Genomic DNA, 121,896 nt, shown 5'->3' on the forward strand with positions numbered 1-121,896 from the left:
CTTCTATTCCATTCAATAATGCATCAACCCCTGAAGGTGAGCTCCAATTCGAATGCCCAATACTAACAGAAACAACTCCATTTTCTCCATTGACAACAAAATCAGCATAGTAAGGAGAAGCTAAACTGTTTGTAATCGTCGTTAGATCCAAATTTTCGATAGCCAAATCCCCATTAACATACACATTGAAATACAATGATCCAAGCACAGGACTGGCAATGTCACAAAAATGAGTCCTCACAAGATACTTGTACCCATCAACAATGGGAAACCCCCATGTCAAATACTCCTTAGCAACACCGGGATTCGAAGCACTAATTGCTCTCGCGCTGTTATACACAATATCAGGGGCAACCTCGCGGCTAGCTCCTCCCAATTGGTACTTAATTCTACCACCAAAATGAACCTCTTTAGACCCATGGTCTGATTCTAAGAACCCATCATCATTAACCCATGTTCTCCACAAAGAATCATTAAAAGGGGTCACTTTAGCACCACCAACATTAACCCTAAACATAGTTTCAAAAGCATTTCTGGAAATTCCATCAATTTTAACCACCCCATTAGAATCAACAAATTGGGCAATGTCCGATATCAAATCTTTAGGCGCAGAAATAACTTCAATTGCATTGACAAAACCAAATTTAGATTTCTTCAAAGGTTTGAACAAAATTTCAAGGTTATCACTATCAACCCACAAAATATACTCCCTAATTTCAAGTGATTTCATGGTCAACCCACTAAATTCATTCAATAACAAATACCCATCAGCTAAAACATGAAATTGAGCATCAGAAAGATCGAATTTCGATGAATCAAAGCGGTGAAAATGAAGACGTACCAAATGGGCACCTTTCTCTTTGATCTGAAACGCGTACTTTGAGGGTTTCCTGAAGATTCTGACCGAGTTATAAAGAGGGGAAACATGGTCTAACTCAGTGAGTGGGATCGTTCGAGATGCAGAGAGTCGAACCGAGTGAGGAAGTGACGAATCATCGCCGGAAAACTTGCGATTGTCGGAGTCGGTGGTTAAAGGGGCGTCGGAGCCGGCGTTGATTAGGTAATGGTCGGTGGGAGTGAAAGAAGAGGAAGCTTCGAAGGATAGCTGAAGAAGGAGGAGAAGGAGGAGAGAGAAAATGGGAAATTTAGGGAGATTCGCCATTGCAGAGAGACAAGAAACAGAGACAAGAGGAGTCAGAGGAAAGAGGGAGAATTATTGTGAAGGAAATAAAGAACATAGCTCAGAAAAACACGGATTTAATTAAGATTAATTAACCTTTTGGTTTATACGCGTTGAACATTCTGACAGCTATTTCCGGGTGTGACCCTAAGGGCCTGAGTGGGCTGGGTGTTAGGTGAACATACCCGGGGATTATTAAGAGCGTAAATGAGGCGAGATATGATAGACTCAACACGACACGATTCGGTGCAATACTTTCTTTAAGTATTTTGTAAGTGAAAATAGATTTGAAAACTTGAGCACCACATGGTGCAATAACATATGGGTATGATGCACAAACTATCTCCCAAGCCACCAAGCATTATTGGGCAATGGGGTTTAGGCGTGGGCGCGTGGCTATAAGGCACCTATCCATGATTATAGGCTCATAGCATATACGAGTACAATCACATAACATGACATGTACTTTATAGATATACTTACATAAACTAACGCTTTTCAACTCGGGCCAATGGTAAAAGTATAAACCAATGTTAAAGTTTTAAAAACCTTATCTTCTTATACATACTTGTAATCATTAATTGTTATCCTTGTAGTGACGATGAACATCACATCTAATTTTGGAGGGAAAAAGTATATTGTCACAATTAATTCCAGATATAGTGAGCACATTCATTAAATTTTCATGGAACTCAATCGTTTAAGCAACTTCAAATTCAAATAAGAATTGAAATATGGAAAGTTATAGTGACATTAAGGCAATAAAACGAAATAATGCAAGAGTCTAATTCTTAAATTAGCTCCCGTCAAAAAAGTATAAATATAAAAAATTCTTTAATTAGAAGTGATAGCTAAGCACTTGAGCAAACAAAGTTATCAAGTATAATAGGGTATCAATACAACTTGATCAGAAACAAAAAATGGCAAAAGAAAGAATTCAATTACTGCAATTAAGTTGTTTGATTAGAGTAATGAGCAACAGGTCTTATGTACACCTTTTCTCCTTGATGCAAAATACATTAGATTTGCAAATACATTACTTGAAATTCTTTGAATTTCAGTCTGTTGTAGTTAGCGCTGTCGTTCGGTTCGGTTTGAAATCGGTTCGGTACTTAATCGGGTCGGTTTGGAATCGGTTTAATTGTCTCACGGGTCGTTTTGGTTCGGTTTAAATAGTTATCGGTTCGATTCGGTTTCGGTTTATTCTTAAGCGGTTTTAATTCGGTTCGGGTTGTAAACAGTCCGGGTAGTAAACGGTTCGGTGCAGACGGGTTGCGGTTTGTTAACGGTGCAATGTAAACGGTTTTTATCCCGGTTCAAACAGTTTCGGGTTGGAAACGGTTTCGGGTTAGAAACAGTTCGGTTCTTTTTTTGTTCAGTTTATAACTGGTTCGGTTCTTTTTCGGTTCAGTTTTTAACTGGTTCGGTTCTTTTTCGGTTCAGTTATAACTGGTTCGGTTCTTCGATGGTTTAACCACTTTAACGTTATTCATATCGGTTCCATTTCAAGTTTACTAAATTACAGTTCGGGTCGGTTTTCGGTTTTTCAAAAAATAAATTGTTTATCAAGTTGTTTGGATTCGGGCAGTTAAATGGTTTTGGTTTGAAATTTGATAGCACTTGCTAACCTTTTGCGTTCACAAGTTTTATATAAAGTCAGCAAGTCGCAAATCATTTCATATTTAATTAGGCATCATATTATAAACAAATTCTCATTGATTTTATATATACATATTATGTTCTGTTTCAAGTTTAGTCATACTGATCTTACTAGTTTATTACGAAGTAGATTATAAGAGTTAGTGTATTAATGTATTATTGTTTTACAATTAGGTTATTATATACTTCTTATTTAATCATTTATATACTACGCATAGTATCATAATTATGATTTGATGAGTTCTTGTGAAATGGAAATCTGCAATTTGGTAATTCAATACTTGATTAGTCAACAACACTGATAATTATGACTCGTTTATCATTATATATTTTCATGAAATTATGAAGATATTACAAAGTGCTTTGATTTGTATAATAAAAGAAAACACTAATGACTAATTAACAAGGTAATATTGATTAGTTCAATTGATCATATGTACACATTATTAACACATGGCATCTAACCATCTCATAGTTAAATATTCGTATCATCGTTATTCGTATGTATTAGTACAAAGTTATAGACTCATTAATGATCTTTTTAAATTTATCTATTTATACATTTTATTAATATAACGTTTTTATAATTTTTACGTGTATGAAAATAAAGATATACTAGTAGATGTTTTAATACGTGTCTTGGGCACTGATCCCGATCAAATGGGGCAAAAAAATACTAAAGAATTGAGGGAATAATATTTTTGTAGATGAATGTACAACACACAAACACACACGGATCACCACTCTCAACCATAGATTAAAAAATCAATGGTTAGATTCTTTCTCCCACAACACACACGGATCACCACTTTCAACCATAGATTAAAAAAATCAATGGTTAGATTCTTTCTCCCACAACACACACAAATCACCAATTTGAACCATAGATTAAAAAATCAATGGTTAGATTTACATGAAACCCTTTCACTCTCACTCTCACTTTACCACTCTCACTGTACCACTCACAACGCCTCTTATTCTCACGGCGCCTCTCATTCTCACGGTCTCATCGCCTCTCCGTCTCACGGCGCCTCTCATTCTCATACATTCATTCACGGTGTTTGCTGTCCTGATTCTGAAGCTGTCCTGATTCTACTTCTCTCTCATCGGTGTTTGCTGCCCTAAATCTCCAAACTCAGGTAACCACTCTCTCTTTCTCGATTTTAATTGATATTTTTTGTTGGTATGAATTGGTTCCTTATTTTTATTTTTTATTATTTATATTTTGTATATGTATTTAATGCATGGCAATTGAAAATGTAAATTTGGGGATGAATGGATGATAGAGTACTACTTCTATTTATAATCTCACATTCATCACTAACATCTAACCACTTGTTTCTTGTTCATTGATTTTTCAACATTTTTAGTTTGACAACATTTTGTAATTTTCTTAAGATTTTTTTAGCATAAATTTGATTTGGGTTTGCAAGAAAAAGCATGAATTTTGGAGGGCATGGTGGTGGTGGTGGTGGTGGGTATGGCGGTGGTGGTCATGGTTTAGGCGGTGGTGGCGGTAATAGAGTTCCTCTTTTGGGTCGGCATGTGGTGGTAATTGGGTTCATGCCTCAATTAAAGTCAACTTTGTACAATTTCGTCCAAAATTAATTGAAAGAAAAGTTTACATCACTAGATACTTTTTAATCGTTATAAATAAGAAGTAATATCGCACGCATTTTCAGTGACAACAAAACAATGATTTAATTTTCAAAATACTATTGTTCAGATGATTGGGGACGATGAAAAAATTCCAATGCATAAATGTGATTTTTTACAATTAAAATTTTTAGATTAATTTCACAACAAATTTTCACTTCCTGGTAAATATATATATATGGATTTATTTTAAAAGACTATAAAGATTAATTTTATAAATTTTATTTTTGCTAACATGTTTTATCCCATTTTGATTCGATGGAAAAAAAATGGTTGTGAACGAATTTGGTGATTCTATCGAAAAAGAAGATGAATAATATACATGTTTTTATTATTTTTTATTATTTTTATTTTAAAAAAAACAGTGAATAATAATTTAGGATTTAAATTTTTTTTTTTAAAAAATTTCTTTTCACATTAAAGATTTTAACCTAATATGTAACCGATAATATATCATATTAACAATTTTTTTTTTGAAAGATATCATATTTACAATTTACTCATATTTTAAAATTCAGTTGTCATATAATTAACAACCACAAATAAAATACAAAACAAAAATAACTAAAGTCGCATTATAAATTACATTAAAAAAATATATACTTTTGTAATAAGCAATAACACTTTGATTGATAAATTATGTGTTTTTTGTTTGAAATTATTAAATAATAAAATAAATCAAATGATTTAAAAAAAACTTAGAATGTATACGAAAATATATTTTCTTGAGATTTGTATATGATAAAATCGTGCATCGCACGGGCTTTCATCTAGTATAATTCAAAGTTGAGATTATTCTACCAAAATTGATGAAAGTTGGGATTATTATATCTAATTTTTCCTATATTTATATAATATTATATATATATCTAATTCAAGCTTGTATAATCCATCGGTATTATTGTTGAAATAAAATTAGTTATTAAAATACGAAATATTAAACTAATATTATAATTATTTATGCATTAACAAATTACGTGAAATTATTATAAAATAACAAATTATGTCTAACTACGTAAATATTATATGTTACATAGTTATTTTTGTTTATATATTATATTGAGTTGAGAATTTTCACTAATTTGGAGACTAGTTACAGAGAAGGTAGTAGCCTTACCTGGTTGGTGCTCATCAAGAGCAATATACTCGAAATCCGATAAAGAGAGCTCAGGCGGGTCTGGTGTCTCTGACGCTGGCTCTGGCTCCTCGACTTCGGACAAATCTTTACTAGAGGAAGATGGAACCTGAAAACAAAATGTGATAATTTAGACAAATTTTATAGGTCTTCTAAGTGATGACAACAATAAAAAGTCTGAATTAGATTATAAATTACAGAACAATCAAAGAATCTAATTATAAAAGATCGGCTAACAAATCTTGTAAAATCATCACAAAACATGAATGACTCGTTATAAAAATATATATTCCAGTAAAATCTCTTTAATAATCGCAAAAATTTATTGCGCGTAAGAAACAGAGCAATCAAAAATTACAACTAGAAAAATTAAAGAATCAATTCATAAAGAGAATATACCTCAGAAATTTTGAAATTTTTTCTATGGAGGCAGATGCACCATGCTTGGTGCATCCAATGTTCTTTAAAAAAAAGTGGAATGAACATTTAGCTATTCAGTAAAGAACATATAGCCGTTTTGTAAAGAACATTTAGCTATTTTATAAAGAAACATCCAGTTTTATATGTTTTTTTGTAAATCTAAAGAACATTTGTAATTTTAGTAAAGAACATGATAATATTAAAGAACATTATTCATATAGTAAATGTACATTTGGTATAAATGATCATGTATGTATATGAAAATGTACATTTTACTGTATTATAATGTACATTGTATTATATTCTAATGAACATATATGTTATAATGTTGGTTACATGTTTTATGTACATTGTATTATCTGCATCATATAAGTATATGAAAAAAGAACATTTTACTGTATTTTAATGTACATTGTATTATTTGGATCTACAACTTTTTTTAAATTTGTCTATTTGCTTGCTTTCTTCTTCCAAAATATATTTATCGGTTGATCTTCTTCAAGAATTTCATTTTATTTCTCATTGCAACAACAAAATTATATCAAAATCGCAATTAATTTTCAATAAAATCAAATATTACAATTTTCAATCAAATTTATAAAAAACAAACACTCAAACTCAAAATAAACAAGTATGAATGTCAAATAAACAAGTATAAATGTCGAATTTGGTCTTACCTTTCGTTTTTATTTGTCATCTTGAACAATTTTGGGCTCAAAATTTCAAATTTCTTGAAATTTTGTTTGAGGTTTGAGGAATTTAAATGGGTTTGAAGTTTTATTTGGAGAGAGAAAGTGAAATTTTGGTAAAAAAAAATTGAAATGATTTGTAATTAATGTATGGTAAAAAATAATAATTATAGTACTATTTATCTATTTCATTATACAAAATTTCTTTTAAAAAAAAATATACAAAATTGTTGCATAAAAAACTGATGTACATTATAATGAACACTATGTTCTTTTATGTATATGTCCATGTACATTATAAATTACTACTATGTTCTTTTATATGACCATATTCATTAGTATATATCTGAATGTTCATTCCGTGTTTTTGTATTTTGGAGCGGATGCACCATGTGGATCATGCATCCACCTCCACGAACCAACTATTACAGAACTTTAGCGATAGAATTAGAAGTAGCAACTAGTTCCTCTTTGTAAAAGACGCAGGATTTGCCATCTTCATCTTGGTTTGCAGCAGAAGTTGAAGGTCTTATGGAAACTGTGCAATTCGTTGTCGTTTTCAGACACACATTCGAAGTTGTTTCTTGAGAGTTATCAACCGTAGTCAAAACCACATCAATCGTACAATGTAATTTCTCCAATGGCGGTGCTCTGATTTCTGCTATAATGGACGTCGTCGTCGCCATTGATGAGAATGGAAGGATTGAAGGTTCGTGTGACTGATTGATGAGAATGAAAGGAATAAAAGTCTGAAAATGAAAGGAATGATGGTTGAAGAAAGAAAGCGACAACAGGCTTCAAAATTCAAGATTAGCTATTTGCGTCAGATTTAGGGTTTCCAGTATAAAAATACCCCAGCAAATTTAATTTAAATCAAAGAATTCTAAAATTAAAGGGAATTAAGTAATTCTAAGTTTCTATCTCCTTCCTGCTTGATCTTGATCGAATTGCAGAAAAATTAAGTAATTATTCTTTGAATAGTAGATTAGTAGGCCTTTTATTTTATACTTGTATGTAGGGAATTAAGTAGTAAATGAAAAACAACGTAGTCATTTTCGTTTACAAACTTGTATTTGCCCAAAAAAAAAAAAAATTACCAAGATTATGTTTAGTTCCAGAATTTTTCAAGTCCCCCACTTTGATTAGACACATATTATATATGTTCCATATTGTGTTTACCAAAATTATGTTAATGTCCACAACGGTTGAGCAAGTTTGGACTAATTATGGGTATAAAGAATCAACAACTCGTAATTTATGAAACTTTTAATTAGAAGGACATTTTGTGAAAAACTACCTTATAAAACATTTTTTTTGCGAGAAACTATCTAATAAAAAAAATGTTGTAAGAAACTACCTTATAAATGGGTAAATGTTGTAAGAGACTACCTATGGTCAAAAAGTCATCGTTGACTTTTTTTTTTCGGCTTTGATCACGTGACGTGCCAATTAAGAAAAAAGGAGGGAAAGGGTGAGTTAAAAGTCGCGTGATCAGCACGTGATGTGGTCAACGCCGGAAAATGAAAGTCAACGGTGACTTTTCGACCAATGGTAGTCTCTTACAACATTTACTCTTTTATAAGGTAGTTTCTTACAACATTTTTTTTATTAGGTAGTTTCTCACAAAAAAAGTGCTTTATAAGGTAGTTTTTCACAAAATGTCCTAATTAGAATGACAAATTTTCACCGTTTTAAATATTTACAACCATTATTATGCATACAATAATTTGCTTTGGAATAGTAGTTTTGCCAAGAAAAAAAGTACTAAACCTCTGTCAATCTATGAAGCTTGATAGGCCAATTGACCAGATTGGTAAATAAAAAAGATCTGTAGCGACAATTTGGTAAAAAAAACTAACCATATGCGACAATTTGGTAAAAACAATAGACTCCGGCGACATTTAGACCAAAAAAATCTATATTTTTTTTTTCCGACAAACTCTTTTAAAAATCATAATTTAATTTTTTTTTAAAATTTATTTTTCCTTTTAAAATTTTTGAATAACTATGTCATCTCCTTTTTATTTTGCTAAATTCCGACACCAAATTTATTTCCTACCCCTTTTTAAAAACATTTCGTTAATAGGGGGTATGTAACTTAATTGAAAATTGATACTTAACATGTTTTTTTTTCTTGAAATTGTTATTTCCATAAAAAAGGATTGGTAAAAAATCACGAAAAACGAACTAAATAAAGTATTTGTGAGTAATTTATTGAAAATTTTTGTATATTTTGGGTTAAATGTCGCCTGAGATAATTTTATTTATCAAATTAGGGTTAATATTTTTTACCAAATTGTCGCCGGAGTTATTTTTTACCAAATTGCCGCTAAGGGTCTTTTTTATTTACCAATTTGATCAATTGGCCAAGCTTGATATGACATCAAAGATGAAAGTATACAGATTGATGACCCTATTTACAATGGTAAAATGTATTCTAACTATCCTGGCCTATCTCTTATGATATAATATAAGAACAAAATTGCTTTGATTTGGCCACTGAATACCCCAATGGGTTGGACTTGAATTGAAAGCAAGTACACATGAGAATAGAGAGATAATTGCATAAAAAAATATAGCAACCTTTATTGATTAGTTATTATTGTAATGGTTCAAGAAATTCTCCTTCTCTGCATTCTCCTACATCAATCACGATTGTACTTTTCTTGTCTGTATGCATCACCCTACAACAATCCCTTCTTGGACCCTGCCATAGCACACCATCACAACAATCATATTAGATTAAGATAATAGTGCATGCAGCCTTAATTAAAGGACATATAATTTATTCATTTTAAATGTGTTTTAAAACCGAGTATGTCCAATCATGAAGTAGCTTTTAATAAAATTTTTTCTTAAAAAAAATCTAAAACTAACTTCAAGGATGTGTTCTATCTTCTATTTACCTGATTTTTCTTATCTTATCTTATCCGGTCTTATCTTATTTTGTATTATCTTATCTAAGCTTATGTAAACTAATTTGAACATATAAGATACCATTAGAGTGTACAATACATTATTAGAACTTATTTTAATTGTATAATGAACATAAAAACCCTTATCAGAACCTATTAGAATTTAATTTTCTTGAATCTATCTTATTTGAACTTATTATTTATTTGAACATATGAGGACATAACAAGCTACATGCGTGGCCCATAAAACTTTTTATTTAGCCCATATAAAAAATAGGTGAGGTGTGACTTAATTAGATTGATAATTTTGATTACTACAAAGATAAAAGTAGAAAATAAATTACCTCATCCCATTTATGAGGGTCAGTAGGCTTCTTATACACTTCAACCTTGTGAAACTTCTCAGGGTTCTCAGCTTTCCACCAGCACCAAGGATGAGGCATTTGATATAGCTCATACTCACTCACTGTCACATTAATCTCTGGATTAATCGCGCCTTTAGAAAGATAATATATGAAAGGCTTTTCACAAGGGTGCTTGGTAAAAGGTCTTGTGTTGAAGGCAAAACTCGCCGGCTCATCTCTATTGTACCAATTGAAAAATGTTCTAGACGGTCTTTGCATCTCTCGGGGTGTGATGGAACCACGGATTATCTGCACCGCGTACCCCCAGGAGACTGAGACAGTCCAGTTCCTGGTGGAGTCGTAGCAAATAGATTGTTGCATTAGTGACTCCGAGTCTAATTTTTCTGCTATCTTTAGATGTTGTAGGGCTTGGAGACGGGTCATGTATGGAAATATTGGATCAACTATTTCTAGGTGATGTAGTGTTACTAGTGGTGCTACTTGGTGCGCTGTTAGGAGCCCAAATAGGTTGCCATGCACATCACACTGCCAAAGAGTTATAAGCTTAGGTAAGATATTTGTACAAGCTTATTAATGGTTTATAAGAGATTAGAGATAAAACACAGTATATATATGCAAAAACACTTTGTACCAAAAAAATACGAAGTATATGTACATAACACCATGTGGAATTGGAAAAAGTGCATACAAGGTAAATTGGCTAGTTAGCTAAGAATAATTTGTACTTCCAAACTAATAGTTACATGTTTGTTTTTCTCGACTTGTAAATAATAGGTAACTTTCTAAATGGGTGCTCAAATTAGAAAGCAAATATAGCACTAATTTCTACTAATAATGGAGTAATAAAACGTGGAGAATTGATCAATAAAGGAAGACTAATTTTTGTGTACTTTCTACCTCCCACTATTTTTGAGCCACAAAAGTTAATTTCAAGTCAACATATGTACAAAAAAGGACTTAAGTCAATCATTGAATTCCCCTATCTCCACTTCTTTTGAATTTTACCCCACTAATCAAGGTATTGACAACTACTAACTTATTCTTTGGGATCTAATTAATTAGGTTGGTAAGTTGAACTTTCTTATGATAAACAAAAGTAATCGACATAATTCCAATAATTAAGCCAAATGTCAAAGATAAATTGAGGAAAGTGACACAAAAATTTGGAAGTTGGAATGAAAGTGAAGTAGACTATGATAAGAATGTACCAAACTTTCTGTTGGACATGTAACAGAAATTCACTTCAAATTTGTGGGTCCTTAAAACTATAAAAGGTGACTTATTTGACTTGTGTTCTCTTGCTCCATGAAAGTCACTTAAACTATTTTGGATCATTTGGAAATTGTAGGAGGTTAACTAGCCACCAAATTAATTTGTAGTGAAAGTCATAGGAGGATGCGATGTATTTTGTTTTTACAGTGGCTAATTATTCTTATAAGGTGCACCCTAATTTTTGTATATTTTGTTTAAATATATGTATGCACATTACGATAAGTAATGTTAGGATGTGTGATATCATATGCACGTGCAATATGGCAAGTGGTTTGTCAATCAACAGTACCTAAAGGCTAAAGGTCACGTTATCATGTGTAAATGTTGTGATATAATTAGGAATTCATGTAATGGCCTCAGTACTAATATTTATATTAACACTCCTATAAATTATTTATTCCTAAAATCCAATTTCATACTAAGTACTCCCTCCGTCCCCAAATGATAGTCCCTTATGGGCAAAAATTACGGGAATTAAGAAACTTAAATAAAAGTAGTTAAATTACATTGAAAAGATAAATTTACATTGGGTATGTAAAATAGTAGAGAGAGAAAGTAATAAAGGTACATTGAAAAACAAAATTTACATGGGAAAGTTAAATTTGCACAAATATTGTTGTAATTGGAGGAAATTTTGATAAAAAATTGATATTAATGGTACTTGAAAAAAGCAAATGGGACTATCAATTTGGGACTAAAAATAGGCCATAAGGGACTATCATTTGGGGACGGAGGGAGTATTAAAAACAATTCTTAATGAGTCAATAGTCCCTGTGTTAAACATATTGCACTCCTATGATTTCTGAAAAGCAATTTAGTAGGACGAGTTTGTTACATAACCAAAAAAAAAAAAAAAGAAAAAAAAACTTGGTCTAAAATAAATAAGAAAACAACTTATAAAGCGTTTGGTAGGAAGGACTGAATGACTCGAACTTTTTGACTAGCAACTAGAAAAGAAATTAGCAAATAGTAATACTAAATGAAAATAACAAACATGTAAAGTTGTACTAGTATAACCCAAACCCAATAATCCAATATACACTCATTGACTCATATCACTTTTACCATCAAAGTACGACATTTATTAAACCCCATTTTTAATTTTTTAATTTTTTTTTTTAAAAAAAAAAAAAAAAAAAAAAAACTGACAAGCACTCATTTTTGTAACATATTGTTACCTTTAATTTTATCAGCAAGCACCCATAGTTCATTTAATCAACGATCAAGTATTACCAAAAACGTGAAAATCAGGAAATTATAACAGCTAGTAGCTAGTAACAGTTCCTTGAGAAAATTTCAATTTGTTAGCTAAATATTGTAAAAATAACGTGACAATTTGCAATTTCACTAATTTAACATGATAAATCAAATGTGTCTAACAGTAATCATGATTACTTATCATTATATTGTAAAGAATAAAGATAAACATGTTATATATTTTCCATAGTAATGTGAAAATTAAATTTAAAATAAAGATGCTATTACGTGAAAACGAACCTGATGGAAACCGGGTTCTCTAGTGAGAGGAACACCGAGCTCGGCCAAACAAGCCTGAATCCGATCATCCGAACCGTATAAACCCGTATATCTTTGGATACAACCATCTTGCATTTTTTCAATAGCCAATGCTAGAGGATAACTAATAGCAAACCCTCCACCTCCAAAAGCCATATCATACGCAAAATTAATATTTTGCAAATGTGTTTCCGAATTACTCCCAATATAGTACATCTTATTATGATCATACTTTCGTAACACTCGAATTAAATTATCCGGGAAAAACACGGTATCATCGTCTCCCATGACGAACCACCGTACGTCATCGTGCTCCAACCCCATCCGGACGGTCTCGGATACGATCCGAGTCATCCGGATGGCGGACCGGGACCCACGTCGATACGAGTACCCAAACCTAGAAGTATCCTCGGATACTTTTAACGTCGGGTACTCGTAAGCGTCCTCGGTCCGGGTTAAGTTAACCTTCCGGTCTAAATACACAAAACCATGTGTAACATTAGGCCTCCACCATGACTTAATAAACTCCTTGCGTCGGCCCCACTTGTTAGCGGCAGCGCCAATGCCGAAAACAATGTGACGAAGCTCGGTGGGTTCGGGGTTCGGCTCGGGGGCCGAGGCGAAGAGAGTGAGGTGTGTAGAGAGAGGGGGAGGAGGGGAGTAGAGAGATTTGAGGGAGAAAAAAGAAAGGAGAAGGTAAAGGGAAAGACCAACGAGGAGAGAGAAAGCGAGTTTAGGAAGAGATGGATTGAAGGAGGGATCTGAGGAGTGGTCTTTTAGGTGTAGCTTCATTGTTTTTGTTAGAGGAGAGAGAAAGTAGTAAGGGAGGTTTAAGGAGAATGAAGGATGTTGTTTTTGTTAAGAGAGAGAGAGAGAAAAGGCGCAGAAATCTAAGGAGATATGATTCAGGTGGGAAGTGTTTTTGAGTTCTGGAAATGTGTTTTGTAACAGAATTTTGGATTGGTCGTCGTACGATTATTCTTTTAACTCCAACAAATTTAATTTTGGAGTTTTCATTTCACTCTCAAAGAGGAAACTACGGAGTAATTTAAGGTTTAAACAAGATATACATAATACATGGATTACTATAGTGAACTCGTACATAAATATTAGATATATTCATTTCGAAAAGAATAAAAATTATCTACAAATTAGAAAATCAATGTACAAGGTAGAAGTATGAAATAAAAGTCGTTTTCTTATAATTTATTGTTTGTGAATTAAAGTGTACAAAATTAACGAATAACTTAAAGAATTTAAATACGGACTAAATATATTATGGAGTGTTGTAAAGAAGTTCCAAATCTAAAAGTTTCTACTGCTTAATATTCATTATTGACATCAGAGTGAGGGATATATGACTCCACCTATGAGAAATTAATTAAATATTGTAAAAACTTTCTAAATAAGAAAATGGAGCAAGTATTTAAAAACGGCCGGAAAAGAAAAGTGGAGCAAGTATTTAAAAAGGAGGGAGTAGATTTTATAGTATGCGTTATAATCTTTAAAATAATTTCTCATATTGTTGTAGTTAGTCAATTGTCATGCAATGACAATATCAATTTTTCATAATAACTATACTAAAAGAATTACAGTTTGAGCAACTGCCCAGTATACCTCATTGAAGTTCAATTTAAGGAACCAAATGTAACATCCCGAGTCAAGAATCAAGAGCAACAAGCTAGGGAGGAAGAAATTACAACGTACAAAATACCAAAATTAATTAGGGAATAAATCATTTAGGTTTGTTATAAGTTTTTCAACACACAAGCGTAATGCGCATTTATGCTTGTGATTGTAATTAATTAGCCTTTAATCAGTAAGGAGAATACGTATGCAATATAAATTTAGCACTCAACAAGTCTACAATTAACATACAAAGTAATATAAGATAACAAACAATTGAATTAGCATTGAAAAATCTCACACAAGTGGCAATAAATTAAGCACTAAGGATGAATTCAATTACTTTTTAATTATTTATAAAACTTACATAAACATAATAAAATTTGAAATAACTTATTTTTGTTGTGAATTGGGCTTGAATAACTATCAAACTTAGCTAAACTTCATTTTTCTTTTAACATACTGTATCTTATATGAACTACAATTTTTTTTTTTTTTTTTTTTTTTTTTTTTTTTTGATGAAATAATAAGTACATAAAAGGCGAGAAAACATTGCAAAGTCAATAAATTTCTTCAAGTTAATGATAATTGTCATCCTTATATTAATAATTGTATTTTGTAAATTTTCGCATACTGTAAAATGTCCAAACCCTACATACTAAATATGTTGTGTCGTGTCACGCTTTGCTTAATTTCAAGTCTATTTTCACTAGTTTCACCTTACCTCAAAACCCCACAAGTATAAAAACGTGTCATGTCATATCATGTCGTTACTAACTTACTATCCTTCCATGCTATACTCTTTTCGCCCTTAACAAGGCAGCTTGGCCCAATGCCATCTTTACCATAACTACGAGTCGAGGAATACTAATCAGCCCAACAAATGACTTCGGACATCAGGCCTCTTTTATCGCAAGAACCTCCTTTATTTTCTTCTTTCGCAAAACTTCATTGAAATACCAACACGCGCTCTGTGCTGCATATCAGCTTCATTTTGACTTGATTAACAAGAAAGAGAATGACTCCCCACGACATCCTCCATAAATTGAATTCAAGCTTCTCTCAAGAATCCATCCATACTTCTGCACCATCAAAACAGGTAACAATTAATTCGTTATATGCTTGTTTGTACTTTGAAATTCCATTATCAAATCAAATGCAACGCTTAGGAAATTACCCAGATAATTTTCTTGATCTTTCCCTTTGTAATGCTGAAATTTCTCCATTATATTTGTTTGGGTGTTGCTTAATTTGAGTACCCTAATTGTTTATCTTTCTAATTTGCAGTTTTGAAGTGGGTAATTTTGGTGGGTTTTTGTTCAAGTTTTGTAAATGCTGGAATTGGTCAAGAATTAGATAATCTTGTGAATTAGGTTAGTGATAATGGCGAGAATTTTGTCTTCGAAGTTGAAATCTCTTTCTGGGTCTGTTTTTTCTTCATCAAAATCAATGTCATCTGGGTTGAATTATGCTTATTTGAATAATATGAGAACTGGTGATCATATTCATGTTAGACCTATTGTTGGTTACATGGATCACACTAATCAACCTGATACTCATAGAAGTATGTTGAGCTTTGAGCCTAGAGCTTGTGCCCAGTTGTGTAAACCCAATTATGGCTCAGCATTTTCACCCACATTGTCGAGTTACCGGGTTTTGAGTAGCTTTCCTTTAACATCTATGTCGGGTTGCCTGTCATATTCGTCGTTCAGTGGTAGTAAAGGGGATAATAAGGGTCTTGATGTCCAGGAAGCTTCTAAAATTGGAGATGCAAGTGTTGGTGGAGGTGGTGGTGATAGGACTGTTGGGAGTTCTGAGTGGATTGATAAACTTAAGGATGTATGGAAATCTGTTGTAGATGCAGCTAATGTCACTGCGCAAAAGGCTAAGGAAGCCTCTGATGAGTTAACTCCTTATGCGCAGCAAGTGATGGATTCTCATCCATACCTTAATGATGTTGTGGTACCTGTTGGTGGCACATTCACTGCTGCTTTACTGGCGTGGCTGGTCATGCCAAGTATTTTGAGGAAATTGCACAATTATACTAACCGAGGATCGGCTGCTTTGCTGTCTGGAACTGGAAGCATATTTGCTATTGATGTACCATACGAGAAGAGTGCTTGGGGTGCATTAGAGAGTCCAGTACGCTGTCTGACAACTGTCATGGCGTTTTCTGAAATGTCAGTGGTATTGCTTACATATTATTCTTGGATTTTGTTTGTAACATAATATTTACTCAGGTAAATTAAACAATACAGCTTCTGTGGATATGCAGATGCCATTTGATTGCTCCAGATGCTGTTACATCCCATCTGATTGGTCAGGCTTGGAAAGGGGCATTTGCCCTTTCATTGGTATGGTTTGTGCAACGTTGGAAGACTAATTTGTTTGCTCGTGCCATGGCTTCTGAAAACCTTCAACTGCTTGATCGTGAAAGGCTGCTAACTTTGGACAAGATTTCCTCTGTTGGCCTTTATGCCGTTGGAATTATGGCTATAGCAGAAGCATCTGGTGTGGCTGTTCAGTCTATTATTACTGTTGGTGGGATTGGGGGTGAGTATTCCAAATTTCTAAACTATCTTCTATTCTTTTCTTACATGTTTTGTTGTGAACATTAACTTCCAGTATCAGTTTATCACTATATGAGCTTTATTATAGTATAGATTCATAAAGGGTAAAGTGAAGGCACTTATCGCTCTTATTAGATTATATGCCTGTACGTGACTTATTCATCATACTGCATGTTAGGCATCTTCAAAGAAACAGCCAGAGCTTGTTCAGACTACGACATATTAAATCTCATTCAAATTGAGTTGTGATGATTACTTTGATAGAATTATCTTTTAGGGTGATGTGGATCTTTTTTGTGTGTCAATGGCATGGTGATGAGAGGGCAGGACCAAAAACTGTGGGAGGAATACAGATGTAAGAAATCTTCTCAAGCTCTTCTGTGCTCTATGCTTAATCAAGCCAGTTCTAGTGAGAAACACTTTAGTGACCTTGCTTTTCGCAATAGGTGGATGGCTCTCTTGGTTTAAATTTCCACTCCAACGCCTTAAGAAGAAGAAATTATAGGAATATAAGATTCTTGGGCCATAGTTTTTGCAGCACTGTACCAGATTGCCGAAATCCTATCTTTGCCACTTAATAAAGTTTGCATTTATCTACTTGTTATCCTATTATCCTGTGCCTAACTTATCATAGTTTAAAGTCTGCCAATTATCATATTGGCCACTCAAGTGTGTGTTTTGCATTAATTTTTCTTCTGTTCCTCTCTGTCCAGGAGTGGCTACTGCTTTTGCTTCAAAGGATATCCTTGGTAATGTGCTTAGTGGCTTGTCTATCCAGTTCTCAAAGCCATTTTCAATTGGAGATACCATTAAGGTATGCTGCCTAATCTCTCTTTCAGTTTATCAGTAGCAAAATTAAACTTCTGGTCTGATCATTACCCATCCCCTGGTTTTAGCAATGCCTTTTAGTTATGTTAATGGGTCCTGCATATGTTTTTGATGTGACTGCATTGATTTTATCCCTTCTGTTTGCTGAAAGTAGTTCATCAAAGTTCAGGGTCTTTGTTATGTGGTGTGAAGGGTAGCATGCTGTTGGTTATGGCTTTCATTTGTTTGATAATAATAGCTTGTACCTTTGAGTTTCTAGGCCCCCTTTTCTTCAGTTTAATAGCCTTATTGGGTTTATTCAGCTGTAGACCTGTAAAATCATTAATTTTCCCTGTTAATTTCTCCTTTTGTGAGTGGGTTTCTTATGTGGTTTGGTTTATATATGTCTCCCTCATCTGTGGTTTTTAATTTTTTGCAGGCTGGATCTATAGAAGGTCAAGTGGTGGAGATGGGTTTAACTACTACATCATTATTGAATGTTGAAAAGTTTCCAGTAATAGTTCCGAATTCTATTTTTTCCAACCAGGTGAAAGCTTTTCTGCCTCTAAGCTCTATGCCTCTATAGCTCTTTCGAAAATTTACAGTCACTTTTTTCTTGACTGCTAGTTTGCATTAGTGAATCATTCTTGCTCCTTTGCAATTTGAATTTTTAATTTACCCTTGGGTAACTAAGTGCATTTTACTGATTGTCCCATCAACATCTTAATTGTGCTTAACTTTATTATACAGATCCTGAATATAATTTGATAATTATCATGGATCTTGATTGCAATGGTACTTGTATATGTTTTGTTTACTTTGGGTCATTGTCACATTTGGCAGGTCATTGTGAACAAGTCTCGAGCTGGGTGGCGTGCTTTTATTAGTAAAATCCCACTGCAATTCAGTAATATGGAAAAAATTCCCCAGGTTTCAGCTGACATAAAGTCAATGCTAGATTCATATCCAAAAGTTTTCTTGGAACGTGAGGCTCCTTACTGCTACCTCTCTCGCATTGAGAATTCGTATGCTGAACTGACTCTTGGATGCAATCTCCAACAGCTGGTACTTTACCTGTACACTAATTTGTTTTCTTCAGAAATTATAATTTATATGCAAGATGTACGTTATTATTATCTAACCAATAGAGCATCTGGTGCTTGTGAAGTTGTGATCATTGAAGCTGGTGGAATTGCTAAAAATGTTGCTAATTGACTTTTAGCAAAAGGTTTTATACTGCGTCTCTTGAGTACTGTAGTTAAAATTATCAGGTTCCTGCTCCTGTTATTGCCAGTATAGCAAGAATTTGTTTTACGTATTCTAATGCACGCTCTTGATTTCTTGGTCCATTGGATTTACTGTTTGTTTATAAAGATTCAAATATTATGTCAAGACATAGATCCGATGACTGATAAGTTTTAGTTCTTTGGTTCTTGAAATTTATGCAAGTTTATTACATTCACCTAGGCTAAACATCATCATAGTACATGTTCAATATGGGGGTGATGGCTTCTTGTAATGGCAAGGGTTTCATTTTAGTTTCTCTCCTATACATTATTTCCTAGATAAACATTTCTAAATTTTCTTCTCTGTGGGTGTTTATTCCTTGTTTGTCAGACTTGAATTGATATATATTTACCATTTTCTGGTGATTGTAGAGCAAAGCAGAGAGGTATTCCACGGAACAAGATATCCTGTTAAAGTGCATCCAGATCATTCAGAAGCACGGTGTTTTGTTGGGCACTACACAGCAAGATCTGATAAGCCAGTGATTTTTTTCAGATTGAAACATCCAGCACTTAGGTTTGCCCATCTGACCTTATTAGACCCCAGTTCAGGCATTAAACTTGATACTTGAACTTCGAACTATGGTCCTTTTTTTCATCTTCATATATACTGTGCTCATTGATATCCACTAGATATTATTAGCCATGTTCATGTCCTAGCTGGTTTGAGACTTTGAGTTAGACTAACATACTATCTAGCATTAGTCTTGACAGTCTGAAATTCCCAATACTAATATACTCCTTGGACATTCGAAAATTGTATTGAGGGAGTAACATTTTACAAGCAATGCCAAAGACTGCATATACGTACCCGTTTTCCTAGCTACATGTTCAGTATTAAACCTGTTCAAGAAAAGCCTATTTCTTACTATTTGTATTTCAGCTGCCCTCTCATTTTTTCTATTACTAATAAAGTTGTGGTATTTTGGATGAGGGTAGTTCGTTCTCTACTCGTCTTCACCATTAAAGACATACAAGGCATGACACACATAAGGTGATTACTATAACTTCTCTTGTTCCAGCTGTGCGAGTCAGGGAGGAATTCAACGCAAGAAAACTTCCAGATTCATGAAAGGGCAAATCTATGTTATGTACGTTACACTGCTGCTTCATATTACTGAATACAAAATTAGGAAAATATTGACTCTTGTTAGAAATTTTGGTTGTCTGTGATCATCATAGAAACTACATCATCAGCTTGTTAATACTTCGTAGTTGGTTTAAATAAAAGAATGGTGGATTGTGGAGGCCTTTGTGCTATCTCAGAATGTAGATTGGAATTTTCATCTTTATTTCTATTTTATTGCTCCTCTACCACCCCCCCCCCCCCCCCCCCCCAATTACACAAGTTTTGGTTGAGAAATTTTACTTTATTTTTTACTAGACTTCAATAGTTACCCCTAAAAAAAAAAGCTAATTGTCGCCTTTAAAGATTAAAAAAAAGGTCACAAGATGTTATCTCCCTTGGTGTTCTTCTTCCCTCCTTGCACATATTAGCTATCTGTCTACCTTTATTTCCTAGAAAGTATACTAAATGTAGTCAAGTGCTGAAACATAGGTGGCATTATAAGAAATTAGGATTTATTTATAGTTAGTTACATATTTACTCCTGTCATCTTTGAACTTCAGGCTACATTTGGTTTGGGGTCAATTTTAAACTTAGTCTCCATTAGTTTGATACAGTCTTGTTTGGAAATTTTAGTCAAGAGTATCAATATAAAGCAATATAGGAAAGTTTATATATTGACTGGTTACAGTTAGTGACTTACTATGTAGGGAGGTTTTACAATAGATGTATGTCCTAAATTATAAGGACTAAGGAGAAATTATAATTTTTCATATATAAGTTTGAGCAACTGAACTAAAACAGAAGTTACAGAACAAAGATTAAAATAACTGAAATAGACAAAATCAAAGATGGTTGATCATTCCTTACATTTCATGAGCCTCTTGACGTATCTTGAGAGAGAAAGGTAAGAAGAGTCATCAACTACTGATTTTGCTATAGGGCGAAATGCCCAGAACGGACCTGATCCGACTGGGTGTCCAAACTGACTAAGGTAGGGATGGCCAGTGAACATCTGGATATGCGTTTGAGCCAGAGCAGCCAAGGCCTCAGTGTGTGGATTTGGGTTGGTGACTGTGGTGGTGAGGCGGAGAGCAAAGGGGAAGAGGGCTCTCTTATCAGCTGAGTGGCAAGGGGTGATCATCTTGGTAGCAGGGGGCTGCATAACACAGACGTACTGGTTGGCAGTTACTCCATGGGGGGCGCAGTCGGCCAGAGTCCCTGACCCAGTGAAGTATTTTGCTACGGTTGCAGCAACAGCCTTGACGTGATGAAACCAAGCCATGGAATTATTCATGTGCAAAAAGTTGGCTGTAGGACGAAGATTGTCGTTAGCATGAGTGGTGGGAAAGTTGAAGTTATGATAGCTATCAGCAAATGACTTGTTCAGACACTTGTCTGCTTCGCAGGCATACTGCAGACCCGGGGAGCAAAGAGCATATTTCTCAAAATCAGACCTTTCATTGAGAGGTGGAAAACTATAGTATCCAAAAACCTTAGTTTGGTTTCCGGCTTCCTGAACAGGGATGTGCTTTCCCAGAGAAGGAATCACCTGGGGGTCACCATTAATTAGCAGGTTCAGATCCTCCAGAAGAGCGATAATCCCAGGTATGTTGGGGAGAAAGAAGGCACTTTTACTATTGCTGGTGCAGGTGCTGCCACGCATAAAGGAGTCACGGCGTTTGGGGCCAGCATGAGATGGGATGCTGGGGTAGACCAGACCATAACAATTTTCCATGATCTGTATCTCCGAAGTGCAGAGAGTTTTGAAACGAGGAAGAAGGGGAGCTGCCACTGGAAGATATTCTAGGGGGTGGCGGTCCAGAAAATGCATTAAGAATTGGTGCTGCTCAGAGTTAAGGGTGTTGGCCTCACGGCCGGCACGAAGGCACTGAATCCAAAATAATACGCAAAAGTAGAGGCGTAGTATATATGGATGGTAGTCAGGAGTTACTCTCTTAAAGTAGTAATTATCAACTAGGTGCTTGTTCATCAAGTGGACAACATAATCTATCATCAAGCAGGAAGGATTATAAGAGGAGGCTGCATTTGGAGATGGATAAATAATTCTAGTATTCATAAAGGGTTCAAGTATAGTGAAAGAGGCGCCAAGATCATGGTGTTCTCCATAAGACATGATTCTAGCAGGAATATTCGGGTTGAAATTGAGCTAGAAGGAGAGGAGAAATACGAGGTTGTGGCTGTGGTTGTGGTTATGGTTGGGGTTGGATAAGTAGCAAAGAGTGAAGAGGGGTGTTTGGAAATGTGAATAGTCAACCATTGGGAACACATGCATAATAATGTGTTAGAAGCTCAACAACCAATTGTACTTATACTAACGCCTCTTGGCTTCCTTATCCAAAAAAAAAAAAATTCATTAGCGCTAAGTAATTCTTTTTTTTTTTTTTGAAACACTATGTTTGTATTCATATTTTGATCATTTATTTATATATTTATTTTTCTCAAAATCTAATCTAATATCTAGTGTATATATATGTAAAGGGGAGTTTTTTCTCGAGTTTTCGAAGAGCCACGTAGGATTTAATTTACTTAGCGCGCCAAGTAAGATTATAAGTTTTTGTTGTATCCAATTAAATAAGAGATTATTAATTTCTTTTAGATTAAATAATTCAAATGCCACATAGGCAAAATTGGCGAATGAAATTTTTAATTTTAAATATTATATATTATCGTGAAGCATATAACCTACAACTATATTATCTGCTAAGTCGAATGAGCCCCGTTAAATCTATTGTAGATGTCAAGAAATCCCGAGCATATAACCTACAAGCACAAGTATGACTGCAAGAATTCGTCGGCATCCCTCAAATAGCACAATAAGATGTGAAAACAACAATTCCACTTTGCATCTTATATGCTAAAAAATTCTAAGTACGGGATAAGACAAGTTACAATGCCTAAGTGTTGGGATGATGGATGGTCAAGGGGGCATGTGGCATGTGCACAAGATCATGTGCACCCAAGGACAAGGCATACTTGGAGATATGTTTGTCATTTAAGGGTATGTCGACTTTGCCTTTATACATAATGATTAAGGATCAATGTAATGATTTCAGGCACTATTTATGACATCCAAAGCCCTTTAATTTGGGAACCCATGGAAGTAATAGGATGCATAATCTCGTCGCATGAAAAAATGATATACGGAAACAAAATAAATGAATGCTATTATCCACGTTTTTTGAGTAATTTTTAATTTGCCGGGGCTCGGTGGCGAAAAGTCTTGAAACCCTAAGGGATACATCTTAGGGTCATATAATGACGTTTGGAACCATATATGACCATTATAGGTTGTCAAAAACGTCCGTGGTAAGCTTCATTTCACGAAATCGGTGCAAGTTTCGAACAGGTAAATTGACCGTTTTAAGGCAAATTGGATGGTTCCACCTACCCAATTGGACTCCCGGAGGATATTAGAGACCATGGTAAAAATCTTGGCAATTTTTATTTTCGGGCGAAAAAAGGTCAAAAAAATCCAAAATTGAAAGCTTATTATCCACGCTTTTTGAGGCATTTTTGATGTGATGGGGCCCGGTATTGAAAAGTTTTGAAACCCTAGGGGATACATCTTAGGGTCATATAATGACGTTTGGAACCATCTACGGCCATTATAGGTTGTCAAAAATGTCCGTGGTAGGCTTCAATTCACGAATCGGTGCAAGTTTCGAACGGGTAAATTGAAACTTTTAAGGCAAATTGGATGGTTCCACCCGCCCAATGGGACTCTCGGAGGGTATTAGAGACCATGTTAAACATCTTGGCAATTTTTATTTCTGGGTGAAAAAATGTCAAAAAAATTCCAAAATTGAAGGCTATTATCAACGTTTTTTGAGGAATTTTTGATGTTACAAAGCCTGGTGGAGAAAAGTCTTGAAACCCTAGGGGATACATCTTAGGATCATATAATGACGTCTGGAACCATATATGACCATTATAGGTTGTAAAAATTTCCGTGGTAGGCTTTAGTTCATGAAATCGGTGGAAGTTTCGAACGGGTAAATTGACCGTCTTAAAGCAAATTGGATGGTTCCATCTACCCAATTGGACTCCCGGAGGGCATAAGGTACCATGGTAAACTTCTTGGCAATTTTTATTTCAGGGCGAAAAAAAGTTTAAAAAATTCCAAAATTAAAAGCTATTATCCACGCTTTTTGAGGAATTTTTTATGTTACGGGGCCCAATGGCGTAAAGTCTTGAGACCCTACGGGATACATCTAAAGGTTATAAAATGACGTTTAGAACCATATATAACCATTATAGGTTGTCAAAAATGTCCGTGGTAGCCTTAAGTTCATGAAATCGGTGCAAGTTTCGAACGGGTAAATTGACCGTTTTAAGGAAAATTGGATTGTTCCACCTACCCAATTGGACTCCTGGAGTGTATTAGGGACCATGGTAAACATCTCGGCAATTTTTATTTTCGGGCAAAAATAGTTCAAAAAGATTCCAAAATTAAAGGCTTATTGTCTACGCTTGAGAAATTTTTGATGTTACGGGACCCGGTGGCAAAAAGTCTTAATTCCCTAGGGGATACATCTTAGGGTCTTATAATGATGTTTGGAACCATATATGACCATTATAGGTTGTCAAAAATGTCCGTGGTAGGCTTCAATTCACAAATCGATGAAAGTTTCGACCGGGTAAATTAACCATTTTAAGGCAAATTGGATTGTTCCACCCACCCAATTGGACTCCTAGAGGGTATTAGGGACCATGGTAAACATCTCGGCAATTTTTATTTCCATGCGAAAAAAGGTCAAATAAATTCCAAAATTGAAGGCTATTATCCACGATTTTTGAGGAAATTTTGATGTTACGGGGCCCGGTGGCGAAAAGTCTTGAAACCCTAGAGGATACATCTTAGGGTCATATAATGACATTTGGAACCATATATGATCATTATAGGTTGTCAAAAATGTCCGAGGTAGGCTTCATTTCACGAAATCAGTGCAAGTTTCGAACAGGTAAATTGACCGTTTTAAGGCAAATTGGAAGGTTCCACCCACCCAATTGGACTCCCGGAGGGTATTAGAGACCATAGTAAAAATCTTGGGAATTTTTATTTTCGGGCGAAAAAAGGTAAAAAAAATCCAAAATTCGAAGGCTATTATCCACGTTTTTTGAGGAATTTTTTATATGATGGGACCCGGTGTTGAAAAATCTTGAAATCCTGAGGGATACATCTTAGGGTCATATAATGACGTTTGGAACCATATAAGACCATTATAGGTTGTCAAAAATGTCTATGGGAGGCTTCAGTTCACGAAATCGGTGCAAGTTTCGAATGGGTAAATTGACCGTTTGAATTCAAATTGGATGGTTCCACCCGCCCAATTGGACTCTCGGAGGGTATTAGTGACCATGGTAAACATCTCGGAAATTTTTAATTTCGGGCGAAAAAAGGTCAAAAAAAATTCCAAAATTGAAGGCTATTATCCATGTTTTTTAAGGAATTTTTTATTTTACGAGGCCTGGTGGCGAAAAGTCTTGAAACCCTAGGGGATACATTTTAGGTCATAAAATGACGTTTACAACCATATATGACCATTATAAGTTGTCAAAAATGTCCGTGGGAGCCTTAAGTTCATGAAATCGGTGCAAGTTTGGAACGGATAAATTGATCGTTTTAAGGCAAATTAGATGGTTTTACCTACCAAATTGGACTCCTGGAGGATATTAGGGACCATGGAAAATATCTCGGCAATTTTTATTTCTGGGTGAAAAAAGGTCAAAAATTCAAAATTGAAAGCTATTATCCACGCTTTTTGAAAAAATTTTGATATTATGGGGCCCGGTGGCGAAAAGTCTTGAGACCCTAGGGGATACATCTTAAGATCATATAATGACGTTTGGAACCATATATGACCATTATAGGTTGTAACAATTTCTGTGGTAGGCTTTAGTTCATGAAATCGGTGCAAGTTTCGAACGGGTAAATTGACCGTTTTAAGGAAAATTGGATGGTTCCATCTACCCAATTGGACTCCCGGAGGGCATAAGGGACCATGGTAAACTTCTTAGCAATTTTTATTTCCAGCGAAAAAAATTCAAAAAAATTCCAAAATTGAAAGCTATTATCCACGTTTTTTGAGGAATTTTTGATGTTACGGGGCCCAGTGGCGAAAATCCTTGAAACCCTATGGGATACATCTAAGGGTTATATAATGACGTTTAGAACCATATATGACCATTATAGGTTGTCAAAAATGTCTGTGGTAGCCTTAAGTTCATGAAAACGGTGCAAGTTTCGAACGGGTAACTTGACCGTTTTAACTTTTAAGCAAATTGGATGGTTCCATCTACCTAGTTGGACTCCCGGAGGGTATAGGGGAACATGGTAAACATCTCAGCAAGTTTTATTTCCGAGCGAAAAAAGGTTAAAAAAGTTCTAAAATTGAAGGCTATTATCCACGCTTTTTGAGGAATTTTTGATGTGACGGGGCCCAGTGTTGAAAAGTTATGAAACCCTAGGGGATACATCATAGGGTCATATAATGATGTTTGAAACCAAATACGACCGTTAAAGGTTGTCAAAAATGTCTGTGGGAGGCTTCAGTTCACGAAATCGGTGCAAGTTTCGAATGGGTAAATTGACCGTTTTAAGGCAAATTGGATGGTTCCACCCGTCCAATTGGACTCCTGGAGGGTATTATGGACCATGGTAAACATCTCAGCAATTTTAATTTCTGGGCGAAAAAGGTCAAAAAAATTCAAAATTGAAGGCTATTATCCACGCTTTTTAAGAAATTTTTTATATTACGAGGCCCGGTGGCGAAAAGTCTTGAAACCCTAGGGGTTACATTTTAGGGTCATATAATGACGTTTGGAACCATATATGACCATTATAGGTTGTCAAAAACTTCCGTGGTAGGCTTCATTTCACGAAATCGGTGCAAATTTCGAACGGGTAAATTGACTGTTTTAAGGCAAATTGGATGGTTCCACCCACCCAATTGGACTCCCGGAGGGTATTAGGGACCATGGTAAAAATCTTGGCAATTTTTATTTTCGGGCGAAAAAAGGTAAAAAAAAATCCAAAATTGAAGGCTATTATCCACGTTTTTTGAGGAATTTTTGATGTGACGGGGCCTGGTGTTGAAAAGTCTTGAAACCCTAGGGGATACATCTTAGGGTCATACAATGACGTTTGGAACCATATACGACCATTATAGGTTGTCAAAAATGTCTGTGGGAGGTTTCAGTTCATGAAATCGGTGGAAGTTTCGAACGGGTAAATTGACCGTTTGAAGGGAAATTGGATGGTTCCACCCGCCCAATTGGACTCTCGGAGGGTATTAGGGACCATGGTAAACATCTCGTCAATTTTTATTTCCGGACGAAAAAAGGTCAAAAAAATTTCAAAATTGAAGGCATCATACACGAAATCGGAGTGATTTAGATGGTTATAGGACTCGGTTTCGGAAATTCACGGAACACTACGTGATGCAGTCCAGGATCATATAATATTGTTTTGACCCGTATATAACCATTATTCGGCTACGTAAAGGCCCTGTGAAAGCTTATGCCAATACATGAGGAGTGTACGAAAAACGGGTAAATCGACCGTTTAAAGTCAAATTGGATGGCTCCACCCACCCAATTGGACCCCCAGAGGATATTAGGGACCATGGTAAACAGACAATTTTTATTTCCGGACGAAAAAAAGTCAAAAAAATTCCAAAATTGAAGGCTATATCCACGCCTTTTAAGGAATTTTGGAGGATTCGGGATCCGGTGTCTAAAAGTCTTGTGATCCAAGGAAATACATCTCGGGATCATAAAATGTTGTTTGAAAGCATATATGAACATTATATGTTGTCATAAACGTCCGTGGTAGGCTTGAGTTAACGAAATCGGTGCAAGCTGTAAACAGGTAAATTGACCGTTTAAAGGCAAATTGGATGGTTCCACCCACTCAATTGGACTCTCGGAGGGTATTAGGGACCATGATAAACATTTTGGCAATTTTTATTTCCGAGTGACAAAAGTCAAAAAATTCCAAAATTGAAGGCTATTACTCACGCTTTTTAAGAAATTTTGGAGGAATCGGGCTCGGTGTCGAAAAGTCTCGTGATCCTAGAGAATACATCTCGGAGTCATATAATGTCGTTTGGGTCATACACTTTGTCCCCGGAGTTTTTTCTCGAGTTTTTAGAGAGCCACATAGGATTTATTTTTCTTAGCGCGCCATGTAGGATTATAAATTTTAGTTGTATCCAATCAAATAGAGATTATCATTTTCTTTAGAATTAAATGATTCAAATGATTTAATAGTAAAATTGGCGAATGAGATTTTTTAGTTTAAATTAATTAAATATAAAATTTATCTTTTGATATAGGAATTTTATCTAAATATAAAATATCATCTACTATCTATCTAAGATAGACTAAGGCCCTGTTTGATTCACCTTAATTTTGCTGAACTGAAATTATTTTTACTGAACTGAACTTATTTTTACTGAATTGAACTTAATTTTACTGAACTGAAATTATTTTTACTGATTTTCTATTATAATTCTTCTTTAAGAAAACTGAATTTTACTGAACTGAACTTATTTTTACTGAACTAAAATTATTTTTACTGAACTGAAATTAATTTTACTGAACTGAAATTATTTTTACTTAATATTATTTTTTTAAGGTGAATCAAACAGGGCCTAATAGTCTACTTTCAATAAAATGGGAGTAATTAGTGTGTTGTGTTTAGAAGAAAAGCATCAAAGTCTGGGTGGTGTAGTCGGTTATCACGCTAGTCTCACACACTAGAGGTCCCCGGTTCGAACCCGGGCTCAGACATTTATTTAACAAAGATTTTTTACCTCTTGACTTGCAGTAATGTAGTAATAGTTTCCATTGTTATCGTCATTTTAATGAAAACTATGAAAGGAAGGAAAAAGACGCCCTGGAAATGCTAGAACGTAGAGAGAGGACAGCAAAATATGAGGAGGATTCTGGAGATGCAAAGTGACATACAGTGGATAATATCAAGCTTAAATGACATTCATACAGAAAAATGTGATCAAGTATGATACTCAATCTTAAGTCAAATATTATGTAACAATAGCACATTGAATCAATAATTCGATACAAGAATACAAGATGCTACATCATCCAACATGACAGAAAAAATCCAGTCCTAAGGTAACAACGTATAAAACAATCGTCTAATAGTGAAAGACGGAAAGTGGTATTTAATCTGGCAATATACAAGAAAATCGTGTTGTATGTACGTGCATTTTTGCCTCAACACCATTTCAGTGGCAATCAAAGGATTCTCCATAGATTTTTTTTGGTAAGCAGTGATCTACCATAAATTCTATTACTAAGCAATTTACATTCTGCTATTCTTCAGAATAAAGAGGGCTTTATACCACTGTTTATCACCATGTCACATTCACTTTTATCGTCCCTTGAAAGAAATTCACTTCTGGTAAAGTGATACAACAATTAACCAATGAGGGGATCTGGGTTGAATGACACGGACTCCCTCCAAATGAGCTCTTTGATATTCTCTTCTGTGAAAGATGGCTGCTCAAAATCAAAACTGAATGGATGGGGACAAACAGGTTCCTCGTTTATATCATGTAGAGGGGCAAGGTGTGGATGGCAGAGCGCCTCGTTAACTGAACAAAATCAGAGAAAACACGTTAAATTGGTATTCAACAAATACTGTTATGAATTCAAAGACGAGCTAAACTAAGCCAAGCTGCCTCAAGAAGGCCTAACCAGGAAACAGGCTAAACTAATTTTTCTCATCCTACCCTCTCCTTTGAAGTGAAACTAACCACTCCTACGGTCCTACCTCAGCCTTCTCTACAGTCTGCCTGTTTTCCCTCACTTTTTCTTTCCTTCTCTCTCAATTTGTCTCTCTTTTAACCGATTAACAATGCAAGCCATTAACCAATTTCCATGTTCTACTCAACCTCCCTTTCCTCCTCTTGTACATGCACACTCCATCCTGCCTTTTCCTTCTTCCCGATCCCACAACAAAATCTAAGTAAACCTAACCTGCAAATTAAACCTCAGCTGAACCTGACAGGCTCAAGCTCCACTCAACTCGATTAAAGCCTCTAGCTTACAAGTCACAGGGCAATCCAAATCATGCCTTCTCCAACAAATAGTTGCATTTTTCATTCATAATGATAATTTTCTTAAAAAATGATACCTGTTATACGCTTGCTGGGATCAAAGACGAGCATTTTCTCCAGTAAATCAATAGCCAACGGAGAAGCATTTGGAAATTTAACAGAGAATTGTTGCCTTGGATATTGAGGAAGCTGCCTAACATATCTTTTAGCATTGTCACTCTGTAGGAATGCTATACTGGAGTCATCAGGTGAACCTATGAGCTGCCAAGAGATAAAAGAGCCATAACAAATTTGTCAAGACTTTCTAAATTGTGTCACTTTAGGGACTCTGGACAATCAAGACTACAAAAGGGAATAAATGGAGGATACTTGAATATGCAAATAACAGTGACATTAATTTGATAAGATGAATTACTATATGATGGTCATTATAGCATCTAATAACAATTTTTAACTATGGATTAGTATGGACTAAAACAAACCTCTCACACTGTTAATTCTTATGACTAGTATGTATAATATATGATGGTCATTGTATCATTTAGTATAGACTTCATGCTTTTAGAAAGAAAATATATTCTTATGACTGGAAATATAAATATTATAAACATAGGAACCTACCTCAGTAACAAGTTTCAGCTGATGAACATAATCCTTTCCGGGGAAAAGGGGTTCTCTGGTCATGATTTCCCCAAGTATGCATCCAACAGACCAAATATCAATTGCAGTAGTGTACTCAGAACAGTTTAGAAGCAATTCTGGAGCTCGATACCACCGAGTGACAACATACTCGGTCATGAAATCGGTTTCTGAAGTTGTTCTTGCAAGTCCAAAGTCTCCAATCTTAAGATCACAGTTCGCATTCATTAGCAAATTGCTAGGTTTCAGATCACGGTGCAGCACACCAGCCGAGTGAATGTACTTCAAGCCTCTTAATATTTGATAGAGAAAATACTGTGAAAAAGATTTGACCATCAATCATTTGTTAGGCATCAAATTCAAAGTAGCAAGGATGCAGGCAATGGCAACTATAAGATGAGCAAAAGGATTTGACATTTTGACCCTTAATCATTTGTATCAACTCTTAGAACTTTAGAAGGATAGAGAGAAAGGCCAAGAGGAAAAACATTAAGTTTTTGTCAGCTTTAATCTTATCACTTAGTACAAGACAGACAAAACAGATTTTCAAGTTTCAACTAGAAGATTATTACTATAGACAAATGTCTAATAAGTTAAGCTAAGACAGCCAAATTCCCCATTTTCCTCTTATAAGAGACATGGGAGTGAAATAATATTATTCTTCAACACAGTTAAAGCTAGACACAAACGTTCAACTTCAGATTGATCATTGACAAAGAAAGGTATTGCTCATTAGACTAATAATTTCAAAATCATCTATAACTTCATACAAACATACCCGACAATGATCATCAGTTAACTGTTGGTTGGATCGTATTATTTGGTGAAGATCAGTATCCATCAATTCATGAACCATGTATACATCATTGAAGTTCTCTTTCTGTGGAGGTCGTATTATGTCCCGGATGGAGATAACCTTTGCTAGGACGAACATTGACCAATTAGAATATAACATTGAAATTCACAACTAATAAAATCTCTACAATGAATAGGAGTCATAAATTCCTCAAAAAAATAATATATTAACTTAAAATAAAGAGTAGAATCATATAACAATGCACATATGTTCAACTTCTAAATGTCATATTGATTGTTTTCGTTCAAATGATTTGCAGCACTTGTTTAGAATACTTCAGTGTAGTGGGGTTACAAATCAATGCAGTGAAGTCTATGCAAAAAGAAATCTAAACAAAATTTGTTTACAATAAGAGATTCCAATTCATAATATTGATGCATGGCTTTTGAGTTTTGGAGCAAAGGAAACTGAAAAGTGAAATTGTTTATGTTTGGTTAGTTGCAACAAACAAGAAAATGTGCCACCTATACCATCAAAATTTCATGGTTATGACAAAGGGGTAATAATTTTAATATATATAACTTAAAATCACCATTACAATACACTGGATAATAAAACTTACATTGTCGTGATTCATGTGACGAAGAAGTTTGATTTCACGGAGTATTCTTTTGGCATCAATTCTGTTATGAAATGCATTGCTGACCTTCTTGATTGCAACTTCTTCTTGTGTTTCTGAATTGACAGCAGCACTGAGAAAATGAAAAAATCACGTTGACCATCATTAGTAAACAACTACAAACACATCTGTAGTAGCAATAAGCTAGCTTAAGTATCAAAAGCACGGAAGCTCATGAGTTTTGATCTTGAGTTAAATAATAAGCGAGCAAAAGCAAGAATTAAGCCTAAGAGACAACTAAGTGATGATGGCATCTTATTCATATAAACACATAAGATCAAATGCAAAGCAACTCCTGTGTAGTTTATCAGTAGAGTCTTTAACAACAAATTACAGTTGATAGTGTAAACTTATGTAAAAATTAAGAGGTTTCACTTGGCATTCTGACCATTCTCTGGAATGTCCAGTCTTTAACAGTCAAATACGATGTACAGAGTAATAAGTACAAGAAAACAACCTTAAATCTACAAAATCATAGGCTGTAATATCCCACAATATAAACATATTTTTTTTTTTCCATTTTCCTTTTGAGTGATTAACATAAGCTGATTTCGTTGCCCACCTGTTCCTTAAGACATGATGATTAAGGATGAATGAGATAGTTTCGGGCACTATGTATGACTCCCAAGGCCTTTTGGGATCCCATGGAAGTACTTGGATGCATAATCTCGCCGGGTGAAAAAAATGATATACGGAGCCAAATATGAAGGCTATAATACACGAGATCGGAGCAATTTAGGAGGTATCTGAACCCGGAGTCGAAATTCACGGAACACTACGGGATGCATCACGGGGTTATATAATATTGTTTCGACCCATATATGACTATTATTCGGCTACGTAAAGGCCCCGTGGAAGCTTATAGCCAATACAAGAGGCGTGTACGAAAATGGCTAAATTGGATGATTCCACCCACCCAAATGGACTCCCAGAGGTTATTAGGGTCCATGGTAATCATCTCGGCAATTTTTTATTTCCGGTCCAAAAAAAGTCAAAATTTGTCAAAATTGAAGGCTATTATCCACGTTTTTTGAGGAATTTTGGAGGTTTCAGGACCCGGTATCGGAAAGTCATGAGATGCTAGGGGATACATCTCAGGGTCATATAATGACGTTTGGAACCATATATGACCATTAAATGTTGTCATAATTGTCCGTGGTGTAGCTTGATTTTAAAAAATCAGTGCAAGTTGTAATCGGATAAATTGACTGTTTAAAGGCATATTGGATGGTTTTATCCACCCAAATGGGCTCCCGGAGGAGATTAGGGACCAAGGTAAACATCTCAGCAATTTTTATTTCCGGGCGAGAAAAAGTCAAAAAAATCCAAAATTAAAGGCTATTATTATCCACGCTTTTTGAGGAATTTTGGAAGTTACGGGGCACGGTGGCGAAAAGTGCTGAGATCCTAGGAGATACATCTCAGAGTCATATAATGCCGTTTGGAACCATATATGACCATCATTATAGTCAAGTCACATCACTTCATAATATATACTTTCATGACATCATTATAGTTCAGTCACATCACTTTAATATACTTTCATGACATCATTATAGTTCAGTCACATCACTTCAATATACTTATATGACATCATTATAAATATATGACATCATTATAAATGTATGACATCATTATATTCAAGTCACATCACTTCAATGTACTTATATGACATCACTACATTTCATGAATTTCAAAATAAAGTCGAAACTCATTCTAGGTACTTTATGGACATCTTTATCGATGTCTTATGATTTCAAACCTCCTTATATGATCCCAGCAGTCATCCAACACATTCAGTTAATTTTTTGAAAAAATGTCAAAAACTAAACCGAAATCGTGTATTTTAGCCTTGAATTTTAGCCAATTTTCCACTTATTTTGACCCGGAAATAAAAATTGTCGAGATGCTTATCATGGACCCTAATAGAGCCTGATAGTCTATTTGGGTGGGTGCAATCATCCAATATGCCTTTAAACGATCAATTTATCCGTTCGCAACTTGCACCGATTTCGTGACCTCAAGCCTACCACGGACATTTATAACAACATATAATGGTCATATATGGTTCCAAACGGCATTATATAACCCTGAGATGTATCCCCTAGGATCTCAACACTTTTCGCCACTGGGCCGTAACCTCCAAAATTCCTCAAAAAGCGTGGATAATAACCTTCAATTTTGGAATTTTTTGACATTTTCTCGCCCGGAAATAAAAATTTCCGAGATGTTTACCATGGTCCCTAATATCCTCCGGAAGCCCATTTGGGTGGATAAAACCATCAAATATGTCTTTAAACAGTCAATTTACCCGATTACAACTTATTGATTTCATAAAATCAAGCTACACCACGGACATTTATGACAACATATAATGGTCATATATGGTTTCAAACGTCATTATATGACCCCGAGATGTATCCCCTAGCATCTCAAGACTTTCCGGTACCGGGTCCCAAAAGCTCCAAAATTCCTCAAAAAACATGGATAATAGCCTTTGATTTTGACAATTTTTGGCTTTTTTAAGACCGGGAATAAAAATTGCCGAAATGATTACCATGGACCCTAATACCCTCCGAGAGTCCATTTGGGTGGGTGGAACCATCCAATTTGCTTTTAATCATCCAATTTAGTCATTTTCGTACACGCCTCTTGTATTGTTTATAAGCTTCCACGGGGTCTTTACGTAGCCGAATAATGGTCATATATGGGTTGAAACAATATTATATAACCCCGTGATGCATCCCGTAGTGTTCTGTGAATTTCCGACACCAGGTCCGGACACCTCCTAAATTGCTCCGATCTCGTGTATTATAGCCTTCATATTTGACTTCTGGATATCATTTTTTCACCCGGCGAGGTTATGCATCCAAGTACTTCCATGGGTTTCCAAAAGGTCTTGGGAGTCATACATAGTGCCCGAAACTATCTCATTCATCCTTAATTATCATGTCTTAAGGTACAATATAAAGCTCTATAGGGGAAGGTGGTCCCGCTGTGAATATTATGGAGAATGCTAAACACGTTCCCCCCCCCCCCCCCCCGGTGTGCAAACTCTCTCTCAGCAGTTAGCAGAAGAGCAACACACAACTATGGAATATGACGATACACCTGCTGCTGCACAGCCAGGGTTGAGAAAGTGGAAAAAAATCACTCGAAAAAAGGAGCAGAGCATCCCTAGAAAAGTGGTCGAAAAAGGCTCCATGACAATATTAGTGGTGTTGAGAAGACTGGCAGATCATGAGAAAAGAGTAAAGTTTGATATGGGAATGTCTATTGAGTCAGATTCTTTTGAAGTAGCAGAGTTGGTGCTATCCAACCCCGCGAACAGCAATGAGTTGCTTATGTTGGAACGCTGGGGGATTTGGCAACCCCCGAGCTATTGTGCACTATGTAGATGGTGAAACTCACTTGCCCCAGACCTTAAGGTCTTTATTTCTGAGACAAAGATCGGTAAGTCTGCTTGTGAAAATAAAAAGACCTCTCTTGGTTTTGATTGTGCTTTTAGTGTTAGTAGTGTAGGGTTGTCAGGTGGTTTGTGCTTGTTTTGGAACACTAATAAAGTGAATTTTTCTTTAGTTTCGTTTTCAAATAACCACATTTGTGGCGATGTAAGCTCCATGGAGCTTGGTAGTTGGAGATTTGTAGGCCTTTACGGATGGCCAGAGTCCTCTAATAAACACAAGACTTGGTTGTTGATCCGTGAACTTTCTCAGCAGTACCAGGACCAATTCTCATCAGTGGCGATTACAATGAGATTCTATGTTCTGATGAAATTAGGGGGGGGGGGGGCTTGATATTTCTAGGAGGGATATTTCTGCTTTTCGGGATACTCTTGATGCTTGTGATCTGCGTGACTTGGGTTTTGGTGGGACTTGGTATTCTCGGGGACGAGGAAAAGAGGAAAGGAAGGTAGTGTGGGAGAGATTGGATCGGTTTTGTGGCAATTCTAGTTGGTTTTCTTTATTCCCCAAAGCTCATGTTGAACACTTGGTTAGGTTTAAATCGGACCACACCCCGATTTTAGCTCGGCTCAAGAGGCCTAAATGCAAGAGGAAAAGGGGCAAGAAGTCCTTTAAACTCGAAACAGGGTGGCTTCTCGACAGTTCATGTGAAACAACTGTGAGACATGCTTTGGATGAGTCGCCTGGTTTGCTGCTAATGGAGCTAATGGAGTAGAGACTTGAGCCGAGTGCTTTGAGGAGATGGAGCAGCAAAAAATTCGAGAATTTGGATAGACAAATCAATGATATGGAGTTGCTTCTGAAGGAGGCGCAGGGTAGAGAGATGAACGATGGGAATCTGAAACTTTGCTCTTCTCTAGATGGTTTGTTTGACAAGCAGGAGGCGTACTGGTATCTTCGATCCCGTGTTTCTGAAATCAAGGATGGTGATACAAATACCAAATACTTTCACCATAAAGCTTCTTAGAGAAGGAAGAAAAATGAGATCAAAGGGCTATTCAACAAAGAGGGTCAATGGTGCGATAATGAGGATGATTTAGAGTATGTTGTGACTGACTTTTATGAGGAGCTTTTTACCTCTTCAATGCCTTCTCCAGAGGGGTGTGCTAAGGTACTCGAGTGAGTTGAGGAGGTCATTTCAGATGAACAGAACTCCGAGCTCAACAGGCCTTTCTCCAAAGATGAAGTTTTTGCTGCTATTAGTGCGATGCACCCTTGTAAAGCCCCGGAGCCGGATGGTATTCATGCCATTTTTTACCAAAAATTTTGGCACATTGTCGGTGATGATGTGACAAATCAGGTGTGCGGTATTTTGCATGGTGGTAGAGTCCAGAGACTTGTTGCTGACTATAATAAATATACTACCAAGATCTATGGTTGTATATCCAGAGTAAAGTCGAGCAGCCTGAAGAGATGGAATGCACCTCGCAATGAGATTATTAAAGTATGTTGTGCGCATCCCTTGCGGAGGAAGGTTGGGTGGGGCTTGGGGCAGTGGCTAGAAACGAAAAAGGGGAAGTTCTCTTTGCGGGTTGTAGGCGAATGCGTGGCAGGTGGCCCCCTGTGGTTGCTGAAGGGATGGCGGTGCGGTTTGTTGTGAACTTGGGACGAAGATATGGTCTAAAACACCTGGTTGTGGAGTAGTCGGACCGCAAAGTATAATTTCACGACTTCAAGTTGCGTCTACTTACTACTCCGGCCTTGACAAAATCCTTGATGATATTCTTGTTTCTAGTATGCATTTTGAGTTCATTAGTTGGTCACATGTAAAACGCGAGGGCAATTATATCGCTCATCATCTCGCGAAGTTAGGGCCTTTTGGGGTTGAGCAAATTTGGGAAAATCATTGTCCTAGTGATGTTGCCCCGTATATACTTATGGACACTTTGTCTTTAAGCAATGATTAATAAAATGCACTAACTTTCTTTCAACAAAAAAAAAAAAAAAAAAAAAAAAAAAAAAAAAAACAAACAAACAAACAAAATATAAGTTACTCCGTATTGAGTTGTAAAGCTTTTTCTCAAAAAGAAGAGAACATTTTCTTTGGTCAAAGAAAAAATGGCACATTTCCCTTCCCACTCCTCAATTCCACATCTTCCTTGCTTCCTCCTTTCCTTCCCTACTTTTCCTCCCCGTCTTCTCGGAACCACCCTTCTTCCTATAATTTCCTCTCTAACCTATCTAACAAAGAACTAACGAAAGGAAATTGATAAAATGAAAAATCTCCATACATATTAAATTTCCACAAAATTTTAAGTTTTGCTTAAAATGTTTCCTTTCAAACAAACACAACCTACTCAATGTGTTTCCCACTAAACAAAACATAGCCAAAATAGTCACATACTCTGTACTATACTATTCGCAATGCATATGCCAACTAGCTTCGTTAGTCAAGTCCCGAGGGTATTGAGACAGATCAAATCCCGTCTACATCAATGCCCTTTTAAGTATAATATTCATTAATAATACCAGAAGAATATCTAATTACAATTCATATAATACCTCATTTCAGTAAATAACTTCCTATCAGTTTCATCTACTAATTGATCAATCAAATCAAGCATCAAGCAGATCAAGCACATAATCAATGATCACTCGCTAACTATTAATACTTCATAATATAAAACACCCACAAAATTCAACCAACAACAACCCAAAATGATTTGGGGTCGCTAACATGAATCGTTATAAGAACTGTACCCACAAAAATCAACTAACATTTAACAAAACATTAGCTTAATTAGAATTAAATCAGAAGAAAAGAGAAGAAACTAACCAGACAATACCATAAGCACCACGACCAACAGGGCGAAGAGGAGGAACATACTTACTAGAAACTTCGAAAAGGTTTCCGTACAGATTGTATTGTACATACCTTCCTCCATAAGTTGGTACTCCTCTCAAGTTCTGCTCCATTTTCTCTGTCTTCAGTTCTTATTTTGATGGGGTTTTTAAGCTATTTATAGGAGAGAGAAAGAAAGTTTGATGGGATAATTGGAGGAGAGAGAGAGATAATTAGATGGGTTTTCAGAGGAATTAATAGGGAGACTGAAATGGGTATTGTTGGGTGATGGTGGAAGGTTGACATTTCTACGGAGACCATAATAATAATACTTAGAGAAGGTGACAGGAAGAGTCACCAACTCACTATAGTCAAAGACATTCTCGTACTCGCCGACTTACCTTCTTCGTCTCAATAAGATCGTCTCATATATACTTGTTGAATTATACCGTATGAGATTATGATGTTTGTCTTTAGGGCTTGTTCACATTTACTGAATAGAGCTGAACTGAACTGAACTGATTAGAGCTGAATTGAATTGAACTGAATAGAGCTAAAATGATTTTTTTTATGAGAGAAGGAAATTAGTAGCTAAAGTGAACTGATTAGAGTTGAACTGAATTGATTGAACCTCAACAGAACTGAAATTAAGCTGTGAACAGGCTTAGTCTTTTGTCAAGCGTTTACATTTGATGTCCATCTTCCTCTCTTAAAACGGGTAAGTTAGAAAGATAAACAGGACAATTTTAATAAAAACATGAAGGAAACTGATTCCGTGACTTTCCATTCATTTGGTCAGTGAATATATACAAGTATTAAGCCTTATCTCAAGGCACTAATTAAGCTACAATTAAGGTAATAGCTAATTACAAGATATACTAAAGCTATAATCAAGGTAACTAAAATATTCACATTGACTTAAGATATATTTTGAATATATCTTAACACACCCCCATAGTCTAAGCGGGAGGAGGACGGATGCTTAGACTATCTTTAAAGTCTTCAAAAAGAATACGAGGGAGCCCCTTAGTAAAGATATCCGCAATTTGGTGCCTAGAAGGAACATGATGAACTCGAACCTCACCACGGGCTACCTTTTCTCGAACAAACAAAATATCCATCTCTATATGCTTTGTTCGTTGATGATGCACCGGATTGCCGGAAAGATAAATAGCACTCACATTGTCACAATAAACCAAAGTCGCCTTTTTAATCGGACAATGTAACTCCAAAAGTAGGTTTCGAAGCCAACATGACTCAGAAACCACATTAGCAACACCCCTGTACTCTGCCTCGGCACTGGACTTAGATAAAGTAGGTTGCCGTTTGGAGGACCATGAAATCAAATTGTCACCCAAATACACACAATAGCCAGACGTAGACCGTCTCGTATCTGGACACCCAGCTCAATCTGCATCTGTATATGAGACAAGTGACGAAATAGATGAAGGGTACAAATGCAAACCATGATCAATAGTGCCCTGTACATAACGAACAACCCGTTTGAGAGCCGCCATATGACTCTCTTTCGGATCATGCATATGTAAGCAAACCTGTTGGACCGCATATGATATGTCCGGTCTAGTGAAAGTTAGGTATTGCAAGGCCCCTGCAAGACTCCGGTACAATGTAGGATCAGCACAAGGAGAACCTGAGGAACTGACCTTCGGTTTTACCTCAACAGGAGTTGCCGAAGGTTTGCAAGAAGACATCCCTGCTCGGTCAATAATTTCCTCCGCATATTTACGTTGTGACAAAAATAATCCACCCTTATGTCTTGTCACAGCTATGCCAAGAAAATAATTAAGATGACCCAAGTCCTTCATAGCAAATTCCGAGCTAAGAAGAGACATAATAGAACACCGCAGAGTATCAGAAGAGGCAGTAAGGATAATGTCATCAACATATAAAAGCAAATAGGCCACATTCTTCCCTTGACGGTAAATAAACAAGGAATTGTCACTCTTACTGTTAGTGAAACCAATAGAAGCAACAAAATCAGCAAACCTCTTATACCATGCCCGGGGTGCCTGCTTAAGATCATATAAAGAGCCCCGCAATAAACACACATAATCAGGGTGTGTTTTATCACGGTACCCAAGGGGTTGATGCATATAGACTGTCTCCTGAAGCTCTCCATGTAGAAAAGCGTTCTTAACATCAAGTTGATGGATTGACCAAGCTTTAGATAAAGCAAGGCTAAGAACAGTACGGATAGTAGCCGGTTTGACAACCGGACTAAAGGTCTCCCCACAATCAATGCCAACCTGTTGTGTTTTGCCATCACCTACAAGACGGGCTTTATGCCTCTCAAAAGAACCGTCAGATTTCACCTTGTGAGTAAAAATCCACATAGAACGAATAACATTAACATCAGGCGGACGGGGCACCAACTCCCACGTCTTATTTTTAATAAGAGCATTATATTCATCATCCATGGCCATTTTCCAATTCGGGTCACGAAGAGCAGAAATGGGGTTACGGGGCAAAGGGGATTTCGTAACACTAGTCGTCATAGCACTGAAATTTTTATATTTCGGGTTGGGCTTGACTATACCATTTTGAGCTCGGGTGACAACACGAGGAGGAGGGTGCTGTGAGTAGAAGAATAAGGAGTAGGAGCCGTGGGAATTGGGCTAGAGGCAGTTGGGCCAGCTGTGTGGGTAGCACCCTGCTAGGCCGTGGCTGATTGAACAGGCCCACGGTCCAGCGAGGCACTATTATGCCCAACATCAGCGTCCCGTATGCCAAGAGAAGGGGGAGTGGATCCTAGGCTAGGGCGAACTGGGCTATGGGCAGCATCATGAGGCCCAGTACGGTTTGAGCTCGGTGAGGGAGGTGAAATCCGGACTGGGCTGGAGGGAGGAATCTGAGGCCCAGTTCGGTTAGATGTAGGAGTAGAAATAGGTTGGGCCGTGCTTTGCAAATGTTGAAGAACATAGGAATTCATGCCATCATCCAAGAAATCATAAGTATGGGAAGAGGGTGTATGCAAGTTCGCAAAAGGAAACACACTCTCATCAAACACAACATGACGACTAATAATAATTTTATTAGACGATAAATCAAAGCATTTGTAACCCCTATGATTTGGTGGATACCCCAAAAAAACACACGGTGTGGAGCGAGGTTGAAGCTTATTAATGGTGGTAGATGGAATCAAAGGATAACACAAACACCCAAAGACACGTAAGTGAGAGTAGGAGGGGTCCTTTTGGTATAAAACTTGGAGAGGTGACTTATTTTCAAGCAATTTACTTGGTAGAATATTATGAAGGTAAGTCGCCATTTGCAAAGTATGGTGCCAAAAAGACGGAGGTAGAGAAGCATGAGAAAGAAGAGTTCGAATGATATTATTCAAAGATCTAATTTTTCTCTCGGCCTTTCCATTTTGTGATGAAGTATGAGGACAAGAAAGACGAAAAGACATGCCATTAGACTCACATAAAGCCCAAAAGGGACCATTATCATATTCCCGCCCATTATCACATTGAAAAGTTTTTATAGGTCGTTCAAATTGAGTACGAATAAATGCTTGGAAGGCTAAAATTTTGTCAAACACATCCGATTTCTTAGCTAAGGGAAAAGTCCACAAAAACTTAGAATAATCATCCAACACAAGCATATAATAACGATGACCCAATGAACTCAAAACAGGAGAGGTCCATAAATCACTATGAATATTATCAAAAGGCATAGAAGTACTAGAATTCGATGACATAAAAGGCAATTTGACGTGTTTTCCAAGTACACAAGAATTGCAAACATTAACATTAGAATTACGAGTACATTCAATGCTTTTATTACTACGAAGAGTCTTTAAAATAGAGGATCCCGGGTGTCCCAATCGATCATGCCATAAAGAGGAAGCTAAAGCTGTAAAATTTGATGGAGTTGAGTTTTTGAAAGTGGTAGTAAGAGGATAAAGGTCTCCTTGGCTATCACATCTCATTATTAACATCCCCGTCCGATAATCCTTCACAGAAAAACCATAAGGGTCAAACTCAACGGTCACACAATTATCAGTCGTAAACTTCCTAACAGAAATCAAATTTTTGATAATTTTAGGAGCATGAAGGACATTAGTGAGGGACAAAGGAGGGTTAGGGGAAGGCAATGTAGTATGACCACAACCATGAATTGGAATCGTATGACCACTACCAACAACAATACCATTAGGATGATTGCTCAAATTAAAATAAGACGAGAGATTACCGTTGGAGGAAGTCATGTGCGAGGTTGCACCGGTGTCCATGTACCACGAGGGATCGGGTTGGTTCATCGTCATGGTGTTCATCGCCGACTCAATATCGGTTGGAACATATGTCATGGGCTGCTGTTGTGAGACCGAGTAAGCTTGCGGTGGGCGTGGGCCAAGTACACCCTGCTGCTGCCTGACTGGGCCTTGAGGACGAGCCCAGCCATTTGTGGGATATGGGCAAGGAGGGGCCCATTGAGGAGCCCAACCCCATTGCTGAAACGGGGCATACCCCTGCTGCCATGGTGGAGGAGCAGGCCACCCCTGCTGCTGTTGCTGCTGACTGCCGCGACCGCCACCCTGCTGGCCGCCGGAGTTCTGACCACCCCCGCTGCCGGAGTTCCGACCACCACTGCCACCGTGCTGGCCGGACTTGCGAGCCCCATTTTTTTTTTCTGATTTTTTGATTTGCCGCGAGACACCTCTGTTTCACCCCCGGAATTTGCAGATTCTCTAGGAACGCTTGCCACCATCGCCGAAGCCGTTGTAGCAGCCCGTTTTGCCAAGCCCGCCTCCTCCAAAGTGAGCATGGATCGAACTTGGTAAAATTGAGGAAGAGGGTTGCTCTGCCTAATTAAAGTTGCAACACCGTTGTATGGTTCCGTGAGGCCGGAAACCAATTGAAGGACAAGACGGTTGTTATCCACCGGTGCCCCTACATTCTTCAACTGATCGGAGAGGCTCTTGAGCCGTTGACAGTATGCCGAGATGTTTGGGAAATCCTCCATATCGGTGTTTGAGAACTCATGTTCTAAAGTGACGGCACGGGAGTTTTGATTGTCTTGGAAAATATCACGAAGTCTATTCCAAGCCTCCATTGCCGAAGAGTCAGGTTCCATAATTGTATGCATAAGGTCGTTAGAGATCGTGGAATAAATCCACCCAAGAACCAGAGCATCCAAAACCGTCCATAGCTCCTTTTCCTCCTCGGTCGAAGGTGCAGCAACCTCCTTTTCCGGAGCTATGATATGATGTAGAACCTTGTGAGATTGAGCATTGATCTTAAATAGTTCCGCCCATGTAGAATACTCAACATTTGCCATTTCGAGAGTGATTGGAATGTTGTGTTTGATATTAGACACGGTAAAAGCCGGGTGAAAAGAATTTTTGGAGGCCGACATTGTTACAGTGCTAAAGAAGAAGAAGAGAAGAAGAAAGGCAGAGGAAGAGAGGAAGAAGAAGACAGGCGGAAACAGAGCTAGGGAGCAGCGGAAATCCCCTAGTCTACTGATACCATGAAGGAAACTGATTCCGTGACTTTCCATTCATTTGGTCAGTGAATATATACAAGTATTAAGCCTTATCTCAAGGCACTAATTAAGCTACAATTAAGGTAATAGCTAATTGCAAGATATACAAAAGCTATAATCAAGGTAACTAAAATATTCACATTGACTTAAGATATATTTTGAATATATCTTAACAAAACAAAAGTAGTAAACTATTGTTAGTTTTCTAAAAATTTTATTCAATTATTTTTAATTGTAATGTCGCATGGAAAACCTCATTGAAACGCGTGAAATTGAGTAGAAATTTTTTTAGTCATGGGGCTGACTTTGAATGAATAAATGTCACAGTTTTCTAACCCTTTTTTTTTTTTTTTTTTTTGAAATCTTTCTAACCCATACTTGATACATCCATACTCATAAAAAGTTACTTTAAAGATTTGGTTCGAAGTGGAATGATGATTGATGACTTATTACTAATCATTAAACAAAGGTTCAAATTGATTAGGAATTAATTGCTGGTTTTTATTAAGAGGAATAATTATATCTAATTTTGGAGTATTAATTCCAGCAATACACCCTATTAATTCTTGTAATGTACTATCATAGTACATACCTTAAAGACAAATGTCATCATACTATCATAGTACATTAAATTCATTCGCTTTCTGTTTATAGGAAAATTGATTCAGCTTCATGTTCACCGGTCTCCTTATGCTCATTTGTTTTACTTTGTATGATATCGCTTAGCTAGTAGCTAGCTCATCCGTCTCTAAAAGTTTTTTAAAAGGCAGAGAAACTAAAGTCTTCATTCAAACAAATAAATAAATTACACTGAAAAAAAAGAGTGCTTTCCCTCAATATTGTTGGAAAGAATGACAATTCCATATATACTGCTACTTTTTTTAATATTCCCAAATTACTGTCCATGTCAGCCATTTAATGAATTTATTTTTTTTTTTCGGCTATTTCACCAAATGCCCCTGAGTAATTTTTTTATTCACCATATATCCATGACAATTTTTAAATTCACGATATACACTTGAGTTTCACATAATTATCACCAAATGCCCTTATTGACTAACGACAGTTAACTCCGTTAGTCATTAAGGCTAACTACGCCACGTGGCGGCTTATGATTGGTTGCTTATTAAATTAGTAAATTAATTATATAATAAAAAAACTTTAAAAAAATTTTTTAAAAAAAAAACTAATCCACCACAGCCCACAACCACCGCCACTGCCACCACCAGCCTACCCCCACCCCCACGCCGCCACCACCAACCTAAAGCCCCACGACGGCGACCCTGCCCAGCTGCCCCGCATCGGCGACACAGCCCAACCACCTTTCTCCCTCGAAAATCCACCCTCTTCTCCCTCGAAAATCCACCACCTTCTCCCTCGAAAATCCCTCCCCTCTCCACCACCGGCGTCCAAACCACCCTCTTTCTACAGGCGAACCTAAACCGTGTCCTCCCCTGCCATCTCCACCCCCTAAACCACCTCACCGAAGCCCCCCAAAAAATAACCCCCAAAATCGAAACCCTAGATTTGATTTTTAGGGTTTCGATTTTGGGGTTTTAGGGTTTCGGGGGTGGTATTTTTTGGCTAAGGTGACCGACGGCGACGGGAAGGATGAAATCTAGCTGCCGGTGATGGGTTTCGGGCAATGTTGGTTGCGAATTTGGGGTTTTGGAATTGGGGGTTGTGAATTTAGGAGTTTGGAATTGGGGGTTTCGGGGTGGTTGGTTGCCGGAGACGGGGTTTTGGATTAAGGAGGGGAAACGGAGGGAGGGGGGCTGGGGGTAGGGGAGGGGGTGTCGAGGGTGGGGGGCTAGCCTCACCGGCGACCGGCGCCGCTTTCGGCTAGGAGCTGGCGGCCGCGGCCGGCGCCGTCTAGCAGGGGCTGGTGGTGGGGCGGGGTGGGTCTTGGGGGTGGTGGGGGTATTTTTTAATTTTTTTTTATATTTTTAAAGTTTTTTTAATATTTAATTTATTTATATTACGACAACCAATTAGAGGCTGCCACGTGACATATTAGTCATTAATGACTAACGGTGTTAACCGCCGTTAGTCATTAAAGGCATTTGGTGAAATTTTTTTAAACTCAGGAGTATTTGGTGAATTTAAAAGTTTTGATGGGTATTTGGTGAATAAAAAAATTACTCAGGGGCATTTCATGAAATTTCCGTTTTTTTTTTCTATTTTATAGTAAAACCGCTAACTCAAATGGCGGTTTTAGCATGAACACTGCTACATCAGTTAGCGGTTTCTACTCATTAGTCACTATCAAAATTCCATCCTCATCTCTCTGCTCTCTCATTCTAAAACTAAATACTTTTTTTCAATAGAAACAAAGTCCCAAATTCTCCACTGCCATCATCCATTCTACCTCAGTCAAATTCCAGATCTCATCTCTCTATTTCTCTCATTAATTTTTCAAATTTTAATTCTCAAATTAAATTGGTAAGGGGATATTTTGATTAAGTTTGGGAATCTGATATTTATTTAATTCAATTGTTTCTGGGTAGTTTCATGGAATTATCTTGCAATTCTCTTAATCCTAATCTTTTTTTTTTATCATTATATACGATCTATACGAAGTATAGTGTGGAGTTTGCGCCGCTGCCTTTGCCGACTTCACCACCGGAATCACTGCCTTCGTCATCACATACAGGTGCAGCAGCCAGCAAGGTTCATGAAACTTGTCATTTTAATAATTATGTAGTTTAGATCCAACTATGAGATTGTATTAGTTTTCTTCTTTCAATTATGATTATCTATATTATATATATTCTGTAATATTTTCCATATTAATGAAACATATGACAATTTCTCTCTCTTGTTCTTCCCCTTCTCTCTCTAAATTCAGATTACTCTGATTTTTTCCACTTTTAAGATTTGATTTTTGTTTTTTTTTTTTTTGAACGGGAGGTGTATAATTAATTTTACGATGAATTCTTGCCTGGATTAATGTAGAATTTTTACAAAGAATTTTTTTTTATTTTTTACATAATATGGAAACCGCCACTTGAATTGGCGGTTTTCCCCCAATTGTAAACCGCTAACTCAAGTGACGGTTTTGTCTTATACATTTTAAAAAAAAAAAATTAATTTGTTAAATGGTGACGTGAACAGTAGATTGGGAAATTATAAAAGTTTAGCTGTATTTAGGGAATTGGAAGTAATTGGATCATTATTGAAGGAAAGCACTCGAAAAAAAAATGAAGAACAGTAAAATAGATTGAAAAATATTTCTTGACTGAAACACTGAATTGCAAGAAGCAACACAATTTCTGTAGAAATCTCAACAAAAACCTTATCTACTGATTCAGATAGCAACCCACCTTGGGCGTTGATTAGAGTCGGCTGAAAATTCCCTTGTTGAAGAACAATAGCAAAATTCTGACAAAACATGAACAAGCTGAAGCACGTTCATTATTATGATGAATAACAGTACATAATTGAAATTATTTATACATCTTTCTCGTATAAACTTATTTATACACCTAATAAATCACTTCTTTAAGCAATACATGTCTTCATGAGCTACTGTTCTGTATGCGCAGCTAGTTGTGCTGATTTGAAGCAGAGCCTCCTGTCTGAGACGGACCTGGTGCATAGCCTCGCGCATATGGATAAGGACCAAAAATCCCTGTGATGCTTGGCCTTGACCATGCCCACTCCCGAAGGATGTGTATGGAGGAACAATGGGATATAGGGACATGTATGGTGAGATGACAACATAGGGTTGCTGTTGAGGTTGATAATATGGATACCCTGGTGTAAACCCGCCCCATCCAATATCTCCTCCAAAATCAATAGGCCCTAGAGTAAAATGGAACGAGCCATCCCCACCTGGAATAATGGGAATTAATCCAACTGCCAAGGACCTGGGTTGGATATTCAGCCTCCCATTTCTACCCTCAGTCTTATCATTAATACTCCGATTTACATCAGTTTGTGAGGCCTCCACAATTTTCTTCTTCCCACCTATGTTATTACTCAGTGGAGAAGGAAGTGGTACAGAGGCCTCATCATAAATATACCGACTTACATCAGTTTGTGAGGCCTCGTTAATTTTATTCTTTCCACCTCTGCCAGTACTCAGTGGAGGAAGTGGTACAGAGGCCTGACCATAAGTACCCCGACTTCCATCAATTTGTGGGACCTCGCTAATTTTATTCTTTCCACCTCCGCCAGTACTCAGTGGAGGAAGTGGTACAGAGGCCTCATCATAAATACCCCTACTTCCATCAATTTGTGAGGCCTCACCAATTTTATTCTTTCCACCTCCGCCAGTACTCAGTGGAGGAAGTGGTACAGAGGCCTCATCATAAATACCCCGACTTTCAGCACTTTGTGAGGCCTCGCTAATTTTATTCTTTCCACCTCCACCAGTACTCAGTGGAGGAAGTGGTACAGAGGCCTCAACATTAACATTCTCACTCACATTACCTCCATCTGGACCTTTTGGAGGAGCTGGTAGTTCAGCCTCAGTATTTTCAATAACAGCAGGCCTGCGAGCAGAAGCAAAGACGGACATTAAAATGAGAGCAAGACATAGCAAGTATGACCTACTAGCCATAACTGCTACCTCTGATAACATACATAAAGGTTTACATGTATTTTCAGGTTATATACAAGGGGGGGAAAACCTGTATGATCATTTCAGCAGTCATCTGCTCACAAGGAAAGAATTTGCATAAAATGAGACATAAAAACGGATCCTGACTCACGAATGATGCATGATAAAGCATCAACTATCAACTTATCTAGGGCTTTCAGCTGAATACTAGATGCTGCAGCAATCCAAAAGACCAAATGCATGAATATCTATATATCGTTCAACCTGGCATTCTGTAATAAACAATAATTACAGCCTTACAGCAATCCAAAGACCATATTATCCTCTCTGTAGACTGTTGTTAATCAAGGAGTGAGGAGGAAAACATTGGCTTTATCATCTGATGAAATATAACAATATATATCATGTGGAAGAGCAGCTTGACAAATGCTCTATGGATGCAAAAGAGGCATACCTTTTTTTTTTCTTTTTTGGAGTCAACTGTATTTGGAGAACAATTAAACATGAAATCAGAGCACACTTTTTGGGTTGCTGCTCCTGATGCAACAATACACATATACGAATAATAACATCGTACTGAGCCAAATTGACAGTGTTAAGAGTCTAACAAAACAAGCACACTCTTGCGCACAACAAAACAGTGAACATTCTCAACAGCTACCATTGGAAGGTAAGGACTGGTTTAATTTAGAAGGGTCACAAAATTGATCAATCATCGCCAAGAGACAGCAAAATTAAGCACCCAAGGGAACGTCGGAACGATGGATAAGAACTAGTATTTGACTTGTTTCCAGAAAAATAAATTATCATGTTATTATATTATAGGCTTATAGCACCCATTCAGCAGTAGAAGATGGTACAGCTAACACCAAAAAATACAGAATATGTTACATGGAGTCAAAGGCTCAAAGCCTTTCCAATTTCAGGTGATACCACTTTACAAGGTAGATTGACGACCATATTTGGTGGTTGGGGGTGGGGGGGATTATGTAGCTACTTCGTATATCCTTGGTTTAATATCTAACCATATTAACACAATCAAGCATTATATGCCAGAAATACAAGCAGTAAAGTTCCACACAGCAAATATCATTCATATATCATCATAATATAGTACATAGGTACAAAGCTTAGGCGCTCATTCAGAACAAACATATTACAAGTTACAAGATATGCATAATAATATGCTTGAGAACATCTCATACATTTCCCCACAACACAGTTATAAAAACCATACCTAGACTGTTTATGTACGACCTTGGCATGTCTAGTATTCATCTCACAAGTTGTTCCTCCTTTAACTTTTTTGGAGAATCAAAGACGCTGCTGGACACTCGAAGGTTACCAAGCAAAGCATCACGTCCACTCAACACTATTTGAAAAAACCCATCCACTTCCTTCGCCAAAAGATCTAATCCTGATGAAAGTTTGTCTGCTCTTGTCCCTAATTCCACAACAGAATTCTGAAACACTTCTGTCTTCAAAGGCTCTGTACCTTCTTGAATCATGGGATAAATTTCCCCAACAATTGTATCAACTGCTTCCAACTCTTTCAAAAGAACATTCCTACCACCTGAAACTAAATTTCTAATCTCCCTGTACACAAACGTCTGGAGATCATTATATGCTTCTGCCCACATGTGTGTACCAGCAACTTGCAAGTCTACTAATTTTTTATCAGAGCCTGTGAAAGCAGAGATAAATGCACCGCAAACAAATATAGTGTGCACCTTGACTCCATACATAGCACGCATCAAAGCTTTTCCTTTGGCTGAGTTCTTAACCTTGGGCAGCTCTAATGATTCCATCAACTTATCAATGATAGGGAAACAATTTTCAAGTCTAGGGTTCTTAGTACCAATGTGATTTCTCCAACTATCAATTGAAGATTTTGCTTTCGAAATCTCACTTGAACTATTTTGGTCCAAATTACGCTGCAGGCAATGGAGCAGGAGCTGCCCTTGGCTTAATCGTGACAGCTCAGAGCAGAGGGCAATACAAATATCCAGCAACTTCACACTGTTGTCCAAATAGACATCTATCCATTTGTCATCCCAATCGACGACAGGAAGCTCAAGATCAGTTATCAGAGATTTGATATCATTATGCGTCTCAGAGAGAGACTGTATGGCTAATATCATCCAAGAAAAACTGAAGACCTCATCTTTATGCTTTGGAACAAGTCTTCTAAGCCTTCCTGCCAAGGTATCCTCGAACTTATTCAGCAGCGCCTGTACCTTAGGGGAAAGATAGGAGCTCTTCGGAAGTATCATCCGAAAAGGGTTTCCATGTGAAAAGAATGGCCTGTGTGGTTCTTGTGGGCGACTCATTCTTCTTTAAGCAACTGAAATGAACAAACAAACAAACAACAACAAAAAAAAAAGCATTCAGCAACCAAAACTTGGAAGATATTACAATCACCATCTTCTCAATGAAAATATAATCAACTACCAAAAATCATTCTTACAAAAATACAGCAACAAAAATTAAGGTCCAAACTCAACTTCTAAACATTGAATCATCACAACTCCAAAACATCAAATTGTCACATTTTTCTAATCCTGGGCTTGCAATTATAAACTCTCATCATTTAAACATGATACATCCAATTATACATCCATCAAATGAAAGACAACCGTCTATCAAATACACATACATCTATGCAAAAATAAAAAGAAGCATAAAACATAGCCTCACAACCTAAATCTATTAATAAAGCAAATACACAACACCAGAACAAGGCACTTTAATTAAGAAAAGACAGCAAAATTAAGAAAAGACAGCAACTTTATAAATTTCTTCCTTCAAAAGTTCATTTAAACCCATTTCAAGCTCCAATCTTAACCTAAGTTCTTCAAACTCAAACTCAAGCTCATCATCTACCCCTAATTATGAAGATCTGCTAAAGTCAACGAACAAGAACCCTAAACACAGAACAAATTCTCCCAATTTCTTCTATTTCTCACTTCCAGATTAAGAAACAAGTAAAAACAACTTTTTCCCCAAAATCAACAATTAATTCCATTTCATGCAACAAACCACATAGATCTAACATAAACACAACCAAAACCAACAGATCTACAACAAAATCCAACAATTCTTCACAAATTAAACCAAAAAAATTAATAACTCAACCTTAATTAAAAATAATAATAATAAAAAAAAATAGATCCCTTAATTTGGAATTTCAACAGACCAATTACAAGACCAACAAACAAACAATCAATTAATAAATAAATAAAAGAAACAAACCTGTAAGAAAATCAAAGCGAAACTTAAAAGTGAGAGGAAAAAACAGAGGAGAGAGAAAGTGATAATGTTAGTTGAAAAAGTAGAAAGAAATGAGAGGAAGAAGAGGAAGATGGATGATAATTGATAAGAGAGGAAATTGTTTGATTGTGGTTTTAGCCGTTGACGAAAGTGGGGACCACCTTGATAAATCAAAGGGTGGAAATTGGTTAATGATTTAACGATGTCGATTTAAGATGAGTAAAATGAACGGCTGAGATATTATAAAAGTGGACAAGGTCAGGTTTATTTTAAACTGTGTGTTTGTGCGTGTAGAGTATTCTAGATAGTGGAAAATACTTGTAGGAAATATCCATCATTTTTATTTTTTTTTAATTAAATAAAATAATTTATCACGAGTATTTTTATGAGGCTGCCAAGTATGACCAATTTACGCAGTTTGTTTGTTTTAGGGTTTGTTATAGGGTGAGAAAATTGTATTGGCTTTGCTTATTTGGTTGAAATGTTGAATGGGTTCATAAAATATGTGGGCTTGGACTAAAACAAGGGGTTGGCTTTATTGATAAAGTGCTAGAATTGTGCCTTAAAATATTATGCCATTTTTATGTCTTAGGACTCTTAACAAACCCGAGTACTCGTATTGTTATTTAGTTAATAGGAGATGTGGTTTTCAAATACTCTCTTTGTTCCAACGCTCCCTTGCATGCTAATGTTTGAACTATTTGCACACATCACTTTTAACAATGCATAAGATTAATCATAGATAAATGAGCATTTGTTGGACTTGGTCTAATGAGTATTCAGTTGAAATACGATAGTTTGATAAATGTGTTAAGAGAGAAAAATTCACCGTGTGTATGGTGTGACATCTTCAAAATTAGACTCATTAGCCTAATTTTGAAACTAAGACCAAAAATACAAAACTTACTTTAAATCAATAGCCAAAAACATAAGACTTCTCAGAAAAATTCTTATTGTCTTACATGTGAGACTCATTGCGTGTCGTCACACTAACATAATAGTGTATGCATCACACACAATACCACTTCACTGGTTTCTTATTTCTAGTAAAAACAAATTATAATAGTTATGAAAGTTTTTTTTGTTCATATACATAATACATGTAGGGTATATATCAAAACTGTGGAATTTTACTTGTAAAATTGTTGAACTGATGATACTTCAGTACTTTTCGTTTCGTTTTAGAACTGATTATCTTAGTTAGTTTGCCATCCTCTTTTTCTTTTTCTTTTTTTTTTTTTCTTTTTTTTTGGTTTTGTTTTGTAGTGTGAAGATTAGTTTAAAACACATAGCTTTAAATGCCTATTTTATGAGAATGAAGAAATTCATTTCAAAAACCTGTCTTTTAAGAGTTTTAAGTTTTTAACCATACATTATCGAGCAATAAATTTAGGCAAAAGAAAATCCAACACGTAATAGCTAATTAAGATAATTTTCATAAGTTCATAACTTGGCGTAACAATTTAAACTGTTTGCTGCAACTAATAATTAAGATTTTTAAAAAAAAAAAAAAAAAATAATTAGTCAGTTAGCTCAATGCCTCAATGCTGTTGTTATCATAGTATCATAATGCGCACTTTCAATCAATTCATGTTTGACAAGTGTTTGCTTTTTTATAAGGTAATTTAGTTAGAAATTCATAATATAACAATACTTAGCAAGAAATTAATCTTACTAAAACTTTGTACACTTTTGCCTTGCCTTTGTAGACAGCCGTCAAGAAAACTACTTTTACTAATTATATACAAGGAAAATTAAATTATTATGCAAACCTAGTTATAGACGTGTTTGGATCATAGACGTGTTTGGATCATTGGATATACGCGTATAAATAACCTAGTTTTCGCCACCGGGTCCCAAAACCTCAAAATTTCCTTAAAAAACGTGGATTATAGCCTTCAATTTTATAATTTTTTGACCTTTTTTTGCCCGGAAAAAAAAATTGCCGAGATGTTTACCATGGTCCCTAAATACCCTCCAAGAGTCCAATTGGGTCGGTGGAACCATCCAATATGCCCAAAAACGGTCATTTTACCCTTTCACAACTTGTAGTGATTTCGTAAACTCAAGCCTATCACGGATGTTTATGACAACATATAATGATCATATATAGTTACAAACAACATTATATGACCCTAAGATATATCCATTAAGGTTTAAAGGCTTTTCGCCACCGTGCCCCGAAACCTCAAATTTTCCTCAAAAAGCGTGGATTATAGCCTTTAATTTTGTAATTTTTTGACTTTTTTCACCTGGAAATAAAAATTGCTGAGATGTTTACCATGGTCCCTAATACCCTCCTAGAGTCCAATTGGGTCGGTGGAACCATCCAATATGCCCTTAAACGGTCATTTTACTCGTTCACAACTTGAAGTGATTTCGTAAAATCAAGCCTACACGGACATTTATGACAACTTATAATGATCATATGTGGTTTCAAGCGGAATTATATGACCCCGAAATGTATCCCTTAGGGTCTCAAAGATTTTCGCCACCGGACCCCGAAACCTCAAAATTTCCTCAAAAACCGTGATGTTTACCATGGTCCCTAATACCTTCTGGGAGTACAATAGGGTCGGTGGAACCATCCAATATGCCCTTAAACGGTCATTTTACCCGTTCACAACTTGTAGTGATTTCGTAAACTTAAGTCTACCACGGACGTTTATGACAACATATAATGATCATATATGGTTTCAAACGACATTATATGACCCAGAGATGTATCACTTAGGGTTTCAAGGCTTTTCTCTACCGTGCCCCGAAACCTCAAAATTTCCTCAAAAAGCGTGGATTATACACGACCTGAACCTGATATGAAGCTAGATTGACTCGACATAACATGATCTTGTTTTAACTTGAGACCTAATTTGACCCGACCCAAACCCGACTTGAATACCCTAATAAACAGCTCTATTCATGTCTTAAGATGTCTCTTATTATCTTTCCTTGCCTTGGACCACACTTAGACCTCCTACTCTGATTATATAGGTATTTTTAAGGAATATGATGGACTTCATTCTAGTTTAATTAATCTTATTAATGGGGCAAATGGGTCTTCTTTGTCTTAAATATTCTCTATAATGCCTTTATGGCGAAATTTAAAAATTTAATAGAAGATTATGCTCCTACTTTTTTCGAGAGATACTGTTCCATTCTAAAGGGCACGTAATGTTACATGTTTTTACTGATTTCTCCACAAATATCCACACATTACTTGGTCATCCTTTGTTTTAGACAAAGTGAAATTCCTAGTAGCAAAGAAGTACATGTAATATTTTTGGCAAGAAAGTCACTTCATATATGACTTGATCCAACAACTTGATTCTAAATAGCCCTGTCGATTCAAAGAAGGATATTTCATATCTATACATAACTTGATCTAACGATTTGATTCTAAGTAGCCCTGTTATATACGATGCGTTCAAATAAGTATAAAGCAACTTAAAAGACGGAGGGAGTACACGAAGTAAACAACTCATGCTACCTAAGATGCAAAAGCGCACGTTAAGTCAAGCTCATTTCGCAGCATCAACAATTCAACACAACATATCAATAATAAGATAGAGTAGTTAAACATACTGTCAGTCTGTCAGATATTGTTTTGAAGAAATCATACTGTATTTGCATGGTTGAGCCTCCATTAAAGTACTCGTATAAAAATAGTAATACATCCGCTGTTTTCGGAGACCAGTTTCATGGCAACTTGGTACCAACAAGTACCAATCAAATTTGAATACCATTAAAAGCATTCACATGCTACTGTCAATGCAAAGAAAATAAAAATGTGTGTATACTGGTAAGTAATCAAGGCATCCACATGCCAATATAGTACGAGTAGTTTTAACTGCTTTCCTCTTTAGACAAGCAGATTCAGCTAGCTGTATCAGCATTTATCCATCTCATTTCCTTAACAAAAAGGTGAAACTGTATACGGCGTAACAAAAAAGAAAAGAGTAATTTCCAAACTAGTTAGGCAACTAACAGAGGGAAAAACGTCTTACAGCACATACAGTTAATGACTGGATTGTAGTTACTAGTGAAGCTAGGGGGCAATTTTGACTTTTCAATCTCTATGTGGAGCCAGGAGGGAAAAAAGTCAAAGAACCCACCAAAGTTGCCAACTCTAAAGACTAGGCAAATAGGCAATCTATAGGAGTTTGTGCTAAAAGGTAGTCATGGAAGCATATAACAAAACATCATGAGATGAAGGACAAAGGACAGACATTATCCCAAAAACTGCCAAAATGCCAGTTTGGAAGCTTACCTTTGATGTTCAAGGTGGTGGCGCTGGCACCCGGAAGATGAAATAATTTATCGGGTCCCTGGACAGATCATGTTCTGGCATCGATAACGATATTCAGAAGCATGGCCACACATATTATTCTGTAGAACGTTAAGTTCCCCAGCTTGCTGGTACAGCTGAACTAAGGAGTGCCCACCAAGTGAGAAAAAGGCAAGAGTTTGTGTATTTAGGCAACATCGCAGTATTAACTAGTTCAAATGGTCCACACAGTCACAAACCTCTTAGTAAGGCACTAAACACTTGAAGTAAACAATTGATGTTGATCAACAATAGCTAGCAATGCATAAAATGACAAAGTTATGGCCCCATCCGATAAGATATGGACTTTTATCTCTAATTTAATTTAATTAATGCATTCAAATGTGTTGTGAAAAGGAGAAATATTGTGGACATTAATTCTTTCCATAATGAAATTTATTCAACTAAAAAAAAAGGTCTAACTTTACAAATGGGTCCTAAGCAGCTGGCAAATTTTTCTTTATAACAAATGGGCGAAAATTGAATGAATAAATAGGTATAATGTGGACTCAATATATTACTTTGTAGAAAATAAAGTTACAGGGTGAGAAAATTGAGGCAATATAATCAATGGATAAACTGAGCTTCTAGAATTCAAGTGTAAAAATGAATGCAGACGGTACCCATTTACAAACTATCTCCGTCTGTTTGGTTCGTGATGATGGTCTCTACTAGCTTCACTCTCACTATTATCTGTAGTGCTTTCCCGCAAATGCTTAGCATCAGCTTTGACAGCAACAACAGGCTTCGCTTGTGGATGGTCATGACCAGAAGTGGCAGATTCTCTTCCAGCTCGACGATCCTGCATACAGTAGGGATAATATTCAGTCATGAAATGAGCAAATGATCAGCATTCATAACTTCTTTCTAGTCAATCTCAACAAGCAGTTTAGCACACTACCAAATTAACTTAACAATGCAACAAATCAATTACTCAAAGTTAGGACCACATACATCACGGAATAACAAATCATCCGCCTCAAGCATGTGGATAACATGCCCCATTTTTGGCCTCTTATGTGAATCAGGGTCAACACATTTAAGTGCAACTAAAAGAATGCGTTTCAATGCTTTAGAAGTTGGCATCTCAGGAAGTTTAGGATCCACCACTTCCTCGGATCTTCTATTTCCCACCATTGTCTTTAACCAGTCAACCAAATTCACCTGCAATCAATTTGCAAATTCCATCTCTTAGGAACATAAGAACAACATTGCAAGTTATGAGATAGCCATAGTACGAAGTATAAAATTTACCTCTCCAGGTGGTCGACTATAATCAACAGGGGTTCTCCCTGAAATTATTTCCATAATAAGTATTCCAAAGCTATATACATCACTCTTTTCAGTCAACATTCCAGTACACGCATATTCAGGAGCTACATATCTGCAATGGGATGAATAATTAGATGAATATAAAATGCATTCTTTGACTAAAAAGATACTAGAGGGAAGTAATTCACGCTCACCCAAAAGTACCCATGACACGAGTTGTTACATAGCTCATCTCAGAACCAAGCAACTTAGCAAGGCCGAAATCAGAAACTTTAGAGTTCCACTGCCGATCAATAAGTATGTTGCTAGACTTGATGTCTCGATGCACAACCTTGGGTTCAAGGCCCTCATGAAGATAAGCCAACCTACACCAACATAAATGACAAACATCTGTCAATAAGCTTACCATTAAAACACGGAAAAGGCGCGCAATCCAACAATAGATAAACATGCTGCAGGATTTTACCCTTTGGCTGTTCCCAAAATAACGTTCATTCGGATATCCCATGTGAGAGGGCTTACATCACCAACATCACCATGAAGCCATTGGTCTAAATTGCCATTGTCAACATATTCATACACAAGCATCCTAGAGACACCAAAAAAATAGTCACATTACCAACTGCTCCAATGACCAGAAATCACAAGTTCTGAACTTGATAAATTAATTACCTATAAGCTCCCTCAACACAGTATCCAAGCAACCTAACAAGATTCTTATGTCTAACACGTCCGATAGCTTCAACTTCCACCTTGAATTCCTTCTCGGCTTGACCCCTGAAAAGTGGTCATTTATATTAGCCAGACATATGACAAATTGCATAATTGAACAGTCTGCGTCTCCACAAATACCAAATGAGTTTTAACATGACGATTAGAAAGAACCGCCCTAAGTCGACTTTATAATTCATAATCAATATTAACAAACTACACTAGTGGGTGGCCCCTGCACCCACCAGTAGACAGTAGAAAAGAAGGCCCATAAGGCCATAACTATACATTAAGTTTTGTATTATTCATTTGTGCAGATCTATCCATTAATTAGCTAAGGAATGATTAAAGCAAAGAATAAAAGAAATAAGGTTCTGATTTGATCTCCAATACAATAATTGAAAAAGGCATAATTAAAAGCTGTTCACAGAGTAATCGAGCCACTTTACAGCCAGCACAAGACATTATCAGGACAAGACAAGAATAATAACAAATTACTCAAAAGAAATTGCAACATACTCTTCCTTACTGAAGTTGCATACAAGCAACACCCAAAAATTTGACAGCCATTTATCCAAGTTCCCATGAAGTCTCAAGCTTCGTTACTTCCATGAAGCACGGAGACGGATACGGATAAGGATACATCGACTTCCATTACTGTTTCATTGGATTAAAACCAAGAACAGGACACCAGCAGTGATACAGAACAGCCCTTAATTTTCTATTCTAATTATAACATTTACAGCATATAAAACTTCAAGATTTAGTCTTTTTTTAACTATAAGACCATTCAAAACACCATTAAATCATCCAAATATGGTAGATAATAAAATCATAATGAGTCAAACAAATTAATTAAACCACCCCAACACAAACACATTCATTAGTTCATTACTCCATCACACCCAAAAACAAAAACCTAAAACAAGCAAAAATGAACAATTAAATGCAAACAAATAAAATTCATCAAAATGAAAAACCTACCAAAATTAAACCAAATTAAATCCAAAAAAAAAGGGAAATCAAAAATTACCTGTTATTCAAGAGATTTTTGACAGCAACCTGAGTATTATCCTGCAAAATTCCATGATAAACAATACCATATCCACCTTCACCAATAACATTTTCGTCCGCCAAACCATTAGTAGCCAATTCCAATTCTCTCAAAGTATACCATCTTCCCCAACCCAAATGAGAAACCTCTGGACCACCATAAGGCGACGTATTATGCTGACTACCACTATGATTATTATTACTATTATCACTTCCATAATTATAATGATTAACATTATTAGACCTTAAACTCTCTCCACTTGACGGAGCTTTATCAGAGAAAACAACTCGATGTTCGGGTTTTCCGATATCGATCTGGATCTCAGGAGCAGCGTTGATCATCGGACGGTGGTGGTGGTTGTGGTGCTGGTGGTGTACGGCCGGGATTATCTCCTGGATTTCCTTAGAGATCGGCGGGGTGACGTCAGCAGGGGCCGCATTGTTATTGTGTTTAGAGGAGAGAGAAAGTTTTCCGGCGCCATTGTTGTTGTTGTGGGACTTTCTAGAAGTGATGCAGAGTGACAGAAGGAAGAGGAGGAGGACGATGGTGGACCCCACGAAGATTCCGATGACAACCCATAATCGTAATCCGAAGATTGAAGTGGGTTTTGAGAGCTCGGAGTTGACAAATGCGGCGTCGTATATTGACATTAATAACAATTAATTTGTTGAATTAATTACCCAATTAAGAGAGGATAATGGTAGTTTAGCTAGTGGGGAGTACTGGGCATTTGGAGGTTTCGTCGGAAAGTCGCCGGAAAAGGGAGGAATTCCGGCGGCGGAGATGGCGGTGGGGAAGAGTGAGGTGTAGAGAGAGAAAGAGGAGAGAGAAAATGGGGGAGAGAGTAGACAGGAGGAATCGGGGGGTGAAAAAGATTTGGTTGAATGAGAGAGCATCGAATAATGGACCATATATTGTACGAGTAAATAATGTTTAGTATAGAGTGGACTATACTATACAAGTAGATTGATTGTTATGGATTGATTTATAATTATGGAGTTTTATCAATGAATTTTTCTTCTTTTCTTTTTCTTTATGATGGGTGGTGCTTAAAAGTCTACGGTACCGTTATCAACCTATAAAAGTTATAAGCTTATAATTAATTGTTTGGGTCCAATTTAGTCCAATTGGGCCTAGTCATTAAATGATCCAATTAAAAGCCCAAGGTCAAGGTTCAACTCTCCAATTGTGCTAAAGTCAAGATCAGTCAACAAGGCAAGTCAATTGGGCCAAGGCCCACTTCTCCCATATATGTAAAGGTATAAAAGCCATCAATATCACATTTGTACACACATACACACAAAGCCTCAAGCAATTAATTCTCTTGCATAGCTTTCTCTCTCTATACATTGTACTGACTTTAGCATCGGAGGGGCCTTCCTCGGCAACACCCCCGAGGCTAGTTTACGTGTATTTGCTGTGCAGGAAACCCTCGGCCCAGCATCGCTTGGACCGAGCCCAGTCTTCACCACTTCATAGGACCTTCGTCAAGGTCCCATTGTTTTTATCCGAAACAATTTGGCGCCGTCTGTGGGGAAGACTTTCAAAAAATCTTTAAGCCAATTTCAATCGTTCTACCTCAATCTTAGTTCCAATGGCTAAGAATCGCAAGAACAAAAGCAACGGTGCTTCTCCTCCGAGAAAACGCCGAAAATCACTGGGAGGGGGTCCCTTAGAACGCCCCACTCCTAGTTCATCTCCTCCTCGGGATAGGAGCCCCTCCGCGGGACCCGACTCTCATGGGGAGCCTAGGGAGAGATTCACCGAATCTCCTATCATCCAGTCCAATCATCCACTGAGCCCGCCTCGGTCAAATGAGGACAACCGGTCCACTCAAAGGACCCAATCTCATACCCGGAGCCAACCCCGGAGCATTCACACCCATTCTCGCTCTCAGCCGAGGACACCCTTGACGGGGCCCAACTCGGAGGAGGTAGTGAGAGCTTTAGCGGTCCTCATGGAAGCCATGAAGGCCCAAAATATGCCGCCTCCACACGACCGAACCCCTCCGCAAACCAGGAACCAGCGGAGGAACCTCGGCCAGGAGGGGGAGAAACCCTCCTCTTTCAAGGAGTTCGGCGAATGGGATGAGGACACCTGGAGAACCGAGAGGGAGAGAAAAAGGAACTCTCACTTCTTCAGGGAGCCTTCCACTCAGCTCACTACGAGCAGAGCCCATAAAAGCAGTAGTTCTGCCTCTCGGCCAGAAACTGCTCGCCGAAGTGTTCACGATCGTCTCGGCGATAGGGAATGGAGCGTGCACAACCGCCTCTCCTACCCTGTAGCCGAGGCCCAGACCTCCCAGCCGGGGAAGAAAACCACTTCTACCTCTCTGAGAGGGCGGAGCGCGGTCCCTTCGGCTGGGAATAAGGGCAAGGCCGTGATGCTGCCTTCCAGTTCTTCATTCGAACAGTGGATACTGGAATCCCATGTGCCGACGGTTAAAATCCCGTCGCACATTACTTATGATGGAACTTCGGATCTGAAGGACCATATTGCCTCATACGAGGCTCACATGCATCTCTGCCCCAGGTCCGAAGCGACTTGGTGCAAATATTTTCTAACCACTCTCAAGGGGGTCGCGCAAGCGTGGATCTCCAAGGGAGTGAAAGAAGGCTCAATCACTGGGTGGGACGACCTGTCCTCCAAATTTAAGAGCAAGTTTTCTACGGCAAATCGCCGAGAGAAGACTACTGCAGAGCTTATGGGTCTGCAGCAAGGGGAGGCTGAAAGCCTCCGAGACTATCTGACTCGCTTCAGCAACGAGTCGTCCGGCATTTCTCAGCTGGACCAAGGGATGGCAGTTTTCGCCCTTCAGCACGGTCTCAGAACTGGACCGTTCTCCGACTTCATGGTCATGAATTCACCCAAGACCTTGGAGGAGGCACTGAATGCTTCGGATAAGTTCATCCGAGCTGAAGAGTGGAACAAAACAAAAACCCAACCTCAATTTGGGGGAGGGAAACAAAAACAAACACCCTTGTCGGAAGGCCAAGGCCAGAAGGCAAAGGGAAAGGCGAAAGCCTCGGAACAATCTTCGGCCAACGAGTCGAAGAAGGAAAAATCTGCTCCTTTTGCGGGCAGATATGAATCCTACACTCCGCTCTCTCTTCCGCGCGCTAAGATTTACAGCGTGAAGAGGGAGGAAAAGAGTTACAGAAAGCCGAGACCACTCCCAGAGTGGTATCAGCGTAAGAATAAAAATCAGTGGTGTGAGTTCCATGAGTCACCGGGACACAACACTGAAGAGTGTATCCAGCTGAAGGACCAAATCGATGATATGGTCCGGAAGGGATACTTGAAAAAATATATCGCGGATCAGCGCGAGAAAAAAGAGGTCGAGAAGTCTGAAAAAGACTCTCGGCAAGAAATTGACTTCCCCCGAAAGAACAACAAAACTGCGGAAGGAAAATTCCCTCCAATCCATGTTATCTCGGGAGGAGCATGCTCTCGGAGGGAGCACAAGCGTCACCTTAGGGCTCTGACCCATCAGGTGAATCATGCCGAACATGACGTTCACAGCCGCTGACTGCCGGGGGGTGACGTACCCTCACGAGGACCCATTGGTGATTATCGCCACGGTGGCCAACCACGACGTCAGCAAAGTTCTAATTGACGGTGGTAGCGGAGCAAATATTTTGTTTCGAAAGGCCTACAATCAAATCAAGCTGAAGCCCAAACACCTCATGCCGGTATCCTACCCAGTATCCGGATTCAATGGGGCTTCAACTTATCCCGATGGGAAAGTTCTGCTTCCTGTCACCATCGGCTGTGATGAAGCAGCTAGGAACGTCATGACTGAATTTTTGGTCATCGATGCTCCTTCAGTGTACAACGTGATTTTGGGGAGACCCATAATTCACGAGATCGAAGGGGTTGTCTTAACTTATCATCAGCTGATGATCTACGTTTCAGACGCCAGCTTCCCCGAAAGGATCCAGGGCAGCCAAAAGGAGGCCCGAAGGTGCAACTACCTCAAGCCATCCACTAGTCGCCCAGACGACGACGATGAGGATGAGGAGGAGAAAGAAAAAGAAAGAGAGCCGAGCACAAAAAAGCCGAAAGGTCTAAGTGCTTCGGCCCAAGGTTTTGTGCCCAAAGAAAAAGGGTCAGAAAAAGAAAAGGCTAGCTCTTCATTTGAGCCGAAAGACTCAGAGAGCCAGCCGAAGAAGAAAAAGTCTGGGACGCCTGCTGATATAGACAGCAGGCCAGATTCTGAAGAGTCCAGCCCATCAACAATGGACTTGGACCAGCAGACTGAAATGGTCGAGTTGACCGAAGGAGATGCTGAGAAATGTGTAACAATCGGGATGGATCTTGATCCGAGCACCCGTTGTGAACTTATTCAACTCCTCCGGGACAACAGAGATGTGTTTGCTTTCTCGGCAGCTGATATGCCTGGGATAAGTCCAGACCTCATCTCCCATAAGCTTAACGTCGACCCAACGTGTCGGCCAGTTAAGCAAAAGAAGCGGAATTACTCCGCAAATAAGAACCGAGACATCGCAGCCGAGGTCAAGAAATTGCTGGATGCAGGCTTCATCGAGCCTTGTCAGTATCCAAAATGGCTGGCAAATGTGGTGATGGTTCAGAAGGCCAATGGTACCTGGAGAATGTGCGTTGACTTCACGGACCTAAATAAGGCTTGTCCGAAGGATTTCTATCCCTTGCCGAGGATCGATCAGCTAGTCGACTCGACGAGTGGCCATGCCTTGCTTAGTTTCATGGACGCATTCTCGGGGTATCATCAGATCTTCATGCACCCCGACGACCGAGCCAAGACGGCATTCGTCACAAATGCCGGGGTGTATAATTACAAAATGATACCCTTCGGATTGAAAAATGCGGGGGCAACTTATCAAAGGCTGGTGGATCAAGTTTTTGCCGATCAAAAAGGCCGAAACATGGAAGTTTACGTTGACGATTCAATCGTCAAAAGCAAAAAATCTGAAGACCATGTTAAGGACTTGGCTGAAACCTTCACCACCTTAAGAAAGCATCAAATGAAGCTGAATCCGAAGAAATGTGTCTTCGGCGTGAAGTTAGGGAAATTCCTTGGGTTCATGGTCAGCAAGAGGGGGATTGATGCCAATCCCTCCAAAGTCAAAGCAGCGCTCGATCTTCCTAAGCCGAAAACGAAGAGGGACGTTCAGCGGCTCACCGGAAGAATGACAGCCCTCTCGAGGTTCATTTCCAGAGCTTCGGACAAGGGGTTACCTTTCTTCAAAGCCCTAAAACTCCCAAAAACAAAAGAGCTCGTTTGGGAAGAAGAGCAAAAAGAAGCCTTCAAGCAGCTTTGGGAGCATCTGGCTCAACTCCCAACACTGGCTAGTCCAGTAGAGGGAGAAACTTTGTATCTGTACGTGGCGGTCAGCCCAGCCACCATCAGTGCAGTGCTGCTGAGGGAAGAAAATAAAATTCAGCAACCGATCTATTTCGTCAGTCACACTCTGACGGATGCCGAGACCCGCTAACCTCTACTCGAGAAAGTTACCTTTGCAGTAGTGGTAGCTGCTCGGAAGTTGAGGCCCTACTTTGATTGCCATCAGATAGTGGTCTTAACTGATCAGCCGCTGGAAAAAGTTCTCGGCAAAGTTGAAAAATCCGGTAGGCTGGCCAAGTGGGCTTTCGAGCTCACTGAATTCAGCATCAGCTACCAGCTGAGAGCAGCCATCAAGGCTCAAGCTCTAGCGAACTTCTTGGCCGAATGCTCGTATCAAGAGACGCTAGACGATGAAAACAAAATCTGAACCGTTTTTACGGATGGATCCTCCACCGTAAATGGTTCGGGGGAAGGGGTAGTGATAACCTCTCCCGAAGGCAAATCCTTCGAGTATGCACTCAAATTTTCTTTCAAAGCTTCGAACAACGAAGCTGAGTATGAGGCAGCAATCGCTGGCCTAGAACTGTGCATCTCTCTGGAAGCCGAGCATGTCTGTCTGAAGACAGACTCTCAGCTAGTTGCATATCAGATCGGTGGCAGCTACGAGGCCAAAGAGCCCTCCATGATAGCCTATCTTGCCAAGATCAAATCAGTTATTGCAAAGCTGAGAACTTTTGAAGTTCAGCTGATCCCAAGGGGTCAAAATGCTCAAGCCGACGCACTCTCCAAACTTGCCAATTCAACTCTCACTGAGCTGAACAGATCTGTATATGTGGAAGTGCGCCGAGAAAGAAGTGTCGACGAAGCATCCGAAGTGTGCTGCGCTGACCCAGAACCTAGTTGGATGGACCCCATCCTAGCTTTCAAGCTTCGGGGAGAAATTCCTGAAGACAGAATTTTGGCCTACAAACTGAAGAGAACTAGCTCAAGGTTCATCGTCTTTAGAGGAGAGCTCTTGAAAAAGTCCTTCTCAGCCCCATTGCTTAAATGCGTGGGTCCAACAGATGCAGATTACATCCTTCGGGAGATTCACCTCGGCATCTGCGGAAACCACATTAGGGGAAGGACCCTAGCCCACAAGGCATTGAGGGCCGGATATTACTGGCCTACCATGATCTCAGACGCTAAGGAGCTGGTCCGAAAATGCGACAAATGTCAAAAATTCGCACCAGTCATCCATCAGCCAGCTAGAGACCTTCAGCCGATCCTTAATCCGCTTCCGTTTGCCCAATGGGGGCTGGATATTTTGGGACCCTTTCCAGATGCACCTTACCAAAAAAGATGGTTAATAGTCGGCATCGACTATTTCAGCAAATGGATTGAGGCTGAAGCAGCTTCGAATATTACAGAGCAAACTGTCAGGAAATTTATCTGGCAGAACATTATCACCCGCTTCGGTAATCCGAAGGTCTTTTTCTTTGATCATGGGAGGTAATTTGACAATTTATCGCTGAGGCGGTACACAGACCAATTCGGCATCAAGCTTGCATATTCAGCAGTATGTCATCCACAAAGTAATGGCCAAGCCGAAGCTGCAAATAAACAAATCCTCAATGCTTTGAAGAAAAGGGTTGAAGATCAAAAGTCCAAGTGGATAGAGGAACTTCCAGGAACCCTCTGGTCACTTTGGACAACTGAAAAAGAGGCAACGGGCCATTCACCTTTTGAGCTGGTGTATGGTGCCGAAGCCGTTCTTCCAGTGGAAATCGGCTCTGAAAGTTTACGAGTGCACCACTTCTCGGCTGAGAATGAGCAACTTATGAAAGAATCCCTCGATTTCCTCGATGAAGTAAGAGACTCAGCCTGAGACAGAATGGCTGCTTATAAGCAGAGAATCAGAAAATTTTACAACCGAAGGGTCCATGCAAGGCCTCTCAAAATTGGAGACCTTGTCCTTCGGAATGCTGCTGCAGTTCAGAAAGGCCGAATCCATGGGAAACTCTCAGCTGCATGGGAGGGACCCTATGAAATTTATGATGAGCTTCAGCCAGGAACATACCGACTTCGTCAGTTAGATGGAACTGAGCTGAAAAATCACTGGAATGCTGATGTACTTAATAAATATCATGTGTAAACCCTTCGAGGCAGAACAATCATTGTAAGTACATTTTGAATTATTAATGAAAGGCCTCAGAGCCACCCTTTCTATAAGTATTTGAAACTTTTTATTCTTTCAAGTTTTCTTTATTCTATCTACTCTTTAAGGGTTTTTATTCAGCCTCGTCTGAAACCTTCGCCTTCGGGTAACTGGGTTTCAGATTGCTGACAAACCCGTCTTTTTAAAGAACTCTGGTCTTTCAGTTGAAGTTAAACTTCAGTAAGACTTGTTCTCCAAAGACATGAGTCCATGGACAAGTATGGGATATTGCCTTAACTGAGCCTTGTATCCCAGAAAGCCATTATCTGAAACATTGTCTTCAGTTGGCCTTGTGTTTCAGATATCCATTTTTAAAGATAGACAGAAACTCAAGGATAACAGCAACTATTAGAAATTTTTTATTCAACTTCGTCTGAAAGTTGAAGAAACCCAACTCAGTAATCCAAAGACTTGAGTCTTCAGATTACTGGGGGGGGCAAGAAGCACTATCAGTGCAAGTTTATCTTCAGCAGAATTCTTCAAGCCGAAAGTTTTGTACTTAGCAAAAATTCTTGCAAAAATTCTCAAGTTCAGAAACAGTAAAGCATTCAGAATTGAAGAAAAATGCATCAGATAAAGTTCAAATGCTCAGAAAACGAGCTACAAAGTTCAAATGTTCTAAGGACATAATAAAGTATCGGAAGCCACCCACAAGCGGAAAATTACAGCTGCCGAGGTACATACAAAAACAGAAAGCAGTTTGTACATCAAGGCAAGCTGAAGCAAAAAACAAGGCAAAAAATTCAGAAGCGGCAAGTCTAAAGTTGAGCGCACGATGAACCGCAAGATTCTGAAGACGACTGCCCGAGTTCCTTTGCTTCAGCCCGAGGATCAGACTGATCAGCATTACTGGGTCCCATTGTGGCCTCAGTCCCAGCAGCAGATGAAGCAGGCTTTGCATCCTGCTAAGCCTCCCTCTCCCTTTGTTCAGCCTCCATCTCCCTTCTTTCAGCTTTTTCTTCGGCTTCTTCAGCCTCAAGGATTTCAGCTTCAATTGGAGTTGGAAACTGCATATGAGGGTCTTCGGGATCCTAGATCCATTCAACACATTTGGACTAGTCTAGCTTCGGCTCAGCATGTAGGCAGACTCTTCGGCACACTCTAACCCCGTTCTTGAAACCCATATCGTATTCTTCCTGGGTGTAGATACGGACCTTGAGTAGGGCCTCAACATCAGCCAACTTCTTCTGTAACTCCTCCAAGTCCTTCTTGGATCTGTTCAACTCATCAGTAAGCTTGGAGGAGGAATCTCTCTGCTTGTTCAGCTCTTGCTGAACTTGGGATGCTTTAGTTTTTACTTGGGTCAGTTCATCACTTTTGACCCTCAGCTGATCCTCAACCTCTTGGAGCTTGGCTTTCTGAGATTCAGCAGCAGTAGCAGCTTCTGAGAGTTGGACGTTTCGAGCTTGGAGCATTTCTTCAGCAGCCATTCTACTGGCTTCCAAAGCTTCTAGCTTCTGTTGCACCTCAGCCTGTGCAGCAGCTCCCTCTCTGATTCTGCTCTCAATGGCAGCCTTGAACTTGGAGATGTCCACTCCCATATGCTCCTGAAGGAATTTCTCCACTTCTATCACCGGGGGAAAAACCTCCTTCTCCATTGCAGCGCAGAAGGTTTAAAGGGCCTCAGCAGCTTTTTTCTCGTATTCCTCACCCTTCTGCTGCTTCTCTTTAGCTGCTGCTTGCTTCAGCTTAGCAAGCTTCAGCTCCTCATCTGCTACCTTCTTCTCATACTCGGCAGCATCAACCCTATCTTGTAGGGAGTCTATCAGCTCTACAGTGAGAGTCTGATTGTGCACAAACTGGAAACAAAGACACAAGTCAGTTAAAAAAAAAAAACTGAGCTGAAGAGCTGAATTGAAAAGTAAAAGCAAGGAAGAAGATTTACCTACATCATCAACAGCTGATTTGACCTTGCTGGGTCTGGAACTGATCTGCTGGATTCACCCATCCCAGCAGTGGCCTTCAGCGACCAGATCCTCGCCCTATCTACTTCGGTCAGGCCAGCAAAATCTTCGAAGTAGGCTGCAGCACCTTCTCGGTTCTGGCCCCATATGAGATCCCAGATGTGATCCGGAATTGGAATGCGGGGGGCCAAGAAACCCATTTCTCCACACTGCAGGGTCTGGAATGAAGGAAAGGAAGATTCGGGAGCTTCCTGGGCCTTGGATGGCTTAGCTTCTTCTTCTTGAACTTCTTCCTCCTTCTTCTCAGCAAAGTCAATGATTATGACTTCTGCTTCTTCTTCAGGAGTGAGGACGAAAGCCTCAACCTCTCTTGCGATATCGGCTGTGAAACCCTCAGCAACGGGCTTCACAGCATCTTCAACATTGCGCTCAGCAGCACTCTCTCGGACTTCCTCTTCTTGGACCCCCCCTTGGGATCGGGAGTTTTCTTATCCACCTCCATCTTAGGAGGTGGTGGAGGGGTCTTCGGCGGAGACTGGGGTGATGGCTGGGGAACCCTCGGCGATCCACCGCCTTCCTCAGGTTCCTGAATATTGATGCCGGCAGGCCTCGGCCTCGTCTGGAAGTCGTGGGGGCCGATGATGGCCATCCTTCTCCTTTTGCGAAGAGGCTGCTCGTCCATATCAGATTCTTCAGATTCCTCTGGTATTTGGTCTTCGGGACGGGCAGGGGCTTTCCCTTCTCTTTGTCTCTTGCTCTCTTCAGACTGCAAAAGATAGGGGGACAGGAAGAACGTGAGTAAAAAAAAAAAAGCTGAAAAGCTAAGTCTAACTCACCGAGGTCTTCAGCAAAGCCTCGTCTTCTTCCTCAGCTGCCCTTGCCGCTGCTTCTTCCTCAGCAGCCCTGGAGGACCCTTCTCCCCCTTCACAAGCTTCAATAGCCCGTGCAACCTCCTCGGCTGTACGGGCAGCTTCGAGTTCCTCAGCCAACAGTTGAAGCCAAGGATCTCTCTTCTTCCACCAAGGCTTCTGCCTCTGATACAGAGCAACAACCTCAATTTGGAGATGGGAGTGATCTAGATGGACTTCCCGATGCTTCGGATCGGTGATAGAAGGGGCCCGATCGATTATGAATCGTTCTCGAGTAACGCTGAGACGGTTGTAGTCAATGCCGACGTTAGTCTCGTTTCGCTCTGAGTATAAGAAAAAAGGAGCAAAGATCAGTTCAGCAAAATAAAAGATGTTGGATTGGCTCAGCAGAAAAGTGCGAAACAAAAACAGAGAAAAATAAATAATAAAGGCCTCGGCCCCAGCCGAAGAAACTTACCATTCCTAAACTTTCGGCTGAGGCCGACAGCTGCTAACATGTGCTCTTGGAAAATGTAATGGTTATCCGGGAGCCAAGTCTCCGGGATATACTTCATTCGGCCGCCAGCGCCCCCAGGGTTCAGCATTCTGCCGAAGATATTTTGCTGATTAAGGTTCAGATCTGGGCCTCTATCTTCGGGAGGGCCCAAGCTTCCCATTTCAGGATCAGGCTCAACTAGATACCTGGGAGCGCTGAAGACATAAGGGTGGTTAGGATCTGTGGGCGCCCTAACCCAGATCCATTGACCTCTCCATTCCTTGTCTGAAGAGTCGTTCGGCCACATTATTAAATACTGGGGCCGAGACTCAATTCGGTACCACCCAGGTTCGTGATCTCCGTGCCCACTTTGAGTGTTTGACACTAGCCGATGAAGCTTTTTGAAGCAGTGAAGGTTCGGCACATATCTGAAGAACTTGCAGACCCACAAATATGTCATCACCCTTCGGATGCTGACAGGAGTTAGCTGGCACAGGGAGACCCTGTAGTGGATCAGCAAGTCTCGGACGAATACGTCCAAAGGAAACCTCAGCCCGTACTGAAGCTGTCTTGTGTACACCCCCACGTACCCCGGGGGTGGACGATGGATTCTATCGGATGCTAAGGGCATTCTACACCAATATCCATCGGCTTCCATGATGCCGTAGTACATCTCAATCTGCTCGGCAAACCTATATACATCAGCGTACTCTACCCACCAAGAGTAGGGGCAGTTCTTTATCATGGCTGAGGCAACCTCAGCATCCTCCCACTCTTCAAATCCAAGGAGGACATCCTAAAGGTTGGCGGGGACTTCTTCGTCCCGCCCAGAAACGCTTGGCCCCTCCGTTCCTTCAGGAAGCGCCGATGAAATTGGGGTCGCCCTAATTCCTTCAGCAGGGTCAGGCCCTACTCTTTGTCCATTCCAAGTCCCAGTCCTGTTCCTAGGATCGGGAAATTGCCTTGCCCTTCTCGGAGCACGGGCCCTACCTCTAACTCCTCTCACCATTGTTGAGTTTCGAAGAAAAAGTCAAAAAAGGGGAAAGAGTTCGAATTCGAAGAAAATTAAACTAAAATCGAAGGAAATTACCTTAATCTGAAGCGGAATTTGCCGATCTGCAAGTTGGTAGTGACGAATTTCGATTTTTAAGCTTAATGCTCGGGGAATTTGCGAAGCTTTGATGCGGGTTCTTGGGTTTTCTTGAGAGCTTTGGGTTCGTGTTTGTGAAGAAGTGAGGAGAGATAGTGCGCTTCTTTGATTTTATTTCCAGAAATGGGAATTCCAGGAGTCCGCGCCTTAATTTCTCTTAAATACCTCACTAAGTAACCTTTAAACACACGTCCCTATGATAAACCGCCCATTATCCGTCCAACTTCCACAAATTATCCATCCAGCCGCCGTTATTTCATTAATTGCAGTTTAAATTCAAATTTTTGGATTAATTAAATCATTTACTTCCCTCCTTTTTTTGGTTAATTAAACCCGACCCGTCATCCTTCCAAATCGGGTCTGGGGGGCAAGTTGTTTGGGTCCAATTTAGTCCAATTGGGCCTAGTCATTAAATGATCCAATTAAAAGCCCAAGGTCAAGGTTCAACTCTCCAATTGTGCTAAAGTCAAGATCAGTCAACAAGGCAAGTCAATTGGGCCAAGGCCCACTTCTCCCATATATGTAAAGGTATAAAAGCCATCAATATCACATTTGTACACACATACACACAAAGCCTCAAGCAATTAATTCTCTTGCATAGCTTTCTCTCTCTACACATTGTATTGACTTTAGCATCGGAGGGGCCTTCCTCGGCAACACCCCCGAGGCTAGTTTACGTGTATTTGCTGTGCAGGAAACCCTCGGCCCAGCATCGCTTGGACCGAGCCCAGTCTTCACCACTTCATAGGACCTTCGGCAAGGTCCCATTGTTTTTATCCGAAACATCAACGATTTTATATGTTTATGAATATCATGTTGAGTTGGCGACTCTTAATCACAACAATTTTAGTACTTGTATATATCTTCTTATGAGTAAGATGAATATTTGCGTTAATCCTCTTATGTAACTAACATTTTGTTTTTCCTTTTTTAATAAACTATTAATCTTAAATAAATTGTCGCTTTTTCTAATGATGTAAAAAACTAAAAATACTATGATACCCACTGAAAGCATATATGTTAACTTTTTGTGATTTAATAGAAGAGAAAAAAAAAAGGGGAAAAGATGAACTATTTGACATTTGTTATGATAAATGTATTCTGATTGACGTAGAAAGCATGATTTAAGGATAATAGTAGCAAAATTAATTGAGAATCTAATCAAATCTTTTGATGAGTTGTATATAATATATTGCTTAATACAAGTTGTTAGGTTTGGAAGCAATTGCACTATTATGTTTTCTACTCGGACAAATTAAAGTCGATAGTTTAGTTTAGTATCATTATTGTGAATTCAATCTAGCGTGCATAGAGCCAAAGACTGAGAATTTTCCTGCTTTCACATGAATTGTTAGGTGGTAATTCAATGAATTTTAATAATAAATCAATTAATCTCACTAGATCATTCCGTTTATAATACATAAATATCAATAAAATTATGATAACATATAACTGTCATTGATTACATTATATAAGCATTAAATTTACACTTGAAAATCGTAAAAAGTTAAGAAATCATGAAAATGTAAACACTAATTATACTGATTTACACGTGTTTTTGTCATGAATTCCTAATTTTATTCAATTTCCAAGAGTAAATATATATAGCCCTAAGGGCTACATATAGCATTACCCTATTTACTCAATAGCTATTATGTTGTCTAAATATAAATGTAATTTGGACAAAAAAGAAGTAAAAAGCAATGTAAAAGACAAAATTAAATAATGATGGAGTATATCAAAGATGATATGATACAAAAGAGTAATCATGCCATCTTTTGTTTTTGACTAGTGTACTAATCTTCAATAGGAAGTTAATAAGAATAAGCTACCACCACTATCAAAATTATTGCTGCTTTTTATTCAAACCCTCTTTCCCTCTCTTAAAAATTTGCTTTATGTAATTAATAGTGCATTAATCACTTTCCCACCCTTCTTTTCTTTCCTTAATGCGTGCTGATTATTGAGATTTGGGCAAATTGATACTCCATACTTCGGATATATTTCCTACTGTACTTTCCTATAATAATACGGAGTACTATTCAAGTATCATTCTTGCATTTAATCACGTAAAATATATCCATTAAAAATGTCAATTTTTACCTTCGTGGCTTCATTTATAATTTACCCGTTGTAGCTCAAATTCGAGTTAGAGCAGAGTGTACACGATTTTTAGATAAGAAATCATAATCGAACATTCAAAACTACTCGAGATATATACTTCGTATACGAAAATCTTCATTCCAAATAGAAAGCTCGTAAAATCGGCTTCTAACAACAAACTTTGTGATTAAGATAACTTAACAAAGAATGCAAAAAATCCTTCTCCACGATGGATTTTTTTTTCTTTTGATTTGGAGAAAATTAGCTAAACTTTACAAGTGGAATTCATATATTTGATACAGTATTAGATTCAATTAAGCATCAAGTAATGTGGTATGCGACCATTTTAAAATTTAAAAGTGGGTTCAACGTGTCAACTTACTCTTTTAACAAAGAAAAACTATGATTTAAGCAAATATTACTTTCTACCTATATTCCTTCTTTCATGGGAGAAGAATGTCACCTTTATTTTTCCTATCACTTTTTTCATCTTCGACTTCAGAGGGTTTTTTTTCCAACAATCTCAAGTATAATGTTTCCTATTTCTCAATCAGTAACAAATAATTACACATGACATCATAAGGAACAAGAATTTGATTCAGACTGCTTGTACTACTTCAGCGTATAGCTGTTTTAATCACGTGAATCGGACAAACAAATTCTTAGTTGTTCCGGGGTAAAACTAGCTAGTGTACCCAAGCCTATATCATTACCCATTTGCTGATTTGGAGCAAGTAGCCCCAAATGAGCAACGAGCCAGTGACTATGATTAAGGGCAAGTAAGCAGAAGCCGCACAACACCAAGAACAATGAACTATGGCCATTAATTTGAACTATGACAAAATTCATACATGTATTTCCCAATACAACCCCACATTTTTTTTCCCCTGATTCCCCATCAAACCCTGTAATGGTAACTTTCTGGAGCATAGAAACAAGTCTAAGTTAGTGGAAGTCTGATATACAGACTAACAGTTCAAATTTGTGGCAAAAGTTGTGCTACATACACCCGAGTATATTCTCTGGTCTCGGTTGCAATTCAATCAATCTTCTTTCTTGTCGATTTTATCAAGTGCTGCCAATCTTTCGACTAGGGGTGGGTGAGAATAGTGATAAGCTGAGTACCATGGATCTGTATTCATAGCTGACAAGTTCTCCTCCTGTTATCAGAAAATATAGATTCAGAAACACGCTTTCCAAACAAGTATTAATACCATCAAACCCAGACTTCTCTTAGACACAGATATGCATGAACATATCAAGTACAATATCATATGCATTAATGGCAAGAACTAATCAGAACAGAGCTCAAGCAATGTAATGAGAAAGGCTTGTAGACTCGTATGGTGAAAGAACTCAACTACTTGCTAAACACAGTGTACTAGTAGTATAAATGGAGGATATAATATAAACTGACATGACTTCATTTGACATATACAAAATCAAAATGGAATACATTACCTGCAATTTTACAAGACCGGCCTTCAGCTCATTTGCATATCCTAGGTTCCTCGCAAAAGCATCAGCCTGCAAGAGCAAATAATTGATCAAATCATGAACCAATGATTCTAGTAGAACTATAAAGAGACAATATTGAGTCAAAGATGTCACCTGAAATTCAAAAGATCGGCTGACAAGATTGAGGGCAAAGTTTACAAGGTGCTGGAGAGGTATCACAGTGTGCTGAAATCAAAAAAAAAAAAAAAAAAAAAAAAAAAAGGATTTAATGTGTTACTAAATGCTCAGGAAGCAAACAGTTTAATTTACTGAAACTAAAATTTGGAAAATACATATCCAGCATGCAGAAAAGAGGCACACAGCAAGAAATTAGGTGGGTTGTGTAAAGTCATAAAGCAGAAAGATGCCCATGCTAATCTTGATAGATACAGAATAGCGCATGACTTGGTAGAAGAACTTGGTAGAAGGAACTCTATTCAAAGAAGAGATTTATTTCAGCATAGTAAATCTAGAAAGGCTCAAGAAGCATTGACAGCTAAGTCTGCCCAACAAGACATCCACAGCAAAATGATGAATGGTACATCAGTATTGATCCAAACCTGAAAGATGATTAGACCGATGAGCACCGGCTGTACACCATGAAATCCAAAACTCTCAAACAGGTCCTTCGAATTTCTCACAAGAGTATATCCTCCAAATTGCAATAAAGTAAGAATCTGCATAAGTTAAAACATATAAAAAAAAAAAACCATTATCAGATTATTGAGGACTTCAGTCAGAAGAAAACATATTGGGCTGAGTAGTGCATGAAACTATCAATTTTAGATATCTATCAACTGCAAGATAACTTTGATTCAAAGAGTTCAATGTTTATCAATTATCCATAAAGAATTTCAACATTCATTAGAATAATGTCCCAACAAATATTGGCAATTACCTTTAAATTTTTAAGGCTCACAAAATTCTTACAGAAGTATCATAAAAAACTAACAAGATGTCACCAGATCGTTATAGCTTCAAACTAACACTTTTTGATAAAGCCCACATCACATCAGATTTTAAAAACATACTGACAGTCCTAGTCACTGAGCTAAGTTTTCACTGAGCCAATAGCTTCATTACTATCATATTACTCCTATTATTCTGGAAAGCTATATCATATTATCAGTAAAGAATAGCACAAAATATGTTGTACAAAGAAACTTCTAAGATAAAAGGTTCAGCTGCATGTTAAATGGTACATGACAGTTTATTCTGAAACATCTATGGCTAGTTCCACTTCCTATATATGAAGCAACTAGCTTGAGTATGAATAACCTGGTAAATATGAAAAATTGAACATCTCAAGTTCCAGATTTTGTTCTTTATGAACTAGTGATTACTCTGTAAAGAAAAGGAAAATTTGAAGACATCGTGAAGCAGGTGCAATCTAGTCAGTCCGACGTGTTTTTTTTTTTTTTTTTTTTTTTTTTTTTTTTTTTTAATTCAATTATGCAGCTAATAAAGCAGAGCAGATCAAACTTTGGCCTACTCTAAGCCAAATTAACAAAAGAGAAAGCAGACAAAAAAATGACAAGTTATACCTGGACAGCAATGAAAGAATACATGGTATGATTGAGTTTCCAGTGCCCTAGTTCATGTGCAATAACTGCGACAACCTCCTTGTCATCCTTGCACTGTGAAACCATTAACAATCCAACATCAATTCCCATAAATATCATAATGGGGTTGCAAATTTCAAAATTGTTCAAAAAATTGACAGGAACCAAAAAAAAAAAAAGGCATTGTAGATTGACAACCAGCAACTTCTAGAACACATCACTGAAAGGTAAAGACACTTTTTTTTTATTTTCTTTTTTTTTTTTTTTTTTTTTAAAAAAGCATTGTAAATTCACCAGTAACTTCTAGGACACATTACCAAAAGGATAAAGACACTGTTGGGCTAGTGTTTACTAAATTAGAACAGCACACACAAATGCCACAAGAAATCTGTTAAAGCAGCCTGTAAAAAAGGAAAAAAAAAAAAAAAACTTGCTACAAATAAGAATGTTCTGTTTATTTGAGAGAATATGATGAGCACTAGGAATACAAAAAGCCAATGAATAATATTAGGTAAGGTGACAAGTATAGTTCAGTAATTAAATTATATAGGTCCAGTACTAAGCTTACCTGCTGAATCAGTGTATCGTAGAGGACAATACGCTTGTTATTGAAGAAACCATACATGTAAGCCTGCAAATCAATAGGAAACAAAAAGATAAAATACATATTTCTATCTGCATTCCAGTAACTGCCAAAAGCATATCAAGCACATAAAAAAGATACAGGTGGTTTGGCTAAATTGGAGCGTTATAACGAGGTCGAGGTGTAACAAGATCTTGCGGGGCTTCTAGAGATTCTTTAGACTGTTGCATTAAATATTTATTGATTTTGGATGTTCAGCACCATATTTATACACTAAAATTGGAAGCATGTATTCTGGTTTCTTTCTACTAAAATATTCAACTCCAAAATATATAAGCTAAGAGCAGAAGATATACATGAAATTGCATACCATCCTCAAATTTCATCAAGCAATTCTGAAAGAAACTCTGCATTAACCTAGTCTCATATTTCTAACTTGACAACTGAATCATTTTTCAAGGCCATGTCAGTTTAAAATTATCTAGACAAGGGAAAAGTTTCACCATTAAAAAGATTTAAATACTCCGCATAGGACAAGTTAGTCCACTACAAGATCGAAAAAAAAAAAAAAATCCCATGTCAATCACCTTGTACATCATATAAGGATTTTTCAGAAGGAATCAAGCAGAGTCTGAAAGAACCCGGTCCCAAAATATCCTACCATTTCCAGGCCAACCACAAACCAAATAAATAGCCCAACATGCAGAACACCAACACAATTTATTGATGTATTATTTTGATGCTTGTAACCCACAAAAATGGAACAAAAGACATGTAAATTGTAATATGCCTTGTACCAAAACAGCATCAAGAGCTCATGTTATCATATCAGCCAGGATATCAACTAATACACAAGAGGGCACAAAATGAAAATCTTAACAGAATTCCCATCATATGACAAAATCACAGTAAACAAACAGGTATCACGCACTAAGCTGCAAAAGAGCAGTAAAATGCTAGGGTCATGAGAGAGTTACGAAACCAATCCTGCTTACAGAATTTTACTTTAACAGCAATTTGGTTGCCACATAAAAAAAAAATAAGAATAATAATAAAAAAAAAAAAAAAATTAAAAAAAAAAACACAATACCCACATAGTTTTTTTTTTTTTTTTTTTTTTTTTTTTTTTTTTTTTTTTTTTTGAAGGTACACACTGGGCCCTGCCACTAGGATCCGATCTCAACAAAAACAAGAAGAGGTTTTATTGCCTGGGAGGGGAAAAGGTGAGAGTTGAGCTTGGGTGTGGGAGGAGGCACCCTTACCAGTTACCACCACACCCAAGTTCTTTTCTCCTCACTTTTTGACTTTGATCCTTCTATTTTCAAAACACAATATAAAAAAGGCAAAACAACAAGAAGCAAACAGCAGCATAAATGAAAAAAACTAGAATATTTTGCGTCAAGTAAAATCTTGAAAAAATTACACACACACACATACCCACATAGTAATAGCTATTCCTTTAGCAACCCAAAACTTCCAGGCCACAATAAAAAGTTGCCATTAAGCATCAGATAAAAGACTAGTTGTAGGTCCCATGATATGTTTCAATACATAGGTTGCATAATAATTTAAAAGTAATCAAGTTAGTAATCTAGGCTTTAGGAAAAAAAATAATGCAAATATAACAGCTGAGAACTCACATTGCTATGGCTTGACCTGGTCGATCCATCCACTACAAATAATTTCTTTAAAGGAAATTTTAGTGAAGAGGCGAGCTCCTCAATTTTCGTCCTTAGCTCTCCTTCAGGAAGCTATTTTCCACCACATTCCACAAAATAAATTAGGCTGCATATAAATTATAATCTGCCTAAAAAAATCAGAGAAACTGAGTGACATTATACATACCGGGGTGAACTTGTTAAAAAGAGGAGCAATCAGAACAGGATAGAGGGTCATCATCACAATAGACAGAGCAAACATGAATCCCCAGAGGTAGATAGCCAAGTACGGGCCACCTTTCTGCAATTTGGAAAAAAAAATGAATCCTTTACAGAATTTAGAGGCAATAAAGAATATCCATGCAAAAGCAAAGTGAGCTGCGGTCAATACCTGTACAATGACAATCATTGCAGACACAATAGGAGGTCCAATCACAATTGCAAGAATTATACTCTTCACCATATCTTTAAAGAATAACCATACAGTTTGCTGCACAGCACCATTAATAATATTAAAAAATTTAATAAGAAAGGTTAATGTAAAATCATAGAAATGTTAAGTTACCAAATACACAGACGAGTAAAAAAAAGTTAGATTGGATTTACCTTATTAAACCCATGGCGAGCTTCAATCACAAAAGTTGAGTACAGAGAAAACGGCAAATCAGTGATCTGCATTAGAATATACCTTAGCTTGTAAGCTTCAGTTACTATACATTCAAATTATACACCATAATATCTTCAATATTTACACATAAACATAGACAGAAATATTAAGAAAGAGTTTTATTTATAAATATGCATCACACAACAGCAATAGAAGTCAATAAGTATTTGCAACAGATATCTCCCAATGTTATTTTATTTTAAATAACAAAGTTTTATGTATATCACCCTTTGGGATAAGGTTTTGGCATTTTAGTTGTATAGTATGTTTATCATCTTATTCTACGATACCAAGCATGCATCTGTGAATCAGTTTTAGGCTGTGCCAAAGGACTCTCACCTTAACCAAGATATATACAATTTTTGAAACCCTCCCATGTTACCCTTTATGTATTAATTTAGCCAATCATTTCCCACCCAATTACCAAATCACATGCTAACAAAGCTTTGAAAATTCACATTAAAAACATAACCTCAAACTACACTCTATAAAATAGGAACAATTTCAGAATGAAGACACAACAATTCTACACAATTCAAGCAATGTTCTGCATAACTATCTTTTGGGACAGCCTTACACTGTATGTAGCTCATTAAAAAAAATAAAAATAAAAATAAAAGATAAATAAAAGGGCAAAGTAAATGAGTTAAAAGCAAATGACTTCTGTTCTGTTCCCATATAAATCAGAAGAATCATCAACAATAATTTATGAGATAGGGAGAAGACTAAAGCAGAAAATCAGGGGTCAGGACCAACAACTGTTGTGTGAGTGCCTGTGCTCAGCCGCAGTACCAATTGATAGTCATGACCGTTTAAAATACAATAATTCTTCAGCCAGACAGTGGATAAGTTGATGAGTACATGACCCGAGTTTTATCACTTTCTAAACACGGAGCGTAAGTGTGATAAGGTAAGCCGTAAGCATTGACAAATACCTGTGACCAAATCATAACACCAGCTAAGAAAGCCAAGGTATGCAATATTTCATTTTCAGCATTAAGGCCTGCATACACTAAAAAGTCTCCCGCTTTCTGCGTACAAGAAAAAGAGGAGGGACCAAAGAAAAAGAAAAAAAGAGAAAACTTAGTCAGAAACTATACGAAGTATTTTACAGCAGGTTCACTAGCAAACAACAGTATATGATTTAGCCACTCACATTCCAGAACCATGGGAGTATCCCGAAGTATAAAATTCCTGAATCTAACACTATAGTTACAAACTCGTGAACAAAATGGAAGGCACTGCATTTAAAAAAACAAAAAGGAAGAAAAAGTCATTATCTGCAGGTGGGAAAGAAATGATGAAAAAAGAAAAATACATCAGTATCATATGTAATAAAGTGGATGATACGAAAAGGAAAATACTAGCAATGAACCTTTTATCAAGACTATATGCCCGGGATTTTTCAAATTTCTCTTGGCTAATCACTCCTTCCAAAGGTTTGGGGAGTGTCGGTAACTTGTGAGCAGAATGTTGACGTAAATCCAAATAGGTTTCAAAGAAGTACATCAGTATCATAAAACCTGAAGTTGGATAGTAACAAGAAAATGTCAAGAAAGTAGTTAAGCAAAATGGCATATCTATAGAAATATTAAACAAGACAGATGACCAAGAAACATATTGAACTGTAGACCACAGCATAAACAACATTAGAGAAGACTTTTGTTCTTCTGAATTTCCATTACATTAAATCACCAAAGCTGTTTAAGTAGACAAATTGCACAATAAACCTCAGTTTCAATTTTCACAGTATGATGATTACAGCGGCTGCTAAAAAAGTAGATAGATAAATCATCAATTAAACATACTATAACAACTATTGATGCTTGATTTTGTCAATACTATAATATCCACTTTACAAAATATATTCAATGCAGATTTTGCCCTCAGGGATGCATATATCATAAAATTCATAATCAATTTGTTTTTTTGTAATACATAAATAGATGATTAAGTTATTGCTCTCAGGTGTTCATCTATTTTATTTTCTCAATCAAAGTAATTATTTTTCCAGGAAAATTTTTCCTGTACAGATATAACACTCTAGGAACCTTTTCTATTGTTATTTATTATTTTTTTTTTCTTTTCAAAAAAGCAATTATATAATGGACTCTTTATTTCACACTTCCTCGGAGTAGATGCTTCGAGCATGGATTGTCTAAAAAAAAAAACTCTCTTTCCCGCCCCAATGTCTTTCACACGCTCCTATGTTGAGCTTCTTGCGCAAAGGCATGAAATGAGGAACGAAAATACACCATATATAGGGAGTATTTTGTCATTGGAATAGAGGGGTGAAGGGAAAATTCCATCCTCATCTTCACTACATGCTTATAGTCATCCCAACCCTTTGTTTAGTGTACCTCAACATTCCCTAGTCCCCTATCTTTGCTAAGATTTCATGAAATAAGTATTTTAAGTCAAAAGGAAAAGACTCGTGTACTTTATATCAATTTTAACAAATCTTATTTTGGTAATTCACCTCAAAGTACAACAAAACCCTAAAGGTTGCATTTATGTTCATATAAGATGGCTCCATATGAACTTCCTAGGAATAACTCTATTAGTTCAACAGCTAGATACCACTTTTACCTTCGACAGCGCCTGGTCCTTATTTCATGAAGAAAATCAACTTTTCTTCACCTTCAAATACTTCTTTTCTTAATCTAGATTATAAACATCTGAAACATCTTAATCTCTCCCAATTTAATTCTTGCAATAACCTTCCCTTGAGCAAAAGATCAACCCACACTATAACAATATTTCCCAATAATCAAACCACCTTTCTTAATTCACCAGAAATTCCAAATACAGACAATTAAACATCCTAAAACAGTATTATTACAACAAACCAAATGAACAAATTGGAAACAGTATTTTCAACACACGATTGAATGCATGCAGCATCTCAATAAAACACCAATGCACCATTAATTGAGCTGCAATGCGACAAACACAAATCCAATCCAATAAAATAGGTATCAAAAGCTTAAACCCAAAACCCCCATTAAAATTAAGATTGTAATTTACATGAAATTGCAATAAAAACAAATCAAATACTGGGTATTGAATAAAAACAAGAAAGAATGAATACACGTATAATATTAAACGATTCAGAACGAGCTACAAAACAAACAACAGAGATTAAAAATCAAAAACCCAATTGAAAATAGAAATCTTGAATTGGGTAATGAAGAACTTGGATAACATACCGACAACGGCTTCCAGATAAGGAAACGTCATGGCTGAATCGAAGAAAAATGGGTGATTTTGTTGGAATTTGGAGAGAGAAAGAAGAGAGTTTTGGATGAATGAAGAAAGAAGAGCAGGTATACTTAATACTGATGTTAATCGTCAAGTCTCAAGTGTAGAAATGACCCGGGTATTATTATATGGGCCGGTCAAACACTTAAACCTTAGAATTGGTATTTCAGAATTTGCGAGAAAACTTGAAACACCAAACATACGTTTTGCGTTAGAAATATTGTTGTTTGGCCGGGTCAAACGATTTTCTTTAGAAATGTTGCAAAGAGGAAACTACTAGTAACGTTTTGCATCGGTCTTGAAATTTACCGTTCATGTAGGATCAGTGTGTACGGGTGTTTGCTTAATTGTTTAATTAGCTATTTTTAATTTGAGTAATTAATTATCAACCTATGCTATTTTTTTCAAAGAAAACCTATAAACAAATTTTGTAAAACAATTACTGTAGTACTCAATGACGAGTTTCGGAGTATTTAATTAATCTATGATTACCAATGAAATTTTGGTCTAATTAAGTGTGTACTATAGGGAACAAGTTTAAATTAAGAAATTCTCCACCCCCTAAGCTTCCATTTTATAGATTGAACCACTTGTTATTTACTCGTATGGAGCTTCAATTATAATTTATGGCCCTTCATTAGAGGTGATATATAAACATTTTGTCTTTCGGACATGATTCTAATTCTGTAATTCAAACTCGAACCCTTATACATTGTAGATCCGGACAATATTCGTGTGATTCACAAAAATTAAATCGGGATCCAGTTCAATCGAATTTAGCTAGTCCAGTTAGATGGATCTGATCTCATGTACTTCTTTCTTTCATCAGAAAAAAATACCTACAAAAATTATCCTAGCAAAAATAAAGATACAGGTATTATTATCAATCTATCACTTCTGTATAAACTAGACTTTAGATGCTAATATATCTGTTTTTATTCACAAAACTACAATGCCTTCTGTAGTTCTCTGTATCTACTAGTATCACAACCATAAGCATCACAATTCACAAAGCTTTCAGTCCTATGGTTAAAGTAATTTCAGAACATAATGCTCCCCTAAATCATCTAACGAGTAATCTGCCTGCTTGGCTTCAAAATTTGCTTCAACAGCGCCATTTTTGGGACATTCCAGTGCTCCACATGCCTAGCATACACATCAAGAGGAAAATCGAAATCAAGACATGAAACAGGAGAAAATATACATTGAAAAAAACAGGACATTTTGTTGTGACATACCTGCAAACTTTACCAGATTTTGGATCATAATAGTACTCTGTATAACCTGTAGCTGCAATACCATAATCATCCAATGGTGAGATTCTCCTCGAAGTTTATATGGAAAGACATACGAAGTATATAGTTTATAAGTGTAGTTAGAATGACTAAAAGATAATACAAACTTTCTAAAAAGAGCATAAAGTTGTAAGTCGAGAATTATGTATGTTAAATATGGAGTAAATGAGCATATCATTGATCAAAATTTAACTTGTAATCTCTAAACATAGCTGAACAATCAAAGTTCCACTTGTAGCCAATGTAACATATATAAACAATGACCCACTCTGACACTTGATCATATAATCACAATCCAATAATCCATGAACTGCTTATACATGTTGCCAGAAATCGGTTTTATGACACATTTTTCTACCAGGACAACCTCAAATTTCTTCTAATTGGCAGAAACTAATGAGAAATTCTATTTGAAAGATGGTTGCAACAGTATGGAATTCAAATCTCTTTACAGCCAAGCAAAATTTCACTTGGTTAGCTTACTCCTTTCGGGCCTTACATTTCCTAGGCATTGAAATAAACATGAGATTCATGTGTGAACAAACACCTACCAGAAAGGATAGGCTTCCAAGGGAAAGACATGATACAGCTGAAACGCCAATGTCCAATACCCTTGTCCTGCAGTTGCACCAAATTAATCAGGAAAAGTTTTAAAAACCAAATGCTGAGAGTGGTAAATGCCAAGTAAAGTTACCTCAAAGTCTTCCCACTTCATGAGTTTCATGTCAGACTTTTTGATAAGGGAACCAAAGTTAGTGCAGTTTCTCTTAAATCGCCTAAGCCCTTTAAAGGAACCAGCTGGATCAGCAAATTCACAGTCCTCTTCATACGCATCAAGAGTCAGATTTCCTGAATTTAAGCACCAGTTACACCAGCCAACCTAAATACTGAAGTATGATTTTAATTAAGCATAAAAACTTTTGGAAAACAATTTTGTTTTACTTATTTTTCCAAGCAGAGTAGTAGGAAAATGCAAATACGTAGTATACAGTACAGGTGGATTTCGAATTCAAGTCTGAAGTCTCTGGCATCTATCACTCTAATTTGAGCTACTAGTTGACATCCACACGACCACACTTTGGACAAGAATGTAACTAATCTGTGACATATTTATATACACATATAGTATTCCCTCGGTTCTTAAATAATAAGCCACATTCTAATATAATCCGTCCCAATATAATTGGCTACTTTCATATTTTATCAGATTAGTGAGTATAGTTTAACCTTTACTGTATAACCAACCCCAATTATAACCTAGACTATAAATTCCAAAAGAAGATTACATTGATATGGTGAAAGGTGAATATGTTAAAGATTATACAGTAAAGGATAACTATGATGTAATAACCTACCATAACCAGATAAGTATGGCTGAGTGACTGCATACCTGTGACAAAGTAAGATCTTCCAAAGTCTTCTTTGATTGTTGCAACGACAGCAGCTCGATCAATGGCTCCAGACTCATTACAGGGAAGCTCAGAATATTCATCAATCACATCGGAAGGCGGTGATCGGAAAACTGAAGCAGCTATGCCAAGCAGTTCAGAAGCATACCATGCTACCTTAAGCACCACATTTTCAGGTTCCCTCCCATCTTCCTTCTGTGTTGTCACTGAAGTGTTGTTGCTCCTTGTTGCTGAATTCTCCTCATTGAGTCCATAGCACTTGATTCTGTAGATTTTGGGGGAAGATTGATGAAGTTTAAGAGAAGTCATATACCTGTAATCTGTGCTCAGGTGGAGAGTTGCAGAACCATGTGAAAGAAAAGAAGCCATTTGTGTGCGGGTATCTCCCTAGAGAGAGGTTTGTGTCTTTCTCTATCTCTCTGTGGGGACAGGAAAAAAAAAAAAAAGTGTGGCCAAGAAAATTTTAAAATTATACTCATTATTTTCGACGACATGCCAAATAGTGAAATACGGAGTATTGGAGCATGCGCAATTAAATCATGGACACGTAAACTAAAAAAGCATAGTGCATATGTAAAAGAATATGATATTACGATGTAGAACATGAGATGTGCTGTTTTTAGTTTGTAGCAACAATTAAAAAGAAAAACATACCGTACATGTTATTGTATCATAATATCGAGCTGTTTTATTTCTACAGTTGTGTTCTATAGACAAATATATATCAATAGTTAAAAAGAAAAACATACCATAAGGCATTATATTAACCTTAGTGAAGCCCAAAATACAAAGAAAAGGAAAAAATAGTTACACACGCCATTAAACAATTTAATTCCCAATTTTTTTTTTTTACAATCCATGAAAAGAATAAATTGTAGATAAAATACAATGACCTAGTAAATGGAATTTTTTTTAAAAAAAAAAAAAAGAGGTGGGGGGGGGGGGGGGGGATAAGCAGAGTGAATCTGATTTGGAACTTGTTACATACTCCGTATCAATCTAATCCACAGGCTACAAAAAAACTCCTGGACACCAACAACAGAGAAACAAAACGAGAAATCTTTTACTTGTATAAGATTGTTTCATTTAGTAAATTACTGAGCTTATAATTTGGATAGCTGCAGTAACTGATATTGAACAATTCCAACAGTATGTCTACAGTCTCTCTGCCTTAAGCTACTCCACAGCATCAGGTTAGTACGGAACTGCCAAAGTGCACACATCCGCATATGCAGATGTGTCAACAACCATCTGATAAAAACAGCAGGCAGCTTGGAAATGCTTACGAAAAACTCCAAACCAATTACTGACAATAAAGCCTGGGGAGATGGAAGCTTAGGGATCAAACAATCGCATGGATGGCATGCTCCGGAGCAATTCCCCATCATCACTAAGATGTACAGCTGAAGCGCATCTAAAATTTCTAGGATATCATGTTATCATCTCGATAGCACCGGGTAAAATACATAGTTTCCTTGGAAGGAAACCTATATGTTCTCCATCAGACTGGATATAAATGGGATCACCATCATCAATTTGCTCCACTTCAATAGAACGTACACTGCAACAAGTAGAAAGAGGCTTGTTTAAGCAATCAAACAAGAGATGTGGCCATGTGGGGAAGTCTCACTCAAGAACCACAACATGTTCAGTGGAACAGTAGATTAAGAAACTACAAGTGAAAAAATAGAATTGACTTCCAGTGATTAAAGCTTGAAAGTAGCAGAGAAGTCGGCAAATCTTTCCAGAGTCCAGCACCCAGATGCCAAATTCAATAACCCCAGTCCAAGGCATGATGCACTATAGTCTTGGGATGTCAAGCAAACAAGTTTTGTATTCCTAAGCTAGAACATTATAACCACCAATTGTTACACTGAAACCAAGTTTGATGAGATTTGATGTATCATGGGGAGCAGGCAAGAAGTTAAAGCTATGTACATTACCAAAAGAGCATACATCCTCTGCTTTATTCTGTAAGAGGTTGTTTGTTTAGATTCTATGTATAGTTGTCAATAATCAGTTTTATCTAGAATACACTTATACACAAGTTAAGATTACAATGGTCAAAGTTGTAGGATGCCAAAGTCAACATTGCAATGATTTTAGAAAAATAATGTAAGGATAAATCAGGATCAAGTTAAACTTCTAGATCTTCAGTATAGAAGATGAGGTAAAATGGTGTGCATGCTTTAATAATCATAATTGAAGAATGAACTTTCGAAGCAAAAAAAGCTAAATCACAACTGAGGCTAGTTATTGCAGAACACACTAGATTCATTATATGGGGAAAAACTGAAAGAACAGAAACCAACATCCATTGGTCTGAATGTGTATCAAGTGTGATAATCAATAAAGCAGACTAAATAATGGATCAGGTTGCCTAAACTTGAGAACATACCTTCTTGATGTTACATTTCTAACGGATAGATGTGTCCCATTATACAACTTGTGCAATTTCAAAATGAAGTCGTACCACTTAAAATCCTGAAGGGCCACAACCTGCACATAGAGATTATCATAAAGTGTTCTGTAGGACAAACCATTCTTAGTCACAAAGTATTTCTAAAATCATCCTATATCAATTGGAGTTGGAGATTTGTTGGTTCTCATAAACTAGCAATCCATTACTTACAAAAAGACGTTATAATGGACAAGGAACTTTAAACATGTTAAGGGATGATGTTGCCCCATTGGGGATCCAAAAAAAGTGAAAGTTTGGTCACCTCAAGGCTTCCATTAGAAGGATCAGCATTGGGGGTAATCTTCATGCCACCACCAAAGTATTTTGCATTTCCAATGCAAAGAGCTGTAACTTGAGAGTACTTCATCCATTCACCATCATCAATCTAAGCATTGAATAGAAAGGAACATACATTGAAAAACATGGTAACCAAGATAAAAAAAGATCAGACAGAAGTTGCAGCTCACCTTCACCCTAAGATCTACATTTTTGTGCCCCATGAAAGCTTGCAAAGCCCCAATTACATAACATAGATTTCCCAAAGTTTTATATCTGGCTGCATAGTAACCTGCCTTTGCACTCCTAACACCCCCACAAAAACATAAGGATCATGAGATATGCTTTGTGATGATGCAAACACCATAAGATAATAAGGAAGTCAATTTAGAAATTAAGGATTAAAATTTCACAATAACACCACACACTCACAAGTGTATATCAGCAACATTTATGAAATAATGAGGTTCTTTATCTTCTGCAGTAATGACACCGACATCCAGGCGTGATTTTAATCCTTCAAAGCAACTTCATTAGCAAGTGTAGCAAGAGCATGCATAGAATGTGAAATTTTACACGCGACGTAAAGATAGCATGAACAATGACCAAAAAAAAAAACAACAATTCTTGTCTGCTCACCTTTAGCTATGCGCTCAACAGCTTCATAAGGGTCATTCTTCCTGAGCAATAAAGAATAGAGGAATGGTTATATATCTTCACATGTATTGAGAATTTGAAATTCTAAATTCTAGATAAGCAATGCCAGCGTAACTAACCAGCCATATGTTCTGGCAAAATCTGAACCTGTGCCTAAGGGAATAAGCTGCAGAAAGAAACAGCAAGTAACTCAGCACTAAGCTGCAAAAATCCACAACAAAAGGCACACTGAAAAATGCAGCAACAACAACAAACTAGAAACTCTTTTTGCAAAAAACAAGCTTGAGTCAGTAATTTCTTACACCAAGTGCAGTTGTATGAGCAGCCTGTTCACCTTGGCTTGAAACAGGTTTCCCTTGCCAAAAGAAGCCATTCACAACCTATTGCAAGCCAAAACCCCTTAATTATGTTAACAATACAGTAGTACTAACTTATAATACTTGTAGTGACATCTAAACTGTGGAGAAAGAACTAAAATATAATTTACTAAAGGAAATGACAGCATGTTTGTGGAGGGTTTTCTAAATCAGTGAAGCAAAAATTCATAACACATCTAACAATACAAATATAAGTCAAGAGTGCAAGTTCATTCCATTCACACCAAAAAGCAACTGCTCTAGATAGAGTTTGGGAGCAGAAGGAAACACACCTCATGAAGGGTTCCATCACCACCCACAGCAATAATGGCACTGGCACCCTCCCTGATAGCCTATTCAAATAAGACTGGAAAAATGAAATCACTGCAGCAAACAATAAAAAGAAGATCACAAAATTTCATTTTTTTAAAGAAGAAAACCCGAAGTTATACCTCTCTTGTTATATCAGTTGCGTGGCTGGGACCTGATGTAAAAGACTCACATATCTGCCCAAAATGAAAGTAGCTTCAGAAACCAGCAAAGTTAATACTAGTATAAGGATATGCCATATGCATGATATTCCAAATAATCTAGTAAACTGCATGATCCAATATCATATGATCAATTTCAACAGCATTTCAGGTTACATAAAGCATTTTTCATTGAAATTAAGTTATGAAACAGCTTCCATTCACGCAAGCAATCGGAAAGAAATAGGCCCTCCGTCTATTAGCCTCGTTGATAATGTGGTATGAATTTCCATAGCAACAATCTACTCCAAACAGAGGGAGTACTTGATATACGAGCCTAAGTATGTTAGGAACCCCAAATTTCAATGACTTCACCTAACAGCTTGCCCTCAAAATTCTAACAGAAGGTCAAAAGCAAAATCTGGAGCATGATACAATCGAGAATACTCATAATTCGTCACAACTGCATAATACTAAGGTACTTTTCCATGGAAAATACATCAAAATCTAATTTGCTAACAAATATTTGAAAAAAATTCGCTTCAACTGAACTCGAATTTCAATTCCATCGTAAATTCTAACACATATCATCAAACATTTACAAATTCTACAAATCTATCATTTATATGAATTAAAAAACATGTCGAAATTCATATCAATTGAGAAACCATAAATTCAATAAAGAAACTCACATTGCAATCAGAAGAAAGACGAGACCTCAAAAATGGCAATAATTTCTTCCATTCTTTTCCAGTCGTACCATTAGCACCTGCAGACAAACAATTTCACGGCAAAATCAAAATCTAACAACAGATTCAGCAACAAAAAAATGAGTGAAAATCACAGAAATATGAGAGAGAAAGAGAAAAACCTCGAGGATTGACGACGAAGACGAGATCAGAGCGACGAGAGAGAAGATTAGTGGAGGAGAGAGAAAATTGAGGCGGCATTGATGGAGGATTATTCTGAGCTGCAATAAAATTCATTCGTACTGCAATTCCATAAACCATTTTATCTTATTGTCTGCTGAGTAAGAGTTTCCCACCGCCTGAATTTATGGCGGTTCTTTCTGGATAACGATAATCTCTGCTTAACTTCTAATACTGGAATTAAGAACAAAGAATGAAGGTTCAGACATGCTACCACAATTATGTAAATATTTAACCGATTATTATAACCAAATACGTAAACTCGGATATGGTGCGCTCTATTTATTTGATTTTTACTTGACGGGAATAAAGCGAACAAAATATAGACTTAATGACCGACATTTGTGTTGCATCTCGCTTCTCAATTTGCCTCTCAATACACTCAAAGCAATTCTCTTTGCTATAGATTCTAAAGACGATTATGGCTACTTTTTTACAATGCTTGTTATGAACTCTTCTTATTCCTGATTCTATAGCCAAATGAATTTCATTTTGTAAATTGACGGTTTTAATGATAAGTAGTTAGTGGTAATGAGAGCAAGTTTTAACTTTTATGAGATTAGTTAATTTGAAGAATGATGCTATGTGCAGCAGGATGTAACTGCCCAATAACCAGGTCTACTAAGGACCTGTTCATATTTACTTAATTTCAATTCAGTTCAGTTCACTTCAGCTCCAATCAGTTCAGTTCACTTCAGCTCCAATCAGTTTAGTTCAGTTCAGCTCTGCTCTTAATTTCCCTCTCTCATAAAATATTCATTTCAGTTCAGTTCAGTTCAACTCCAATCAGTTCAGTTCAGTTCAGCTCCAATCAGTTCAGTTCAGCTTAGTTCAGTAAATGTGAACAGGCCCTAACACTGATTGAAATAGCTCCCAAGAAACAAGGGATGCTCGAAATACTCAAGAACATGTACCAAAAGTGAACAGGCTCAATGGAAGATTGATTGATAGCAAAAACTTTTCATTTTTCATACAACATCATAGTTTTGTTACATGGCATGCCTAAAGGCCACAAACCGTAGGTACATGGAAAATGCCCAAAAAAAAATTAAAAAAAAATTAAATGTTCGTGAACAACCCCTAGCATCCTATCTCCTACCCCTTGACTTTGAATCGAAGTGGTGAGACTTCAACTTCTTCTTGCGAACGACAGTAGATGGTCCACTACCCTCTCTAAACGGCATTCCCATTAGGGACAGCAGTTTGTAGGCTTCCTTATCCGTCTTAGCTGTTGTTACTATGCAAACATCCATTCCCCTAGCCTTGCCAACAATCTCAGGTTTAATCTCTGGAAACACACTTTGTTCACGAAACCCAATGCTGTAGTTCCCATGCCCATCAAAGCTGTTCGGGTTTACACCTTGAAAATCCCTTGTTCGAGGAAGAGCCAAGTTGATAAGACGGTCCAAAAATGAATACATAATCTGCATCTCAATTAAGCATTAAAGTTAGAACAATTGTAACTACATCTCTGAGAGGCATGTCTTTGCTACATGCCAAAAGTGAAGTAGAATTACAATATTGAATGTGCAAATGTATACAAAATCAGGAGAACCAAAAGCCACCACATTCAACAACAGAAACCAGAAAGGTAGTACAACATATAGTAACTAGGTTTGAATGCACGAACTGATCATCAGAGAACCTGACCAGAATTCTTTATATGACTACTTTTGATAATATCAATGCTCGTTTTCTGCCAGTTTTATTCCCTTGGCTGAAACACAGAGCAGCTAGTTCAAGCTCTAAATCCATTCCGTTTACATTGAGTGAGGAAAATCAGGAAAATAGAATTGTACTAACTCCTTACAAAACATGATAAAACCCAAGGGGTGACAAAACAGGGATGCAGCATCAAAGTTATCACAGTATACCAAAGTAATATTTGCAAGTGTAGTCAACCAAAATTAAGTTAGAAATGTTGATAAATAAACAGGCAACAGACTTACATTTCCTCGTAGTGTGACTGCAATCCCAAGCGTCATACCCTCTCGGACCTTAAACCCTGCAATGGATGTTTTGGCCTTTGTCTTTACTGGCCTCTGCCCAGTAATAAGGGCCAACTCACTAATTGCAGCATCCAAACCCTTGGCATTCTGAGAAGCATCCCCAATCCCACAGTTTACTACTATCTTCTCAACCTTGGGAACCTGTGCACATTTCATACCAAGAAATAAAAATTCAGAAATTTTACTACAAATTCACGATATGATTTCTCTATGAATTCAATTCCACAGATATTATTCTTTTGGTTGTATAAGGATGAATATTTGAAATATTTTTATGATTTTATCAATATATTTTAAAAGAAATAAGTAACTATATCTTATCCAGTAAATTCGAGTTCTTGTATACTAGAACCTCAGTCTAATCTATATACATTTCATAGAATGTTCATTAAAAATTTACCCCTAAAAGCAGTAAGATATATACACTGATGATCATTTTGTGAGACAGACATAATTTGATAAAACACTGATGATCATTAGCATTCCGCGGTTCCGCCCTATAAGTAATCGGCTAAATTCAACAAAATGAAACAGATGTTCCAAATAATTTAGTAAAACTGCAGAATTTAAGTTCCAGGCAACTAAATTCAAGTAACAAAAAAAAAAACAAAAAAAAACCTGCAGGAATCAAATTCCAAGCACATAATTATAAAAACATTGAAATTCAAAATTAACAGATAAAATTGTAGGATGAATATTCATCTCCATTACAATATAAACCAGAAATCAATCCTTTACACTAAACTTTCACGACATAAACCTAAACATGAAATTCAAATGAATAACCTCATTCAATCTTTAAAATTCAATACACCTGACAAAAATGCTAACACATATCGTCAATTTCGGCACTAACATGAACAATTTATCTATTAAGCAATTAAACATACACAATATCACTCCAATTTTTTAGAAAATAATGGTGAAATACTTAAGCAGAGGAGAGAGAAAGAGAGACCTCAAGCATGTTGGAGTAAGAGAATTCATCCTTAAGAAGAGGAATGATTTTGTCGAGATAAACATTCTTAAGACGATGAACAGTCTCGGCTTCAGATTTGTCGACGAAAACCGCCGTACCAGCAGCCGCTTTGATGGTTACCGGCGAGAATCCGACGCGAGGAGCGACTGAGCTCCGGCAAGGAAGTCTGACGCCGGCGAAGGAAGAGGAAGTTGATTGCAGCAGCGATGCTGAAGCCATGAGTGAGCAAGAGAGTGTGATAGAGGAGAGAGAGATAGAGAGAAATGGTGGTTTCCTTAAAATAAGACTGCTTTGAGGATGAGCCTTAGCCATTTGCAAACTTGGATAGATTACTTTATTGTGAAAGTATAGTTGTTATAAATAAAGTGATTATTTCTAACAAAATCGTCTGGGTGGTGTAGTCGGTTATCACGCTAGTCTCACACACTAGAGGTCCCCGGTTCGAACCCGGGCTCAGACAGCACATTTATTATTTTTATACTACCTCCGTTAAATATTAATTCCTACATGCAAATTACAATTGACATAATTATGTTTTTGAGGAGTTATTGATCCCATACATTAACAAGTCCAAATGACCAAACTTGTCGTAAAAATAGCTCCCACATACTTTTTAACTTGTTCACATGACCGAACTTATTGTTATGAAATTAGCATCCTCTTATTGATTTGTTACCATATCTTAACTTGTTAGTCATAAAACATAACATGTCTTGGGTTATTAATTGTCAGCACATATAAACTTGTGTGAAATTACTTTTCCGAGAGTAAGTGAAAATTAAGGACATGTTCTCTTTAGCTTAAGTTCAGTTCAATTGTGTTCCTAATATCCTCCTCTCATAAATTATTTAGTTCAGTTCAGCTCAGTTTAGTCAATCAAATCAAGCCCTTAGTAGCTGACAAGAACAAAGCCTTGTATAGCATAAAGAGCACGTCAGAGATTGGCTCTTCTGTGTCTTCTCCACATCACAGAAGCTGTAAGCCTGCAAACAGCCAACAATCATCCGCAAATGGAAAGCACTGCTAAAAGAGTAATAATCTCTCAAACAGTAGAAATAATTAAGTCATATTTCAAAGGAAGTTCCACCGTGTAGAAACAAAGAGCATTTAAAATAAACTCAATGCTAGACGTTGGAAGTTGGAAACCAAGAAGAAGAAAAAAAAAAAAATTTACTGCACTATAAACAGTTTACAGTAGGCACAGACAACCCATCCTGCAAAAGTCATCTGGGGATGAAGATGATCATATGTTTTCCTTTTAAAATACATCCACAATCGAAATACACTATCTGTACCGAAAACCCGTGTCCAGTTCATGTCCATACATTGCTCGGCTAGGACTGCCAGATGCAAAAGGGTGTATTTGTTTTGGATTTGCTCGAAGTTCCATCTCCAAGAGTCTTTGAAATGCCTCAGGGGGGTTGTTAGCAGCACCAATCTCAGGACCTAAATTAAAAAAAAAAAAAAAAAAAAAAAAAAAAAAAAAAAAAAAAAAAAAAAAAACCAACCAATAAGTTATTTGTAGCTCAAATCAAACAGGATGCAAAATTAAAAAAAAATAAAAATATACAATAATAATACATAGTACTTGGTATAGAATAAAGAATAAAAATAAAAAAATTGGAAGCACTCTCGAGGACAGCTGGTGAAGTTAAAAGATTGGAACTCAATAGTGTGTTTTAACACTGAACCATACCCACCTGCCCAACCATCCCCCACTTCCCCCCTCCTTACTTTCAGTTCTAACTTATGAGACCGCAACTACTCATCACTGTTATCAAATTATAGGACGATTAAAAGGATGCAGGGGTAAGGGCTGCATACAGTTAGTGCTCCTTAGTCCTTACCATGGCCTAGAAAGGAGACTCTAGAGATAATAAGGTAATGGTGATGTTGATTATAAATCACCTTTTCAAGAAGATGTTGATTAGGTGCATATGGATATGCACGATGTATGAAAGGTGATGGTGGAGTTGGAATGAAAACTTTGTAAGTGTTTATTTGCTACATGGAGATAAATAATGAATTAATTAGCTCAGCTCATTGTTTTTGATGGGTATGGCAAGGTGAAAGCACAATACAAGCTACAGCTTCAATCTCACATCCAACTCCCACTCCCTCATAACAAACATGCGTCATTAATTTTTACAAAAAAAAAATCCCTCATTCCCATTTCCACACTTAAAACCATTAAATATTTCATGGCATTGTGAGCTGTAAAGAAAGAATAACAAAAGAGGGTTGGGTTAAAGCTTTACCTGTTGGGCCCATTCCAGGACCACCAAATTGTGACTGCCGTTGACCAAATGGAAAATTTTGCATTGAGTTAGGCTCCTGAATGTAACCAGCAGGACTGTGACTGGGATGAGGAGGCATAGGGACAGCACCAGGAAATCCCCTAGCTAAATGAGGTGGAGGAAGATTGCCGGCCATGTGCATCTGCTGCAAGATTGGAGAAGGAATGGGATTATCAAACCCTGGATGACCAGTCCCAGGATGTTGGAAAGATGGGTGGCCCATGTTTGCAGGAAACTGATGATGTGCTGGAGCATCACGATGAATCATAGCCTCGGGAGGCATGAAGTTTAGCTGTGGATCAAGATGTGCAGGATGCGAGTCCAAACCATGAAATAATGGTCTGTTGTGGTTCATTTGGGAGCTATGGATCTGTGGCGAAGATGCCTGTGGATGCATATTTTGGTATGGAAGTTCAGATTTCAGCATATCAGAGGGACCATGAAATAAGCGAGGGTCATGCCCCCCTACCATGGATCTTTCATCTTTAGGAGCCCCACCTAGTGCTGCTAGTTTCTCAAAAACATCAGCTGACATGCGTGACGACGGGGGTGGGAAGTCTGAGTTAGATGAACCTGAATTGCGCATCATGGAGTTCTCAGCATTCATAGGATCAATGTGATTTATTAAGCTATCTTCTTCAGGGAGTGCTACATCAATTCCCCTATCAACTTCAGCAGGTTGCTTAGAGAGTTCAGCTTCCTTTAGAGCATCATTAAACCCTAGCCAATCCCCTACTTTATCCGACTTGGGAATTCTATCATTTGGTGCAAATTGATTCATTCCATTTTCGTTCATTGTAGGAGGAAAGGGAAAATTATTTGAAACATCACTTTTAGCAGAGCCAGTAACACTTCTTTGGGCAGAGTGCAATTCTGTCATGAATGCTGTCCCAAAAAGTGACTCGAGGGTCAATGAGTTTCCCGGATTATTTACTCCAGCGTCAATTACATTGCCATCAAGCGTACCTAATTTGCCAACCTCGTGATCACGTGGCTTATTAGGTCTTTTTTCAACAACTGTGATTGGCGCTACATCTTGCGATCCTCCTTTCTGCAGCAAGGAAAGAAGATGGTGTGAAGCTTGATTGTCAATGTGTCCAGCTTTAATCTCTAAAGCATGATGCTTATTCCCAGAAAACTGAGAATTTGAACTTTCTCCACTAATTTCTGAAAGAATTGACTGCTCAAGATCCTCACAAGTTAGCACAGCAGGCTTTGCTTCTGTAACAAAACTATTAGCATACTGCCCCGATATCTCGCCTGGAGAAGATGCTGAATTGGACGTTTTGTGCCCCAAACCAGTCTCAGAGGTAAAATTTGATCCCATTGCTGAAATGTCAGGCACATTGGATCCTCCTTTTTCACCACCACCAATTAGTGACAGCAAATTATTTGGCTTCTCGGACAATAGATCTCCTGGAGGTTTCAGAGGAGCAATTATGTATAAATGAGATCAATTATCAAATTATTTTTAAGCCAATAGAGCTTACCTTCTTCAGGAAACCATCGAGAAAATTTGGATTGCAACTTATTAGAGCTCCAGATATCATCTGTCTTAGCATCATCCTAAATAACACCATGTACATAAATCATAGCATATTATCAACCAAAAAGATAGAATTGGACATTAGATGTAGCTAAACCAAGACCATATATTCTGTCTCGAAACTTGACAGCAAGTAAAGCCAAAACTCACCACCATAATATGGATTCCAACTTATCCGATACAAGCAATCGTTAATGAAAAGCAACAAAAAAAAGAAGGAAGTATGTGCACTAGGAATATAACACAAACGACTCAGAAAGCCTCTCCAAAATACCCACATCAACCCCAGCCTTATTTATCACCTATGAACACGTAAAACAAGGCACTGCAGTCAAGAGAGATGTCATGTAAATTGCCAGAATCCCCCCCCCCAACCCCACCCCCACCAAGGAGGTAGCCATCATTATTCATTATGTTTGTATTTCAACAGGCAAAACCCCACAAAAGAGAAGTGTAAAGGTATTTTCTGTAGTGATACACTAAGACAAAAGTGTAAGGCCTCTAGAGCTGCAAGCTATATACCAAAAGATCACACGGTATAACAATCATATAATAAGGACAAGCTGCACAACTGCAGAAGGAAATGCAAATAAGGGGCATAGTTACCTCCACAAAGTTGGATGTGCTACCATAGCTGGCCGTTAATGAATTGCTTGATGTTGCAGCATTGCCAAATAGCTTATCTAAAATGGATGTTGAACGAGCAGGTTCACCTAGTAGCTTAGGCCCAGTAACCCCAAAACCAAGCCCCAATATTTCACCATTCTCAAGGACCTCACTAGCATCAGGAAGTCTTGGAGCCTTTGCATGATCAGCACCTTGAAGAATTGAAGATAAGTCTAGCGCTTTTGCCGCCTTAATATCTGATGTGCTACTCGCCTGACTGTGAAGGTCGTTAAAATTTCTTTCCTGAGCTTTGTTGTTTACATCCTGATGATTGTCTTCTGGTTCTGATTTTCCTATCTACAAGAGAAAAGGTTGCATGCATAAGCATTAAAAATGAAAATATCTCAGCCCAGAATTAACAGCTTTAACATGCTTTAACTGTATTCCTCACATAATAAACACAGGAGGACTTGACAATATTTTCAAGCAACTTTCTGGTCCTAGTGATTATCTCCTTGACAGTCAAGGAAGGGGTAGTAGAAAGAATAATAGAGAGACAGAAGAGCAAAACAAAGCTCACACACTCCCTAGTCATAAATCCTTGCATTTGACTCCAAGCAACCTAAATATAGTCATGTGCCATGTAGACTGTCAACAAAGGTCATTAAATGAGCAAGAAGGCTTTCAAGCTTTATTTTGCAATTAATACAATGATATTGATTGTAAACCAAATCTCAGCCTCTCAAGTCATGCACACTCCCTAGTAATCCCTTCATTTGACTCCAAGCAACCTAAATTTTAGTCACGTGTCATGTAGACTGTCAGTAATGGTCATTAAATGAGCAAGAAGGCTTTCAAGATTTTTTTGCAATTAATACATGGACAAGCTCATCCGCAGTCTCCATGATTTTTCTAAACAAATGGATTCCCCCTACAAATAATACATCGCACCGCTTTTTGGCATAAAAACCGTGTATAAGCTCGTTCCCCATGCTTTTAAAAAATAATGGTCTGTGCTAGCTCCTAGGCTCTCCTAGCAATTACCAAACTTCACTTTTTTAGCCTACAGTGCAAGATCAGTCAAAGGGAACAAAACTTCTGACTTGAAAATCATACATGGCAGAGAAGGAAAATATTATCTACTGACCAGTGACCACTATAGTTTCACTTCAGGATTAGCAAAACTTCAGTGACAGTGGGAGTTCAAAGTTCAGTTTGCAGTTCGCAACTCAAATACATCAGTTTGATTAGCAAAACTACTTACTCCAGTTGAATTAAAAGCCTGAAGGAGAAGAAGATTTACCTCCATTGATTCAGCATGCACCAGAGACGACTTGGCCGTGGAGCTCTTATCAACAACACTACTCACAAAACCTGGAGGAACAAGTGGTCTGGATGGAGGTGCATGCGAAGAAACTGAAAGCTTGCTGGAGTCTTCTCGTTGAGTTGGTTTCGATACTTTATCCAAGTCAGTGGACATCTTATCATCGCTGGGATTTTCCAGCAATGCCATCTCTGAAAACGCATCACCTGTCTTGCCTGGACTCGATTTCTGTTTCTCTTGAAGAGCCTTTTGCTGCTCCTTCCTCATGAGTTCAAACTCAGCTGAAAAAGGTAATTAACTATAAAGTTGATTTAATGGTGAAGAAAACTTGAATCAAACCAATTACATTGAAACATCGAATAAATGAAGATACCTCTTCGCTTTTTCTCCTCTTCAACCCTATCCTCACTGGTATCATCAGCTGAACCAAATGTTTCATCATTGAAAGAGTCATTAGCTTCCCTTCGAGAGTGAGAGTGAGGTACTGCCTGGAGGAGAGGGGAAAAAATTGGTGAACATAAATAGCTTTAGCGCTCAATTGCAAGAAGATAGAGCTAAAATGACAAAAATGTATATTCAAGATCTAATGCTGAACATATAAAATAAGCAGGTCAAGCACTCACATACATCAGTCCTCATTAAACACACACATATACAAACATCAAAAAAAGAGTACAAAGACAGAAACAGTAATTCAAAGTAAAAATCCATACACAATGACGCATTACATACCTTATATGGACGAGGAGGATGATATGGTTCATTGCTCCTGTTAAGATGGGTGTTCTCATTAGGAGGACGAAACCTTGGAACTGGTGCACCTGCTGCATATCCAGCAGGTCTTGGAAAAGAACCACTTCCAAGAAGACCATCATGTTCAGGGGGGCTCTGCCATGACCTCCTTGCCTGGCTTCCATAACGCCTTCCAGACTCTATGTAGCAGATGGCTTGTCAAATGTTATTACAGATGAGAATACTAATGAATTATCAGTATTTAGCTCTAAAGCATCACAACTACTTCAACAAACTCCTGATTCAGAAACGCCTATATGACTCTACTTCTGTAACAGTACCATTACTACCATTTTATCTACTCGTATAACAAAACTTAGTTAATAATCAGAATGGATTAAATTCCTTCGACAATGTAAATCTACATAACTCAAATTTCTCAACTCCTCAAAACATCAAAGTAAAATTTTAAACTTGGAAAATGACAGCAACATATAATTATGCAGCAGTAAAAAAAATAACTCAGATTTTCAATACATTATTATGCTCCACAGAAGAATCGTCAGACCAAGTTTACATGCAATTACAAAAAACATTGCTTCCTTGAAGAGAAATTAAGATCACCAATTTACTGAGAAAAGCAGTAGCATAGTTCTAATGCCAAGACAATTCATCATCATACAAGGTTTACGTTTCAACTCTTAATCAATTTAGCCCCCATTCCCCCACCCCACCCAGAACATCTAATCACCACAAATAAAAAGTAAACTTAAAAAAGTGATAGCAACGTATCACAATGATTCTAAAGAAAGTACCTGAATCAGAATCAGTATCGCTTCGCACACTTGAACGACTATCCCACCTGTTCGGTCCTCTAGAAAAATTACCCGAATCCCCTTTAGATGGCATGGATGATCCATAGTCAGTTCTCCTATAACCTTGCAATAATGAACTTCCTAGGACACGTTGACGATCATGGGTAGGTGCATCATCAAAATCACTGATCAATCACCATGCCCATATTAGTAAGCCACAATGGTGTAACACTAATCAAAAGAGGAAAGTTTGCAAGTTTTACAAAGCATAATACCTCAAAAGTGATTCATCAAAACCCTTAGGTAACTTTTGACAAACTTCCAGCTCACTCAATGACAAAAGGAACTCTCTTGTATATGACCTGCTCGGTTTCCTGTGGTAGTAAAACAAATGCATCACCAGATTAACTTCAACAAAAGACAGAAATTCACTATAACAAGTCAAACAATAACAAAGGTGATAAAGTACTTTGAGGATGTTGCAGTTGAATCCTCCGACTGGACCGCCGAGAGTTGTTCCTCAACTCCAGAACTCGCGTCAGACATGGTAGCCAAATATAAGAACACACTTCCACTACAATCTCAGCCAATTGCACCGCTCTCCACACTAAAACTGTTCAGGTAAAACCGGCATATGAACTCCGAACACGCAACCCCACGATATTGAAAGCAAAATATCCTCCCCTTGTTCAGAAAAGTTCAAGCAGAAACCAATTTTCCAACTTCCACTTTCTACTCAAAGCCTCTCACAATCCAATAACCCATCATCATCCGCTTCAAAACCCTTGCTTCTCTCCAGAAATCAAAATCCCATCTTGTAAAAAACAATCAATTAAATTTCCAATCCACAAACCCTAAAGAGTTCAAATTAAGTTCATCCCACTTCTTGATCCAGTCAAATTAATCAATCTACAATCAAAACTATAATTACTTCAGAACAGATTCTTAAAACAAAATCACAAACCAAAATCTCCTTAATTTGAGCTCAACAAAAACATATATATACAGCAGCACTCATCATCTTCAAATCAAAATTCAAACCTCAACTTCTAAATCAAGAAATCCTAACCTTAAAACCACGTTGAATTCCAATAATAGCAAGTTAGCAACCCCGGATAAACATTTCGAAAATGATGAACTACTCAAACTCAAGATTCAATCTTTTTTCATTTTTTTTTTTGAATTTTTATGCTCCTCTTTCCCCGATAGAAATCAGTGTTTTCCTAAAAACAAATTAGGGTTTTCTGCATCATTTTGTCAATTTTCTGGGTTTTTTTTATTACAATTACAACATTACAAAAGGGGAAAAATCACCTGAGATAGGATTCGAAGGAGAGAGAATTTCAATCAAACGTGAAATTTGATGGGTATTTATCTTCCTTGTTTTTCTTACCTCTGTGTTAAATTGGATCGTTTATGAGGAGAGAGAAAGTGGAGAGAGAGAGAGAGAGAGAGAGAGAGGGAGAAGGGTAGAAGGGGGGAGGAAAAGATATTGATAAATTCAATGGTGTTATTACACTCGCGTTTTACATCACGTGAATGTCACGCACTTGAGTGTTTCAATGAAAATGACTCCATCATTTGCCAAGGTCTCTAATATTGGACTAGTCTTTTTGATTGGTTGTGATGAGCAAATCCTTGTAAGTTTTCTTGCATTAATCCAAATCCTAAACTTTTGTACTATTCCATGTGGCTATATGATGTTTGAGCGGCGAAAACAGTGTATTTAAGATTGCGTTTTAAAGTTATTTTTGCATTTTGCGTCTCATCAAACCTCTTAATTTCAATAACATTTGTATATGCATTTTTTTGATACATGTATAATAGAAGATTTGATATTGGAGATGGCATATCTAAAATTTTGTTTCAAGTTATGAAACTGTCATCATGAGATTAAAATTATTAAACCAATGAATTAATTGTAAGTTGCTTAACAATCTTTATTCCTTGCCTAAATAGAATTAGTTTAGTAAGTAGTGTAGCAATGTTTTAGCATTACAACCACATCAAAGATTAGTAAGTATTGTGTACATACTTCCATTTTATTTAGTTAAAGAGAGTGTGAGAAGTGATTTTTGAAAATCAGAATTAACTTCACACTTGTAGACCATTGACATAAATACACTCTAATTTATAAATATATCAGAATCAAAAATCAAAACTTATTTGTCTAATTTTTCTTTGTTCAAATCTATCTTTACCTTATCTAAAATAAATGGATATTTTTTGTTGAGCATTCAAAACATGTCAATTGTCCCAAAGTTGACCATTTTGTTTTAATAAGGATGACATGAATGGATAGGAAAGATCTTGCAATGATGGTGTTATGGGCCAAGCTAATAAAGAGGGAGTTTGAGAAACAAAAGTGGGAAAGCTCTTGGAGCAATCAATGACTGCTCTTCGCTTCAATAATTTTTCAAGAAATTTTGCTTGTAACAAAAATTTTGCTTCTAACAAAGAAGTACGCCAGATACCAAGTTGAAAATGCATTCACAGTAAAGCTACACTCAGAGTTGCAGCACAGCAGCTTATGAATTGCTGTTTTATAAGGTCAGTAAAAACTTCATTTTATAGATTAGTTGATACTTCTTCATTCAATATCAAGAAGTTATATTTGTTTTTACCATATTTTCTATCAAATCCGAATACGTGTTTGGGAAACTGACAGAAAACTCTATTTATAACATCAACAGTCAAACCAGTTCCGGACCTTCTTCTATATACATAACATTCTCAGATTCAATATGTACAAAGGATTCCCATTCACAGCTATGTCGAAAAGTTTAACATTCCCAACAGCAGCAGCACTCTCTGACTAGTAGATATTACAAAAACCTCAGTAGAGGATCTCAGGACACTATACAGACACACTTTTAAACCTCGTAAGAAAAAACTTTATGTTACAAACCTAGACTAATGTCTCAAGCAACCTACTTGTTGGCTGCAGTAGAACTCCAGTACAAAACCCAGGCAGCAGGGCATGAGGAGCGAGGAGGTACACCACTTTGTTCCCTCCGAAAATTCGACTCTGCTAACCAAACTCGCAGAGAACATGCACATTACACAAAGACGACTATATGGAACATCTGGTTGTTTAGGATCACCCAAACTTGTATTCTAACTTCCACTGGAAATATCGTATACGCGGTCATTATAATAAAGGGAAAATGAGAAAGAGAGTAAACAAATCTGATGATTGATACCTTCTTGATTAGTAAACAGCAGGAATTACGGTCTTGGAGTTATCTTGAGCTGGCAAGAGATGACTACATGATCTAGTTTTACCAGAGTCCGCATCATATGATGAAAATAACTTCCGCTGTTACCATGGAAAACACAACATCAACACTAAATCAAGCAATCATAAAAAGAGAGGGGAAAAAAAAAAAAAAAAAAAAAAAAAAGAAGAAGAAATTAAAGCTATAAGAAAAGTAACTAATGTCTAAAAACATTGTGCGCTTACATATTCCTCAAATTCAGGGCTAAGCAAATTGACTGAAAGATTTCTCATCAATAGCAATACCTGGTAAAGATATCAAAAGAAACATCATTAGATAATTGAAAATAGTGTTGTTCAGAAACATATGAAAAGCTTCTCAGAGAATGCTGAAACTATCATGTCAATCAATAACATACATAACAGATGGTTTAAGATCAAGCAGCAAGAATATAACACAGAATTTAAACCACTCTGGGACATTATAATTACTCCGTAGTATATATTCCTATTTTCCCAAATAATAAGAGAAAAGGAAACATACTGTTTCAACATTAATTGGGTCCATTGTCTTTAACCTCTGCAGGTGATCACGAGCATTGGGATCAAAGACACTTCCAATAAAACTGTAAACCTGAGCAAAGTCTGGTACAACTGCTTCAAGTGGAACAGAAATTAATATGTTAGTATAAATTCTGGCCAATGCAAAATTTATACAGTAGACAGATAGAATCCTAGACTTCTATGTAAACATCAAGGTTTACCATACTCGGGGTATTATTGAAAAACAAAAAGGATCATGCAGAGAATATCAGGTGCATGTTAATGAAACATACCTAACATATAATCTCAGAATATATAAAGAAAAACAAGAGAATATGCAAAGCAACATCAGATAAGGAAGCTGTCAAATAAAACTTTATGACAATACATATTGTTCTTATTACCAGTTATTCAATCCACCCATTTTGCTCTTTTTTTCTCCACATACTATATTACTGCACAATATATAAAATGCTTACTACTGTTCAATCCTCCCCTTGCTTGCAATTCCTATTGTTTTTTAAGATATTTTTTTTCCCACCCAGATCATAAGACTATGAAAGAAGGTAAACATTACATTAAACCAATGAGAAAATTAAATCAAAGAAGGAAGCAGGTAAATAAATATTCCATTCTATTAGTAATAATTAATGAGTAAAAAAAAAAAAAAAGACGAAAGCAAAGAAGACACTAATCTCTGGTGAATGGAAAGGAAAGGCTTCCAAAAGAATCAATCTATCCTGGGAAAATAAAGTAAAATTCATAAGACAGCTGCACAGAGACGTGAGTCCGTGACTGTCAACTGAATTATTAAATGAAGACAGCTGCACAGAGAAGTGTCTGTCAACTGAATTGTCAATGTACCCTGAATAAATTTGTACACTATAACTAATCTCAAGTAATAGAAACAAAAGGTCAAAAAGAAAGGTAACAGTTTCATTTCTATGGACAATAATCATTATTAAAGAAGAGTAATGAACTAAGGATAACAATTGAAGCTTTACAGAATACATACTATCAAGTATCAACTACTTGAAAACAAACTGGGTTTTCTAAAATGATATATATACAACTGTGCAAGGACTTGGAGGTGAAAAGAAGTAGCTGGCACAAGAAAAAGATGGCTGATGGAAAACCATGAAAGAAGGTAATGAGAATGATAGCTCCCAGATGTCAACGAATGCACACACACCAAAAAAGAATAATGTTACAAGTAAACTGTAAATTCATGCCAGCACTCCAGGTCAAACCCAACACATGTATATGATACATCCTTCATCATACAAATGCTATAAATCCAGGAACACAAAATCAAAGCACCATAAAAAATTAAATAAAGAAATACAACCAAAACACCCACTATGTTGTCATGAGACTTGGCCAGGTTTAGCAAATCTACATATAAATCACTATGCCAACAAACGATACCTTTGACACGCTTTGCTTGAGTTGTCTGATCCGTAGCTCCAGCTGTCGGCCAAGTACTTCCGCTCTCATTGCTGCTGCTGCAGCAACCCGTTGGAGTCATTGAGGGCATTGCTAATGCTGCATCATCTGCATGAAAGACATGTCAGATGAGTTCATTTCTGGTTTCTTGCAGGCAATTTTTCCAACAAATTGTTAACTTTTCATCATTCTTAAGAACACAGTCCAGCTTTTTATGACACATGATACTCCACTGTCCCTGACTCAATTCTTGCTAAATTATGTCCACTTCTTGATAAGTTCCTGTCACAAGTTACCTTCTATGTTGCTTACAACTTGTGGTCGTGTGTTCTTAGATAGAAAAATGAAGTTGGGAAATTCCTATAATTTTTTTTCGTATTTTATCCTCGTTTTCATCTCCCCCCACCACCCCCAAAACAAAATTACTACTATCACTCTATCAGTACTATGAACCAGCTAGAAGAAAACTCCAGGCGCATTGATCTACAATATTCTGCTTTGTTAATCTATACTTTCTTGAAGAACCACTCTTATACTAAAGGTTCACTCTATATAGAATCAGTGAGTAAGAATTTCAAAGATCAGTAGCATCCAAAGATGATACAGATCCATATAAAACTCATTATACAGTTAAAAGAAAATAATAACAGCAAAAATTCACGAGAGTAAGAAAAGGGTTTAGAGAAAGGGGAATAGTGGTATTCAAAATGACAAAATATAGAATATAGATCTTTATGGGGATTTGGTTCAAGAAATCTACCTCTTCTCAAGTTTGCTGTATTGACAACTGGCATGGACCCAAAAGTCCAGGACGATGCTGGAGCACTACCACTTTGATTGGTGAGGACTGATGATGGGTCAGGTTGGTAAACATACCCCGGTTCCAAAACACCAACAGGAGAATTCTGATACTGTCCGGTAGATTGATTAATTGCAAGAGCTGCAAACAAAACATTTAGGTGTGTAAGAATTACTAATTCTCAGAAAAGGTCACTATGAAGCAGACACGGCACATGGGAATGTAGCATTCTAACCAGTCTTAGATGCCTTTTGTGGGTATGGATGCGCTGCTTTCCTCTTCGGTCGAGGAGGCGGCACACGTTCATTAGACCCACTCTTCTGAACCTTTAGAAAGTACTTCTGAGCATGGCTACGAATCTGCAAGGATCAAAAATTCATGACCCGCCAGCATCCATCAGCAAAATAGAGCCAATAATAAGCACATTTGCTAGAGTAATACTGGCTCACCAACATCATAGACAATTCAATCCAAGCTACTCCAATGAGCAGCAATGTTATTGCTTGTCAACTCCAAAATCTAACAAGTAATTACTTGATCATCAGAGTCATAAACAATAAAGAAATGAAGTCCATGCGCAGGACGTGCCCAATTTTCATTGCAACGGAAAAACATAATAATTGACCATCAATAGTCCATAATAGCCAAATCATCAAGCATGAGGGGTAATAGGTGTAAAAGGATGTAAATTTCGGACCTTTGCATCTTCAGATTATGAAACTATAGAACAGCAGAAAAGGAAAAAAAAAATACAAACAACAGCCAATCTCCAGATGCTCTTTTAATCCCGATAGCTTTAAAAAGAACAAAACAAACTATAACCACCACTGTCTAGCACATGGTTATGGAAACATATAACAAAAAACCAAGAACTAAAACTGGCCATAAACTGCATACCACACAAATTTACATAAATTAAAACACCTTATGTTACACAGAAACTTAAGTACAGTAGTTTAATTATGGATGTCAAACAACACAAGTTATATGATCTGACAGCCCCGGTTTATGGAATATCTGGATTCTGGAAAGCAGAAGATCTCCAATATGTACCTGAATAACTGTCTTGGAACCAATAAAAGCTTCAATTTTCTTCCAATCACGATCAAATCTGTGGCACAAAACGGGAGAAAAAAAATACAAATTAGGAAACATTGTATTCAAACCAAATACAAACACATGCATCTAGCTTGCAAATGAATTGCAGGGAAAAAAAATTAACACCTACCACACCACAGCCTGCATTAATATGACAAACCACAATTTTGCAATTTGGGTTAGGGCTATTATATCCAAAACCTCACTGCAAACACCCCTATACTAACACAATCACCCCTCTCCTACAGTCCTATCCATAAAGTACCGATATAATCGACATTGGATGCCCTCTATTAAATGTTATCCCTTCATTCTAATAACCCTTTAACAATGGCAAAGTTCACCAGTATCCATATTTATATCCATAATCTACCACCTATAATTTATCGAGGCATTCATGCTGCAACATACTACACCCTCTAAGTTCACATAGCAACTTGCTAGGTATAATATCAAGTAGCTCTTCACAATACTAATGAATCGCCAGCATTTCAACATACAAACATCATATCTCGAGCTCTCAAATATTATAAATGTAATAGTAATAAATCATGTTATAACTGCCCAAATTTCATTTCTCTATTCTTTCCTGCCAACATACTTCCTCTAAATCACTTTTAGATGACTTAATTAACTAAACACACATAAACTCCTTTCTTTAACTAATTCTAATGCTTTAAAATAAGAAAAAACATAGTCAGGAGAGATTTATAAATTTGTTTCAATGAACATTTTCAAATTATCAATTCCTGTATAATTTTACTTATATACAATTAAAATTATTGATGATTAAAGAAATACATTAAGCAAGCCTAAATTAAAAATATAAACAGCAAGATGATCACCAAATCCTATACAAAACCCTAACATAATTGCAACAACAAATACAAATTCTCTTGTAAATATGATAGCAATTAATTCACAAAGCAGATAAAAACACAAAACAAATTCACTGTTCAACACAATTCAACATGAAATTAAAAATTTTAAAAGTACGATCATAACCAAATTATCAACAATTCAATGAATATTACTAATTTAACACAATCAAAAACCTAATTGACGAACAAAAAGGGAATTGAGCTAATAAGTAGACTTACAATTGAAGAGCTTCGAGAAACTTATCGTGTTCTTGTTCAGTCCAGCTCTCTCTAGACTTAGTGATCGTATACGGCTTCCTCACCTTCTTAGAGTGATCCTCCGCCATCGGAACTGCAGAACCACCGGAAACCGGAGAATTTATCGGCGGAATAGGGTTAACTCCGGGAAGAGGCATACCGGAATTCGTAAATTCTAGGTTAAATCCTTGCGATTGCGTAGGGTTTGGATTTACCGACACCATTTCAAAATTGAAATTCAATTAATTTGATAATTTGATTGAATTTATGAATGAATAATTGATTGATTGATTGAAATTTGATTGTGTAGAGTTTTTGAAGAAGTTGGTGAATTTTCTGGAAAATGGCAGGGTGAATAGGTTCTTGTGGTCTATATATGGAAAGATGGGTCACCGGGTGATCTTATAACCGCCTTCTATTTTTGTATTTTCGGGAAATAAATAAAAATAAATAAAAAAAAAAAGAAAAAAAAGAAATGATTGTCATTTAGTGTGTGGTGGATTTAAGAGGGTAAAATAGTCATTTTGACGTGTGTGGTGGTGGGGAAATGGTATTGAATACTACAGCAACGTGCCATAGTGTGGGGTGGCTGATGTAAAGATTAAGGGATGTGTTGTCGACTATTTAGCTGACTATTGTGATTGCACGCCCCTTTTTTTGTTTCATGTTTTATTATTGGATGATAGAGTGGTAGGAAAATGAATCCTGGCTAGATTCGTTAGAGAGCTCGTATTATGTATCCGGGTGCACCATACAGTGACTGTAGACCCGCATGTGGTGATGGTATGCTTATTGTCCGTAAACATGAGTATAGCGGTGACTCAGTGAGTGAATATGAGCTGAGCCGAGGAGCTGAGCCGAGCCTCGCCTCTTTGCTGGCTAGTCTAGTTCAAGTTTGATACTCGTAGCAAATAAGGTCGAATGGAATCTTCTTTGCAATCATATGAAGAAACTCTTTGTCATCACCGTTCAACAATTGAGTCATAAAAGATAATGCTTGTAAAGGAAGTAGGTGTAAAGTGTAAAAGATTATGCACATGGCGTAGTAAAAGGAGGTGACACGTGACAAATGACTCGTTAAGGCCGAATTGGCCATAAGATACACGAAAAATTTCTCTCTTTTCCAATTACAAAATTGAATCAACCCAATTTGATGGTTTGCCGATCAAAGTGAATGTTCAACATGAACTCGAAAAATATCCCAAGGTACAATACTAACACTTCTAAGTTCTAACAGAATATCACACTAAATGCTGATGAGGTACATAGTACTGAAAGATATACAAAGTTACAAGCCGTGTTGAATTTAAGCAACCTAATACGAGTAATTTGACAACCAATATTGCACCAGCTCTGTGAACCTAATCTAGCCAACGCAAAACTCCATCTTCTCCTACAGAAGCCAGAACTTCAATTCGCACATCAAGAACACCCTGCAAATACCAAAAGATAAAATTGAAGCGACAAACTTTTTAAACAAAAGGTAAAAAATTTCAGGATTGGGCCCTAAGATATAGAGTTTACAAAACAAAACTAGAACTTTACGCTGCACAATGCCAATGTTTCAGTTCTTCTGTACCCTGTGTAATTAAGCAATAAGCCTTGCAATTTGCCAAAGCATAGGCCCTCTACAAGTTCTAGACCTCTAAAACATGCAACTTTTTTACAGTCAGAAAAGAACTTTGACCAGACCTCAATTTTTAAGGTTTTTTTTTTGTCCAGTATTTTGCGAGCCAAACACTTGGGAATAAGGGGGATGGGCAAGGAATCCGTACCCCCAAGGCCCCAAGTACCCACTTGGCAAGAAAATCCCAGACCTATGGGAAACAACACGTAACTTATAGGAAAACAAATACATGTAAATCTCGATGAGGCCTTAGTATTTAACCGATATATGAAGTTCATAAATGAATTACCTGTGCATTTCTACAATTAACCAATCTACACTCCTCCAAAGGACCTTCTAATGTCCAACTCTCCCATACATCAAAGCTGTGGCTGGCAAATACAAATTCCATCTTCCTATTTATCTGCACCATCAAAAAACTTGATGAGCTACAGTTTGCATAGAAAAGCAAAACACATTATACAAAAGAGCAATGTAGGTTCTCATGGATTCCAACTAATCGGAGAACACAATGAAATATAGATTGTCTAATGATCTGATACACCATAACATCATATAGACATTTGGATGTAAAATGGGTAAAGTTAAACAATCAAGGGGTCAAAGGAAGACCAAATCTCTAAACAAAAGAAATACTCCCTTTGTTTTCTTTTACTTTCAACACTTTGACTTATGCACTATTCGTATACTCCACTTTAAATAGATTTGATGATTTATACAGAGTAGTTTAAGAAATTATATAGTCGTGTGGGATCTTTTTAGTTTCACCCCAATGAACTTTGACTAAAAAGTACTATAATGTCACATTGACATCTACCTAGAGCCATGAATTTCTTAAAGCAAACTAAATTTAAATTCCGTAGTATATTCACAGAAATTAACAATGTTAGATTAATTACTGGTAGTCACCATTTTCTTCCCCCTCTCTAATCCATCTCAAATTAACAGATAAACTAGCATAAATCTAACAATTCTTATGCAATAGACAGAGCAATGGAATTAGAAACTCAGAAATGTAGCTATTTGGGCCAGAACCTAAAAAATCTCTTCGAAATAATAAAATACCTGCAACAATTTCCCACCAGCTGCGAGAGATCGCAATCCAATTGTATCCTGGAAATTGCAACATGCAATATTATCAGACAAGAAAACAAGAGAAAAGTGGATAAACTTTTCAGGATTAATTTATACAACAACGTACAACACACGAAGAAAGACTGCATGAACTGACCTTGCTTCCAAAAACAACAAGAAACTGAGCTGCAGGATCTCTTTTGGTAACACTATGCATTGTATCCAGGAACCAACCACCTCCCTTTACCCTTTGTCTTGAGACATGCAGCCCAGAGCGTTCCCTTGCATGTAAGGCTATAACACAACCATCTTTAAGTAGCTCTGCAGATTTCCGACTAGTGCTCTTGCCTGATTTCTGAAACATGTCCAATGATGATTCTTGCACCAATTCTATCGAGGTTTTCCTACTTCTAGAGTCTTCTGGTGAAGCACACCTGGAACCATAGCTTTGAACCTGCTCAGTACCGCTCATAGCAGCATCATCTTCCTGCTGTGAAGTACTCTCTTTTTCTACGATGTCCTCAATTTTATGTTGTGACTTTTGGCGAGCATGTCTCTTTTTAGCCTTTTTGCTTGATCTACTACGCTTCGTTTCAGATTGAGCAGAGTTATTTGGAGACAAACCTGAAACCTGAGGCTGGCTAGGAGAATCTAATTGAGCAGATGAAGATTTCCTATGGGAACTTTCTGGCGTCGCCAAGTTATCAATTGTCAGACGCTCAAGAACTGGACTCTGCGGCAGTCTTTCTCTGTCATGTTTATCAGATTGCTCATTCTCAAAGGTTATTTCACTTTCCTCATCCTCGTCATCAGAGACAGCACTACTTGGAACAACACCATCAAGGAAGTAAGTTTGCAATATAGAAATGGCCTTTTCTCTTATCTCCAACCATACTTCTTCGCTGTAATCTGCACTTCGTGGTAGTACCAACACATTAGGCATCTCCCTGACCTGAAACATCATGTGCCAACTATATAAGAGGAAATGATCATAACACAAATAATGCACTCTCTCTCTGACTCAAAATATCACAATTAAATAGTTTAAAAGCACACTAGTTACTTCAAAACATGAAGGGTAGTGCACACTCTCCTGCCATCAGCCACTGGAAAATAGTGCTATACATGGCCAACTACTTATCAGCATCACAAATTCAAAAAGTTGTAAATTTATTTGACTAATTTTGTTAAGAGTTACAAATATGCATTCTTCCTTCACTTTAATAAGATCCATAGGGAGGCAGCAAGGATTGGTGGGACACTGCATATGTAACTTCCCTAACAGCAATCAAATAGTCAAATAGATGAACACAAATTGTAACAAAAACTTTCCAAAATTGTGCGTGAATGCAGGACTATAATCCAAGGATGAAAGGTTGACTAATCGACAGAAAAACATGGTGTCGCATGGCTCAGGGCCCGTCAACTAAGACGCCTCGTGAAGTTTTAACATCATAAGAACATAACATTCGGCATGACAACAGCAGCCAAAGAACGCAGAGCGCCTCTCAATTAAAACATATGCAAGAAAAGATATCCCGAGCCTATGCAGAAGAGGTATACCCATATTCATTTATTCAAAGATAAATGTTTTTACAGGATAAGGTAAACGACAGCATCAAATATGCTTTAAGTACACAATTGCGATGCACATGCAATCCTTTTACAAATACTGTAAATGTAAAACCTGTATGGATGCAAAAAACCCAGAAAGATAGAAAGAACATACCCATGCTTCCATCCATTGTGGCCCTTCAGCACCGTCCAGTGCACAGCCAGCAAGGACTCCATCGATCAATAGCTGCTTCACAGCACAGTCATCCAAAAGCTGACTGCTTCCAGTGTTCACCAAATATGCACCTGAATAGGATTTTTATCGGCATTATAAAGGAAAATAGGATGAAAAGCACTAGCTTGAAAAGAAAAAAAATAGTTGCAGCATTTCAATAATTAATATTACCATGTTTGATATGCTGCAAGCATTCAGCATTAATAATCTGGACAGTCTCGTCCGTCAAAGCACAATGGAGCGAGATCACATCACTTGCAGCCATTAAATCATTAAGTGTCTCCATTCTCCTGGCAGCTGGAGGGAATATAATCGACCTGCTTACTTGTGCCTGGCAGAAAAGAGAACATATTATCAGGTGCTAATCAGTAAAAAAAAATATATAATAAAATAAAAGAATTTCCAGCCACAAAGCTCTAAGACCCTCAAAATTCCTTCATATTCATGTTACTGGTTGTCATTTGATACAAGAAGGGCAGCAACTGTGAGCATGACATCCATCAAACCTACTAAATCAATTTTGGGAGGATACACTATTACACTATATACCTCTCACATATCGCATAAAGAGAAGAAAAGACCTATAATCACAAGATTCATAACATGATCATATTGAAACACATTGTATCCTATTGTAGAAAGAGGAGGGAGGAGCTGAGATTGGATATTAGAAGCTGAATCATCATCCTCATGTCAAATTGTTACATCAATCCCAAGGCCTGACCTAAATTTCAAAACTCGGCATTGAATACAACCATAACTATGTCCCTCCTGGCCAGCTTCCCATAAATTCCATTCCCCCAAACACAAAAATCCCAAATAATGTATCCAAATCCTAGTAATCATCTTAGGCTGTTAAGTTCTAATTCTAAAGCCAAATGCAAATAAAGTAATTTTAAATCAAATGAATCACCCCCTCTTCCCCACATCTACACAGTCCTCTGAGCATCATTTTCAACAATCTACTCTCTTCAACAGCTAATAACAAACCAACAAAATATTTCTTTTTTTCCCCCTTTGAGAACCATCTTGCAAGAAGCATTCTAACCAACTGCATAATTAAGCTAAATTTTAGGCATTTCAACAAATCAATAAACAGAAGCCAGGCAATGAACACAATGTCAAACTAATTAAACAATCAAAATCAAATTCTTCATTTCAAAAACGAAGCATTCTACCTAATACCTTCATCAATTACATAAACCAACCACAACATTCATTCCACCAAACCAACTCCAGAAAAATAGACAAATCAACCCAATGTCACACAACAATCAAGATCAAATCTTTCGCACTCAAAAACCAATCTTTATGCAAGAAAACTCTATAAACTCAACCAAAATTGACAAAATTACACAAAAATGTGAAACAACCTTACCTGGGAAACATCAAAATAAAGCACATTCATCTTAAACGACAAACTCCTTGTAGCCAAAGACGTAGCAGACGCAGATCTCCCAACAATCCCAAGCACCAACCCCCTACACCGTCGCATCCCCCGACAAAGCGGTTGCACAGACCCCAACCACCCAGACGAAGACAACGAATGCCGCGACAACAGATGCGTCCGTCGCAAAAGCCCAAGAACAAGAGCCATAACAGTATCAGCGATCTCCTCCGACCTCGAAACATCCACGTGGACAAGCCGAAGTCCAAGATCGGCGGCTAAAGCAGAATCGACGACTCGGTCGGATGAGCCGAGGCACAGAACAAGCTGCCATGGACGAAGCCGGCGTTGGGCGGCACGTGGGAGGAAAGCGAGGGAGTGGAGGAGAACAGCGGCGGCTGACTCGATACGACCGTCGGCTAATCGGCTTAATCCGACGTGTTCGAAGGCGGCGACTCCGGTGAGGGAGTGTTGTTCTAAAGCGTTGTCTTCGATGCAGTTTAGGGTTACGACTAAGGGGATTGGTGATGTGGGCTTGTTGTTGTGGTGGTGGCCCGTTGATTTGGGCCCTTTGGTCGACATTTTATGGGCCGGGTTGAAGGTGGTGGTGGTGGTGAAATGGGGGTGGTTGTTAAGGGTTCATTTTTGAAATTGAAATGAGGGTAACTGTAAATGGAGTGAGTGTGTGTTTTCTCTCTCCTATGTCGGATGATTTTTTTTTGAAAATGGGGAAATTGAGGAGAAGGAGAAGGGAGGGAAAGAAATGGAAAAGGGGAGAAAATATCAAGTAAACTACTCCGTACAAATTACTGGTCGGAAAGTCTTCTTCTCCCACTTTTTTGTTGGTCTTTCGATTTTCAGATGTGTGAAATGAGATATTCAACCCACGTCCTTTTTCTTTTTCTTTAAAACGTACTTTGATAAAATACAAGCTAAATTAAGGGCATTTTTGAAAATACAAGCTAAATTAGGGGCATATTTGAAAATACAGGCTAAATTAGGGGTGTGTTTAATAATACAAGCTAAATTATGGGTAAATTTGGTTATTTCATCAATGAAATTAGGGACAAATTTGAAATTTCAGTCATTATCTTCCTCCTATTGTCCTATCACCATTTTCACTTTAGTATATGTACATTGCATATAATTATTATCATTAAAGTTTAAGAGAGATTCAACTACGTAATAATTTATATGTGGAAACTCATACATCGTATTTGATAATGAGCGAGAATAAAATTACTTGCATCTCATTGAAACATATAATGGAATGTACATAATTTGATAATGTGATACTAGTAATTGTAGTATTGACATATTGTAGGCTTGTTGCGACCCAAGGTACATCCTTGTAGTCGTATTACTTTGATGGTTTGACCCATGAGGTCATGATCTACACACAATTGTAAGGGATGAGAATATGGTGTATATAAGTTGATTATGTTAAGTGGATGCAAATCTAACAATATTGCTAGTACTTAGCTCGACTTGCATAAAGCAAAGCATTATTATTTTAAGTGCAATTTTAGGAGTTTTTCATTCAATCATTCGTTTGGATACATTCCAACAATATAAGATATGGTAAGTTTTAATGATCTTTATTTGATTCGACTAAGCTAGGATTAGTTTGTTAGTTAAAACAATACTTGTTATGTTAAACAAAGTACGCTTTTTTAGATGGATGAAACGTTTCTCGGCCTATCAAATATTTTATATGAATGAAAAGGTTGGTGATCTTGTTGACAACCGTAAATTAGTGTTCTTAAGCATTGAAACTTTGTTTGTGCTAATTGGCATGTTTGTGTGATGATTTGTCTGTTTTATTAAAAGATGAGTGTTACTTGTTGAATAGTTACGTTTAGCCAAAAGTATGTTTCAAAGATAACTTAAATTTTGATAAACAATCAAACTGATCTTTCTAAGTTGTAACTTTTTTTTTTTTGAACAAGTGATGCACCCGTGACGAATCACACTCGTCACCTAAGTATCTAAAATGCAAATCCCACCTGACCAAGTCTTGCTTGATAAAAGTCATTAAAAATTAGTTATTATGAGTTATGGCACTTTTCCTTATTCTTGAAGGAGTGCCATACCATGTCACATGAGCTTGGAAGTAGAGGCCATACTAACACTACTAAATCATGTGACACTGTCACTCCTAATTATGGTTGTTGAAAAACCAACAAAAGTCTGCATCCAACAAAACTTAATTAATTATATTCATACTACTTATATGGTTTGAGCAAATGAGCAATGGCCAACATTAAATGGAGCCATGGAGGACGAAAATTCTCCATATTTGTCGTTACATAAGGATTCGGATAACCAATAAGCATATTTACGCATTTAACCTTGCTTCAATTAGTCAAATCCAATGCTACTTCTATAAAAGATGAGTAATCACCATCATAACAAATTAAGCATCACCAACTAATTGAATTCACATCATCATCACATAAAGGCCCGCCAAATTGATATTTTTTTTTTTTTTTTTGACGGGAAAATTGATATTGCAACATGACCAACATGATACTGGGACCAAATCTAATGCTGGTCCTATATTGTGCACCGGATCGTATCAAGCACCACCTCTCATTTACCTAAGAGACCAGCCTCTCGTTTCTCTACGAAATCTGCCTCCAAACAAACAACTACCAAGCATCGCATATTTAGGAAACTTTCAACGCTATTAACCCCAATCATTGAAATTATCTATGCCACAAGGAGTAGAAAACTCGAAATGGAACACATCCAAGATAAAATATATTCATGAAAGCAAGGCACTCACATTATTGTTGTAACAACAAAGACATCAACCTTAACAAATTCTGAGAAACAGAATATACACTCTTATAACGGACATGCCAAAATTGCTTATCTCTACAAAATGAAACAATATATGCAAGAAGCTAACATGCTTAGTCAGATACACAAATTTTACACCACCTTCCTGGACAATGCTCAACACCGTCTCATGGTTCCAGATATAGGTTACATACTGCAAAACACCCTAATGACTATCTAAAAACTAATGTGAAAAGCAATTCCTTAATTTTCTCGTGATATCATACAGACTCACCTCCAAATTTCACTCAAACAATTCATACCTTTGCTACATGTGAAATTCTGAAAGTATGTGGTGGGCCGGTGGCTGTCTTGACAGCTTGATATTATTAGCTTATACTTCGTATTAACTGCAATTTTGTACAGTTTCTAGCCTCCATCTGAGGAGATAACACAGACGTTAGTGTTGTGGGTTTATAATCCATCGGCATGGAGTCTTGCTGCAGTAGCAATATAATTCTATTTTTTTATCCCCATATGAGTCCATTCTTAGACAAAGGGAGCATTCATGTAAAATCAGAAGAATCTCCTCCTGAAGTTCCTGGTGGTGGTTTGATACGATCGCATAAGTAATCCAACACCAATACCAATTCCTAGACACATACCAAGACCAATACCAACACCAACCCTTACTCCAGCATTGAACCAAGTGAGTTGGCCATCCTCCCCTCCATAAACCTCATCCGGATACCAATTGTGCATCAACTTCCCCTCTGCTTCATACTCATCTTCAGCCTCAGTGATCTGCAATAACCAAATATTGCTTCAAATTATATAAAAAAAAGCGTACTTTGCACTAGTAATGAACAAACAAGTGGAAAAAAATAGACAAATTGGCACAAGTAAAACAGAGGCTTCACAAAATGCAGATACATATTTTAGGAAAAAATTAGCAACACAGAACAAAGTGAGGCAGCTCCGTAGCTGTCTAAAATCAATATTATAACTTTGCTAGACATTGGCAAGTAAAAACAAACCCCACACCAGGCATCCAGCCCAGCTTGAGGAAGCAGTGGGTTTTCAACCATGAAATTTGGATAGTGGGTGAAAATTGAAAGGGCAATTTAGTCAAGATTGCTTCAACAAACAACAGTTTTCTTTGTTAGATACAAGGTTAGTTCTGATCCTTTAGATTTGGCAAGCAAAAGGATACAATTACTAACGCTTGTGAAAAGATGTGAGAAGGTGAATCTACTGTACCTACAACGACCACGACTAATAATTTTAGTACAAATCCATCATAGCAAGCACTGGGGAAGTCAAGTTCAACCTAATCCCTAGCCGATCTGACAATGTAAAGTAGTAAATCCTCTATATTTCCTATTTTGCAGTCCTCCAAAAAATACAAAGCAACATGAGCAACTTTCAATTTCTTTCCCTAATTTAATTCGTGCTGTATAATTGAAACTGAAAAAGTGGCTATAGATGTCTGGTGTTCAATCATCGTACTGGACCGTAGCACTCAACACACTGATCATAACAAAAAAAAAAAAAAAAAAAAAAAAAAAAAAAAAAAAATTAAAAAAGCATAAACCGAAAGCCTAATCATGCTGGTATCCCTGATTCATCGCTCAAATTTACTAATTCAGTGCCTGGTAACAGGTAATCAATAAGAATAGCACACTAGATCAGATCAATGACATGTCAACTGTTAGGCAAATGATTTATTTAGCTTGATTGCTTGGTTAAAGCTAAAAGGAGCAATCTTTTTTCTAGATATGGTTCCATGATCCTGCAATCCTACTACTAACAAGATAGCATGAGATCTCCATCTTCATAAACAAATTATGCTCCAACTAACAGCTTCTTACAATAATTCAACCCCTCAAAGAATGAGAAATTATAACATGATTTAAGACCACCATGTCAATCATAATCCCGTCCAAATGTAAAGCAACACCCTTGATGGTTCCAAACCAAATAAATTTTCATCATCAAAGATATCGGTGTCCTTTGTAATTAGTCGGAACCATAAATAACACGGTGGTCCTTGATCATCTAACAACTTCTCATCAATAGCGTGGTCACGTACACCGATAAAGTTGAGCATGGTACCACTACGTTTATCAATTCCTCACCACACATACTCAAGTAACTCAACTTATACGTGCCAAGGTTACAACTGACAGGTGTTTCTACCTTCTTAGAATCTTAGGTGGAAGTGGTAGTCATGGTATATCACAAAATATCAGTCAATATTTTAAAATCATTCTAATTCCAAAACCTAACGATACAAGCATACAACAGCATTAACCTTCCATTAAAATACCAACATTAATATCATTTTTGTAATCCAAAAATTAAACATAATAATACAACTCAATTTCCATATAATCTGAAATTATCAACACTAATTTATCATTTTAATCATTTACAGTAACAATATGAAAAGAAACATAATATTAACAAAACAACAGTCAAATCAACTACAAAATTTCACAAATTAATTCAAAATCCAATATGAAACCATGAATTAAATCTATTACCTGTAATTTCCGGTGAATGAAATCATCAACAGAAACAATCTTCTGATCTTTCTCAGTCTCATCGGAAACTTCTGGAATCGCATCCAAAGTGCTATACCTCGGCGACTTTCTCCGAGGACTAAAGTTCATCATCTTCGTCAAAATCACCGGCGTATCCGACCATCTTCCGGCGACATAAACCTCAATCGACGGCGCCGAAATCCCTAATTTCGGCTGAAAAAACGCCGACGACGAAGACGGCGACGAACCACCGGCATAACAATCCATACTCCACTCATTCTCGAACCTTCCAAGGGACCCACAAAGCAGCAAATTCTCCATCTCACAAACCTCGAACTCCACACCACCGGAGATCTTAACGTTGTCAGTGCTAACATATGTAACCTCGGACGAATCTCTGTCAACACGATCTCTTCGAAGCGTAGACGACGCCGTTTCAGAAGCAGGAACACGATTTCCATTGATTTCGAGGGAAACACCGAGTTCGTCGCGGAGGTGTCGGAGGGTGAGGTAATCTGGTGCGGCGTCAATGGCGCAAGGTGCAATACGAACGTAGAATAACCGGATTTCGAACCAGATTGACGGCGGTGATTTAGGGGGTCCACCACCTCCACCGCCGCCTCCGACGCCGCAACCACCGTTCATGAGACGGTAAACCTTTGGTTTAGAAACGATTGAAAGGGTTGTTGACCCAGTTAACGATTGATGATCCATTGTAGAAGATGAAACGAAATTGGGGTGGGATTTAATTGGGGGAAATTGTGGATTATTGAGAGAGAATTGGGGACATGATTAGGGTTTTGTTGGGAATTAGGAGGAAATTTGTTGAGGAAAAGGAGGGAGAAAAAATGAAGAGGAAAAGGGTGGAAAGGAAGACGACGAATGATGGTTGGAGTGAGAGGTTTTGTAGGAATGGATTACTCGTATAACATTGGAGTTGACGAGATTTTTATTTGTCTTTTTTTTTTTTTAATCACTTTATTAATTTTAATTTCAATTTCAATTTCAATTTTTTTTTTATTTTATATTTTTTGTTTTCCTTCTTCTCCTCTTATGTTGGGAGGAGGGAAAGGGGAGGGGGGAGAAAGCGGGACCTTTATTAGCTAGCGCTTCTTTTCTCGACCAAGTATTTAGGCTTATGTCTTTTTCGATTTGAATGTCGTGTTAATGTGTCATGGTCTAAATTTTTGGAGGCTTGATTTGATTTTTTTCTGATATGTATACTACGAGTAGTATTTTTTCAATTTTGGAAACGAATTTGAATTGATTTTAATAAAAATGATTGACATTGTTTTAAATACGTTGTATTAAGTACAATGTTTAGTATCTCACTCTTATATAACTTTGTAAGCTAAGATTCATTCCGATACAATTTAACATGATAACTAACTCTATTTTGTTCGATTTGATTCTATAAGTCATAGCATTGAGGTTGTGAAATACTTTGCACGATAAAACTTTCTAGCAATACACTGATTGAATTGATTAATGCTTGTTGATATTGTATTTATTAGTCAAGGAAGTTTTTTACTATGATATTTCACATTTAAACATACTTGGCTAGAAATTGTCACTAGATTCACATTTCAAATCTCATTTATTTCTCTTTTTGTGGTATGTAAAATTTTTAGTTTCGTAATTAGCGTGTGGTAAATAGAACAGGTAAGATTAGATATAGTATTATACTTAAAAGAGTATGTCATATCTCTCTCTCTCTCTCTCTCT

At 37.3% G+C, this 121,896-nt stretch overlaps 12 protein-coding genes, 1 long non-coding RNA gene, 2 other non-coding genes and 2 pseudogenes across 29 annotated transcripts in view; 4 read left to right on the forward strand and 13 right to left on the reverse strand.

Moving 5' to 3' along the window:
* The window catches only part of LOC145615715 (putative receptor-like protein kinase At5g24010), a 1,398-nt gene extending 236 nt beyond the window's left edge, over positions 1 to 1,162 (reverse strand). The window contains exon 1 of the mRNA XM_081670768.1: positions 1 to 1,162. This exon is cut by the window's left edge and continues 236 nt beyond it. Within this exon, the coding sequence (XP_081526894.1) occupies positions 1 to 1,162 (1,162 nt within the window).
* Positions 1,163 to 9,338: 8,176 nt separating this feature from the next.
* LOC145615716 (uncharacterized) lies at positions 9,339 to 13,598 on the reverse strand. The gene is made up of 3 exons (XM_081670769.1): positions 12,789 to 13,598; positions 9,999 to 10,544; positions 9,339 to 9,446 (listed from the first exon to the last, which is right to left on the reverse strand). Exons 1-3 carry the CDS (start codon positions 13,596 to 13,598, stop codon positions 9,339 to 9,341), a joined length of 1,464 nt encoding a protein of 487 aa, XP_081526895.1.
* Positions 13,599 to 15,355: 1,757 nt separating this feature from the next.
* On the forward strand, positions 15,356 to 20,335 carry LOC145614703 (mechanosensitive ion channel protein 1, mitochondrial-like). Of its 4 annotated transcripts, none has more exons than XM_081669777.1 (8): positions 15,399 to 15,531; positions 15,720 to 16,612; positions 16,708 to 16,985; positions 17,716 to 17,816; positions 18,249 to 18,356; positions 18,653 to 18,874; positions 19,468 to 19,612; positions 20,035 to 20,335. In XM_081669777.1, the coding sequence occupies exons 2-7, from the start codon at positions 15,816 to 15,818 to the stop codon at positions 19,579 to 19,581; spliced, it is 1,620 nt and encodes a 539-aa protein (XP_081525903.1). In that variant the 5' UTR covers positions 15,399 to 15,531; positions 15,720 to 15,815; the 3' UTR covers positions 19,582 to 19,612; positions 20,035 to 20,335. The 4 variants fall into 4 exon arrangements, with proteins under 4 accessions (XP_081525905.1, XP_081525903.1, XP_081525904.1 ...); XM_081669778.1 differs by having other exon boundaries at positions 20,118 to 20,335; XM_081669779.1 differs by having other exon boundaries at positions 15,356 to 15,531; positions 16,182 to 16,612; positions 19,468 to 20,335.
* A 685-nt stretch (positions 20,336 to 21,020) lies between these two features.
* Positions 21,021 to 22,298, reverse strand: LOC145615718 (IAA-leucine resistant 2 pseudogene; annotated as a pseudogene).
* A 6,606-nt stretch (positions 22,299 to 28,904) lies between these two features.
* Positions 28,905 to 28,978, forward strand: TRNAV-CAC (transfer RNA valine (anticodon CAC)). The gene has a single exon. It is a non-coding gene; the product is annotated as a tRNA-Val (tRNA).
* A 174-nt stretch (positions 28,979 to 29,152) lies between these two features.
* LOC145615562 (mitogen-activated protein kinase homolog MMK2-like) lies at positions 29,153 to 38,937 on the reverse strand. The gene is made up of 6 exons (XM_081670634.1): positions 38,625 to 38,937; positions 32,328 to 32,457; positions 31,688 to 31,825; positions 30,892 to 31,224; positions 30,348 to 30,531; positions 29,153 to 29,805 (listed from the first exon to the last, which is right to left on the reverse strand). Exons 1-6 carry the CDS (start codon positions 38,762 to 38,764, stop codon positions 29,630 to 29,632), a joined length of 1,101 nt encoding a protein of 366 aa, XP_081526760.1. The 5' UTR covers positions 38,765 to 38,937; the 3' UTR covers positions 29,153 to 29,629.
* Positions 38,938 to 45,764: 6,827 nt separating this feature from the next.
* LOC145615388 (uncharacterized) lies at positions 45,765 to 46,955 on the forward strand. Its single transcript, XR_014107268.1, has 2 exons — positions 45,765 to 46,580; positions 46,724 to 46,955. It is a non-coding gene; the product is annotated as an uncharacterized LOC145615388 (long non-coding RNA).
* A 2,806-nt stretch (positions 46,956 to 49,761) lies between these two features.
* On the reverse strand, positions 49,762 to 52,085 carry LOC145615387 (protein BPS1, chloroplastic pseudogene; annotated as a pseudogene). Its single transcript, XR_014107267.1, has 2 exons — positions 51,955 to 52,085; positions 49,762 to 51,046 (listed from the first exon to the last, which is right to left on the reverse strand). The product of XR_014107267.1 is annotated as a protein BPS1, chloroplastic pseudogene (transcript).
* A 4,657-nt stretch (positions 52,086 to 56,742) lies between these two features.
* On the reverse strand, positions 56,743 to 60,274 carry LOC145613347 (putative serine/threonine-protein kinase At1g01540). Its single transcript, XM_081668436.1, has 7 exons — positions 59,313 to 60,274; positions 58,241 to 58,345; positions 58,035 to 58,157; positions 57,763 to 57,933; positions 57,551 to 57,680; positions 57,251 to 57,460; positions 56,743 to 57,098 (listed from the first exon to the last, which is right to left on the reverse strand). The coding sequence occupies exons 1-7, from the start codon at positions 59,981 to 59,983 to the stop codon at positions 56,931 to 56,933; spliced, it is 1,578 nt and encodes a 525-aa protein (XP_081524562.1). The 5' UTR covers positions 59,984 to 60,274; the 3' UTR covers positions 56,743 to 56,930.
* Positions 60,275 to 74,157: 13,883 nt separating this feature from the next.
* Positions 74,158 to 82,687, reverse strand: LOC145614095 (CAAX prenyl protease 1 homolog). The gene is made up of 14 exons (XM_081669092.1): positions 82,531 to 82,687; positions 80,697 to 80,844; positions 80,478 to 80,562; positions 80,257 to 80,352; positions 79,261 to 79,326; positions 79,046 to 79,144; positions 78,842 to 78,955; positions 78,637 to 78,747; positions 76,982 to 77,044; positions 76,396 to 76,488; positions 75,412 to 75,528; positions 74,966 to 75,037; positions 74,816 to 74,881; positions 74,158 to 74,514 (listed from the first exon to the last, which is right to left on the reverse strand). Exons 1-14 carry the CDS (start codon positions 82,559 to 82,561, stop codon positions 74,398 to 74,400), a joined length of 1,278 nt encoding a protein of 425 aa, XP_081525218.1. The 5' UTR covers positions 82,562 to 82,687; the 3' UTR covers positions 74,158 to 74,397.
* A 795-nt stretch (positions 82,688 to 83,482) lies between these two features.
* Positions 83,483 to 85,711, reverse strand: LOC145614184 (uncharacterized). The gene is made up of 5 exons (XM_081669197.1): positions 85,268 to 85,711; positions 84,572 to 84,726; positions 84,429 to 84,495; positions 83,821 to 83,872; positions 83,483 to 83,728 (listed from the first exon to the last, which is right to left on the reverse strand). Exons 1-5 carry the CDS (start codon positions 85,653 to 85,655, stop codon positions 83,650 to 83,652), a joined length of 741 nt encoding a protein of 246 aa, XP_081525323.1. The 5' UTR covers positions 85,656 to 85,711; the 3' UTR covers positions 83,483 to 83,649.
* A 386-nt stretch (positions 85,712 to 86,097) lies between these two features.
* On the reverse strand, positions 86,098 to 90,760 carry LOC145614185 (sphingoid long-chain bases kinase 2, mitochondrial-like). Its single transcript, XM_081669198.1, has 12 exons — positions 90,378 to 90,760; positions 90,199 to 90,275; positions 89,489 to 89,542; positions 89,330 to 89,389; positions 88,983 to 89,060; positions 88,800 to 88,846; positions 88,663 to 88,703; positions 88,456 to 88,540; positions 88,215 to 88,329; positions 88,010 to 88,132; positions 87,685 to 87,785; positions 86,098 to 86,847 (listed from the first exon to the last, which is right to left on the reverse strand). Exons 1-12 carry the CDS (start codon positions 90,514 to 90,516, stop codon positions 86,718 to 86,720), a joined length of 1,050 nt encoding a protein of 349 aa, XP_081525324.1. The 5' UTR covers positions 90,517 to 90,760; the 3' UTR covers positions 86,098 to 86,717.
* Positions 90,761 to 91,379: 619 nt separating this feature from the next.
* On the reverse strand, positions 91,380 to 93,748 carry LOC145615113 (large ribosomal subunit protein uL5c-like). The gene is made up of 3 exons (XM_081670191.1): positions 93,403 to 93,748; positions 92,385 to 92,585; positions 91,380 to 91,859 (listed from the first exon to the last, which is right to left on the reverse strand). Exons 1-3 carry the CDS (start codon positions 93,733 to 93,735, stop codon positions 91,524 to 91,526), a joined length of 870 nt encoding a protein of 289 aa, XP_081526317.1. The 5' UTR covers positions 93,736 to 93,748; the 3' UTR covers positions 91,380 to 91,523.
* Positions 93,749 to 93,809: 61 nt separating this feature from the next.
* Positions 93,810 to 93,883, forward strand: TRNAV-CAC (transfer RNA valine (anticodon CAC)). The gene has a single exon. It is a non-coding gene; the product is annotated as a tRNA-Val (tRNA).
* Positions 93,884 to 94,576: 693 nt separating this feature from the next.
* LOC145613124 (uncharacterized) lies at positions 94,577 to 102,205 on the reverse strand. 10 transcript variants are annotated; one of them, XM_081668183.1, is made up of 12 exons: positions 102,058 to 102,201; positions 101,813 to 101,966; positions 101,213 to 101,652; positions 101,019 to 101,117; positions 100,744 to 100,928; positions 99,929 to 100,143; positions 99,570 to 99,684; positions 99,176 to 99,477; positions 97,873 to 98,229; positions 97,211 to 97,286; positions 95,682 to 97,136; positions 94,577 to 94,869 (listed from the first exon to the last, which is right to left on the reverse strand). In XM_081668183.1, exons 3-12 carry the CDS (start codon positions 101,287 to 101,289, stop codon positions 94,709 to 94,711), a joined length of 3,042 nt encoding a protein of 1,013 aa, XP_081524309.1. In that variant the 5' UTR covers positions 101,290 to 101,652; positions 101,813 to 101,966; positions 102,058 to 102,201; the 3' UTR covers positions 94,577 to 94,708. The 10 variants fall into 10 exon arrangements, with proteins under 10 accessions (XP_081524309.1, XP_081524313.1, XP_081524308.1 ...); XM_081668187.1 differs by lacking the exon at positions 101,813 to 101,966 and having other exon boundaries at positions 101,213 to 101,557; positions 102,058 to 102,205; XM_081668182.1 differs by lacking the exon at positions 101,813 to 101,966 and having other exon boundaries at positions 102,058 to 102,205.
* Positions 102,206 to 103,380: 1,175 nt separating this feature from the next.
* On the reverse strand, positions 103,381 to 109,340 carry LOC145613279 (protein REVEILLE 5-like). 2 transcript variants are annotated; one of them, XM_081668356.1, is made up of 9 exons: positions 108,947 to 109,340; positions 107,802 to 107,859; positions 106,984 to 107,107; positions 106,710 to 106,889; positions 105,932 to 106,057; positions 104,505 to 104,614; positions 104,207 to 104,266; positions 103,947 to 104,062; positions 103,382 to 103,870 (listed from the first exon to the last, which is right to left on the reverse strand). In XM_081668356.1, exons 1-8 carry the CDS (start codon positions 109,186 to 109,188, stop codon positions 103,955 to 103,957), a joined length of 1,008 nt encoding a protein of 335 aa, XP_081524482.1. In that variant the 5' UTR covers positions 109,189 to 109,340; the 3' UTR covers positions 103,382 to 103,870; positions 103,947 to 103,954. The 2 variants fall into 2 exon arrangements, with proteins under 2 accessions (XP_081524481.1, XP_081524482.1); XM_081668355.1 differs by having other exon boundaries at positions 103,381 to 104,062.
* Positions 109,341 to 110,041: 701 nt separating this feature from the next.
* On the reverse strand, positions 110,042 to 121,228 carry LOC145613148 (C-terminal binding protein AN-like). Its single transcript, XM_081668210.1, has 9 exons — positions 120,172 to 121,228; positions 118,212 to 118,429; positions 114,833 to 115,448; positions 113,626 to 113,785; positions 113,395 to 113,525; positions 111,823 to 112,617; positions 111,657 to 111,704; positions 110,881 to 110,994; positions 110,042 to 110,397 (listed from the first exon to the last, which is right to left on the reverse strand). Exons 1-9 carry the CDS (start codon positions 120,883 to 120,885, stop codon positions 110,326 to 110,328), a joined length of 2,868 nt encoding a protein of 955 aa, XP_081524336.1. The 5' UTR covers positions 120,886 to 121,228; the 3' UTR covers positions 110,042 to 110,325.
* Between the last annotated feature and the right edge of the window lie 668 nt (positions 121,229 to 121,896).

The sequence above is a fragment of the Chenopodium album genome, chromosome 25, assembly GCF_948465745.1.
Source record: "Chenopodium album chromosome 25, dcCheAlbu1.1, whole genome shotgun sequence".
NCBI lineage: Eukaryota > Viridiplantae > Streptophyta > Magnoliopsida > Caryophyllales > Amaranthaceae > Chenopodium > Chenopodium album.

Bases quoted from the DNA above. Each gene is read 5' to 3' on its own strand.
- LOC145615716 (XM_081670769.1), bottom strand. From the start codon at position 13,598: ATGAAGCTACACCTAAAAGACCACTCCTCAGATCCCTCCTTCAATCCA. The intron at 10,545-12,788 runs GTTCGTTTTCAC...ACTCTTTGGCAG, and splicing joins GAGAACCCGGTTTCCATCAG to TGTGATGTGCATGGCAACCT. The intron at 9,447-9,998 runs GTAATTTATTTT...GTGCTATGGCAG, and splicing joins ACCCTCATAAATGGGATGAG to GGTCCAAGAAGGGATTGTTG.
- LOC145614703 (XM_081669775.1), top strand. From the start codon at position 15,816: ATGGCGAGAATTTTGTCTTCGAAGTTGAAATCTCTTTCTGGGTCTGTT. The intron at 18,357-18,652 runs GTGAAAGCTTTT...CACATTTGGCAG, and splicing joins ATTCTATTTTTTCCAACCAG to GTCATTGTGAACAAGTCTCG. The intron at 18,875-19,467 runs GTACTTTACCTG...TGGTGATTGTAG, and splicing joins GATGCAATCTCCAACAGCTG to AGCAAAGCAGAGAGGTATTC.
- LOC145615562 (XM_081670634.1), bottom strand. From the start codon at position 38,764: ATGGAGCAGAACTTGAGAGGAGTACCAACTTATGGAGGAAGGTATGTA. The intron at 32,458-38,624 runs GTTAGTTTCTTC...TCATTTTCTCAG, and splicing joins GGTGCTTATGGTATTGTCTG to TGCTGCTGTCAATTCAGAAA. The intron at 29,806-30,347 runs GTATCATTTTTT...GATTTTGTTCAG, and splicing joins TCCCAGCAAGCGTATAACAG to TTAACGAGGCGCTCTGCCAT.
- LOC145613347 (XM_081668436.1), bottom strand. From the start codon at position 59,983: ATGTCAATATACGACGCCGCATTTGTCAACTCCGAGCTCTCAAAACCC. The intron at 58,346-59,312 runs GTAATTTTTGAT...ACCACTTTTCAG, and splicing joins AAAAATCTCTTGAATAACAG to GGGTCAAGCCGAGAAGGAAT. The intron at 57,934-58,034 runs GTAAAATCCTGC...ATGTTGGTGTAG, and splicing joins ATTTTGGGAACAGCCAAAGG to GTTGGCTTATCTTCATGAGG.
- LOC145614095 (XM_081669092.1), bottom strand. From the start codon at position 82,561: ATGACGTTTCCTTATCTGGAAGCCGTTGTCG. The intron at 80,845-82,530 runs GTATGTTATCCA...ATCCAACTTCAG, and splicing joins TTATCTGGAAGCCGTTGTCG to GTTTTATGATACTGATGTAC. The intron at 79,145-79,260 runs GTAAATCCAATC...GGTGCTGTGCAG, and splicing joins CTCGCCATGGGTTTAATAAG to CAAACTGTATGGTTATTCTT.
- LOC145614184 (XM_081669197.1), bottom strand. From the start codon at position 85,655: ATGGCTTCTTTTCTTTCACATGGTTCTGCAACTCTCCACCTGAGCACA. The intron at 83,873-84,428 runs GTAGGTGTTTGT...ATGGTATTGCAG, and splicing joins TTGGAAGCCTATCCTTTCTG to CTACAGGTTATACAGAGTAC. The intron at 83,729-83,820 runs GTATGTCACAAC...TGTGTATGCTAG, and splicing joins AAATCTGGTAAAGTTTGCAG to GCATGTGGAGCACTGGAATG.
- LOC145614185 (XM_081669198.1), bottom strand. From the start codon at position 90,516: ATGGTTTATGGAATTGCAGTACGAATGAATTTTATTGCAGCTCAGAAT. The intron at 89,061-89,329 runs GTGTGTTTCCTT...GGCTTGCAATAG, and splicing joins GTGATGGAACCCTTCATGAG to GTTGTGAATGGCTTCTTTTG. The intron at 88,847-88,982 runs GTAAGAAATTAC...TTCTTTCTGCAG, and splicing joins CTCATACAACTGCACTTGGT to CTTATTCCCTTAGGCACAGG.
- LOC145615113 (XM_081670191.1), bottom strand. From the start codon at position 93,735: ATGGCTAAGGCTCATCCTCAAAGCAGTCTTATTTTAAGGAAACCACCA. The intron at 92,586-93,402 runs GTCTCTCTTTCT...AAATGTGCACAG, and splicing joins CTTACTCCAACATGCTTGAG to GTTCCCAAGGTTGAGAAGAT. The intron at 91,860-92,384 runs GTAAGTCTGTTG...ATTGAGATGCAG, and splicing joins CAGTCACACTACGAGGAAAT to ATTATGTATTCATTTTTGGA.
- LOC145613124 (XM_081668187.1), bottom strand. From the start codon at position 101,289: ATGTCTGACGCGAGTTCTGGAGTTGAGGAACAACTCTCGGCGGTCCAG. The intron at 99,478-99,569 runs GTATCTTCATTT...TACCTTTTTCAG, and splicing joins AGAGGAGAAAAAGCGAAGAG to CTGAGTTTGAACTCATGAGG. The intron at 98,230-99,175 runs GTAAATCTTCTT...TTTCTCTTGTAG, and splicing joins TGCATGCTGAATCAATGGAG to ATAGGAAAATCAGAACCAGA.
- LOC145613279 (XM_081668355.1), bottom strand. From the start codon at position 109,188: ATGGTGTCGGTAAATCCAAACCCTACGCAATCGCAAGGATTTAACCTA. The intron at 107,108-107,801 runs GTACATATTGGA...TGATCCTTGCAG, and splicing joins GTTCCAAGACAGTTATTCAG to ATTCGTAGCCATGCTCAGAA. The intron at 106,058-106,709 runs GTAGATTTCTTG...TCTTTCATGCAG, and splicing joins TACAGCAAACTTGAGAAGAG to ATGATGCAGCATTAGCAATG.
- LOC145613148 (XM_081668210.1), bottom strand. From the start codon at position 120,885: ATGGATCATCAATCGTTAACTGGGTCAACAACCCTTTCAATCGTTTCT. The intron at 115,449-118,211 runs ATTCTTCTGATT...TTTCACCACCAC, and splicing joins ACCAGGAACTTCAGGAGGAG to CACCACCTTCAACCCGGCCC. The intron at 113,786-114,832 runs GTAAGGTTGTTT...CTTTTCTGCCAG, and splicing joins TTTATTTTGATGTTTCCCAG to GCACAAGTAAGCAGGTCGAT.